The 141,024-nt window shown below is 41.9% G+C and overlaps 2 protein-coding genes across 3 annotated transcripts; both read left to right on the top strand.

Moving 5' to 3' along the window:
- The first annotated feature begins 13,440 nt into the window (after positions 1-13,440).
- On the top strand, positions 13,441-15,774 carry nkx3-2 (NK3 homeobox 2). The gene is made up of 2 exons (XM_034181417.1): positions 13,441-14,152; positions 14,666-15,774. The coding sequence occupies exons 1-2, from the start codon at positions 13,789-13,791 to the stop codon at positions 15,088-15,090; spliced, it is 789 nt and encodes a 262-aa protein (XP_034037308.1). The 5' UTR covers positions 13,441-13,788; the 3' UTR covers positions 15,091-15,774.
- Positions 15,775-24,023: 8,249 nt separating this feature from the next.
- rab28 (RAB28, member RAS oncogene family) lies at positions 24,024-95,634 on the top strand. Of its 2 annotated transcripts, none has more exons than XM_034181967.1 (7): positions 24,024-24,307; positions 39,050-39,146; positions 44,132-44,220; positions 46,788-46,917; positions 88,450-88,553; positions 88,659-88,736; positions 94,457-94,640. In XM_034181967.1, exons 1-7 carry the CDS (start codon positions 24,233-24,235, stop codon positions 94,550-94,552), a joined length of 669 nt encoding a protein of 222 aa, XP_034037858.1. In that variant the 5' UTR covers positions 24,024-24,232; the 3' UTR covers positions 94,553-94,640. The 2 variants fall into 2 exon arrangements, with proteins under 2 accessions (XP_034037858.1, XP_034037857.1); XM_034181966.1 differs by lacking the exon at positions 94,457-94,640 and adding an exon at positions 95,056-95,634 and having other exon boundaries at positions 24,063-24,307.
- The last annotated feature ends 45,390 nt before the right edge of the window (positions 95,635-141,024 follow it).

Here is a 141,024-nt window from a genome sequence, read left to right as displayed (position 1 = left end):
CTTCAGCTTCAGTTATCTGATAATAGCAGCCGATATGAACCTTTCACAGACAACATTATTGTTTTTATTTTTCCAAATATGAAAACTTTTATTTTACCAAACAATGCAGAAAAACATTCTGTTGGAAATTGTCATTAGGTAGTCTGTCCAGCAGAGGGTGCTCCAATGATATTTACAATGCTGTCAAGTATAGCTGGGACCCCATCACCCCCGGTCACAATAACGATGAGACAGACAAATCGATCACCTGTGTCACAGCAACAAGAGACCAGTGGTCGCTATAAATAAGTCAATTTTATGCAAATGCTCAGTAGTGTGACATGGCGACTGCCAGTCTAAGTGAAGGCAGTGTGATGTGTCATTGGTTGGTTGTTGGTTGTATTTATAGTTATTTATAATAAAGTTCATGTTCAAACTGTAAAACATTAAGCCTAAGTTAAATTTCTTTCTTCTTGTTTGTCATAAGGATTTAATAATATTCATCTTGGGGCTAGTAGTCACATGTTACAGCTAAAAGTTAAGTTAACTGAAGTCTAAGACCAGTGTCTTGATTTAAGTCATACAAATGTAATGCTCTTTTTAGATCTAAATTTAATTTGATGAGATGATGACTTGATTGCTACAAGACCAGTGTTGTATAAAGTACCAAAAAAAATCACACTTAAGTAAAAGTACAGATAACCATTAAAAAAATGACTTTGGTAGAAGTTCAAGTCACCGATTGAAATGCTACTCAAGTAAAAGTCTTAAAGTATCTAGTATTTATTGTACTTAAGTATGACAAGTAATATACAACTAAATGTACTCAAGTATTGAAAGTAAAAGTACAAGTAAATGTTAATAATCAAAAACAGACTGATTTTTTTTTTATATTACAAAGTTTATCTAGGCTTGTAAATGACTGTAGTATTAGTCAAAATACTGAAAATTGTGCACATCACACAAAAACACTTCAGAAACAAGGTTTCAAAACCTAAACAAGAGTAGGCTACTCACTAGGTGTTCACAGGAAACAGTTATTTATTTCTTTATGTATTTATTTATTTATTTTCATTGTTACGTGGTTTTATCTTTTCTGTTGTTTTGTTTCATTAGGTTATTTTTGTCTCTTTCTCTAAAATTGTAACATTATTAGTCTATTATTATTGTCTATTATGTAGACTATTATTGTTTTTGCTATTATTATTAATATGTGAATAAAAATAAATTTTAAAAATTACAATTTGACTTTTATGACAACGAACGCTGAGCCATTAATTATACAGAAAACAAATCAACACAAACGTGCTGATGCGAACAGCTTAATGCTAACTTTAACATTGAAAATGCCATAGACATGCTAATGCGTTAGCATCGCTCCCGTTTTTAAGTTATAAAATACATCTATCAACTGTTTCAGAAGACCATAACAGGTCGGTTTAACATAAAAATATTAAATATTACTCACAGGCATATGCTCTTCAGGGTTTTAGCGAGGAAAATTAGGAAAAAGCGAAATAAACGAACCCACGAATCTGCTTTGATCTGCGAATCACTGCTTCGATTGGTTCAAGGTTCAAAGCAAAGCCGCGCTGCAGAAAAGTTGATTATAGACCCGCTGCAGGCAGAGAAATGATCATTTTCCTGACAAACACGCCACAAGTGCGCAACTGCAAAAAAGCCTACTGGATATGCCTCATGACAAATTGGCCTGACTTTGTTGCAGTCACTAGTAATCAGTGGTGTCTCTGGGTGAAAACACAACTTTTTTCGTGTGTGTGTGTGTTTGTAACGAGTAACAGCATGTCGCAGAGGAAATGTATGTAGAAGTATGCAATTAAGGTCGGAAATGTAGTGAAGTAAAAGTGAAAGTAAGCTGAATTTTAAAAACTCAAGTAAAGTACAAAGTCTCCCAAAACGTACTTAAGTACAGTAGTGAAGTATTTTTACTTTGTTAATATACAACACTGAACAAGACTTAATCTCAATAAGGTTAAACTGTTGACCCTCCCCCCAACGACTCCTGATTTCCCCTTCAACAAGTGCTCTGTGTTCATCTCCCAGTCTTCTCTACAACTGTTGGGAAAGTGTCGGTACACGGACCCACAACAGGGGGCGCAAATGAACGGACAATGGCGTAGGTCAAATAACAACACTTTACTGTTGTGAATGTGCACAACAACTACAACAGATTACAACAATAGACAGGAGTCAATTCACAAAGGTGTCGTGTGGGCAGGCTCAAAGATAGGAGACGCCTGTCCAAAGCAGAACCGGAACCACACGATTTCCTCCGCCACCAGACCCCGGGAATACTGGAGCCGCCAAGTCCCAAACTCCCAGGTGGCCACTGCCTCCGCGTGTCGGACCTGGTACTGCTGGCGAGGAACAAAAAAACAATTAAATGTGGGCGCGTTTGCACCCAGCAATCCGCACGGCAGGAAAACTACCTCCACCTCTCGTTGGAAAAAGAGTCTGCTATCACTCACAAAAATCACAAAAGGTTACTGTCAAGCAGTCAGCTGAGAATATTACCTTCCAGGTAGAACGATATCTCGGCAAAGAGGTGGAGATGACGTCTTGCTGATATACCGATGCTGATCAGATGAGTGGTGACAGCTGTCATAGGTGATGAGTGTCAGCTGTCACCCCGGCTGCTCCTGTGAGGCGGCAGCGCCCTCTGGTGCCTGGAGCCCGCACTCCAGGCAGGGTGCCCTCTGGTGGGGTGGGCCAGCAGTACCTCCTCTTCAGCGGCCCACACAACAGGACCCCCCCCCTCAACGGGCACCTCCTGGCGCCCGACCAGGCTTGTCCGGGTGGCGGCGGTAGAAATCGGCCAGGAGGGCCGGGTCCAGGATGAAGCTCCTCTTCACCCAGGAGCGTTCTTCAGGTCCGTACCCCTCCCAGTCCACCAAATACTGGAAGCCCCGGCCCTCCTACGGACATCTAAGAGCCGGCGCACAGTCCAAGCCGGCTCGCCATCGATGATCCGGGCAGGAGGTGGTGCCGGACCGGGAGTACAGAGGGGTGAGGTGTGATGGGGCTTGATCCGGGACACGTGGAAAACGGGATGGATCCGCAGTGAGGCCGGAAGCTGAGCCTCACTGCGGCTGGACTGAGTACCTTGATGATCTTAAACGGACCGATATACCGGTCCTGCAGTTTAGGGGAGTCCACTTGAAGGGGAATGTCCTTAGTAGACAACCACACTGCCTGCCCTGGCCGGTACGTAGGGGCCGGGGTCCGCCGACGGTCTGCATGGGCCTTCGTCCTCATCCGGGCCCTCAGCAAGGCAGAACGGGCGGCACGCCACACCCGACGGCACTTCCGTAGGTGGGCCTGGACCGAGGGCACACCGACCTCTCCCTCAACCACCGGAAACAAAGGAGGTTGGTACCCCAGACACACCTCGAAAGGGGAGAGGCCGGTGGCTGACGACACCTGGCTGTTATGGGCATACTCGATCCAGGCCAGATGGGTACTCCAGGCCGCCGGGTGCGCGGCTGTCACGCAACGCAGGGCCTGCTCCACCTCCTGATTGGCCCGTTCTGCTTGCCCGTTGGTCTGGGGATGATACCCGGATGAGAGACTCACCGTGTCCCCCAGTTCCCGGCAGAAGCTCCTCCAGACTTGCGAGGAGAACTGGGGACCGCGATCGGAGACGATGTCTGTTGGGATCCCATGCAGCCGGACGACGTGGTGGACCAGGAGGTCCGCTGTCTCCTGGGCCGTCGGGAGCTTCGGGAAGGCCACGAAGTGGGCCGCCTTGGAGAATCGGTCCACTATCGTGAGGATGGTGGTGTTGCCCTGGGACGGCGGGAGGCCCGTGACAAAATCCAGGCCGATGTGGGACCAGGGGCGATGGGGCACGGGCAGCGGCTGGAGCAGTCCCGAAGCCCTGCGATGATCAGCCTTGCCCCTGGCGCAGGTGGTGCAGGCCTGGATATAATCCCGGACGTCGGCCTCTAGGGACGCCCACCAGAAGCGCTGCCGGACAACTGCCACGGTTCTTCGCACCCCTGGATGACAGGAGAGCTTAGAGCCGTGACAGAAGTCCAGGACTGCAGCCCTAGCTTCTGGTGGGACGTAGAGTCTGTTCTTCGGCCCAGTTCCGGGGTCCGGGCTTCGTGCCAGGGCCTCCTGGACGGTTCTCTCTACACCCCAGGTAAGGGTGGCCACGATAGTGGACTCCGGGATGATGGGTTCCGGTGGATCCGACAACTCCGCTTTGACTTCTTCTTCATGTACCCGGGACAAGGCATCTGATCTCTGGTTTTTGGTCCCGGGACGGTAGGTGATCCGGAAGTCAAAACAGCCGAAGAACAGTGACCAGCGGGCTTGCCTGGGGTTCAGCTGCTTGGAGGTCCTGATATACTCCAGGTTCCGGTGGTCAGTGAAAACCGTGAATGGCACGGACGTTCCCTCCAACAGATGTCTCCACTCTTCAAGAGCCTCTTTCACCGCAAGGAGTTCTCGATTGCCGACGTCATAGTTCCGTTCGGCCGGGGTCAACCTGCGGGAAAAATAGGCACACGGGTGAAGGACCTTATCGGTCTTCCCGCTCTGGGAAAGCACAGCTCCTATCCCTGAGTCCGAGGCGTCCACTTCAACCACTAACTGGCGACTAGGATCGGGCTGCACCAGAAAGGGTGCAGACGAGAAGCGCCGTTTCAACTCCTTGAACGCGGCATTGCAACGATCCGACCAGGTGAAGGGGACTTTTGGTGAGGTCAGGGCTGTCAGGGGGCTAACTACCTGACTGTAGCCCTTAATGAACCTCCTGTAAAAATTAGCAAAGCCGAGGAACTGTTACAGCTTCCTACGGCTGGTGGGTTGGGGCCAGTCTCTCACCGCCGCGACCTTGGCCAGATCAGGAGCGACGGAGTTAGGGGAGATGATAAACCCCAGGAAGGACAAAGAAGTGCGGTGAAACTCGCACTTCTCGCCCTTCACAAACAGCCGGTTCTCTAATAACCGCTGCAGGACCTGATGTACATGCCGGACATGGGTCTCAGGATCCGGAGAAAAGATGAGTATGTCATCCAGATATACGAAGACGAATCGGTGCAGGAAATCCCGCAAGACATCATTAACCAATGCTTGGAATATCGCGGGGGCGTTTGTAAGACCGAACGGCATGACCAGGTACTCAAAGTGACCTAACGGGGTGTTAAATGCCGTCTTCCACTCGTCTCCCTTCCGGATCCGAACCAGGTGATACGCATTCCTGAGATCGAGCTTGGTGAACATTTGGGCTCCATGCAGGGGCGTGAACACTGAATCCAACAAGGGCAATGGGTATCGGTTACGAACCGTGATTTCGTTCAGCCCCTGTAATCAATGCATGGACGTAGTCCACCATCCTTTTTCCCCACAAAAAAGAAACCTGCACCCATCGGGGAAGTGGAATTCCGGATCAACCCGGCAGCTAAAGAGTCCCGGATGTAGGTCTCCATTGATTCGCGCTCAGGTCGTGAGAGGTTGTACAGCCTGCTGGACGGGAACTCAACGCCTGGAACCAAATCAATGGCACAATCGTACGGACGGTAGGGGGGAAGGGTGAGCGCCAGATCCTTACTGAACACATCCACAAGGTCATGGTACTCCACCGGCACCGTCCCTAGATTGGGCGGGACTCTGACCTCCTCCTTAGCCTGGGAACCGGGAGGAACCGAGGAACCTAAGCATACCCGATGGCAGGTCTCGCTCCACTGCACCACTACCCTGGACGGCCAATCGATCCGGGGATTGTGTTTTAACATCCAGGGGAACCCTAAAATCACACGAGAGGTAGCAGGAGTCACAAAAAACTCGATCTCCTCCCGGTGATTTCCTGACACCACCAGAGTTACTGGTGGTGTCTTATGTGTGATTGGAGGGAGTAGGGAGCCATCTAGTGCCCGCACCTGCACAGGCGAGGTAAGCGCCACCAGAGGGAGCCCTATCTCCCTGGCCCATCTGCTGTCCAACAGATTCCCTTCAGAGCCCGTGTTCACCAGTGCTGGGGCCTTCAGGGTTAAATCCTCATAAAGGATTGTAACTGGGAGTCGTGTGGCAATGTGGGTGTGTCCCACGTGAATGTTTTGGCCCACCCCTAACCCAGTTTCTAGGGGCGGGCGTTGGTGTTTAACCGCTCGGGGCAGTCTCTTACCTGATGCTCTATCGAGCCACAAACAAAACACGCTCCGCGGGCCAGCCTCCTCTGTCTATCTGGTGCCCTAAATGTGGCTCTGCTCGTGTCCATAGCTTCATCAGCAGGGGGAGCTGTAACCACACGGAGCGTAGGGGCCGTGGAGCGTGGGGAGGGCGGAACGCGGTCGGAACTGGAAGGGAGAGGGACGGCGCGTGCCCGGCCACGCCCTTCGTCTCGTTCCCGACGGCGTTCTTCTAACCGATTGTCTAATCGTATAACGAGATCAATAAGCCCATCTAAATCCCGCGGTTCGTCCTTAGCCACCAGGTTCTCCTTTAGGACCAATGACAGTCCGTTTACAAAGGCGGCGCGGAGGGCAGTGCTATTCCAGCCGGACCTCGCAGCCGCGATGCGGAAGTCGACTGCATAGGCAGCTGCGCTCCGGCGCCCCTGTCTCATTGACAGCAGCACGGCTGAAGCGGTCTCTCCTCTATTTGGGTGATCGAACACTGTTCTGAACTCCCTCACAAACCCATCATATGTCTGAAGGAGCCGTGAATTCTGCTCCCAGAGCGCTGTAGCCCAAGCGCGTGCCTCACCGCGAAGCAGGTTTATTACATAAGCTATCTTGCTGCCATCAGTTGCGTACATGACAGGACGTTGTGCGAAGACGAGCGAACACTGCAAAAGGAAGTCCACGCACGTCTCCGCACAACCTCCGTACGGCTCTGGAGGGCTTATGTATGCTTCCGGGGAAGGTGGGAGGGGTCGTTGAACGACCTGTGGAACGTCACTGTTACGCACAGGGTTGACAGGAGGGAGAGCCGCAGCAGCGCCCTGAGGGCGCGCTTCCACCTGTACGGCGAGAGCCTCCACCCTGCGGTTAAGGAGGACGTTCTGCTCGGTCATTAAATCCAACCGAGCCGTGAAAGCGGTGAGGATCCGCTGCAACTCACCGATCATTCCTCCTGCGGACGCCTGTGCGCCCTGTTCTTCCATTGGCCGTTCAACAGCCGGTTGACGCCCCTCGGGATCCATGACGGTGGCCGAGATATCCTGTTGGGAAAGTGTAGGTACACGGACCCACAACAGGGGGCGCAAATGAACGGACAATGGAGTAGGTCAAATAACAACACTTTACTGTTGTGAATGTGCACAACAACTACAACAGATTACAACAATAGACAGGAGTCAATTCACAAAGGTGTCGTGTGGGCAGGCTCGAAGATAGGAGACGCCTGTCCAAAGCAGAACCGGAACCACACGATTTCCTCCGCCACCAGACCCCGGGAATACTGGAGCCGCCAAGTCCCGAACTCCCAGGTGGCCACTGCCTCCGCGTGTCGGACCTGGTACTGCTGGCGAGGAACAAAAAAAACAATTAAATGTGGGCGCATTTGCACCCAGCAATCTGCACGGCAGGAAAACTACCTCCACCTCTCGTTGGAAAAAGAGTCTGCTATCACTCACAAAAATCACAAAAGGTTACTGTCAAGCAGTCAGCTGAGAATATTACCTTCCAGGTAGAACGATATCTCAGCAAAGAGGTGGAGATGACGTCTTGCTGATATACCGATGCTGATCAGATGAGTGGTGACAGCTGTCATAGGTGATGAGTGTCAGCTGTCACCCCGGCTGCTCCTGTGAGGCGGCAGCGCCCTCTGGTGCCTGGAGCCCGCACTCCAGGCAGGGTGCCCTCTGGTGGTGGTGGGCCAGCAGTACCTCCTCTTCAGCGGCCCACACAACAACAACACCATCTGTAGGATGCTTGTCTCCTGGCATCACCTTCAGCAGCTACACTGTACTTGTCTCTCCGCAATGACTGATTCCCGTTAATCTCCCCTACATCTATTTGGCACTTGTTTCACAGTCTCCCTGACATAAAGTGTTTTGTATTTTCCTCGTGACTGCTCCTAAAATGATCCTGGTGTTTGTTTCCTGGTCTCCCCTACAGTTACTGCTCTCTGCTTGTTATATGACCTCCCCATATGAGTCTTTGGTGCTCCTCTCTTTGTCTGTCCTACAGCGACTGCTGTGTGTTTGTCTTATGACCCGCCCTGCAAAGTCTCCTCCATGCTTGTCTCTCAGCCTTCCCTGCAACAACAGCCCTGTACAACTAATAAAAAGAATTCCTCTTGCTTATCTCCCGGTCTCCCCTACAGCGACTGCTCTGTTCTTATAGCTCAATCTCCCCTACAGTAACTCTTCAGTGCTTGTTTCGCGGTCTCCCCTACAGCAACTGCTCTGTTCTCGTTTCTCAATCTCCCCTACAGTAACTCTTCGGTGCTTGGTTCCCAGTCTCCCCTACAGTGACTGCTCTGTTCTTGTCACTTGATCTCCCCTACAGTAACTCTTCGGTGCTTATTTCGCGGTCTCCCCTACAGCGACAGCTCTGTGCTTGTTTCTCGATCTTCCCTACAGTAACTCTTCGGTGCTTGGTTCCTGGTCTCCCCTACAGCGACTGCTGTGTTCTTGTTTCTCGATCTCCCCTACAGTAACTCTTCGGTGCTTGGTTCCCGGTCTCCCCTACAGTGACTGCTCTGTTTTTGTGTCTCAATCCCATGTACTGTGTTAAGTGCTCTATCTGGATGACTCTTCCATTTAGTGCTCCTCTGCATGCAGGGGTCATTTTTCTTTTGGAAAAGAGAGGGATTTGAAGGGTTCAATGGTAACTTAGGCGACTAAAAGCACACTTAAATCTGGCAGTAACAGCTTCTGTCCCTTCCTTTTTCTTTCCACTTTCTAATGTTGAGCTTGATTAAGGGTGCTATCATGGTGGATCTGATATTTGGTGAGAAATTCAAACCACATTTATGGAGCATTTATTGCAAATGACTCTTGGCAGAGCCTTCTCATGTGTTGCTCCATCTGAACACAATTTGGCAGCTCCTCCTCACTTGAATGGGGGGGGAGTTAGGAAGAGGTGGTGTGCTGTGAGCCTCCTTCATATCACAACGCCAAAAAAAAAAAAAAAAAAAAATCGAGACCTGTCATAAACACACTACAGAGGAAGGGAAACAGGCACGTTACCATGGTAACAGGCATGTTTCTGCATCAGGCATTATTTCTGTTTAAAGCACAGGATTTCAAAGTAGCAACACAAGAGTTCTTCTGCACTGTCCGCCTAATATACCATTTACGTTTATTTCTTTACCGGCTTTACCGGAAGGGTGGCAATAATTTCACTGTTACTGTGGGGAGAAACACGCAGCAGACAAAGAGTCTGGACCACGAAGAAATGTGAGGTAATGTGACCAAAAAAAAAAAAAAAAAAAACTTTTACCGGAAAAATCATTATAAAATTATCTCATCAGTCCACACTTTTCTTTTTCTTTTTTTTTCTGAGACAGCAGGTTCAAGTCCACACCGCCAGAGGGCGCGCTCCTGTCCTCACAGAATAATTACATAGAAGTGGACAAATATGTTTTCTTATAAATCCTGTATTTATGTTTCCCATTTACGATTTCTTCATTGCTACTTTTTTCTTTAGTTTTCTGGAGAAAACACAAAACAAAATTGAAAAGTATAACAATCGCAGACTAGAAATTCAGTTTTGTCAATGAATAAATAATCCCCCTCATCTTAATTGTGCGGGGAGGGTGGGAGGCGCTAATTCACAAAAGAACAAATAATGTGAAAATCATTTAGAACTATTAAAAATGAATAAGTAAATAACCGCATCCAGGATCCGCCTTAATTGGCTCTTGTCAACAACAGACCACGCCCCGGAAGTAGCGGGTACCAGGAGCGGTCCCTTGGTCTTTTCCAGTTGTTGGAGTCTTCAGTCAGTCAGCACTGAGGCATCTGCGTGTTACTCATAGAGGACACCACCTCAGATATTTTATATGTGCGTGTGTGTGTATATAATAATAATAATAATAATAAGAATATAATAATAATAATAATGAGAGTGAGAGAGAGAGAGAGAGACTCTGCTGTATCCGCATCTACCTCTATTTGTATCTTCGTGTATCTGTATATAAACAGTCTGTGCCTTGCCTTACAATATAAAGCGCCTTGGGGCAACTGTTTGTTGTGATTTGGCGCTATATAAAAAAATTGATTGATTGATTGATTGATTGATCTAGCTCGAATTCTTTTTTTAAGTGTAATTTGTCCAAATATTTTAAATAACCTGCTGACTGTAAGAATAAGGAATCTAACTCGTAATAAAAGAGATAATTTAGTAGCAGTAGTAGAGTTTTCCTTATTTTTATTACTACCACTACTGCATCTATTTAGTATTTTAATATCGTGTTAATTTTAAATTTGTGCAGGAATTGATTATTTAGTATAAATGTATTGAATATATTTTTATTTATGAAAAGTATTTTGCTGTTACAATCAGTTCCTACCATATACATATAACCATTTTCTTTCATTTTCGTATGAGTGGAATACAACCAGCTTCGAAAAAATACTTGTTTGCACATTAAAAAATTAACCACAAATTCAACAACAACAATAAAATGAATTCACAATTGACATTCAAATATCTGCATCAGTAATACATAAATAAACTAACTATGAAAAATGTATCCCAGGGCTTGTAAAATTATAGCAACCAAACTGAATATATATGATAATTATTATTAGTTAAATAAAATTATAGTTGTGTAGCTTGAATGCAAAGCAGGTTGCTGTTGGCGTTGCCAGTGTGACGTCACTCTCGTTCTGACGTTTAGATTTGCGTAAAACGCTTCTCATGGTGGGAAAAAATAGAATAAAAGCAAAACGAAAAGCTGGTTGTAGCAAAATGTAGATTGTGATGTTCCACTTGTGTACTGGCCTTGGTTTGTAAGGAGCAGCTCCTAAAAGAACAAGGCCAGGATGTGTGAAAATATCCAGACGGTGTCAGTGGTTTGCGCGTTTCCCTTTCCAGTTGTGTTTTCATTACTTGCGGTGATACTGGCTTTCCTCTCCAAGGTCAGCCCGAGACAATGCTGCGCAATTTTTCACCAGTTTGCGCCCAGCGAAGAGAATCGGGATTTAGCAGATTATAGGGCACGAACTGCGCGCAAGAACAGGGACGGATGGATGGAAAAGGAAGACTTTAATGTTGGAGAAGAACTAAGAACTCGGGGTTTTTAAATTCTTCTTCTTTTTTTAAATCTTCTGACAGTTAACTGACCCCAACACTAACATGTCAAAATGTCAAGATGGATGTATTTTCTGTGACCACTAGATGGTATAATACATGTGCACATTGCAGGTTTGCCCAGCAGACCTGATACTGTATAACTCCTATTTTTACAATAGTTTATGATAGTAAAATCTTACAGGAAAAAAATTCATGCACAATGTCCGCATGAGTTCAAACCTTCAGATGAACTGTAACGGATAACAAACAGTTTTTATTTTATTTTTTTCTAAACAAAAACCAATGAGGGCACCACGGTGTCTTAGTGGTTAGCACTGTTGCCTCATAGCACGATGATCATTGGATCGATTCCCACCTGTGAAGTTTGCATGTTCTCCCTGTTTGCGTGGGTTCCTCCCACGAAAGACATGCAGGTTATGTGAACTGGAAACTTTATATTGTCAGCAGGTGTGACTGGCGTCCTGTCCAGGGTGTACCCCATAACCGCTGCAAGGCTCCAGCCCCACGGTGACCCTCATTTGGAGAAAGCGGTTGAAGATGAGTGAGTGAGAAAATAATTACAGAATCGTCAGATGTAAATTTTATTTTATTTTATTTTTGCATCAGGTTGTCGGTTCTATATTTGTCCACAAATTACTACAAAAGACCCCCCCCCCCCCCAAAAAAAGATAGCAATTTAAAGAAGCAGGGAATAACCAAAAAACAAACCTGAATCATACTTTTCAACAGATCTGCGGCCAGCGCCTTCATTTGTTGCGTTTGCCACAGTTTTTTCCTTTCCTTTCCTTTCCTTTCCTTTCCTTTCCTTTCCTTTCCTTTCCTTTCCTTTCCTTTCCTTTCCTTTCCTTTCCATCTAGACATGTTCGTCCTGTCAAGCAACATAAATAAATAAGTACAGAAAAAAATTCCAGATAGCATCTTCCGATAATAATAATAATAATTATAGCAACAACGTCAACAACAATAATAATAATAGCAATATATTATTATTATTATTATTATTATTATTATTATTATTAGTAGTAGTAGTAGTAGTAGTAGTAGTAGTAGTATGATAAATAAATCGTTTATCATACTGAAGCCGGATACTGATCAAAAACAACTTCGAGAGTTCAGGAAAAGAAGTCGATATCAACAGTATTTTTTTCTACAGTGGTAGAAATATCTAAAACCTAATTTAGGAAACATATCTAAAAATAAGTAAAGAAAAAGACCATGTTTACGTGCGAAATTTTCTGTCATGCACATTTAGTCACCTCGGACGTCATGTTCATATAACAAAAGATTATTTCAACCTTAATTCAGTGTCAAAATTTGACACCTGAAAAACCCATTTTTCATGAAAAAACGGCGGAGGTCACGATCCGGATCCGCAGCTTTTAAATTCTTCTGACATAGTCTTATTTCATAAGAAATGACCACATCCAATCATCTTTAGGACTTTAAAACGATAATAACGACTGTGTCTATATAGGTGAAAATGTGTCAATGCCAAAAAATACGCATTTTAGAATGTATTTAGTATTTAAAATCTTTTGAGTGAAACATTCTGGCAACACACAGAGAAAAATTATTCTCCGTACTGTTACTTATTACGTTTTCTTATGAGCATCGATCAAGTCCAGATTATACGTTTTGCCTTGTTTTTGTGCGCTACAGGTTATAGAGCTAATAAGACGACTGAGGGAATCTGTGCAGAATTGGGATTTGGACACAAGCTGAGGCCGACCTGATTGTGGCGTTTCGTGGGCTACAGTCAAGGAAAAGGCACAAAAAACAAAACTGTTTGGCAACAAACTGACAGACCAATGCCCGAAATGTTACCAAATAACGCGTTATTTTACGCACGACACACCGGACATCCAGCAGATCACGAGGGGGAAACATATTCTGAAAATGTATTCTCCACGCAGGGAAATTTGGGCTCGCGGAACTCCTTTTGTATTTGAACTCACCTTTTGATCTCAGGGTTCAGTGCGAGGGCCCCTGAATTTTCTGCGCACGACCGGGAACGATAATGTCTTTATTATTATTATTATTATTATTATTATTATTATTATTATTATTAACGAATTAAAATCAACAAGATATTTTATTACTACTAGCCTCACGGTTTTCTTCTTCGTGCGTAAAGTTGCAGTAGAAGTAAACTGATGTTGCATCGTGCAGGTCAGTGCGTAAAAAGCAGAGTATCCACCAATTTTTTTTTCCCATCCCACATGGCCGAATGCAGTATGACGTCATTTACAGTGACCAATCACTTGACTGGTTTCCATCGTCCTCGTCCAATAAGACGCGACGAGGAGTGCATGTCAGTCACAGGTGAGGGTGGATGGAAAAAAAAATGGGTGAAAAGGGCCGGAGGTTGGAGCTGCCCAGGCTGATGGCACAGTTATGCGGAGCAGCAGCTTCGTGCCTGCAGATGTGCGAGCAACTTTTCACGGCTTCTTCCGCGGGGATGCGACCAAAACGCGACACCGGAGGGAAACTTTAAGCGGTGGGAACGTTCTAAAATGCGGATGAACTGACATTCCGCCTTATTACTCAACTTGAAGACTGAAAAACTTGGTGAAAAATGGCCGTGCGTGGCAACTCTCTGATGCCTTTCTCGATCCAAGCCATCCTGAACAAAAAGGACGACGGTCGACACTTGCCAGATTTGGATGTGTGCTTCTCTAAGACTGCGTGTTGGAAAATATTCGGGGGATCGAGGACAGAAGACGGGGAGGCTTGTGAGCCGACGGACCAGAAAAGCTACGACTCGGATTCGGGACTCAGCGATGACAACGACGGCAAGACTCCGCCTGATGTGTGCAAGTCTGAGAAGGACGGGGATCTCGCATCCGACGTTCCGGAGGAAAGCCTGCAGGAGGAAACGGACCACGAGTCTGCAGCGGCGGAAAACGCAAAAAGCGACAATGAGCGCAATAATTCCACCGGTAAGTGGAACCGGAACAGCGTCATAACGAATACCTTTAAAAGCAAAAGCAAACTGCCCGCGGATCGTTTCGGTACTGAAACCTCGTTTTCTTACTAAAAGTTGACGTCTGTAAAATCAGAACGCGTTTCACAATGTTATGTTTGTCGGATATTAAGCATAGCTGCATATTGTTAATATCTATGCACATTTTGGATAATTTTACGCACGATTTGGCCTAGTTTTACGCACGAATAAGGCGACTTATTATCAAGCGTGGTCATACAGCTTTGTTTAAGATCTGAATGCATCCTCAATGACTGAATGTTTGTAACAATTATTTGATTAATAAAGTCAGTGCTGAACGTGTTACATTGTGTGCATGCGTAAAGTATGCGGCAATGTGCTGTTTGTTTCTTTGAATTAAACATACCCATTTCAAACATTTCGCCTTGAAATTAAGTATATCTACCTCTATTTAAATGTTCCTACAGCGTGTTACTTGAGCATCTGCGTGTCTCTTTTTCTCCCACAGAATCCTGCGCCATGGACGACAAGAGTCTGGATCAGCCCAAACAGAGAAAAAAGCGCTCCAGGGCCGCTTTCTCCCACGCGCAGGTTTTTGAACTGGAGCGCCGCTTCAACCACCAGCGGTACCTGTCCGGACCGGAGCGGGCTGACCTGGCGGCCTCCCTGAAGCTCACAGAGACTCAGGTCAAGATCTGGTTCCAGAACCGCAGGTACAAGACGAAACGTCGCCAGATGGCCGCCGATCTGATGGCGTCAACTCCGGCGGCCAAGAAGGTGGCGGTGAAGGTTTTGGTGCGGGACGATCAGAGACAGTACGGCCCCGGAGAGATTCTGCGGCCCCCGCTGCTCTCCCTGCAGCCGTCCTACTATTACCCGTACGCTTACTGCCTCCCTGCGTGGACACTGTCTGCGTGCGCAGGGAACCAGTGACTGTATTTATTCTTTTTATATATATATTTTATTCTCGTTATCCGGGGAAATCCAATGACCTAAAGTCTCTTTTCCCACCCCCTGACAATAGGACCTGAGGGAACTGAATGCGCTCAGCGCCTCAAACTGAACAGCCTCATCCAAACCAGTGGGTTCCACATATTTTATATATATTTTCAGTGTTCTGAAATAATTAAAGTGACTCCTCACTCACTTTGTTAAAAGATCTGTCCGGAGGATTCCCTTTCAATAAGAACCTTGTCATAATTTAGACTGTAAAATTGCGAGAAATCAGACCTCCTAATACTGTGTATGTTAGCCTGGAGTGTATCACAAGTTTTTTTTTTCGCCTGGGGCCCTTAAAAAAAGCGAAGCCCCTTGGACCTTCTAGTACGGGTGACTGAAAATGTCGCCCTGTGTTGGTTTGTATTTGACATGCGCCTTCCTACCTCTGCAGTGATTGGAAATAGGTTTTGACTTAAATTACTGTCTCTTCTAAATGTATTTTTTTTCCCTGTTTCTAAAGGTAAACTATTTCAGCACTTTTAAGCATATTCATTACATTATTTCAATATGTGGACAGACTGAAAAGAGGCGGTTTGTTGTGTTGTTGGCCTGTCGGTGTGCAGGCAGACAGACCAGCTCGTGTTGTGCATGTATTTGTGTTTACTGACTGATTTAGATCAAAAATATTAAAACATATCATGCATTACTGCCGGATGGATGCAATTTTACTTTAAAGTTTAAGCTATGGCGTTGAATTTAAGGCGAATTTTCCGTTTTATATTAGCACAGCACCAATTAAACACATTATGCCATTTTTAATATTTTTGAAAAATAAGAAATAATTAAAGCCCTGCTGGTTTTGTTTGTCAACATAATGACTGTACAAGCAGGAACTCATATTAACTAAACAATTAGATATAAAAACGTCGTTATGACGCACTGGTCAACTCGATCGAATTGCAACCACGTTCACATTCAGAGAGATTTAAACGTTTACGCACGGGTTTCTGGGCTCTGAAAGTACACACATATAGTACAGCCACATATTGAACTGTCCAGCTGTTAGGGTGCAAGCAGGATAATTGCAATTATTTGTTTTCTATCTTCTTACTCGTGTCGTCTGGACTACTGTGACTTTCTTCCCAAACACAGCTGTCACACAGTCATGAATAGCTGCGTGATTCACAGACACAGGCAGCTGACACAATGGGAGGAGTATTGCGAGGTTAAGGAGACTAAGTCATGCGCCGAAATTTAACTTGAAGTGGGGAATAAGAGGAGAAAAAAAATATTCATACCAATCCATATTCTAACAAACAGGACAAAATTTCTGGAGATTTCATGGCTGTGAACCATTTCCCGTAACAAAAGTTGAAGTTCTTGCTGGAACACCAGACATGCGCGCACTTAGATGCTATTTATCCTGAAGTTGGATTCAGTGTGAAAGGTCATTGTCAAATTCAGAGTCATACCGGTGAGGTTCACGAGGATGCAGGAGAAGCTCTGCGTTTTTACGCATGTGCGCTTGTTGGTGATCTTTGCATCGGAAACAAAACCTTGTCCTCACCAACGGCGCACTAAAATCAACCCACTGATGCCGGTGTCTGAAGCCTAAACTGTGACGCACGTGTGTGTGTGTGTATGTGTGACACCTTTATCGTTGTGCAATTTTTATTGTTTTTTTTTTATGTTTAGTGCGTGGTAATATTTTATTGCACAATTTAAAATAGCTGTAGCATGTTGGGACACACGAGGTGCCATCGTAATAAAACAACAACAAAAACAAAAAATTTTAAACTGTATAAATTATTTAATTTTCGGTCTTAAATCATAAACTGCATTGTGCATGTGTGCACGTGGCGGATTTACGCACAAGAAACTTTGACATAAACATTAGATTAAACACAAAATCGACTTTCCCCACTCAGATAGTTTTTTTCCCCATTCTTTTAAAATATAAATATCTAAATATTTACCCATGCAGTCTAAGCAGCAGAATTTTAATGAAAAATGAAAGCTGCTTGAAGACTGATATTCACACTCTGTAGATTACACACAAATAACCTTAGCATGAATATTAACACTTACCACAAAATAAATTTTTTATATTTTAATTAATTTCTATTCTTTTTAAATACGTGTCAATTCTGTCTCAGAACTAAGAATTTTAATAAAAAAAAAAAAAAGGGATTTTAAAATAATTTCGGTCGTGTTTGCATAGCATTTACATTCATATATATATATATATATATATATATATATATATATATATATATTTCAGTAATTTTTGCGCTATTCTTTTGGTTGAAAAACAACAATAAAAACTGATAATAATGATAACGATAACAATAATAATGATAATAAACCACAGTAACTTGGAAACGCCGCTTACTCTACCCTTGAGAACTGTTCTTTTAAAAATTACATTATGATGAAAATCATCAAACAACAGATTTAATTTTTGCTATGGAGGTGGTCCATGTTGTATGGAATTTAACCAAATGGCTTTATAAGAAAAGCCAAATGTGCACAGTTTTCGGGTTACATATAAATAATAATTAAAACAGTAATTATCATTTTTAGGAAATTAAGAAATGGAAAAATATCACGATCAAGTCTTTATATTACACTACCCCCCCTCCCCCACCCCCGAAAACCCCCGGCCTGAATGAGTCAGTTGTTGAGCCATTAAACAAAATTTAGCTTTTAAGAGAGTGGAATAAAATATGTTCATGTTATATCATGTTAACACAAATTAAAATCTTGAGGAATTTCAGTCAACTTTTGTTTCAAGGAAAATCCTTCTTTTTGACGGAAAATGCATTTTACAGTGTAAACATGCGGGATCAAGTTTGAAGACGTGTCAACAATTCATCACCAATATAACACTAATATCATATTTAGTTTTATTCTTACGAACCTTCAGTTGAAAGGCTATAAATCATTGCTGATAATACAACGTCACATAAGAGGGCCTTACAGTAATTATTATGATTTTTTTTAAAGAAAATATGTTTGAAATTTGTTTTTTATTTCGGTCGTTTTATTGCGCTTATATTTTAAATAAGTTGTGTTTTACTGAAATCTCGCAGTTTATATACATTTTGCAGAACGAATACTGTACTTTATTGTACTTCATTATTTGATTGAAGAAATACACAATATACATGTTAAAAACCTATAATACCCCCCCCCCCCCCCCCCCCCCCCAAAAAAAAACCTTGTGTGAAAAATTTAAATCCTGCAGTAGTTCGAGAGAAAATCAGGTTCTGAAAGACGACGGGCATCGCATGTTTCATACGATAATTCTGTCACTAAAATCAGTCTGTTTAACTGCATTTAATGAATCACGCAGGATATCAGAAAACCAAATTAATTTTCCTCGGTGCATCTTGTGGTTTTCCCCTTTTATTTAAAAATGTAATCGTGTGTTTCTTTCTCTATCATTGGTGGGTTCAAGGACCTGCGTTCATTTTTTTCACCTTTCACTTTAAACAGACGATTTATGTCAAAAATAATTATTCCACATTTATCAAAACGGTGACAACGAACATAATAAGTCGTTGACAGAATTTTGTTAACGACTTAACGTTTTTCACTGTCCTGATCTGTGTACAACCATTTAAAATTAAATATCTCTCCAAGCTTTCTGCCCGTTTGTGAAGCTGTCAGTCACACTCTCATCATCAGTTCGATGAGCTGTCACTCACTGTCGACTGCCGCACGAAGTGGCCCAGGTGCAAATTCTACTCCATCCCCCGTAGCGACGTAACTGAAAGACGATTTAAAACGCGCAGCCACAGAGAGGGGAACAAGTATTCTCAGGTTTTCAGTGCATCACATGATCAAAAACAGTCTGACCACATCATGTTGTGGTGATCTTGAAAAACACTTGGTTAGTTTAATTTTTGCACAAAATTTGCAATTTATAAGTTGGCAGGAAAGCACAAGATACATTGTTACTTTAAAGTTGCAAATGATGCATAAAAATGTTAAAAATGTAGTATTATTATTTTAAACAAGAGTCTAAAGTACATTTTCTGCAAACACACACACACACACACGAATTTGAATTTATTTAGCAAAATTTAATGCACAAAACATTAAAAAAACACAACAAAGTGAAAACACTTTTTTCCATTGTGGGGAAACAATTTATCTGTTATAACTTTTAATTATTTTGATGGATTTTTACCAAGTCAAAATACTGTTCCTTCCATTTTTCAGCACCGAAGTCCTTTAAAAAGAATTTCTCTCTCTCTCTCTCACACACACACACACACACACACACACACACACACACACACACACACACACACACACACACACACACACACACACACACACACACACACACACACACACACACACACACATTTAAATAGACCAAGTACGGTCATAGTTAAAATCTCCAATTAGCTCCTTGTTAGGATAGTCATCCATAAAAAAATATAAGTTAAATTTGACTCTTTGTCATGATGCTTATTGTGGAGCTGGCATCATGCAGGTCAACTCCATATGAAATCAGCCTGTGTCTGGTTGTCCTGTGTGAAGCCAGGGAGGTTCGGACCTAAAGTTTGGTTAAACTGAGTTATAGTTATTATAATCAGCACCCCGAAGAAGAATCTGTTTTGATGAAGCTGAATGCTCTGCATGGAATAAGGAATAATTAGTGGCATTTTTAAGGACTTTCAACTTCACAATGTGTTTCGGATTTAAATACATAGTTTGTATCCTGGAATCACCAACCTCTTACCCCCACCACTAAAAGCGTCTTACAAATAAACATTTTTTTTATGTGCCTGTTGCTTTAAATGGAAATGAGCTGCTTGTCCCTTCCATCTCCTTCAGAGGGCCTCGCAACCACATGACCTCAGGACCAGCGATCTCGGAACTACTTACTATGATCTTGGAACCTCTACAATCTCAGAACCACTACCATCTTGGTATACCACATGTATTAATCCACTATCTCAGAACTGTTACAGTTTAGGTACCACATTTATTAATGTCATATGTTTTTGTCCTATAAATAATCCAGAAATTTCCTTTTTACTCTCCCTGAATATTTGTTTGAGGGGTACCCATAAATTTTATTTAAGTGGTAAATAGTCCTGAAATGTTCTTTTAAAGGTCATTTTTTAACTCACGGAGACAAAAACTGAACAGTATGTGACGATCACCACATTAATAAATAAATTTAGCACGACAGGACAAATATTAAGTGAGATGAACACGTATGAAATGCATATGACATTATATAATGTGTTACCGAGATCGTAGTGGTTCCGGTACGGCAAAAATGCATTTGAAATTATTTAACGTGGTACCGGGATTGCAGTGGTTTGGGTACCAACATCGTAGTGGTTCAGAGATCATGGATTAATACATGTGGTACCATAATTGTACTGGTTCCAAGATCATAGTGGTTCAGAGACTGTGGATTAATACATGTGGTACCATGATTGTACTGGTTCCAAGATAGTGGTTCCAAGATCATAGCTGTTCCGAGATGTATCGGTACCACTGTCACAGAGGTCGTTTGGTTCCGAGGTCTCCAGTTACCTTTCGGAGACGGGTCATGTCTGGGCCATCTGTGGGCGTGCCATACAGAGTGCTGACTCGAAAAGTGGGTGTGTCCCATTGAGAATCCAGGAGTCCAAACATGGATTTCTGTAACATATGTTTGAAAAGTCTAAAACAAATTATTTCAGTCCGACATTGTATTTAAAGCAGGACAGTTTCTACACAAACGCCTCGTGGGACTCATTTAAAGAACAAGTTCATTTTTTTAATGACTTTAGACATGTTAAAACATTGCTAACGATAAATCCTCTGAGTGCTATAATCACCTTGTATGAGAAAAAAAATTCCTTTTCACACAAATTGCTGGAAAGGAAATACATGGATATCAATGGGTCATCTGTAATAGAGCTCTAATTGAACTCAAAACATGTTTTCCCAGAATCATAAAATTGAACACTGTCTTTATTAATGCAGTCTTGCATTTTACGATTCCTTATAATACATATTGGTGGTGATATTATCACATTTCTGGGCCTATTTGCCCAATGGTGTACTCATACTGTAAACCTCTGCTGAATATTCAACATGTACGTTTGTTGCTTGTTGTTCAGTAGTAGTTCATCTGAATCTTGATTAATGCCGCTTAATAATAAAGGGTCTGGATCCAAGCATGCTTGTCGACTGGGAAGCAGTGAGGGTCAAACTTGCTCTTTGACCATAGGGCACTGACTGGAAGAGAACTGATACCAAAGAGAATTCTCTTTGCTAATATGTTATCATTACCTTATATTATATTATATTAGCCATGCTAATGCTCTCCAGAAGCATTTACTGAAAAAAAGTCTGAAGGACCTAAATGACATGGTAAGATCCTGAAGAGCTTCACTCGTTCATGTCCTCAACATATACATATTATTACATTAGAGTAGATTAGATTAGAGCTAACTTTATTGATCCCTTGGGAAGAGTCCCTCAGGGAAATTGAGGTTCCAGCAGCATTGTATAGCAGCACACAGGGTAAGAAGCACATAGAGTATCAAAAGTGAAAGTATTCAAACAACAACAACAAAACAATTTAAAAACACAAATATAAATACCAGACATTTTGATCAATACTGGTTTACTGGCTACTACTGCTCCTCTCCTTCCCATCCTCTGTCTTCCTGTTACTCCTCCTCCCCCTGATTGAGGAGTTGTACAGTGTGGTTGTCTGAAAGACAAAGGAGTATTTCAGTCTGTTGGTCCTGCACTTAGGAAGGAGCAGTCTGGGGCTGAAGAGGCTCCTCTGGTTGCTGATGACTGTGCAGAGGGTGAATGGCATCGTCATCATTGCAACCGTGTTGTTGTACAAAGATGGCGAGTATGGAGGAGAAAAATCATTTTGGCCATTGATAAACCAAGACTCCATCACCAAGTACCACATGATTTAATACAATAACTCAAATGTTTATAGTGATTTGTTGGATAATAACGGCACCACAGTTTCTGCAGCGCCCTCTGATGGTCATAATCGAAAAGACTTGTGTCACCATTCTATTGTTTCTGACTTCTATGGAAGAAGTCTAGGGGTTGGTTGTGCATCATCTGTGGTAAAGTAATAGACTGAAAATATCTTTGAAGATTGATGTTGAGTTGATATAAATCGATAGTCCTTTAGAAAAAAATACACATAATTGTGCATCTTTATTCATGATGATTACAAAGTAGGCTGCTAGCATTATTTTGTTATTTAGAGTGTACATTGGGTTTTTGTTTGCTCTCATACTGTATATTCCTTTGTAAACTATGCTTTCAATAAAAGATTTCTCCAACATTAAACGACAGGCAAAAGCCAGTACAGCCCTCAAGCACTGCGTGCCAATAATCTTTTACTATGACTCATGTTGTCAAAAACAAAACAAGCAAACTAAATGGCAAGCTTATCATTCCCTGCACTGGAAACAGGATACAGGCTTGGGCAACAAAAATATAGGTGAGCAGATGGGCTGGTCTATCACAGCATTGTGTAAGCAATAACACAAAAACAATGGAAGCTATCACCTCATAACTCACCAAACTGAAAGAGCATATAATGAGGATGAAGTGGTTATAAAATGTTTAGTTTTGATACATTGGAGCAATTGAAAGATTAAATTTGTTTTGCCTATGTAATATGCCATAGCTGTGTCTGCAACCTCATGAATGCGGAACCCACCTTCATTTGAATGTCAGCTAACAAGTTTAGCTAGCATCCATGGGGGGGATATAATACTCAGTATGTGGACAAATATGTCTGGAAATATGCAACAGAAACACAGGCTGGGAACGCAAAACCAAAATCAAAGAGCGGATGGAACATGTGGGGGGAAATGACACCAAAACTCAGCACTGCAAATTAGTAGGGCTTGGATGATACACTTACCTTTCAACAATACAATACGTATCACGATACTTGGGTGCCAATTCTATGTTTGGCGTTGCAATTTGATATTACAATATATTGTGATTTATGCTTTCTTTTTGGTTAAAAGTGGCCACTATCTACATAAAAGATTTGCCCCCATCTTTAGGTTTTTCTCTCTTTGGCTACAACTACTTTAAGTAAATGTTCATCAGTGGCCATTTTGATCTCAGGAGATATTTCTCGCCATTATTATTATTATTTTTAAATTCAAGTTTAACAATTGCACAAAATACAAAAGTACAGAGGTCAATACACGAATAAAGAAAAACATAAAGCCATCATTTTTTTTCTTATGCTTGTTTTAACCTTAGGTGACGTTATATCATACAAAGATTAGGTCTACAATACATTCTGACCTCTGTTGAATGAAAGTGGTGCTACATTTCCACCTTGTCTCCACCAGTAAATGAATGATGGATTCTGGAATTTAAATATCGATTCTCATGTTCTAAGATTAAATATTACAATATTGTGAGTTTTGATATTTTTTCCACCCCTACAATTAGGTGATGGCAAACTCGAAACATTTTCAATACACCTACATAACCCGTATTCCTGGAATCCAGATCAAAATGATCTTCGCGTGCTGAACACTGGCACCTGCTGGACGGTTCAGTAATGTCTATCCATATCAAATTACGAATTTCAGATTTAAAATGTACAGTCAGGACAGAGTTTGTTTGTGCACTAACATGTACGCTAATATGACCCCCCCCCCCCCAAAAAAAATGTAGGTGTCGGTATAAAACTAATTTGCACAGTATAAATCCTCCAAGGGACTACCGCTATCCTCTTGTTCCCATGACAACTGGGACGCGTCACCAGCAGGACGAAACCAAAATAGTGGTTCAGTTTCTGGTGCCATTTGTTCCCTCCTCGACGATATACAGCAACAATGATGCTTTTTGGAATTTAAAGCGTGAACTAATTTGTCGTAGGTCGAGTTTATGTCGCTGTATCGCAGTTTCGAGGTGATAAAATTTGATGAGAGAGGCGGTAGTGTGTGAGTGGATCAGTCCGAGCAGGCAAAATGGCGTCTCCTCTTCGTCGCCTGAACCATCGGATATAATCCTTCTGTGACTAAACAGCTCTGGATTCAGCAGTCCAACACAACTTTATACTCTTTCTGTTTTGTGCGCTGCTGCTGCCGCTTCACGTTTTAGCATAATGTCAGACTCAGAAGAAGACAGTCAAGACCGGCAGCTTAAAATAGTGGTGATTGGAGACGGCGCTTGTGGGAAGGTGAGAACGTTACAAAAATCGTAAAATGTCTAAGATCGATTAAATGTGTCTGTCAAGGGTAACATTTCTTCTCCGACTGCGTTTAATTTTCTATTCCACGACAGTTCGGCCACTTTTCGACCCTACATAGCGATGTACCTATTGGCTTCTTGGTCACCATGGCAACAGATGCTATTTAGTCATTTGGCTAACAACTAATTACATGTTAGCATGTATTTTATACTCAGATAAATTAAATGTGGTGCTCTTTGTACATTATATATGAAATTTTAACTATTAGAGAAAAAATTACTCATAACCATCCCAAAGATGTATCGTTATCTTTGGCTGCTTTCAGTGATGCCGGTATTTGGTTAGACTCTTTCTCTCCGATTGTTCTGTCTGAGTTATTTTCATTAGTTACTTCATCCAAACCATCAACATGTTTATTAGACCCCATTCCTACCAGGCTGCTCAAGGAAGCCCTACCATTATTTAATGCTTCGATCTTAAATATGATCAGTCTATCTTTGTTAGTTGGCTATGTACCACAGGCTTTTAAGGTGGCAGTAATTAAACCATTACTTAAAAAGCCATCACTTGACCCAGCTATCTTAGCTAATTATAGGCCAATCTCCAACCTTCCTTTTCTCTCAAAAATTCTTGAAAGGGTAGTTGTAAAACAGCTAACTGATCATCTGCAGAGGAATAGTCTATTTGAAGAGTTTCAGTCAGGTTTTAGAATTCATCATAGTACAGAAACAGCATTAGTGAAGGTTACAAATGATCTTCTTATGGCCTCGGACAGTGGACTCATCTCTGTGCTTGTTCTGTTAGACCTCAGTGCTGCTTTTGATACTGTTGACCATAAAATTTTATTACAGAGATTAGAGCATGCCATAGGTATTAAAGGCACTGCGCTGCGGTGGTTTGAATCATATTTGTCTAATAGATTACAATTTGTTCATGTAAATGGGGAATCTTCTTCACAGACTAAAGTTAATTATGGAGTTCCACAAGGTTCTGTGCTAGGACCAATTTTATTCACTTTATACATGCTTCCCTTAGGCAGTATTATTAGACGGTATTTCTTAAATTTTCATTGTTACGCAGATGATACCCAGCTTTATCTATCCATGAAGCCAGAGGACACACACCAATTAGCTAAACTGCAGGATTGTCTTACAGACATAAAGACATGGATGACCTCTAATTTCCTGCTTTTAAACTCAGATAAAACTGAAGTTATTGTACTTGGCCCCACAAATCTTAGAAACATGGTGTCTAACCAGATCCTTACTGTGGATGGCATTACCCTGACCTCTAGTAATACTGTGAGAAATCTTGGAGTCATTTTTGATCAGGATATGTCATTCAAAGCGCATATTAAACAAATATGTAGGACTGCTTTTTTGCATTTACGCAATATCTCTAAAATCAGAAAGGTCTTGTCTCAGAGTGATGCTGAAAAACTAATTCATGCATTTATTTCCTCTAGGCTGGACTATTGTAATTCATTATTATCAGGTTGTCCTAAAAGTTCCCTAAAAAGCCTTCAGTTAATTCAAAATGCTGCAGCTAGAGTACTGACGGGGACTAGAAGGACAGAGCATATCTCACCCATATTGGCCTCTCTTCATTGGCTTCCTGTTAATTCTAGAATAGAATTTAAAATTCTTCTTCTTACTTATAAGGTTTTGAATAATCAGGTCCCATCTTATCTTAGGGACCTCGTAGTACCATATCACCCCAATAGAGCGCTTCGCTCTCAGACTGCAGGCTTACTTGTAGTTCCTAGGGTTTGTAAGAGTAGAATGGGAGGCAGAGCGTTCAGCTTTCAGGCTCCTCTCCTGTGGAACCAGCTCCCAATTCAGATCAGGGAGACAGACACCCTCTCTACTTTTAAGATTAGGCTTAAAACTTTCCTTTTTGCTAAAGCTTATAGTTAGGGCTGGATCAGGTGACCCTGAACCATCCCTTAGTTATGCTGCTATAGACGTAGACTGCTGGGGGGTTCCCATGATGCACTGTTTCTTTCTCTTTTTGCTCTGTATGCACCACTCTGCATTTAATCATTAGTGATCGATCTCTGCTCCCCTCCACAGCATGTCTTTTTCCTGGTTCTCTCCCTCAGCCCCAACCAGTCCCAGCAGAAGACTGCCCCTCCCTGAGCCTGGTTCTGCTGGAGGTTTCTTCCTGTTAAAAGGGAGTTTTTCCTTCCCACTGTAGCCAAGTGCTTGCTCACAGGGGGTCGTTTTGACCGTTGGGGTTTTACATAATTATTGTATGGCCTTGCCTTACAATATAAAGCGCCTTGGGGCAACTGTTTGTTGTGATTTGGCGCTATATATAAAAAAAAAAAAAATTGATTGATTGATTGATTGATTGATCATAGTATTCATAAGTGTAAAATGACAGCAGCATTAAGTCATTTTATTGATTTTGCTCAGTATCAGGAGATTTGGGAAAAAATACTTAAGGAATGTAACATCTTGTCAACACCAACACAATATGATTTGATACTCAATAATATTATTGTTAGGGATTTTTTTTTTTTATTAGAGCCCATATCTGGATCTCAACTGAAAATTTCACATTGGCCATTGAAGGTGTTTTTATGGAGCTCGACTGATTGATTAATTATTTTTTTAAACAACCAGCTCTTTGGGAGGTAGCAGCCTTTGCCATTTTCTGCTTTCAGTCTTAAATGCAGCTTTGATATCTGTTCAAAGCCAACCCCTTACCAATTTATCAACTTTCTGGAAAGTGGGTTTATTAGTTTTTGAGCACGGTAATTCTACTGACAAACATATAGATAGAATGAAAATATAACCTGAAATTATAATGAGTTTTGTTGCATTGTTCTCTTGATGGGACTTTATTTAATGTCAAATATAATGTCAGTACTATGGTTCAGTGAGCCTGAGGTTTCTTGAGGCGGAATGCTCATTTGACACTTATATTCATTCATTTTCTGCCGCTTATCAAGGTCCCGGTCGTTTTGGCAGTAGATTAAGCAGCTCAACCTACGCTTCCCTATCCTCGGCCAAGTCCTATAACTCTTCCCTGGGGATCCCGAGGTGTTCCCAAGCCACCTGGGAAATATAATCCCTCCAGCGTGTCCTGGGTCTTCCTCGGGCCTCCTCCCAGTTGGACATACCTGGAAGACCTCCCTAGGGAGACAACCAGGGGGCATCCTCATCAGATGCCCGAACCACCTCAGTTGGCTCCTTTTGATGCAATGAAACAACAGTTCTAGTCAGAGTCCTTCCTGGATAGTCAGATCTTTTCACCCTGTCTAGGAGTGCAAATCCAGCTAATCAATGGAGGAATGTCATTTCCACCACTTGTATCCGCAACCTTATTCTTTCGGCCATTATTCAAAGTTCATGACCATAGATGAGGGTAGGAGCATAAATTGAGAGCCTCGTTTTCTGGCTCAGCTTCTTCTTCACCAGACAGTCTTGCACAGCATCCATAAAACATCAGATGCTGCCCCAGTCTGTCTGTCAATCTCACACTCCAATTTACCCCCACTTGTGAACAAGACTCTTGAACAGTATAAATAACCAAAAATGTGCTCTTTGTTTTGGGATGCTATGCATTTACTCCTCTCTTTAAAAGGTGCTCGTTAGAAAGGATTTAAAAATAAAATAGAATTGAATAAAATATAACTAAAGCAGTAGTTAGGACAGTATATCAATTATTGCAGACATGTCTCTGGGGACAGTCTTAGGTAGGGTTTTTCCTTACATAACGAAATGTGAGGCAGCCGACTTATTAAAATGTCCTACTGCCTCGTTCAGCTGGCGTTAACACCTTGCTTTGCCCAAAGTTGTTGTTATTATTCATTCGGCTGCTCCCAGTTTTGTTCGGGGTCGCCACAGCGGATACAGCCAGATCCGCATTGGTAATTGGCACAACTTTTATGCTGGATGCCTTTCCTGACGCAACTCCAGTTTTACTTGGAGAAACACACACAGCCGCTGGTGTTCCAAAGAGGTCTCCCATCCAAGTACTAACCAGATCCTGCTCTGCTTAAAAAATGGACAAAAATGTTTTAATGATGTTTGTCCAGTCAGGCACAAAATAATTCACAGCATCCCTCATTTTGCAGTGAGATTTTTGCCCTTTTGCAGCTTTAAAATCATCACAGGTGGGCATGCTTTATTTGATCAGCATACTTGGTGGCAGAAAGTCTCTGTCAAACTGTGTTGCCAGCTGATGGATAACAGGATTCGTCAGTGCAGCACAAAAAGTCAGAATACCAGCAACGAAACATTCTCCAGATATATATACTCAACAAAAATATAAACGCAACACTTTTGGTTTTGCTCCAATTTTGTATGAGATGAACTCAAAGATCTAAAACTTTTTCCACATACACAATATCACCATTTCCCTCAAATATTGTTCACAAACCAGTCGAAATCTGTGATAGTGAGCACTTCTCCTTTGCTGAGATAATCCATCCCACCTCACAGGTGTGCCATATCAAGATGCTGATTAGACACCATGATTAGTGCACAGGTGTGCCTTAGACTGCCCACAATAAAAGGCCACTCTGAAAGGTGCAGTTTTGTTTTATTGGGGGGGGATACCAGTCAGTATCTGGTGTGACCACCATTTGCCTCATGCAGTACAACACATCTCCTTCGCATCATCCGTGAAGAGAACACCTCTCCAACGTGCCAAATGCCAGCGAATGTGAGCATTTGCCCACTCAAGTCGGTTACGACGACGAACTGGAGTCAGGTCGAGACCCCAATGAGGACGACGAGCATGCAGATGAGCTTCCCTGAGACGGTTTCTGACAGTTTGTGCAGAAATTCTTTGGTTATGCAAACCGATTGTTTCAGCAGCTGTCCGGGTGGCTGGTCTCAGACGATCTTGGAGGTGAACATGCTGGATGTGGAGGTCCTGGGCTGGTGTGGTTACATGTGGTCTGCGGTTGTGAGGCTGGTTGGATGTACTGCCAAATTCTCTGAAACGACTTTGGAGACGGCTTATGGTAGAGACATGAACATTCAATACACGAGCAACAGCTCTGGTTGACATTCCTGCTGTCAGCATGCCAATTGCACGCTCCCTCAAATCTTGCGACATCTGTGGCATTGTGCTGTGTGATAAAACTGCACCTTTCAGAGTGGCCTTTTATTGTGGGCAGTCTAAGGCACACCTGTGCACTAATCATGGTGTCTAATCAGCATCTTGATATGGCACACCTGTGAGGTGGGATGGATTATCTCAGCAAAGGAGAAGTGCTCACTATCACAGATTTAGACTGGTTTGTGAACAATATTTGAGAGAAATGGTGATATTGTGTATGTGGAAAAAGTTTTAGATCTTTGAGTTCATCTCATACAAAATGGGAGCAAAACCAAAAGTGTTGCGTTTATATTTTTGTTGAGTGTATTTGTAATTTCACCCAGTCTGCTTTTCTCAATGAAACAGTACATGTGGTTGTGTATCTGACTGACAGAGCATCACAGGGTTCAGGTTAAAAACAGGAAATATAAAAAGGACTAAAATTTTGCATACCCAGAGTGTCCTGGGACATGTATCTCTCCAGATGGGTTATTAATAAAGTCAGTACATGTCTTTGAATACAAAGAATGAATTTCATCTTCTTCAAACAATGTCTGAAGTATGCAGACAGTTATGACGTCAGGTGCACACATAGTGGAGTCAAAGGGACAGCTAGTCATGATGCAGCATTTTCATTGGTACTATAAAAATGATAGCTTGTCAAACAAATAGGTCATAGAGCGCTGTTAGATTAAGCTGTTTCATTTAAGTGTAAAAGCAAAGTCGTTCAATGAACGCTTTTATACTTGTCATGTGTTCTCGTTGCAGCTCATCATCATACTTACTTATACTGATCAAATAATTTGTAGCTCAATACTCTAAAATTACAATGAAAATAATTTATTTTGGTTTCTCCAGCAAGTAATATTTTAGTCATTATATGCTAGATATATATAGAAGAGCTGCAAGTCAATGAGCACTTAGTTTAATTAACTGTTACAGATTTTTTCATTTATCTATTGAACAGGGCAACTTAAATTTTGAGATAAAATGCTTTGTGTTAATTTCTCAATTATTTTCTTGTTCCTTAAGTAATCAGCAAACACTAGGGTTGCAAATATCTATGTGTAATGGCTTGCAAAAGTATTCATACCCCTTGGTATTTCACACATTTTAATTTATTTATGCATTTCAAATACAAAAAGTAAATCAGACTTCTCAATATAAAATTTCTAAATTATCTTCCTTAGATTCAGACTGAAGGTAAATCTCTGCAACTTGATATAAATTAATAAAAAATATAAAAGCCAAGATGAGGGTTTTAGTAAAAAAGGGTTTTAGTAAAAAAGAAGACCTGAAAGTTCAGCTACAATTTGTCAGAAAGTACAACTGAGATGCAAGAGTAGTTTTAATGTTTTGATGAAAAAACCCTCCTCTGTACCACTTCATCATGAAGCTGTGTAACCGGGAATACAAAATGCAAAACATGCACTATGCACAATATCTCCAGTCACAGCCACAAAGCCTGTAACTTCTTATGGGTTGTCTGGGTGTCTTGGTGGCTTTCCTCACTCTTTTCCTTCTTGTACAGTCACTCAGTTTTTGAAAACTGTCTGCACCACACAGATTTCCATAGAGTGCCATACTGTTTGTATTTCTTCATAACAGATGTAAATAAAATTCAAGACATATTCAGTGACTTGGAAATGTTCATGTATTCATCCCCTGACTTGTCTGAAGAAAACTGGCAATTAAACTGATTATTTACAGGTATTATACCAAAGGGGCTGATTACTTATGCAACCCATCATCTTGGCTTTTATATGTTTAATAAATTTATATCAAGTTGTAGAGATTTACTTTCAGTTTCAGTCTAAGGAAGATAATTTAGAAATTTTATATTGAGAAGCCTGATTTACTTTTTGTATTTGAAATGCCATAAACAAATTAAAATGCATGAAATACCAAGGGGCTGAATACTTTTGCAAGCCACTGTATATGTGCCATAAAGAAGACACACCTCCCCCATCTGGTCCTGTGGTGAGCTACCACCTCAGCCTCATTTTGAGCCAGAAAAACACTGTTAGGCGAGAGTAGCACCATTCTTCCTTCCATTGTCTTTAAAGGAGCCACTGTAACAGGTTTGGGCATTTGATTTGTTTTTTTTTAAAGTGATTTAGGTCATTTGGATTCAGTGTGTGGTCTAACGATGCTGATTTCAGGTAGTATGACTTAAGGGCCCCAGACACTTGCACGACTTTGATCCGTACCTTTAATCCCCTATTGCTCCCGGTGTGTAGTGAGTGCCTTGTATGGCAGCACCCCGACATCAGGATGAATGTGAGGCATAGCGCTTTGAGCGTCTGATGCAGATGGAAAAGTGCTATATAGTCCATATGCCATTTACTGTGCACTTGCATGCACTCTGCCGTCCATGAGAGTAAACTAGAATCAAAGTCGTTGTAAACTGTGTGCAGCTTTGCAAAGAAAATTTTGAAATGTTCAAAATCTCCATCACACATTAATTACGTGAACTTCAGGTGAACATTATGCAAACAATTCAAAAACACAGCATGTGAATGCGAGTGATTGCGTCAGCACACTGCATAAGAGCACAGCTCATCTGACCAATTATAACAAGATGTTAAATCTGTCATAAACATACTTTTACAGCTGTACACAAGAAGGGATGAACATGCAACTGTTTTACCAAACTATTACATATAAACATGACAAATAATTACCTTTTAAGAGAAAAAAGATGCAGCTGGAACAGCCCTCTGTGATTCCAGAAGTGATTAGAGGCGTTTTCAACAGCCAACTCGCAGAGAAAATGATTGATCCGCTACGGAATAATTATTTTATATACGCAGTGTCCAGTACATGTCAGCCAGTGAAACAAAGCACAGCGTCCAGCTGGGAGCACAGCGGGTGGGATCGTCACAACGATGTGCATGCAAGTGTGCAGATCAAAGTCGTGGAAGTGTTAAGCCCCTTTCACACCGGGGCTGTTCCCAGTTGCTCCCTATTGCGCCATGACGATGCCGAAAAACCGCGCTGTTTGGAGTTAATTGCCGGTTAATTACTGTGTCGGCTTGCGCTTGATCACATCTCGTTGCGCTGAGAGTTTGGCTGCCAGGTGCTGCCAGTTGCTCCCCCTCACTCTAAACTTTAAATAGCCTCATTTTCTGCCTCTCATCCAGTCTGTTTTCTGAACACAGTACACACGTCGCTGCCCTTGGAAGTAGTGAGCTGTTTTTGCTGTCTGTTCTTTCCTTCTTTGACCGCGAGATGCGCGAGCACGAACTGTCCTTTAAAGCAGATGTGGAGATGTCTTGGAGTTCAACTTGATGTTGACATGTCCTGGACTTATGTCCTTTTTTAACTGTGATAAGAGAGTTTGAGGAGAGAAAGGAACTAACTGCCTGCAGACAATTTTTTTTCTTCTTTCCTCCTTTGACCGCGAGATGTGCGTGCGAACGAACCTTCAAGCCAATGTGGAGATGTCTGGATTTCTGTTTGATGTTAACATGTCCTGTCTCAGGACTTATGTCCTTTTTTGTCCCTTTTTTAACTGTGATGTGAGAGTTTGAGCAGAGAACAAGGAACTAATGCCTGGAGCCACACTTTTTTTTCTTTTAATTGTTCACATGTGATGTGCGCGTGAACGAACGTCTATGAGTGGACTAGAGATGTCCGGACTTTTTACTGGATATTTCTGGCAATCATTCTGCTTTTTTTTTTCTTCAGCAAGTAGTTTTTACTGCATTACGTACACGGTATAACAACAATCCCCTGTGATTTATACTGCGGGAACAATGGAACACAGCAGGAATCATAAATTGGCTTCGAGTCACGTCGGGTAACGCCTCTTTGCCCCGAATTACGCCTCTTTGCCCCGACTTGCGCTGGAACCACTTCCTTTCTGCGCCGAGCACAGGACGCCAAAAAAATTAAACAGGTTTAATTTTTCGACGCCCGACTTGCTTCCTCCTTTACGCCCTCACGCTGTTGTGGCGCCAAGCTGCATCGTCTTGGCACTGAGTTGCTTCCACGTGGCGTCGTCATAATGACGCACGGCGCAACCGGGAGCACCCCCGGTGTGAAAGGGGCTTTAGGGCACCTTTAGGGTCAGACTATTTACAAGTACAGACATGAATGTCAATAATTTAGATGAATGAAATTGGATCTGATAGACTGATACATAGATAAACAAAGGAAATTGCTTAAATAATAAGTCAGACATTCAGTTATTCATTTTGATGCAGTTCTACATATCATACACTGACTGCACTGTTACAAAATGGATATGTAAACAGGGAAAAACCACTGTCACTTTAAAGACTGCACAGATTTTAAAAATATTTGAATTTCTATTGAGTCAAACAAGTGGATTTTTTTCTCAGATTGTAAAAGTGATTCAGTGGAATAAAGTTTTGGAAAAACAACAACATAAATACTAAATGGGCAGTGTGAGTGAGTTAATGGACACCTATGGTTTTGATATGGTCTCATCCACAACATAATGGATTTAACTCTAGCACAAGGCCATTGTTCTAAACCTATTAAGACAACCCGCCTTTAATCCCTGTTGCATGTTGAATGCATTAGCTGAGCCCCCTGGACTATGCTATGAATAAAGTGTCTGCTGTTGTAATATTCTGTCTGTTATTTTCATTTTGGTGACTCCTTTGTAATCAACCTGTGTAATTGACTCTTTAGAACCCACATAATTTTCAGATGAAGATCACCCCCCCAACTTGATCAGAGTTATTGATTTTCAATATGTTCCTCTTGCTGCAACACACATTTGGTATTAAGTCATCAGAACACTCTACTGATGAAAACCAATTTTAAAATTCATCTTTTAAGAAGCAGTTTATGAAATGACTTTTTTAAAAAAAAACAATTTCATCATGATTTTGTAGTCCATACAATCTTCTGACACTTTGTAGTCACTGCTAAATCAAAATCAGGCTAACACATGGCACTGTATTACAGCCAGTGTGATGGTTCACAAAGGATGGCTTTTGCAGCCGGTACTTGTTTTCAGTTGGTACATCTTTTAGGACTCACATATGCATTTGGCTCCAAAATGAGGCCCCATTTAAGAAAATAATGTATGGACAGCCCACATCCAAAAAATGTTCCTGTTGTCTCATTTGATTAAATAAACTAAGAATGGGAAGAGAGTTGCGTGCAAAGACCTTCTCTTATGAACGCTTGAACTGTCAACATGTGCCCACTGTAGCTCTTGTACAAAAGTACTGGACTGAGTCAAGCATTCAGTATATTCATTAACACAAAGATGTGCATGTAAAAGGGCTGACTTGCATATGTACGTCCAGAACAGTGGAGTTTTCTTTTCCTTGTCACGTCAAACACTCTTGCAGAAAAGCAAGGCCGTGCAGCTATGTTTCTTCTTCACTGCATCTTAATCTGTGCTTCCTTGGGAGAAAGAAAATTAATGGAGCAGTTATGGGGAGACCAAATGAGAGAAATGAATGTTGTTATTCTGGAAAGTTGACTTTTTCTTTTACTGTTGGGGGTGGGCGAGTTTTGTGCGTGTGTGTGTGTGTGTTGGGGGGTGGTAGTGATGGGGGAAGAAAACACACAGAACTCAGTTCTGAGCAGATACGCTACATTAATAACCCTCCTCGCACTGCTGCCAGGTGTCAACTCGTCGCTGTCTGAATGACTTGACTTACCTGCTTCTCTGTGCACTAAACGTGGGCAATAACCAGCAGCCCTTCCCCCGATTCCGAGTACGCTCCACTGACTGACATCTTGAATGCCGTTTCCCCCTTATTAATGTCAATTTGCTCAGCAAATTGCAATCGGATCAGTTTTTCTTGGACAGCACCTTTGGTAGTATTTTTACTTGTGGTTGGTTGTATGCTCAGAAATATATGGAGATGTGGGAAGGCTCGTCCACCTGAACGAGATGTTTTTAAAATACGGAGACTTACTTTTAGCCAGGCTCTTTAAGCGCTTGGCCTAACTTACACACAGCTTCATTTTTCAAACCAAACCCTAGGTCACTCAGCTATTTTTCTGAATATTTGTTGTTCTTTTGCCCTGAAAGAAAAGTGAGCTTTAAAGGACAGGCCATGTACGGTTAGTACTTACTGTATTTCACATTGTTTTTGCTGTAGTGACAGAATAGTAATTCTTAAATCCTGCTTCAATTTTTAATAAAGTTAGTTTAAACACTGTACTTTGCAAATGCACTGCATGATGAGTTGCATCACACCGACATAGACATCTTGATTCTCTCTCTCTCTCTCTCTCGATCTCTCTCTGTTTTTTCTTACAGTAGAACTTGCCCCATTTCCCGGTATTGGTATCATTGGTGACCCTGTGCTTTTCTCTGTTGGACTGTTAGGATTACGGCAGTTGCTTAGTACAGTGGAAAAAACGGTCTACGCTAGGGGAGAAGGGAAGCCAAGCTATTGGATTGCCAAGACAAATGGCCGACTAGGCCAACGTGAGCATGTGGAATACATTTTTACTGTCCAAGCTTGTTATTGCTGTGTTGTCAGTGATTGTTTGGGCTACTTAAATGGACGATTTTCTTCTTGTTGCGTCAGTCACCTCTAGTAATTTTGCAGTCACTCTTGAGCTTATGACATGCTCTGCATGTTGAGATTTGAAAGGTCTGCAAGAATTAGGTGGATAAATCTCTTTTCTGCATCTCTAAGGACACATTAATAATGAAGGTTGTTGCCTCAAAGGGCAAAATAAATGCTCAAATGTGGAATTTGATTAAAGATTATGCATAGGCCATGTTCACATTACTAGCTGAATTGAATATAGTCAGACCCCCCCCCCCCCCTCCACCCCTCCATTTTTTTTGTTCTAAATGACGGATATTCATACTTATAAGTGACCTGCATCTGACCCACTATTAAAAACATAGTGCTCTAAGAGAGCAGGATTCTGTAATGGGATAAGGTCTGCCGATTGCCTTTTGACTTTTTCTACTTCACTTTCAGGGTTTTGTTTTGCATTGGCAATGTACAAAATGTTGTTTTATCTTGAGGCTGGCCAATTAATTGGAGAGATTAATACCATTTTTCCATAATTGGCATCGGCTGATTAAAAGGCTGATTAAAATTGTTGTGAAAGTGTAGTGACACGGACCCACAACAGGGGGCGCAAATGAACGGTCAATAGATGAGCCAAAAAGTAACAATTTAATGTTGTGAATATGCACAACGAATACACAGACAATCTCAGAATATGATTACAGTCAATCCACAAAGGTGACGTGTGGGCAGGCTCGAGGATAGAAGACGTCTGTCCTGAGAAGAGCCGGAACCACACGATTTCCGCCACCACCGAACCTGGTGAATACTGGAGCCGCCAAGTCCCGAATTCCCAGGTGATCACCGTCCCCGACTGTCGGATCTGGTACTGCTGGCGAAGAACAAAGACAGTCAAGTGTGGGTGTGTGTACACCCCGTAACAACAACGGTGGGAATGCCACCTCCACCTCTAACACACACTCGTGCAGCGTCTGTTTAACCACTTATCTGACGGACGTAGGACGAAACAGTCGCGACCCACGCCGGTCCTCTGGTTGACAGCTGCAAAACAATAGCTCTTAGAATCAATTAATATAGGCAGAGAAAGTTACCTCCAAAGAAGTACGATATCTCGGCGATGAGGTGGAGATGACGTCTGGGTTTTATGGAGTGAGATGATGAAGAATGAGTGACAGCTGTCAGGAATTAATGAGTGACAGCTGTCACTCCCGGCTGTGTCCGTGGCGGCAGCGCCCTCTCGTGCCTGAAGCCCGCACTTCAGGCAGGGCGCCCTCTGGTGGTGGGCCAGCAGTACCTCCTCTTCTGGCGGCCCACACAACAAAAATCATAAGAAGAAAATGCAGAAAAACTCTGTTTCATTCACTACAGCTTGCAGCTGGTGACCTGAGACTACTGAGTAAATTTAACTGTGACTTTAACTAAAAACAAACAGATGCTGTGTTTTCAAGTATGCTAATACATTATATGTATTTTTGCATTGAAACTTATTACTTATTGTTGAAACTTATTGTTACAAGTTTGCTTGTTAACATTTCTTTTATTTAAAACAAGTGCACTGCAGAGTGCAGGTCTATTTGCAAGCAGTAGTTTTAAATAATTCTTAACAGCAAATTTGTGTGTTTTTTTGTTATTGTTATTAAATTCTTGTATTTTAGCGGATTCCCAAAATAAATGATAATAATAAAAAACAAAAATCAGCTTTCTATATTGGCCATTAGCCGCCCTGCTTGGCCATTAACAAACCTATATTGGTTGATGACTAGTTTTATAACCTTGCTCCAGCCATTTCTCACACAAGTTTCAGGTCAGGTATGATGGCTTCTGTCAGCATTGCTTGAATGGATGCTGCTTCTCTCTGTATGAAAAGGGAAAAAAATAGATTGAGATCATTTGAGTAAGTAATGTGAACATAGCCTTAAGGATCAAGTACTTTGACAGTTTGATTTTAAAGGTAGTGGATGCAGTGGCAGACATATGCCATAAAAACTTGACAGACTTGTGTTTGCGTAAAGAAGATTTGGTTAAATTGCAATAAGGTTTAGTCTAATTATTGATTACACTTTGCCCTCGCAGGAGTAGTTTGATTGAAGTCCATTTGGCTGAGATGAACCTGTACTTCTGAGGATGAATGGGGTAGATAACAGAAAGTCAGAATTTAGTTCAAATCCTCTAACCCCCAGTGACTGTCAAGTACCACATTAGAATGCATTCACTGCCACAAGAACACTCAGGGAATCCCATTGCTTCACTTCTCCGCTATGTTTATCTAAGCACACTGTTCTAAAGATAGCTAATAGACATTCAGCACTTCATTTTTTTTCTTATACTCATCCATCAAAATGATTTAAACTTGGCACGTCAGGTCTGCACAATAAATTCCCATGGATTTCAGTAGAGCTGCTAATATACTATTTTTTTTCTCCTCAAATACAACTGTGACAGTTATAGTGGTTTTATAATTTGTGGCAATTATTAGGTCTGCGGTAGGGGAGATGTGTCACATACGCTGACACCTGTTTTTGTAATTCACATTGATTTTCACTGTCATTGCTGTGGCTGAGAGATGAGATGGCAGTGAAGGCAGACAGTTACATCAGCACACATTCCAGTCCATCATGTCGTTTGTGAAGGTGTGTGAGATATATTTGCACGGATTAAATGAATGCACAGTAGAGGACACCAGATTTCTTTTCCTAAGAATTTTAACTGTATGCTATAGTGGTAATGAATCACATTATGTTTCTCTGAAATGATAAAGTACACCTTCATATTTTTGTAACTGCTTTGAATTAAAATATAAGAAAATGAAATATTGTAAAAGCTTTGTTTGGCATTTATTCAGTGTGAATGAAATCAGAGTTTTTCTTTGTTGTGGAATGCATCCAGGAGTTCTACTCACCACTGAAATATTGTTTTTTCAGGAACATTTTAATATACTGTGTATTTTCTCTGGAAAGGGTTTTGCAGCATCTTGAAATTTGACTGTTACGTTGGGGAAAGCTGTTGATACTGTTTTTTTTTAACTTTGTTTTCATGTGCATCATGTCCTTGAATATTATCTTTCTTTAATATTGATACTACTTTCTCTCATAAAACATTTAAAACGCTTTGACATATTTTCAGCCTTGTTGATTGCTGCTGTGGTATTCTGCTGTTGAATCTTTGTTCTTCTTTCTCACCATTTCAGACATCACTTGCCACCAGGTTTGCACAGGAGGCCTTTGGGAAGCAGTACAAACAAACCATCGGTCTGGATTTCTTTCTGAAGAGACTAAGCCTTCCAGGTGAGACACCTTCCTAATCTTTTGGGATTGCGCACTTGTCCTGGGTTTCAGCGTGGACATGCGTGTTGCACAAACATGGTGTTTCATTCAGACTGTAGTTCTGTTAAAAATATGAAACACTGAAGGTATATATCTGGCAAAGTTGTGCAAAGAGGAGTTAGGATATTTATGACCTAATAATTTGGATGATGTTTACTTATCATTATCAGCATTCCAGAATGTTTGGGCTGGAATATTCACTGAAAAGTGGGCTGTTTGTTTGTTTTAGCCTTCAATTCCTTTCTGATCTCATAGAGCAGGATCCTTTTCTGCCATGTGTCTGTATCCTGTGTTTTCTGTTGCTGTGTAGTTTGTCTTTTGTTTCCAGCCAGAGATCGGTCTTATTCTTGAGCTACTCATTGTTGAGTGTCTGCCACTTCTCAGGGTTATTCTCTTTGAAAGCTCTTCTCTTACAGAGCAATATTTTTCTGATGCCACAAGGCCAGTGGGTGGCTTATGACTTGCTCATAATTATGTGGGCACCATACAGTGTAAATACATTAAGATTTTGCACTTATATCAAGCTCAACTGATCTTTGTCCTGCACCACATTAAACATTCATCTTCCTATTTGTTTACGTTCAAATCACAGATATAAAGCCATACTCTGTAGCCTCTAAGATCTGTAAAATAAATGTTTATTGACTAAAGCTATATTTAGACAAAGTCATATAACTTCCTACCGTGGCAAATGGAGATTTTTCAGCGGATTAAATGTCATTTCCAAAACTTTGCCAAGGCCTAACCTCCAGAAGCCTGCAAAGTGCCTGTAGTCTTTCATTACTAATATAACAAAGTTATGCAAGGGCAAATTAAGTGCTAAAAGTAATATAGATATGTGAGTAGGCTGAAGAATTGGATTTTAGCTTATGAGACTTAGGAGAACTAAAACCCCAGAAATGTTGTGGTGCAGAGTGAAAGAATAAAAACCCAACCATAAGTATATGCTGTGCTTAGCTCCTTAATAAATAACTTACACAAATGCATTGATTGTACAGTTTCTCTTCCTAATAGATTTCTTTCCTGAAACAATCACTGATTTTTATTTTTTATTTTAGTACAGAGTACAACATCCAAAACGTATGCTCATATGCACCATTATGGCAGCAACAACATTGGCTCAGCAACAGAGTTGTTAAATGGTCCATTTTCTGGGGAATTGAGTGTTGATGAGCTGATGAAGAGGAGGGTGGCTCTGCAAGCTGGGTGGTCTCAGACTTTGTTAAGACCCCCCCCCCCCCCCTTTCTGTTGGCGAGGTTGCATGGCTCTCTGGGTCTCTGTGGGGCTGTAAGGGTCTTTTGCTGCAGGAGGGAGAGTAGCCTATAGCTGGCGTTGGCCCCTCTCACCATGAAGGCCCAGCTTGTCAAACTTAATGTACATTTTCCAACACAGAGAGCGGTGAGCTGAGGGCGACTGGCACACAACAGCCTCGTCTGTGTGTGTTTTTAAAACAATACCTCTTCCAGATGTCTCTGCCAAACCAGAGCGGTTCAGGTGCTGAAGGGGATTGACCAGTGGTGAAGTCAATTTGATAAACTCAGAAGCTGATTGGGTCAGTGTCCTATCACACTGAAGAGATTTTTCTATCCACATGCATTTTGTGTAACCTTATCATGTTTCACGTGAACTATACAAGTGCAGCTTCTATTTCTTTTTGAACGCAAGAATTTTTGAGGCCATCAGGTTAGTGTGAATTCTTTAAAAATAAATAAGCTAGTGTTCGGCAGAGTGGATGGGTGGGAATGGGATTGCTCCTTATAACATCAAGGAGCCGTTTATTCATTGCACTCCTCAGCGTAGCTTTACATTGACACTGTATAGTCTAGATGTAGTGACTGTGAACCTCAGCATTTTCTTCCATCACTTTAAACAGGGACTTATGAAGGGATTGAGTCATCCAGCCATGTCCACAGTGCATGCTCTGCTCCCCATCACCGATCTGGCCCAGCACAAGGCCCTCATCACACTAACATAAACTCCTCACTGTCTGGTCCCCTTTTTTTAAGCCACCCCTTTCATTTTCCACAGGAAGAAAACATTTATTTGGATTTGGTTTTTGTGCCTAGCTTTTCTCTCTCATTCAGTCTTTCTCTTGCCACAGGCAAAAGGGCAAGAATCTTCTTTTCTTGTTATTTTGTATTTAATTATTGCTATTTTCTTTAACAGCACATAATTCTGCTAGCTTTCCTGACTTGGCGGGATATGGCACAATGAACACAGCGCTCTTCCCAGGCTAATAAGAAGTCTTTTTTTACTGCCTGGGTATTGAGAATGTTTAAATTAGAGGGTAACATATCTATTTATCCATCAGTCTCTGCACTGGATACTCTTGGATGGGAAGTGTGGAAAAGCAGATAGCACAAAATATTTTTATTAAAATGTATCAGCAGTGATACATTTTATTGTAGAAATCCTTCAACCAAAATGCTCCAGTTACAGCTGATGATTTATTGTCATTGATTATAGACTTTTGTACAACCCCAATTCCACTGAAGTTGGGATGTTGTGTGAAATGTACATGAAAACAGAATACAATGATTTGCAAATCCTCTTCAACCTATATTCAATTGAATACACCACAAAGACAAGATATTTAATGTTCAAACTGATAAACTTTTGTTTTTTGTGCAAATATTTGCTCATTTTGAAATGGATGCCTGCAACACATTTCAAAAAAGCTGGGACAGGGACAACAAAAGACTGGGAAAGTTGATGAATCCTCAAAGAGCACCTGTTTGAAACATTCCACAGGTGAACAGGTTTATTGGAAACAGGTGAGTGTCATGATTGGGTATAAAACGAGCATCCCCAAAAGGCTCAGCCGTTCACAAGCAAAGAGGATCACCACTTTGTGAACAACTGCGTGAAAAAATAGTCCAACAGTTTAAGAACAATATTTCTCAATGTTCAATGGCAAGGAATTTAGGGATTCCATCATCTACAGTCCATAATATAATCAGAAGAGTCAGAGAATCTGGAGAACTTTCTACACGTAAGCGGCAAGGCCGAAAACCCACATTGAATGTCCGTGACCTTCGATCCCTCAGGCGGCGCTGCATTAAAAACCGACATCATTGTGTAAAGGATTTTACCAAGTGGGCTCAGGAACACTTCAGAAAACCTTTGTCAGTTAACACAGTTCGTCGCTAGTGCAAGTTAAAACTCATGCAAAACCATGAAAAGCGAAAGCCATACATCAACAACATCCAGAAACGCCGCTGCCTTCTCTGGGCCCAAGCTCATTTGAAATGGACAGATGCAAAGTGGAAAAGTGTGCTGTGGTCTGATGAGTCCACATTTCTAATTGTTTTGGAAATCGTGAACATCATGTCCTTCAGACAAAAGATTATTACCAGCGCAAAGTTCAAAAGCCAGCATCTGTGATGATATGGGGGTGTGTTAGTGTCCATGGCATTGGCAGCTTACACATCTGTGATGGCACCATTAATGCTGAAAGGTACATCCAGGTTTTGGAGCAACACATGCTGCCATCCAAGCAACATCTTTTTCAGGGATGTTCCTACTTACTTCAATAAGACAATGCCAAGCCACATTCTGCACATGTTACAACAGTGTGGCTTCATTGTAAAAGAGTGCGGGTACTAGACTGGCCTGTCTGCAGTCCAAACCTGTTGCGCATTGAAAGTGTGGCACATTATGAAGCGCAAAATACGACAACGGAGACCCCGGACTGTTGAACAACTGAAGTCGTACATCAAGCAAGAATGGGAAAGAATTCCACCTACAAACGCTTATTGAGTGTTGTTAGAAGGAAAGGTGATGTAACACAGTGGTAAACATACCACTGTCCCAGCTTTTTTGAAACGTGTTGCAGGCATGCATTTCAAAATGAGCAAATATTTGCAATTAGGTTGAACATTAAATATCTTGTCTTTGTGGTGTATTCAATTGAATATAGTTTGAAGAGGATTTGCAAATCATTGTGTTCTGTTTTATTTACATTTTACACAATGTCCCAACTTTATTGGAATTGGGGTTGTAGAAATAAATTAATAATTAATCCCCTAAATGAATAAATAAACAAAGTTTAAAAAAGAGTAAAAAAAAATTGCAGTGTTATTTTGCTTTTTTTCCCTTATTTTATTTTGATTACTATTTTATTATTTTGGTAAAACCAGATGAGTTAAGAAGCAATATTGGCTATCAGTCTTTCTTGTACTGTAAATACCATAAATACCAAATGTAAGTCAAACAGAAAACAATATGTTAAAAGTTTTTTTTACATGTCAGTTTTTTTCTTGTGACATATTTACATTCAGCATCTGAAATCCTATCTATCTATCTATCTATCTATCTATCTATCTATCTATCTATCTATCTATCTATCTATCTATCTATCTATCTATCTATCTATCTATCTATCTATCTATCTATCTATCTATCTATCTATATATATATATATATATATATATATATATATATATATATATACTATAGACATATATATAGACTATAAGAGGACTACAAAGTCATGTTGTATAGACTGTCCTTGGTGGAAATGTCATGCCCAGGTTATCATACTGAGATCTCAAACATTTATTTCTTGTATTTCCAACTTTTCATTTGTATTAAGAAATTGAGATATTTTGAGTTATTTTTTTTTAAATGAAAGTGCATTTTGTGCAAAAAATTATTGGTCATGCTGACATTGCTGTATTGAATTTGTCATACTGAGTTGGGTACATTTATTCACAATACTGAGCTTGTTTCTGAATTGCAACTAGTAACATGTCTTAATCTTAGCACAATGGTGCACATTTGTTTTTCTAGTAGTGTACTATGTGCAGTTACAAGCTCAGTACAGTATGATCTCAGTACATGGCATTGGAACATCAATGAAATCTTTTGTTGAAGTGCATTGTTGCCTTTTTAAAATTTTGCTCTTTAATCTCTGCTAATCCTGCCATATCTTCTTTTCCTGTAGGCAATTTGAATGTGACCCTGCAGGTGTGGGACATTGGAGGCCAAACATTAGGAGGGAAAATGCTGGATAAATATGTATATGGAGCTCATGTACGGTAACACACAAATAGTCACTCCTCCTTCTCTATATTTTGTATTTGCCTCTCCAACCTATACTGCATCTCTGTTTTGTGTTGCAGCCTCCTTCACTAGTTAGTAATTTTGAGTTTTTTATGCCTCCAACACAAAGCTAGAATTTAACGTAGTATTATTTTTAAGCTCAAATTTAGCATAGAAATATTGTAAGTGTACAAATCATCTTCTGCAGCTAATGGTGAAGAAGTCATAGGAAGCATAGGAAGAATTAGTTTCCAATTCCCAAATATTCGTGTATTAGTGACTGTGGTCAGGATTATTTTTACAGTCTCAGCAGCTCCGCTCTGAGTCTGCCACTCCCTCCCTCTGGAGCCGTATCATAATAAACCGTTAATTCACAGAGAGCATAGCAAGTCACAGAGTTTCAAAATCACAGTGTTTCTGCTTTAAATGGTGTTTCCGTAGTCACTGTTTTAGATCTAAATGAACTGTTCAGAATTTATTGTAAGTTGATCCTGTGAACTTTGAAATATTGGAATTACTCTGTATTTGTGAATTTATCTAAGAAATTCAATTAGAGAAATGAATGCCCGTTTGGATTCAGTACTCAGCTCATACATGAAGGACATGAGGAGTAAACACACACACACACACACACACACACACACACACACACACACACACACACACACACACACACACACACACACACACACACACACACACACACACACACACACACACACACACACCAGTATATAATGGGCAGTGAGGACATTTTTGTTATTTGGCTACTAATTGTTGTTATTAGTTGTTATTACTGTTACTGTTATTTTTATTTCGATCAACTGATTAATTGCTTAGTCTGGAAATTACAGAAATGAATTCAGATTGCTTATTTCATTAATTAAATTTTTTCCAGTCTTCCAGCAAAGTCTTCAGATACTTGATTTGTTCTACAAACTGTCCAAAACCCCAAAGTATACAGTCTACAATGATATAATACTACAGCAAGGGAGAAGTTCATATTTATACAAACTGTGAGCAGGTTGCCATTTTTCCTTGACAGAAATGATTTGATTATAAAAATAGTTATTATTTTAAGCCAATTGATGAATCATTTAATCTGTAACACGATCTGTTCTTCTAGCTTTCAACACATTTAAATTGTTGCACTGTTTAGCAGTTGCGTGGCACTGTTTTAAATTGCCCTGGTTGCCCATTTCAGACACCCTAGAATTTTGATAAAAATATAAGTTTTTCTTTTTTGTCAGTGGCTTCCCAGAAAATTGCATTTGAAATGGTTAAACATCCCCCCACAAACAAAAATCAAATGTGAGATTTCTCTTCAAAGAAATTAATCAGTCAAATGACTGATTAATGTATCTCCAGCAAACCATTACACAAACCAGCATGCTAACAAAAGACAATCCATTGTTGGATTTACTTCCCAGTGCATGACATCATATTAATGATGATCACTCATTAATAAAATAATTAAACACCTGATTAAATACAATCTGATTTCCTTAAAAATTGCAGTAGGTTATCAAAAATGGTTTCTATAGCTTTATTGCTGAAAAGACGTTATTAAAGTAGAAAAGTGGTCATACATTTAGTAGATATTTTAACTGTTTTTTATTATGTTTGAAAGTTTTAATCATGTTAATATAGCAAAAACCTATGAGCAATGTATATCTGTCATGTTTACACCACTTCCTCTCCTATCTGTTCCAAAGATGTCACACATCATTGCCACATTATGACACTTTTCTTTAGGAGTTTCCCATCACTGCTGTACGGGACGTTCACACCTATTCTTCACCACTGTGCAGTGTGTAATCAATCATGGCCAGTCAGACAGATGCAGACTAATTGTCAGGAGCACAAGCTGTCATCACTGACTTTGCATGTTGTGACAGTGCATGTCTGCTGAACACAAAAGCAACAGACACTCCTTCAGTAAAGAGACAGTTACGTTGCATCCTGCAGTAAAAGTGGAAACATTTACCTTGGATCACATTCACCTCCAGTCCAGTTAAAATGGCACAAGTTAGAGCAGGAAATGGTTGTGTTATGTGAAGACCTGTCATGAATTATTCTTGTTGTATCAACTGCTTATAGAATGATCAATGGATGCGTTCACACATACAAATCCTTTGAATTTAAATGACTTAAAAATTGGCTGACATGCTTGTTTCAAGGGGATCACACCAGGAGGTGAAAAATTACATGTAAACGCTTCATTTCTTCACTCAGCTAGATAACCCACCTCATCTCTATCCTTCACTAAATTTGTAGTGTATTCACAAAAGTCGTATCCTGGGCCTGCCTTGTGAAATTACGCTGTTTGAAAATAGTGCTGAAACAACCTCAGATAATGTGAGAGTTTAACTCTAAGAGGAGCAGTGCCACCTACTGTTCCCTCAGTTTCTCAGTATTAATCATGCTATTGAAAGCAAGATCAACATTAATTTATGGTCTCACATCCAGTATCTGCCACTGAACGAGTGCAAAAGTGGAGTGCCCAAATCAGTCAGATTACTGCGATGACATTATTCTGCTATTGTTTTGTGTTTCAGGGAGTTTTACTGGTCTATGACATCACCAATCACCAGAGCTTTGAGAACCTGGAGGATTGGTTCATTATGGTAAAAAAGGCCAACGAGGAGTCTGATATTCAGCCTGTTATCTCCCTGGTGGGCAACAAAAGTGAGTGTTAAACACATTGAATTCTACAAACACACGTATGTGCAAGTTCTTGTTTTTAATCATCTTAATGAGAATACTAAAGATGAGTGTATCATATAGACACATGTATCATGAAATGTAAAACTCAACTCCCCTCAAGAATGTGTTTTTCTTGTGGTTACATCTCAAAGTATGTTTTTTTATGCCCTTGCTCAAAGAAGTTGTGGAGCATTACGTTTTCACCCTATTTGGGTGTCTGGCCATTCGTCTGAAAAAATTTCTTTTCCACACAGTAACGAAAGAGCACCTTGTCTGACTGAAATCATTTATTGGTGGTTTATTGAAGGAGCCTAGTGGAAGGTTCCATTAGAAAATGGCCACGGTCTGTTATCCAGTATGGTCACTACAGGTGCCATCTTGATTTTCGTTTCCTTGCAGTGAGTAAAGCGCCGGTCACAACCCACCGTGCGTTTTTTTTTTTCACCATATGTTTTCTGCGGATGCCACGGCCACTACGTTTTTGTGAAAACATACGGAGGCAGTAGCAAGAGGAGGGAGGGAGTACGTTCAACGCACGTCTCTAGGAGTGTAACGATAAAGAGAGTTGACAAAGCAGTGTGTGCAGTGTTTAATTCCATAGTATGTGGTGAGTAGCCTCCTGCCTCCGTACGGATTTGGTTAATTCAATAGTAATTGAATGAAAATGTGCTGCTTTGAATCCGTACTGAGGCAGTACTCACAGTGCGTCAGCTGTACTGCTGGTGAATCCGCAGAATGACCGCAGCGAAAGTTCTGCATGCACCAAAACCTCTACGGTGTGTCTGCGTGTTCCTAAATTCGTACTGAGGCAGTACTTACGATGTACGGATCTGCAAATTTAGCCCACGTTTTTGCAAGTAGACTGCATGCACGTGCAAGTACGGCGGGTTGTGACCACGGCTTTAAAGACACCTCGTTTGGTTGAAACTGTTTCATTTGAGGGAGGCTAGTGGAAGTATCCAATTGAAAATGGATTTCAGTACACCAACTACTGCAAAGCAGCAGTTTTTTCGCTGTATCTTTTTCATTATATAAATACGCCACGTAAAGTCTTATCACTTATACTATGAAACATACACCAACTTAAAGGGCATATCTCACTCCCGTCAACACTATCTTTTAAAAAAATATCTACCAGATTATGAATCATTACTTCCAACTCTTTAACTTGTGAGAGCCCTGATGTAGCTGATAAAAATAAAATTAGCCATACAGCATCTGAAAAACACACACAGATGTAGAGGTATTACAGCCATAAAAGTGACGTAACCTCAGGTGTTATTTGCTGTCTGAAAGTCATGCCACCTGTGTCGAGTTACAGTCCACTTCATGACTTACACCAGTACACAAAGTCAATTTGGGCAGCTTTTAGGCTTTAAATGTAATATGGCGTTAATATGTTTTTAATATGACTTTAATTTGACTTTCAAGTCAAATTTTTGTATTTTGCGAGTAACATATGCCCTTCTCCACCTTTTTGTAACCCGCGGTGTATTCAGAAAAAACAAAACAAAAACCATCGCATACGTCTCAATAAGACTGAATAATCTTGATGATTACATGCAGTGAAAGTGGTGTTTCTGATTTCACTCCTGCTGTGTTCACACACAGAGCCATGTAGAATTATTGTTCCACTGTGTGGTGCTGTCTTTTGTCCACAGAAAAATGGCGCTACTCTGTCAGCCTTCTTCAGACTTGACAAACTTGCCAGGGCTTCTTAGCTATCAGTTTAGCTCAGCTTGGCCAGTAAGACAAACACTGAAGCTGGTCCACGTCGCGGCTGTCCTGTTAACAGTGGCCACTTGTCACCACATTCTGTCAGACTCTGATCATAGAAGCAACTTCCTCAGTGAGACTGGCCTCTGTCGCCCATGTAGCAGCTTAGCTTAGCATGGTGCGATGCAACGCCGCGGCACACACCACAAACACGGCTGATTCCACACTTTTGGGAGAGGTAACCAAGCACCAACCTGAGCTCATTAGAACTGAGGCTGACGCGGAAGTGTAGTACCTTCACTAGCTGTAAAACAGAGCACTTTCCCATGGGACTCAGTGTTAAAATGTCCAGCTTTAGAGCAGAAAAAAAACTTATTTACAGCCTGGTACAAAAAACAGTTTTGGTGTCTTCAACAGTTTCCTCTGTACAGGGGGTGAATTTTTTTTACTAAGGTCTTAGTTTAAGATGTTTTAAGTAATAAATTATGTAAAATTGGAGGTGTGGTTGCTTTGAGTGACAGCTGCTGAGTGGAGTGTCTTCACATCTCGTCTTTGCTCAGTGTCCTCTCGATGCGGCTGGTCGTGGAGGCTGTGTCTATTTAGAGCATTTTATTACAAACACCTGGAATAATATGGTTTGTTGTGTGATGAAACGTCCTAGCAGATCAGACATCCCTGTTGTAGTGTTCATGCTGAGTGAAACTCTCGTCAGATTTAATGTTGTATGCTCATGGTGTTAGGACTTTTAGCAGCTGTCGGTAGCTTCATTTGTTAGATCCACTTAATGTACGATTACTGAGAAAATATGTGGCTCATAACTCCTAATGTCCACAAGAAATTAAACCATTAGGAGAACCACTGCACAGTCCCCAAAAATATGATTTAATAAACACCTGAGTGGAGGGTAAGTGGCTTGGACCACAGGGGTTAGTCAGCTGGGACTGAAGACTAGTTTATTTGCTTCTGAAGGTAACAGTTTCTATGAAATGAAACCTATCTAAGACAAAGTATTATATGAAGAATATTATTATATTTCTCAAAAAAGTGCAAGAGACTATGTTTATAGTCCAAATTACAAATGTTTTTCAGCCATATCAGAAAAAACAACTGACTAAGTTTACATGAAGCCAATAACCCTTTCATAGCTGGAATATTAGCAATAGCCCGGTTGCGCACGGCCATGTACGGTGTCGTAAACACCCACAAAAAACCGAATATGACCCCTGGGTTACTCCTTTTCTAACCCGAATATCGCGTCATATAAACGCGCATCGGAATATCCCCATAGAAAGGAACATTATTTTGTGTTCTGCGCATGTCCTATCCACAAGGAATCTTGGTCTTTTGAGTACAGCAACTACTTGTATGCGACGCGCGCAACCCACTGGAAACCACAGAAGCAGAGGTAAACAAATATGGCAAAATCCAGACGCGGCAAAACAGCACCACACTTTTGGAGCGAGTAGCAAACTGAATACTTCATTAGTATCGTGAAAGACGTGAATATAATGTCTTTTATTGAAGGAAATGACGCATATTTGCGTCATGACGTTCTCCGTGCATCTGGACGTTGTCCATGCGTCGCTGTTTAGATGGGGATATTCCAAATGATACCAGTGACCATGTATACAGGATTAACTCTGTCTGCTTAAGCATGTGAACGGGTTAATGACTCAGAAACCGGAATATTGACCTTAACCCGAATAGTAATGGTATGTAAACGTAGTCAATGTGTAAATAACATGACTTCTTTTCTGAAATCAAATTAGTTCTTGACCAGTGTTGGACAAGTTACTTTAAAAAGCTAAGTAGTTGTAGTTACTAATTGCTTCTCCAAAAAAAGGAACTAAGTGATGGCAAAATAAATAAATAAATAAACAAATCCAATAGGCCATCAGCCTCATCCACCATGAGGACCCCTAAGAACCCATGGGTGCTGCCATTTTGAATGGTCACATGTGCTATCTGCTTCATCTGCCATGAGTACCCGGTCGCAGCGACGTTACTTACGGTTTGCTTCCATGTCAGATTGCAGAACATCACTTCCGGTTTGTGTCTGTGCCTCATCCACCTTAAGGTCTCCTAGAAGTGAAGGTCACATGATGTGATGTAATGTAGTATGGGGAAAAAATTGATTCAGCAGCGGCAAAAAAGAAAATTAAAAAATTAATAATAATCGGTCGCAGAACGTCATTTCCAGTTTGCTTCCGGGTCAGGTTAGTGTCCGCTTCATCTACCTAAAGCACACCTAGAACTGAAGGTCACATGATGTGATCTAAAATAGCATGGGGGAAGAATTGATTCGGCAGCAGCAAAATAAATACATAAATAAATGAATAATTGGTCTCGGAACGTCACTTCCGGTTTGCTTCTGCATCAGGTTAGTGTCCGTCTCATCCACCTAAAGCAGCATTACACGCAAAGGTCACATGATGTGATCTAAAATAGTGTAGGGGAAGAACTGATTCGGCATTTGTTTTTGTTTTTTTAATTAAGAGACTTGATTGATAATACAAGCAAAGCTCGCTCATGGTACACTGATTCCCAAGCAGGAAGTGCCAAATTTTGAGCCCACAGTGAGACAGGAAATGTCAAATGTTGAACACTTCTTGGATTGACAAGACAGGAGATCTCGTGGGATTTCACGGGAACTCAATGGCAAGTTGAAATTGAAACAGAAAGTGCCAAATTTTGAGTCCACAGTGACACAGGAAATGTCAAATTGGTCTAACTTTCTAAAGTTTTTTAAATATATAATTCCCCCTAGTTTTGATCTGCTTTTTTTTTTTAATTAACCTGTTCTTTGGTATGTTGTTTTTGCTGTTGTATTTAATCCTCTGTAAGGTTTCTGTGTAACGTTTTGTTTATCTCCTTAAATCATTAAAAAGTCAAATGTTGAACACTTCCTGGTTTGATAGTAAATGGGATCTCGTGGGAATCCAGTGGCACGTTGAGACTGAAACAGGAAGTGGTAAATTTTGAGTCCACAGTGAAACAGGGAATATCAAAAGTTGGACATTTCCTGGCATGGGTGTAGCTGGGTTGCACTGGACTCCCTTGAAATCTGATTGGACACCCCTGGTGCCACCTGGATGATTGACATGTCACAGCACCGCACATTTGGTTGAAAAGAGCCATTTTGAAATCGGTGACACATACTGATTGCTAAGTCCATCCTGTACAGTAGTTGGCGCTGTGTTTAACAAAAAAGTTCTAATCCACCTTAGTAGAAGAAGAAAATGTTTGAGCCAGATTTGAACTTGAAAACCAGTGGTGGGCACAGCTAAACAACAAGTTAGCTTCGATAACAGATAATCAGCTAACTGAAAAGTTATCTTTTATAAAGCTAAACCGATAAACCACCCAAAAATTTATCAGAAGCTACAGCTAACCGATCACTTTCAGTATAGTCTCTGGTACACTTGCAACTACTAACAAGCTGATTTTGAGTTTTAACACCACAATCGCTTCTGGTAGCATTAAAGGCGACTACAGACCCAAACAATGAGTCAGCACTTCTGTCTTTGTGCGCCCTGCTCACTGCTGGAAGCTCCTGTTTTCTTACATAGCTTGCAGCAGTGAAGCAGTTGAGAGGAGCCGCGAAGCTCAACTCTCTACTCAGTAGCACTGTTGCCGTGAGGCGGAGGTCTTGGAAAATAAAGCAGTGCTGGCTTATGGTTTTGATTTATAAATAAAATTAATATGGATAGAATAACTCCATTAATGTCAGTTCTGTCATTTGTACAAAGTTAAAATATAACACATATCTTTTAATTTTAAATAATGCACTAATTGCACTAAAAGATGCCAAAGGGATTATGAGTAAATGAGCCTCCGCTAACACTGATTGGTTAACTAACACTGATTGGTTAACTCATTCATTCTGTGTAAAAACCAACACATTAATGTGAGGTGTGTGTGTGTGTGTGTGCGCGTTGGTGTTTACATATAAATGTGCTTTGCGTCATGCATGATTTGCGTCATGACGTTCTCCGTGCATCTGGACGTTGTCCATGCATCGCTGTTTAGATGGGGATATTCCAAATGATACCAGTGACCATGTATACAGGATTAACTCTGTCTGCTTAAGCATGTGAACGGGTTAATGACTCAGAAACCGGAATATTGACCTTAACCCGAATAGTAATGGTATGTAAACGTAGTCAGTGTGTAAATAACATGACTTCTTTTCTGAAATCAAATTAGTTCTTGACCAGTGTAGGTCAAGTTACTTTAAAAAGGTAAGTAGTTGTAGTTACTAATGGCTTCTCCAAAAAAGGAACTAAGTGATGGCAAAATAAATAAATAAATAAACAAATCCAATAGGCCATCGGCCTCATCCACCATGAGGACCCCTAAGAACCCATGGGTGCTGCCATTTTGAATGGTCACATGTGCTATCTGCTTCATCTGCCATGAGTACCCGGTCGCAGCGACGTTACTTACGGTTTGCTTCCATGTCAGATTGCAGAACATCACTTCCGGTTTGTGTCTGTGCCTCATCCACCTTAAGGTCTCCTAGAAGTGAAGGTCACATGATGTGATGTAATGTAGTATGGGGAAAAAATTGATTCAGCAGCGGCAAAAAAGAAAATTAAAAAATTAATAATAATCGGTCGCAGAACGTCATTTCCAGTTTGCTTCTGGGTCAGGTTAGTGTCTGCTTCATCTACCTAAAGCACACCTAGAACTGAAGGTCACATGATGTGATCTAAAATAGCATGGGGGAAGAATTGATTCGGCAGCAGCAAAATAAATACATAAATAAATGAATAATTGGTCTCGGAACGTCACTTCCGGTTTGCTTCTGCATCAGGTTAGTGTCCGTCTCATCCACCTAAAGCTGTTGTGAAAGTGTAGGTACACGGACCCACAACAGGGGGCGCAATGAACGGACAATGGAGAAAGGTGAATAACAAGTTTTACTGTTGTGAAATGAGCACAACCAATACAACATTCAATAGTTTGGGGTTTAAGCCGAAATCTGCTGGTGTCGTGTGGGCAGGCTCGAAGGTAGGAGACGTCCGTCCTAGTCGAACCGGAACCACCCAGATCTCCTCTGCCACCGAACCCCAGATGTACTGGAACCGCCAAGTCCCGAATTCCCAGGTGGCCACTGCCTCCGCTCGTCGGATCCGGTACTGCTGGCGGGGAAGAGCAACAAACACACAGGTGTGGATGCGACAGCACCCAGTAAACGGAGAGGGGAGAAGCCGCCTCCACCTCTTGTCACAATTAAGCAGGAAGGTGAGTACTTATCCAAGTAATTAGCTTTCAGTAGTCAGCTGTCCTGAAAAGGTTTAACAAGTTTTATCAGGTTATACAGAATATGCTTGCAGAGAAGGTTACCTCAATCTTAAGGCGATATCTCGGCACTGAGGTGGAGACGCCGTCCTGCTGATATACCTCCGTGCTGAGTGGAACAGCTGTGTCCAGTGATGGGTGACAGCTGTCACCCTGGCTGCTCCCGTAAGGCGGCAGCGCCCTCTGGTGCCTGGAGCCCGCACTCCAGGCAGGGCGCCCTCTGGTGGTGGTGGGCCAGCAGTACCTCCTCTTCAGCGGCCCACACAACAGGACCCCCCCCTCAACGGGCGCCTCCTGGCGCACGACCGGGCTTGTCCGGATGGCGACGGTAGAAGTCGGCCAGGAGGGCCGGGTCCAGGATGAAGCCCTTCTTCACCCAGGAGCGTTCCTCGGGACCGTACCCCTCCCAGTCCACCAGGTACTGAAAACCCCGGCCCATCCGACGGACGTCGAGGAGCCGGCGCACAGTCCAAGCCGGTTCCCCGTCGATGATCCGGGCAGGAGGTGGCGCCGGACCCGGGGTGCAGAGGGGTGAGGTGTGATGGGGCTTGATCCTTGACACGTGAAATACTGGATGGATCCGCAGCGAGGCCGGGAGCTGGAGCCTCACTGCGGCGGGGTTAATGACTTTCAGGATTCTGAAGGGTCCGATGTATCGTTCCTGGAGTTTTGGGGAGTCCACTTGCAGAGGGATGTCTTTGGTGGACAACCATACCTCCTGCCCAGGACGATACTTGGGGGCCGGGGCCCGCCGCCGGTCTGCATGTTTCTTCGCCCTCGTCCGGGCCTTCAATAAAGCAGAGCGGGCGGCACGCCACACCCGACGGCACTTCCGTAGGTGGGCCTGGACCGAGGGCACACCGACCTCTCCCTCAACCACCGGAAACAAGGGGGGCTGATACCCCAAGCACACCTCAAAAGGGGAGAGGCCGGTGGCTGACGACACTTGACTGTTGTGGGCGTACTCGATCCAGGCCAGGTGGGTACTCCAGGCCGTCGGGTGCGCGGCTGTCACACAGCGTAGTGTCTGCTCCAGTTCCTGGTTGGCCCGCTCTGCTTGCCCGTTGGTCTGGGGGTGATACCCGGACGAGAGGCTGACCGTGGCCCCCAGTTCCCGGCAGAAGCTCCTCCAAACGTGTGAGGTAAACTGGGGACCGCGATCGGAGACGATGTCTGATGGTATCCCATGCAGACGGACGACGTGGTGGACCAAGAGGTCCGCGGTCTCCTGGGCCGTTGGTAGCTTCGGGAGGGCCACGAAGTGGGCCGCCTTGGAGAAACGGTCCACTATCGTGAAGACGACGGTGTTTCCCTGGGACGGCGGGAGACCCGTGACAAAGTCCAGGCCGATGTGGGACCAGGGGCGATGTGGAACGGGCAGCGGCTGTAGCAGCCCTGAGGTCTTTCGGTGGTCGGCCTTGCCCCTGGCGCAGGTGGTACAGGCCTGGACGTAGTCCCGGACGTCGGCCTCCAGGGACGCCCACCAGAAGCGCTGCCGGACGACTGCCACGGTCCTTTGCACCCCAGGGTGACAGGAGAGCTTAGAACCTTGACAGAAGTCCAGTACTGCAGCTCTGGCTTCTGGTGGGATGTAGAGTCTGTTCTTTGGTCCGGTTCCGGGGTCCGGGTCACGGGTCAGGGCCTCCCGGACGGTCTTCTCCACGTCCCAGGTGAGGGCGGCCACGATAGCGGACTCCGGGATGATGGGATCCGGGGGATCCGACGGTTCCGTTTTGACTTCGTCTTCGTGTACCCGGGACAATGCATCCGATCTTTGATTCTTGGTCCCGGGACGGTAGGTAATCCGGAAGTCAAAACGGCCAAAGAACAGTGACCAGCGGGCTTGCCTGGGGTTCAGCCGCTTGGCGGTCCTGATGTACTCCAGGTTCCGATGGTCAGTGAAAACCGTGAATGGCACGGCTGTTCCCTCCAACAGATGTCTCCACTCTTCGAGGGCCTCTTTCACAGCAAGGAGTTCTCGATTGCCGACGTCATAGTTCCGTTCGGCCGGGGTCAACCTGCGGGAAAAATAGGCACACGGGTGAAGGACCTTATCGGTCTTCCCGCTCTGGGAGAGTACCGCTCCTATCCCTGAGTCCGAGGCGTCCACTTCAACCACTAACTGGCGGCTAGGGTCGGGCTGCACCAGAACTGGTGCAGACGAGAAGCGCTGTTTCAACTCCTTGAACGCGGCTTCGCACCGATCCGACCAGGTGAAGGGGACTTTTGGTGAGGTCAGGGCTGTCAGGGGACTAACTACCTGACTGTAGCCCTTAATGAACCTCCTGTAGAAATTAGCAAAGCCGAGGAACTGTTGCAGCTTCCTACGGCTTGTGGGTTGGGGCCAATCTCTCACCGCCGCAACCTTGGCCGGATCCGGAGCGACGGAGTTAGAGGAGATGATGAACCCCAAGAAGGACAAAGAAGTGCGGTGGAACTCACACTTCTCGCCCTTCACAAACAGGCGGTTCTCCAACAACCGCTGTAGGACCTGACGGACATGCCGGACATGAGTCTCAGGATCCGGGGAAAAGATGAGTATATCGTCTAGATACACGAAGACGAACCGGTGCAGGAAGTCCCGCAAGACATCGTTTACCAACGCTTGGAAAGTCGCGGGAGCATTAGTGAGACCGAACGGCATGACCAGGTACTCAAAATGACCTAACGGGGTGTTAAATGCCGTCTTCCATTCGTCTCCCTTCCGGATCCGAACCAAATGATACGCATTCCTAAGATCAAGCTTGGTGAAGATTTTGGCTCCATGCAAGGGGGTGAACACTGAATCCAACAAGGGCAACGGGTATCGGTTGCGAACCGTGATTTCGTTCAACCCCCTGTAATCAATGCATGGACGAAGTCCGCCATCTTTTTTACCCACAAAAAAGAAACCAGCACCCATCGGAGAGGTGGAATTCCGGATCAACCCGGCAGCTAATGAGTCCCGGATGTAGGTCTCCATTGATTCGCGTTCCGGCCGTGAGAGGTTGTACAGCCTACTGGACGGGAACTCACTGCCTGGAACCAAATCAATGGCACAATCATACGGGCGGTGGGGAGGAAGCGTGAGAGCCAGATCCTTGCTGAACACGTCCGCGAGGTCATGGTACTCCGCTGGCACCGCCTTCAGATTGGGCGGGACTCGGACCTCCTCCTTAGCGTGGGAGCCGGGGGGAACCGAGGAACCTAGACACTCCCGATGGCAGGTCTCGCTCCACTGTACCACTACCCCGGACGGCCAATCGATCCGGGGATTGTGCTTTAGCATCCAGGGAAAACCCAGAACCACACGGGAGGTGGCCTGAGTCACAAAGAACTCGATCACCTCCCGGTGGTTACCTGACACCACCAGAGTTACCGGTGGTGTCTTATGCGTGATCGGTGGGAGTAGGGAGCCATCTAGTGCCCGAACCTGTACAGGCGAGGTAAGAGCCACCAGAGGGAGCCCTATCTCCCTGGCCCATCTACTGTCTAGCAGATTCCCCTCAGAGCCCGTGTCCACCAGTGCTGGGGCCTTCAGGGTTGAATCCTCATAAAGGATCGTGACTGGGAGTCGTGTGGCAATGTGGGTGTGTCCCACGTGAATGTTTTGGCCCACCCCTGGCCCAGTCTCTAGGGGCGGGCGTTGGAGTTTAACCGCTCGGGGCAGTCGCTTGCAAGATGCTCACTCGAGCCACAAACAAAACAAGCTCCGTAGGCCCGCCTCCTTTGTGCTCCAGGTGCCCTAAATGTTGCCCTGCTCGTGTCCATAGCTTCGTCAGCAGGGGGAGCCGTAGGCGCACGGAGAGCAGGAACAGAGGAGCGTGGGGAAGGCGGAGCTCGGTCGGAACCGGAAGGGAGAGGGACGACGCGTGCCTGGCCACGCCCTTCGCCTCGTTCCCGACGGCGTTCTTCTAGCCGGTTGTCGAGTCGTATAACTAGATCGATTAGCCCATCTAAGTCCCGCGGTTCGTCCTTCGCCACCAGGTGCTCTTTTAGGACCAGTGACAGTCCGTTTACAAAGGCGGCGCGGAGGGCAGTGCTATTCCAGCCGGATCTCGCCGCCGCGATGCGGAAGGCGACTGCATAGGCAGCTGCGCTCCGACGCCCCTGTCTCATTGACAGTAGCACGGTTGAAGCGGTCTCTCCTCTATTGGGGTGATCGAACACCGTTCTGAGCTCCCGCACAAACCCATCGTATGTATGAAGGAGCCGTGAGTTCTGCTCCCAGAGCGCTGTAGCCCAAGCGCGTGCCTCCCCGCGAAGCAGGTTTATTACATAAGCTACTTTGCTAGCGTCAGTCGCGTACATCACGGGACGCTGTGCGAAGACGAGCGAACACTGCATCAAAAAATCCGCGCACGTCTCCACACAGCCTCCGTACGGTTCTGGAGGGCTTATGTAAGCTTCTGGGGACGGAGGAAGGGACCGTTGAACGACCAGTGGAACGTCACTCTCACGCGCAGGGTCCTCGGGAGGGAGAGCCGCAGCGGCGCCCTGAGGGCGCGCTTCCACTTGTGCGGCGAGAGCCTCCACCCTGCGGTTTAGGAGAACGTGCTGCTCGGTCATCAAATCGATCCGAGTGGTGAAAGCGGTGAGGATCCGCTGCAACTCACCGATTACCCCTCCCGAAGACGCCGACGCGCCCTGTTCTTCCATTGGCTGTTCAACAGCCGGTTGACGCCCCTCGGGATCCATGACGCTGGCCGAGATATCCTGTTGTGAAAGTGTAGGTACACGGACCCACAACAGGGGGCGCAATGAACGGACAATGGAGAAAGGTGAATAACAAGTTTTACTGTTGTGAAATGAGCACAACCAATACAACAATCAATAGTTTGGGGTTTAAGCCGAAATCTGCTGGTGTCGTGTGGGCAGGCTCGAAGGTAGGAGACGTCCGTCCTAGTCGAACCGGAACCACCCAGATCTCCTCTGCCACCGAACCCCAGAAGTACTGGAACCGCCAAGTCCCGAATTCCCAGGTGGCCACTGCCTCCGCTCGTCGGATCCGGTACTGCTGGCGGGGAAGAGCAACAAACACACAGGTGTGGATGCGACAGCACCCAGTAAACGGAGAGGGGAGAAGCCGCCTCCACCTCTTGTCACAATTAAGCAGGAAGGTGAGTACTTATCCAAGTAATTAGCTTTCAGTAGTCAGCTGTCCTGAAAAGGTTTAACAAGTTTTATCAGGTTATACAGAATATGCTTGCAGAGAAGGTTACCTCAATCTTAAGGCGATATCTCGGCACTGAGGTGGAGACGCCGTCCTGCTGATATACCTCCGTGCTGAGTGGAACAGCTGTGTCCAGTGATGGGTGACAGCTGTCACCCTGGCTGCTCCCGTAAGGCGGCAGCGCCCTCTGGTGCCTGGAGCCCGCACTCCAGGCAGGGCGCCCTCTGGTGGTGGTGGGCCAGCAGTACCTCCTCTTCAGCGGCCCACACAGCAAAAGCAGCATTACACGCAAAGGTCACATGATGTGATCTAAAATAGTGTAGGGGAAGAACTGATTCGGCATTTGTTTTTGTTTTTTTAATTAAGAGACTTTATTGATAATACGAGCAAAGCTTGCTCATGGTACACTGATTCCCAAGCAGGAAGTGCCAAATTTTGAGTCCACAGTGAAGCAGGAAATGTCAAATATTAAAGACTTCATGGATTGACACTTCCTGGATTGGCAGATGAGATCTCATGGATTCTCGCTGGAATAGTGGCAAGTTCACACTGAAACAGGAAGTGCCAAATTTTGAGCCCACAGTGAGACAGGAAATGTCAAATGTTGAACACTTCTTGGATTGACAAGACAGGAGATCTCGTGGGATTTCACGGGAACTCAATGGCAAGTTGAAATTGAAACAGAAAGTGCCAAATTTTGAGTCCACAGTGACACAGGAAATGTCAAATTGGTTTAACTTTCTAAAGTTTTTTTAAATATATAATTCCCCCTAGTTTTGATCTGCTTTTTTTTTATTAACCTGTTCTTTGGTATGTTTTTGCTGTTGTATTTAATCATCTGTAAGGTTTCTGTGTAACGTTTTGTTTGTCTCCTTAAATCATTAAAAAAGTCAAATGTTGAACACTTCCTGGTTTGATAGTAAATGGGATCTCGTGGGAATCCAGTGGCACGTTGAGACTGAAACAGGAAGTGGTAAATTTTGAGTCCACAGTGAAACAGGGAATATCAAAAGTTGGACATTTCCTGGCATGGGTGTAGCTGGGTTGCACTGGACTCCCTTGAAATCTGATTGGACACCCCTGGTGCCACCTGGATGATTGACATGTCACAGCACCGCACATTTGGTTGAAAAGAGCCATTTTGAAATCGGTGACACATACTGATTGCTAAGTCCATCCTGTACAGTAGTTGGCGCTGTGTTTAACAAAAAAGTTCTAATCCACCTTAGTAGAAGAAGAAAATGTTTGAGCCAGATTTGAACTTGAAAACCAGTGGTGGGCACAGCTAAACAACAAGTTAGCTTCGATAACAGATAATCAGCTAACTGAAAAGTTATCTTTTATAAAGCTAAACCGATAAACCACCCAAAAATTTATCAGAAGCTACAGCTAACCGATTACTTTCAGTATAGTCTCTGGTACACTTGCAACTACTAACAAGCTGATTTTGAGTTTTAACACCACAATCGCTTCTGGTAGCATTAAAGGCGACTACAGACCCAAACAATGAGTCAGCACTTCTGTCTTTGTGCGCCCTGCTCACTGCTGGAAGCTCCTGTTTTCTTACATAGCTTGCAGCAGTGAAGCAGTGAAGCAGTTGAGAGGAGCCGCGAAGCTCAACTCTCTACTCAGTAGCACTGTTGCCGTGAGGCGGAGGTCTTGGAAAATAAAGCAGTGCTGGCTTATGGTTTTGATTTATAAATAAAATTAATATGGATAGAATAACTCCATTAATGTCAATTCTGTCATTTGTACAAAGTTAAAATATAACACATATCTTTTAATTTTAAATAATGCATTAATTGCACTAAAAGATGCCAAAGGGATTATGAGTAAATGAGCCTCCGCTAACACTGATTGGTTAACTAACACTGATTGGTTAACTCATTCATTCTGTGTAAAAACCAACACATTAATGTGAGGTGTGTGTGTGTGTGTGTGTGTGTGTGTGCGCGCGCGCGCGTTGGTGTTTACATATAAATGTGCTTTTGTAAAATATGCCTTTTTTAATTTGTTAAAAAAAAGCCATTTGCAAAAACCCAAAAGTTCAAGTTGTGATCGGACAACCGTCTGATATAACCGGGGTCAAAATAAATTGAACACTGCCATCTACTGGCATCCAGACGCTCATACTGCAATGAACACTAATGGCCAGTAGCTGGCAGTAGAGACCGTGAAAACTTGCCAAAACAAAATTCCAGATAATTCGTGTCTGTTACGTTTAAGATTCATTGAATTTAATAAATGCAAACTGAATTTCAGACATCTTATATATATTACTCTGGAACAAATACGACAGACAGTGTTTGACATAAGCAGGACTCTAAAAAGCAAACAGGAATCGATTTCAATGATTCCAATAGAAACTAATTGAGACGCAACCTGGGCATCTTCTGGCATTTTTACATAAAACAAACACAATAACAATGTCTATAAACCCAGAGAATATATTCACAAGAGTTTTAGGCACAGTATACAAAGAGTTTAATGCCGTTGTCCATGTGGAGCCTGATTAGAGCATCTCAAAAGCGTTTCTTCTGTCATGAATGTACAGAGATTGCCCGTAATGCACCTGGACACAGCATGTCCACACAAAAACCTTCAAAATTAGTGCATTACTTTAAAACTAAAACATATATCTGATATTTATAAAACTTCAGACGTGATGTTAATTTAAATAACTTGTCCGAAATTAGTTTGGTTAAAATTTTAACCATAAGTTAAAACTGTATGCCTCTGGATGACTTGGGTGATATTGCCGGCATATCAGTATGGAGTAAAAATAAATTAGCTTTTTTCCTTTCTGTGATCAGTTCTCCTTTGCCTGCAAAGGATAGAGCGGTTTCTCCTGGAACCAGCTCTCCTCTGTTTACAGAGGATAGAACTGCACATCTACTACAAAACCTTTAACAGGTAGGTACTCAACTGGTTTTAGACTTAATACATGTTTGTAACTGTTAAGCTTTGTTCACCACGCCCGCAAAAATATATTAGCGGTCTAAAAATTATCGGACCAAAACTTACCGGAAGATAATTGGTCCGATAATGAAAACATTAGCTTTTATAATTAGCGGATTAGCGGAACTGTGCCCACCACTGTTGAACACATCGTCTGAATCACTGACTCCTAGTTGTATTGGTGAGTAAACGCCCATTTTCTAATGTCTAGAATTATTTTCCTTAAATTCAAACTGATAGCAAATCTCTACACATTGGTATAAATTTAATTAAACATAAAATACAGCTTCTTCTTCTTGAGTGGTGTAGGAGGTTTTTCTTAAAAAACAAAACAAAACTGAAAGGTCAGCTAATTTGTCCATATTGTGCAGCCCTACTGTGAAGCAGCTGAAAAGTTAGAATATGAATTTACATCAACATAAGTGAGGCATAGTTGAAGATTTTTAGCCATGCTTATGCTCCCTAGAAGCATTTACTGAAAAAAAAAGTTTGAAGGACCTAAATTACTTGGTGAGGTGTTATGGTTAGGCGTTTGGATAGAACCGAACAGTTTCAGACTATGGACCCAAGCGCAGGGAGCTGGACACGGAGAGGAGTACAAAGGAAATATCAGATTTATTTGTAATAAATAAATGAAAATGCTGCGCTGGGGTGCCTGCGGTATGCAGGGCTGTGAAAACTCTGTGTCATCATGGGGAGGTGGGGCGGGGTGTTAGTGATGTACTCTTTAATGAATGAATGAATTTATTTGGCACACAAACTCAACAATAATCGTGAACATCACTGAGTTTTTAAAATGCTTGTCGCAACGCGTTCTCTTTTTTATGACATCGTTTTAACAACATCGTTTTAACGACAAGTTTTATAAGTCCACGGACACTGATCCGTGTGTCACAGATACAAATCAGTTTCCTCGGATCCGCGGAGTTTCGCGGAGGAAAAATGCCACTCAAAGCGTAGCTGTTACGACAGTTGTTGTAAAGCAGGACTGGTTGGTTGCTGCGGCGACGCTGTGTGGCTCCTGTGCGACGCCACAGCTAAACTTAGCATGTGGACATCCCAAACTTTTAGAGCTTTCAAGTTTTTAAAAGAAGAATTGTGCAGCATGTCTGTGTCACGGACCGACGTCACACAGAGAAGATAGCGAGAAAGACTGTTTGAAAAAGTCTTATAAGGACAAGAATCCGTGGAATCATCACTGGCTTCATCAACACACCTGAAAGATAAAAGAAACGGGAAAAGTGAACTGTGCCCTCTCAGGAAACACGGTAAGAAGTTTTATCTCCCTGGAAAATAAACATTCTGCTGTTCAAACAGGATTTTAGACAAGATTATGTGACCTTTTTCACTAATCTAGACTTTCTTACATTGTAAAAAAAGACATTGTGGCTTTGAATGGATTTAGGCTGCATGAATTTACACAAGAATATATGACTTTTTACTATAAATATGTTATTAATATTTTACCATGATTTTCCAAATATTCTACAAGCTTTAGCTGTGGTTTTTGAAGTCTTCATAAATTTCATGTAGTTTAATTGTTCTGAGTAAATGCATAATTTGGTTTACAATTAAAAGGAAAATCATTCCAGGTCCTACTTCCACGTCATATTCTGTTATTTCAACATCATCATTGACAGGTCAAATAAAAGGTTGAAATATCCACTAATTTTGAGATTTGTTCTTCCAGGAGATGCTGAAAAATTATCATTTATTTCTGGGGCCCCACAGTGCCCTAGACCCCAGCTCCTGGGGTGCTGACCCCCCCAGACCCCCTGCAAATTTTCCTTGGATTTCACAATTTTCATTTTACAGCCCTGAGTATGGAGAGTGACCCGCCCTCTAGTGGTGAAATTAGGGTGCTGCAGTTTCCCGAGCCAGTCTTGAAGGAATGTGTAACAAAGGATTCTGAGACCAGGACCAGGTGGGACGTTCACCAGGAACTAAGGAAGAAGACACAGAGGGTGTGTGGAAGGCACTCTTAATGCTGGAGTTTCACACTGTCACAGTTCATAAAAAGTTAAACACAGGCTGTAGCAGAGTACACAAAAAGTCCTCTTGTTAAGAAATACAGTTCACTGTTAAGCAATTGTTCATAGTTCATAAGTTGTATCCAGAGGTCAGAAGTCAAGTGTTGCTTGTTGAAGCACAGTTCCAATTAAGCAGGACTTGATACAGCTGGGCAGAGTTCTCAGTTGTTTGCTATCAGAGTTTGTGCAGTTCTTAGACAGAGTTCTTGAAATAGTTCTTTATCATAGCACAGTCACAACAGGATCTTAGTGAGAATGGGATCTCACAGAGACAAGAGGAACTTAACTGACATTTAGTCGACGAGCGCTTCACACCAGGAGCTTAGGAGTTCCCAAAGTGATGTTGCGGTGCAGGTATTAGGGTCCAGGTCCGCTTTGAAGCCATTCTGGGATTGTCTTGAACAGTAGGAAAAGACAGCTCGCTGTAATGTGAGAATTAAAGGGAGAGACCAGCATTACCTGAGCATAAGCTGCAGGAAGCTTCAGCGTCATGAGCGCATGGCTGGAGACACATTCAGAGTCAGCAGTAAGGCTTGGTCCTTCAGGCTCTGTCTTCACTTTCAACAAGGATGGAAGCTGGCGAGGCAAAAATGTGGAAAGCAAGGCACAGACAGCAAAAAATATGCACATCTCTGGATCTAAGATCACAAAAGTACCTGGCGATCATCTAACAGATGCTGAGAGTATAAATAGTCTCACGGGTAATTAGTCACTCATCAGAATCAACTGAGGCTAGAAACTAAGGACACAGTCTAGTGGGAAATAAAACACATGACAAAAGTTAAAAACACAGTCCAGAGCTGAGGCCAGGGGAAATCCTGACAGTAGGGCAGCAGCTATCAATTATATTAGTAATCAAGTGTTCTATAGATTATTCTGGCAATTAATCAAGTAATCGGCTAAAAAGTACTTTTGCGTTTTTAAACAACATCAGTAGTCCAGGGCTCTCCCTAAGCAATGGCACAATGTCTCTGTGCCAAAACTTAGTAATAGAGCTGAAACAACTAATCGAGTTAATCGATTAAAATCTATTATTAAAATAGTTGTCAACTAATTTAGTCATCGATTAGTTGCTAAATAACTTTGTTTTACCGCAAATGTTTCATTTCTTCCATATAATCAACCGAGCTTTGCTTTGAATCTTGAACCAATGAAGGAGTGCTTTGAGCTGCTGCTTCGTTGATTTCATTTGTTTTATTTCGCTTTATCTTAATTTTTCCCCACTAAAACCCTAAAGAACATATGTCTGTGAGGAATATTTACCTTTTTATGTTAAACTGACTTGTTATGGTCTTCTGAAACTGTTGATAGATGTATTTTATGGTAAATACATGCTAACGCGTTAGCATGTCTATGGCGTTTTCAATGTTAAAATTAGCATTAAGCTGCTGGCATTTCAGCATTTTTGTGCATTTGTTTTCTGTATAATAATTAATAGCTCAGCGTTTGTTGTCGTAAAAGAGTAAAATGTATTACAAATTATAATATTTTTTAATTTATTTTTATTTATATATTAATAATATTAGCAACAATAATAATAGTAATAATAACTAATAATGCTACAATACAATTTTAGAGAAAGAGACATGAGTCACATGTGTCATTGTGAAATGACCACATAATTTACAAGTTATACAGAGAATGTTGCACATATAATGAGTCAGGCTACAGTTTTTGATGTAGGTTTTATGGTTAACTGGTTATGCCAATTGCTCATTTGCAGCAACAGAATACCTCTTTTCACCATATATTTTATAACATTTATATGTTTCATTGTTGTTTTATGGCAACTCAGCACTTTGATAAAGCAATGTCATTTGAAATAATTATTTTTTTTTCTTTATTATAAACTGTTTTATTCTTTATTAGTTTATATTTCAACAGCCAAGGGACATTTGATGATTTGTTGATTTTCAAGTATTTTAAGTTTTCAAATAATGTTCTGTTGTTAAATAAAGTGATGGAAGGAGAGAAAAATTGTTTCCCATGCACATTTTTAAAAAATTCCCTGCTAATCCGATTGTGTCGAAACCCCATCAGATTCATTGATGATCCAAATGATCGTTTGTTGCAGCCCTACTTAGTAAGTCAAAAGAGACACGCACATCCAAGATGTGTAAAAAAGGTGATCGCAACTGGCCATCAAATAAATGTAAAATTAAATGATGCTCATCCACATATACGAGGTCTATTAGAAAAGTATCCGACCTTATTATTTTTTTCAAAAAACGTATGGATTTGAATCACGTGTGATTGCGTCAGCCAAGCTTGAACCTTCGTGCGCATGCTTGAGTTTTTTCACGCCTTTCGGTTGCGTCATTCGCCTGTGAGCAGGCTTTGAGTGAGGAGTGGTCCACCCCTCTCGTCGTTTTTTTCATTGTTTAGGAATGGCTCAGAGACTGCCGCTTTGCTTGATCAAAATTTTTTCAGAAACTGTGAGGGATATCAAAGTGGACACCATTCGAAAAAATTAGAAAATTTTTTGGGCTTCAAAGAGATTACGGAGTGTTACTGTCGCTTTAAGGATGGCCCAGAGCAACTGGTGGTGCGCTGCGCTCCGAAGCCTCCATCGACAGGCTGAGCGACCATTTCATTTCTAAACGGATGGCTGTATGGATCCGTGACCATCGTGTGCCATTTCTCTGGTTATCACAAGAGCTGGACATCAACCATTTTCCGGCAGATTTCACTTTTAATAAGAGATTTTGTCATGGAAAGCCGAGCGGAGGCTTGGCGCGTCATGATGGATTCGCTACTGGAACGAGACAAAACCACCTCCGCGGCAGTGCCGCATGGCGCAAAGCAACGCCGTGATGAAGCCTCACAGGACATGTTCTGGCATGTCCAGGCACATCCACAATTTCTCGGATAATCACTCGATGGAAAAACCACCGACAGCTGTCTGAACGCCATCTCAAAGCCGTCCTGTGAGACCAAAACGGAGGTGGTTTTGTCTCGTTCCAGTAGCGAATCCATCATGACGCGCAGAGCCTCCGCTCGGCTTTCCATGACAAAATCTCTTGTTAAAAGTGAAATCTGCCGGAAAATGGTTGATGTCCAGCTCTTGTGATAACCAGAGAAATTGCACACGATGGTCACGGATCCATACAGCCATCCGTTTAGAAATGAAATGGTCGCTCAGCCTGTCGATGGCGGCTTCGGAGCGCGGCGCACCACCAGTCGCTCTGGGCCGTCCTTAAAGCGACAGTAACACTCCGTAATCTCTTTGAAGCCCATAAAATTTTCACCAAAAACCATCTGAATTTCTCGAATGGTGTCCACTTTGATGTCCCTCACAGTTTCTGAAAAAATTTTGATCAAGCAAAGCAGCAGTCTCTGAGCCATTCCTAAACAATGAAAAAAACGACGAGAGGGGTGGACCACTCCTCACTCAAAGCCTGCTCACAGGCGAATGAACGCAACCGACAGGCGTGAAAAAACTCACGCATGCGCACGAAGGTTCAAGCTTGGCTGACGCAATCACACGTGATTCAAATCCATATGGTTTTTGAAAAAAATAATAAGGTCGGATACTTTTCTAATAGATCTTGTACATTCTTGCCTTTTATCTCAATGAGGGGAAAGTAATGTGTGTAGTTCCAGTTTAAAAACGCTAATGCTGTGTGTGTGTCTCTCAGTCATTTGTGCGTGAGCAAGTGCGTGTCGTTATATTTGTGTGTGAATTCCAGCCCACTTCTGCACCTGGTTGTGTTTTCTAAGTAACAAAACCTCATTTTATCAAAATTTTCATATAAACATGCTCCTTAGCCAATCACCATCACTTATGTGGTTGTCCCGCCCCTCCACACCCCCCCACCAAAGAAAAGAAAAAAAAAACTTTGCAACTCCTGTGGCTGAGAAAGCCTGCGGATGAAAACAGCATCAATGAGCTTAATTAAAGTAATGCACTGCATATTATTGTCAGCAACAGCGTTGTAACAGTGGAAACAATAATTAGCTAGATTACCTGTTATTAAAAAATAACGCCGTTAGTAACACCATTTATTTTAACTTCATTAGTCCCATCAGTGTTCTTGACTATTAGAGTTCACATTTTTGGGTTTCACAAAAGTAACCTATGCCTTATGGCTCCTTTCTGTCCCCTCAGTATGAAGGGGCGGGCGGAGTATAGCAATCAACATGTCCGTCTGTCTGTTTTCACTTGTTAGTGTGATATCTCAAGAACCAGTTGACTAATTTCATTCATATTTAGCATAAGGGTGTATACTTGGGTGATCGCCCGACACCATTCGATTCTAGTGACCTTGTGGTCAGTTTCAAGGTCACAAGATATTAAAGATACTGCCATTGCTGCCGTTGTTAGCGCGATATCTCAAGAACCAGTTGACTAATTTCATTCATATTTAGCATAAGGTTGTACTTGGGTGATCCCCGACATCAGTCGATGACGGTGACCTTAGGGTCAATTTCAGGGTCACAGCAAGATATTCACAATATTGTCATTGTCACCCTTGTTAGCACAATATCTCAAGAACCAGTTGACCAATTTCATTCATATTTAGCGTAAGCGTGTACTTGGGTGATTCCCTGACACTTTGTATTACTGATTTGTATGGACTGGGGGATATGTCATCTCCTAATGACTCTTGTTTAAAGCTGCAATGGAAACAAAAACTATCTTGCCTAGTAAAGTTAAATTACAGTGCAGCTTTGTGTCATCTGTTGTGTGGTTGGAGCTGTTGGTGTGACACAAAGTTTGGTGACTCATCATATTTTTAATTCAAGATCACCAAACCAAAATTGTGTGATTATAACATTTTTGAGGCACTGATGTTGGCAATAGCTATCGAATATGATATGTTAGCATGTGAACAACATTCGCAGTCATTATTTATTCTTCTACAAAAAGGTGTAAAGAGCACTTGCAGGCTTGGAGACTGAAGGAGAATTTTTAAATGAAAATCTTGATAAATTAGGTTTTTGTTACTTAGAAAAGCAAAATACTGTCAGTAGTTATAAAATCATCCAGCCATATGATGTGTGTTGTGACACCTACATGGATATTTTGTTTATATCATTTTAGTTGGACTTTATTTCTTCAGTTTGTAGGGTTTGGAAAGTACCTTGAAGATCATATATGTACAGCCTGTATTTATTTTTATTTATTCTATTGGAATTGAAATGTAAATGTTGTATTTGTCAGACTGATTGTAAGTGTGAATATTTCTTTAATCATTTTACAATGTCCCACATATCATTTGTCATGTGTGTTTGTGTGTGGAGGAGTGAGTGTTTGATGGTAGCAGACGTGTTTGTTAGGGTAACAGATAACTGATTGGTGCGATAAGAGAGTGAAGTTTTGGAGCGATGGGAATGCTGATGTTTGTGAACTCTGGGGAGTGACTGACCATGATTTAAGATCCCTGGGCCAGCAGACACAGGGCACTAGTTATCTGTGCCCCCCCCCACTTTGTCAGGCTGTACCCCTCTGTTGCCTCCCCCCCTTCCCCCCACAGTGAACACTTGCGCTCCTCTCCAAATTCATTGGTTCAGGAGAGGAGACGAACTCGATGTAAACCAGACTGCTCTCTTCTAGCTGCTCCTCCTATCAGCCTGCACCCATCCACCCATCTCCAAAATAAAGAGTAATAATGCTGACTCTTTTTAAACATCCCCTTGACAGATGTGGAGTTGTGGCTGCCGCCGTGTTATTGTAAAGTGAGGTGTTGGTGGGTGCGTGTGTAATGAAGACTGTCCACCTTCATGGGCAATGATGAACAGTCAACAGAGTGGGGCCTGCACACAGGAAGCTCTCGTTAATGTTACTCAACAGGGACCATAGGTCAGGCTTTAATTTGCCTGTCGAGAGCAGATTCTCTTGTCTTCTCATCCATTGCATCCCCTAATGCCCTGGCTTTAACGGTGGGCGCCTCAGTATTTAGACTAAGTTTTGTGTGTGTGTGCGCACACACTGTAATATTTACAGTGCATGCGGAAAGTATTCACAGCACTTCAATTTATCCACATTTTATGTCACAGCCTTATTACAAAATGGATACAATTATTATTTTTTTCCTCAAAAGTGTACACACATTACCCCATAATCACAATGTGAAAAAGTTTTTTTTTTGAGATTTTTGCAAATTTATTCAAAATAAAAAACTAAGAAATCACATAGTAGAGAAGCTTGAATCTTCAACTGGACTGGGTTGCTTGACACGAAGACGTTTCCCTTCTAATTGCAGAACCTTCCTCAGCTAACATTCTTGCTCTGGTAGTCTGACTTCTGTCTTGACTCTTGCAGAGAAAAATAAATTATTATTATAATATCATTATTCTTCTCTACAAGAAAAGGAAAAAGGCAGGTATCATGTATCATCACTTGATGGTGCAGGAAGGAAGGAGAGACTTGTGGCAGGAAAGGGTGTTTCGGGACTGGAATAATCCATTGAAGATGTTTACGGATGTTGAGGCTCAACAGCGATACCTCTTCCGTCTGCTGACAGTCCTCTTCAGTGTGGACATCATAGCTCCAGCCATCAACTACCAAACAAGGAGGAACAATGCCTTTCCAGCCCTTCTTCAGGGTTTGGTTGTGCTGAGGTTTTACACCTGTGGGACCTTTCAGCAGATTATCAGCGACACCATCCATGTCTCCAAGCCCACCATGTGCCGAATTGTGAGGGCCGTTAGTTTGGCACTTATGAGTGGACAGCAACAGGTACACAGACAGAAACAGACACAGCCGCAGCAAGACTTACCGTAGCAACACTGGATGTCTGTGTATGGCACACATATGAAAGTCTTTAAACTAAATTAAAACAATGAAATAGGAGCGCTATTACTCACCAGTGCATCAAGAGACATACAGGCCAGGAAAATGAAACAAACAACCCTATGATTTTCTTTATTAATACCCTAAACGACGTGTTTTCTTTTGCAGGAGTGGAGAAGACACAAAATCAATGCATCTCTATTATTGTGCGGGCATAACTTTTTTGAATTTTGTGGGTGCAGATGGGACTGGACATACACATCGCGGGAACGGGCAGGAGTCTGACACATGTTGCAGTTGCGACCAACCCGGAAGTAAACAAAACTCTTGGGCATTGGAGGAGTTTCTTGACAACGGCACTCACAAGGCCGGTTACGTCTGTGAAAATCATCGACTAATGTAATCTAATCTACAAGCTTATCCATTGGTGTGAAATGGAGATTAGACGGCTAATGTTGGGTGACTAACCTTAGTCGACTAAGTTTAGTAGACTAAAAGATTAGACTGCTTTATGAAACTGGGCCTTGTGGTAAATTCGGTTGATTGGACATGAATAGGAAAAGCACACACCTGTTTACATATAAGATCCCACAGTGGACAGTGCTTGTCAGAGCACAAACCAAGCATGAAGTCAATGGAATTATCTGTAGACTTCCGAGACAGGATTGTGTTGAAGCACAAATCTGGGGAAGGGTACAGAAAAATGTCTGTTGCTTTGAAGGTCCCAATGAGCACAGTGGCCTCCATCAGCCGTAAATGGAAGAAGTTCGGATCCACCAGGACTCTTAGAGCTGGCAGCCCGTCTAAACTGAGTGATCAGGGGAGAAGGTCCTGAGTCAGAAAGGTGACCAAGAACCAGATGGTCACTCTGTCAGAGCTCCAGCTTTCCTTTGTGGAGAGAGAACTTTACAGAAGGACAACCATCTCTGCAGCAATCCAGACTAGTCAGGGAAAGATTGAGGGAAAGATGAATGCAGCAATGTACAGAGACATCCTGGATGAAAACCTGCTCCAGAGCGCTCTTGACCTCAGACTGGGGTGACTGTTCATCTTTCAGCAGTACAATGACCCTAAGCACACAGCCAAGATATCAAAGGAGTGGCTTCACGACAACTCTGTGAATGTACTTGTGTAGCACGGCCAGAACCAAGACCTGAATCCAATTGAACATCTCTGGAGAGATCTGAAAATGGCTGTGCACCGACGCTCCCCATCCAACCTGATGGAGCTTGAGAGGTGCTGGAAAAAGGAAAAACTGCCCAAAGACAGGTGCGCCGAGCTTGTTACATCATGGTCAAGAAGACTTGAAGCTGTAATTGCTACCAAAGGTACATCAACAAAGTATTGAGCAAAGGGTGTGAATACTTACTCACATGTGATTTCTTAGTTTTTTAATTTTAATAAATTTGCGAGTATTGGGAGTAGAATTTTTTGGGGAAAATGAATTTACTCCATTTTGGAATAAGGCTACAACATAAAATGTGGAAAAAGGGAAGTGAATACTTTCCGGATGCTCTGTAAGTACTCGTAGTGTACATTCCGCTGTTAGGCTCCTCACCCCCTCTCTCACACAGTAATTCCTCCCCCTAATGGCTCTGTTGCTGAGAATGACCCATGCATGTTATTTTTCTGTTCCTACAGGGTGGAAAAAAGAAAAACAAAATCCCACACAGATTGCCCCACTAGGAGCAATCTATTACCTTGTGAGAATTTATGAATCTGCGCACCCTCCCATGCACTACTTCATGGATGAGGAAGCAAGTCGAGTTACCTATTTGGAATTATGCACATAGACTTATATTTTCTCTTTTTTCTTTAGATATTCTAAAGATTTTAAAATGTTGTATTTTTTGCCAGCTCCAGTAGATGACACACATTAACAATGAGCACCACATACATATACTTTTGGGAATAGATTTTTTTTTATTTATTTGAAATGGTTCTCATGGTGTTGGATTGATTGAGACAAGTTTGTCACAACAGAACCAGAAGTGTAGACATAACAAGAAGCTAATAAAAGCACCATGGATTTATGTTTCTGTGAGTGCTTATCAAAAGAGATTGTTGTTTTCATTTTTCCACAAAAGTGTTTTTATGTTTAATGCTGTTTCCACTTGCCCGCTTCGATAATGAATGTTGAGTTTAAGATTTCAATGTTGTTTGCTCTACCATATTTACTTAAGGTTTGTTACTGCAGAAAAAAAAAACCCTATATATTTAGCACAATTTACAACACTTTAAGTCATACAATATATTGATTTTTGGATAGTGATTTTGTCAGTATGTCTTCAGAAATCTTAAGTTTTCTTTTTGTACCATTTCAGAAAAACTCTTGGAAGATTTGGCAGTGTGTATAATTAACTGGTTTGCTTGCATTTATATATTGCTCATTGGCTAGTCACTTTGAAATTTGATGAATAAGTCTCCACAATAGGCTTGTTAAATATCTGTTTAATTTTGATGTGCATTCTACTAATGACAACATTACAGTTTCGGGAAAGAGAATGAGTGTTTGTTGGCGCAATATTAGCGGCAGGTTTCACAACCACCTCATGTCCGTGTGTCCACTGCCATGAAGTTGTAGAGGTATCAAATAAGCAATTATTGAGTGAGACTAAGATAAGGAGTATCACTTGTATTGTGAGAGAACGTCAGCTTTGACATTTTGGCCATGTGGTGCTTTTCACAGTGGATGATTCAGTGCTCAGGTGTGTGAAGGCCAAGGGGATGCCCACGTTTCACATGGCTACAGCAGATAGATGACTATTTTAGAGATGTTGGAATGGACTGGTTGTCTGTCTAGGTGGTTACTATCCAAAACTTAGGTTGGTTCCGTGGTATTGTGGATGTGGAACACTTGACTTCCTTGAAGTTCCCATAGACTGAAAACATCAAAAGTTAGTATGGGAATAAAAACGGTCAGGTCTGAAGAAGAAACCTAAAGGCATAATCCTAGATGACAAACCTAGATGACAGACTGTAAGTATTATATTCATGTTTAATATTTGGCATTTTCCCTACAGTATTGTACACCCAGCTGCCCACCAGGCTAATGAGAGCCCCTGCCAGGCCAGAAATATTTTTTTGGTAATGACAAAATCATGAAAAATAATGCAGATTATCTATTGATCAGTCATATTTCTGTTTATTTGCAGCTCTCAGGCTGTTGAAATCACACAAATCCTGTGTTGCTGTATACATGTTCCTCCTGTGATGCTGTATACATGTCAAAACACCTGTTAAATACTTTACTTATAGAGATAAATCACTTTAAAGTTGTATGAAGACATAACATTCACTTTCTATACCTACCTACTCCAGTTAAGGGTCATGGGGGTGCTGTAGCGTATCCTAGCAGTTATAGGACAAGAGGCAGTGTACACCCTGGGCAGGACGCCAGTCTATCGCAGAGCCGTATATAGACAAACAAACTCATTCACACTCGCACACACACCTATGGTCAAATTCCATCTAGCCATCCATCTATTTTCTATACCTGCTTACTCCATTTAAGGGTCACATGGGGGGGGTGAGCTGGAGCCTATCCCAGCAGTCATAGGGTGTGAGGCAGAGTATACCCTGGACAGGACGCCAGTCTGCTGCAGGGCCACAAATAGCTAGACAAACACATTCACATCTGCACACACACCTAGGGTCAATTTAAATTTTCCAGTTCACCTAACTTGAAAGTCTTTGGAAGTGGGAGGAAGCCTGAGCACCCGGAGCAACCATCTTGCTGTGAGGCAACAGTGCTAACCACTTAGCTACTTCTCTGAACCAGCGGACTTTTAGCAGTGTGCCACAATTTTTAAATGTTTTGGGAAAGGTACAGAAACATTTCTGCTGCTTTGAAGGTCCCAGTGAGCACAGTGGCCTCTATCATCTGTAAATGGAAAAAGTTTGGATCTGCCAGGACTCCTTCTAGAGCTGGCCACCTGTCTAAACTGAGCAATTGGGGCGAAGGGCCTCAGGCAGGGAGGTGACCAAAAACATCATGGTCACTCAGAGCTCTAATATTCTGCTTTGGAGAGAACCTTCCAGAATGAGAACCATCTCTGCAGCAGTCCAGTTTACCAAAAGTTTTCCAAAGTTTAAGTGATGGAGTTTACCAAAATTGCCCCAAGCATCCCGTCTAAGGTGTCTACTGTAAGATGTACAGAGCCTATGGACCAGACTGGGTCATTAACAATGCTGTTCCCTCCTCTCCTTACCGTGGCCTGACTGCACTCCCGTGCCATGTCACTGGTAGTGAACAACCTCTCCTTTCTTCAGCTTAGTATGGCCAGCTGGGGTTAAACATCAGCAAGCTGCACCTCTTTGCTCAGCATATGCAGTTCAGAGCCTTGTGTTAAATCATGGCAACAATTGTAAAAATTAATAGAGGAAGCACATGTGTGCACAATTATGTGCATGTGCTGTGCCACACAGACTCAGATGTGCATTTTTGGTATTAGCAACACATTCACTGTGTTACTCGGAACACATGGGTAATAAAAGAATTCTTCTTTAATGAAAGAAGTTCTAAGTGTGTAACAAACTATATCAGTTTATTACCGTGCCGTCCAGTGTAACACTGTAGCATACACAGGGAAATCTCAAGAGAAATTTTATGAAATGATGAATTCTTTCACTGTTTTCTTAACAGCTGCATTTGTCCCATACTTTTTAAAACTCTGTCCTTGTCTGAAATCACTAACATAAAAATGATGGCATACAGTTCTCAGTCTTAATGCATATTTTTCTGTGTGCATATTGCAGTACACATAATTAATTAGGTGTGACCATCAGTTCCGTTCGTTACAGGTTAATGTCATCACTTTTAATCTTGCTGTTATGGCTAAATATAATGTCTCCACTGTTATGGTTAGACTTCCGGACGAGAACGGTACAGACCTCAAATGCTGGGAGCAAGGAACAGAACTGATTGTGAACGCAAAGATATTTATTTACAACCCCAATTAGAATGAAGTTGGGACGTTGTATAAAATGTAAATAAAAACAGAATACAATGATTTGAACATCCTCTTCAACATATATATGTGGTGTATTCAGTTGAATACACCACAGAGAGAAGATATTTAATGTTCAACCTGATAAACTTTATTGTTTTTGTGCAAATATTTGCCAATTTAAAATGGATGTCTGCAACACGTTTCAGAAAAGTTGGGACGGGGCATCAAAAGACTGGGAAAGTTGATGAATGCTCAAAGAACACCTAATTGGAAACAGATGAGTGTCATGATTGGGTATAAAAGGAGCATCCCCAAAAGTCTCAGCTGTTCACAATCAAAGATGGGGTGAGGATCACCACTTTGTGAACAAATGCATGAAAAATGTGTGCATTATGAAGCGCGAAATGCGACAACAGAGACCCCGGACTGTTGAACAACTGAAGTCGTACATCAAGCAACACTGAAAAAAATTATACTTTGGATCAACTTTAAAAAAAAAGATGTAATTTGTTACAGCTAATTTTTTAGTTTTTCACAATGTATATTTATGATTTGGTAAAGTGATTCCAGCAGATTTAAACTGGAAACCACAATTTTCTATTAGACTAATGTAAATAAGTACTTTGAATGAAGTGCACTGATGTTTCACTTTTTTCAGTGAAGAATGGTAAATAATTCCACCTACAAAGCTTCAGCAAAGTTCCCAAACATTTATTGAGTGTTGTTTGAAGGAAAGGTGATGTAACACAGTGGTAAACATACCACTGTCCCAGCTTCTTGAAATGTGTTGCAGGCATCCATTTCAAAATGAGCAAATATTTGCACAAAAACAATAAAGTTTATTGGTTTGAACATTAAATATCTTGTCTTTGTGGTGTATTCAATTGAATATAGGTTGAAGAGGATTTGCAAATCATTGTATTCTGTTTTTATTTACACTCAACAAAAATATAAACGCAACACTTTTGGTTTTGCTCCCATTTTGTATGAGATGAACTCAAAGATCTAAAACTTTTTCCACATACACAATATCACCATTTCCCTCAAATATTGTTCACAAACCAGTCTAAATCTGTGATAGTGAGCACTTCTCCTTTGCTGAGATAATCCATCCCACCTCACAGGTGTGCCATATCAAGATGCTGATTAGACACCATGATTAGTGCACAGGTGTGCCTTAGACTGCCCACAATAAAAGGCCACTCTGAAAGGTGCAGTTTTATCACACAGCACAATACCACAGATGTCGCAAGATTTGAGGGAGCGTGCAGTTGGCATGCTGACAGCAGGAATGTCAACCAGAGCTGTTGCTCGTGTATTGAATGTTCATCTCTCTACCATAAGCCGTCTCCAAAGGTGTTCCAGAGAATTTGGCAGTACATCCAACCAGCCTCACAACCGCAGACCACGTGTAACCACACCAGCCCAGGACCTCCACATCCAGCATGTTCACCTCCAAGATCGTCTGAGACCAGCCACTCGGACAGCTGCTGAAACAATCGGTTTGCATAACCAAAGAATTTCTGCACAAACTGTCAGAAACCGTCTCAGGGAAGCTCATCTGCATGCTCGTCGTCCTCATCGGGGTCTCGACCTGACTCCAGTTCGTCGTCGTAACCGACTTGAGTGGGCAAATGCTCACATTCGCTGGCGTTTGGCACGTTGGAGAGGTGTTCTCTTCACGGATGAATCCCGGTTCACACTGTCCAGGGCAGATGGCAGACAGCGTGTGTGGCGTCGTGTGGGTGAGCGGTTTTCTGATGTCAATGTTGTGGATCGAGTGGCCCATGGTGGCGGTGGGGTTATGGTATGGGCAGGCGTCTGTTATGGACGAAGAACACAGGTGCATTTTATTGATGGCATTTTGAATGCACAGAGATACCGTGACGAGATCCTGAGGCCCATTGTTGTGCCATACATCCAAGAACATCACCTCATGTTGCAGCAGGATAATGCACGGCCCCATGTTGCAAGGATGTGTACACAATTCTTGGAAGCTGAAAATGTCCCAGTTCTTGCATGGCCGGCATACTCACCGGACATGTCATCCATTGAGCATGTTTGGGATGCTCTGGACCGGCGTATACGACAGCGTGTACCAGTTCCTGCCAATATCCAGCAACTTCGCACAGCCATTGAAGAGGAGTGGACCAACATTCCACAGGCCACAATTGACAACCTGATCAACTCTATGCGAAGGAGATGTGTTGCACTGCATGAGGCAAATGGTGGTCACACCAGATACTGACTGGTATCCCCCCCAATAAAACACCAAAACATCAGCGAGCTCTAATATGGAAATTAGAGTTGGCCAGGTTACCATGGAACAAGCTGCGGAGAGCTCAGACGTCAGAGCGCATGGAAGCAGCAGGAAAGACGAGGTCAAGGTCGTGGAAGCTTCACGATCAGGATGCATTGCAAGCATCTGGCAGTCAATGAGCTGAAAGCCTGGGTTTAAGTAACCCGTTGCTGATGAGCTGCTCATGAACATCAGGTGTGTGTCGATGATGAGCAGCAGGTGTTCCTCAGCTTTGCAATGCGCCATCTGGAGGAAAAACAGACAAACTACACACAAGAGGTTAAAAAGGAAGGTTAGAGAGGCAGCCAAAAGGCTGGCCACAACATCCACACACAAATTGTTAGCAACTGCCCAAGCAAGTGGCTCATGCAAACAGCTAGCAAGAAATGTGGGCAGGGCTTCTAGCTATATTCTGCCATTAACCCACAGAAATCTGGGTTTTTGGATAATTTTAGACTTTTTGGTAGACATTATTTTCAATGCTGATATGTTTCTGTACTCATTTTAATGCTACTTTCTGCTGTTTAAAAAAGGTTATACCTGATCTGTCTTCACAGAGAATATGAATCAAAAAAACTAAAAGAAATCTGATATTTTTGTAAGCCACCTGGTCTTATATAATTATGCAGTAATCTTAAAAAAAATTGATTATATTAATAATAACAATAGGTACAGCATTCATATTTTCACAGTGAGAACATTAAACCTGTGGACCTGTGTTTCTTCTCTACTACATTTGTAAAACTAAATCTTTTTCTTTTTTTTAATAAGTAGTGGTTGAAAGTCCCTTGCGCAGTCCCCACCCATCACCCTTCTCATTGCTAGCACACTCTCTGAGGAACCCCAGAGCATCCATCATGATCTCGTACAGCCCTTATTTGGCTGACTTAAATGGGTTCAGTTCTCTTAACCCCTCCTCATCACTCATGGCTTTTTGCACAGAGGTTGTAACACTGCTCACTGCCAATGTGCTCAAGCCTGTCATGGGAAATGTTCCTTTTTGCAGGGAGATAAGGTCCCTCGCATAAAGACAGATTTGTACACACAAAAATGCCTCTCCTACTTTTTCATTTTCCTCATTTGTTCTTTTACAAGTGTCTGTCTTGAGCCATCTGTTAAACATACTTGCACATTCAGTTTCATCCCTGCATAAACACAAACTGTTTCAATCACACACAGATGTGCTCTTAATGCTTATCTCTCACATGTGTAGACCAACATTTCTGCTGTAGCTTTACATACAGTAATGTCTTTTCATTGGCTCTGTGAGACTGTTGTGTTAAACAACATGCACGTGCCTTCTCCACACTATGATGTTGCAGCATAGCGGTTATCCATCGCACTTCCTTCTTCCTTTCAGCCATGTGAAAGTTAAAGTGAAACATGGATCTCTTCAAACTGTTGATTCTCTTTAAGCACGCCTTTGCCACCAACATTGTTGGTCTTGATTTGTTTGCCCTCTTGGCAAGAGCTGTGGCAGAGTTGAAGTCTTTCCCCCTCCTCAGCACTCTCACCCCCATCACCTCTCTGCCCCTGTAAAGCTGCCACAGTTCCTGTCTGTTCAGTGTAGACCTGCACATTTCTTAATAGAGAGATGCTCAGAAGTCCAGGAGTGCTGAGGAGCTCAATGCGCTTCTGTTTTTGGTTTAGCTCAAAAATGTTTTTCCTGGCTCAGCCCACTCGTACTTAGGTCCTCTTACAACAAACTAAAAGGTCCTAATTGCCCCCAAGGGAAAGGTTTAGCCACAATAGACATGTGGTGGGACAAAAGCCCAGTACTCTTACCCAAGCACCCTCACCCCTCCCCAGATAGAAGGGATGAACACATCAGCACACTGCACTGTGGGTAGCATGACCACAGGTTTGACACTGTAAAAGATTATATATATGCAGTATGTTGACCACATAAGGCATAGTGTATGGTTGGTTAAAGGCCTGGAATGTTTACAGTTTACAGCAAATCCGCTGTTTGCTGTTTCTTTCAGATTTTATTAAAGGTAAGCGGTCAGAATAGATATATACATTAAATTGTTCCAGTAACCGCACTGACTCTAGTGGGTTGTCTTGCTGGAAGTCTGGAAAAGATGGGAAGATCAGATTCAGGTCACAAAAAGGAATATGGAAAGATGAATAAGGTCTAACAGCTGTGTTGCACTCTGGGTGATTAGTTGATGCAGAGACTTGCATCGAGTAACATTTTAGAGCACTTTCTATGGTTTGTTTAAGCCCGTTCAGTTGGCTGATATGTGGTTTTTGCCACATAGTGCAGTGCAGTGACAATCACGTTGGTGCTCCTGGCTGAGTGAATTAAATACTCTGATTTAATTGTAACAACTGGTTGACCCAGCTCTGGTCCCTGCGCTCATCTCTCTTGACTCTCATGCCTGTTGAAACAGGGAAAGTCCTCATTCATTTTAGCCATCCATAAAGCAAATATTGTTGCACATGCAGTAGATGATCAGTCTTTGAATACCTTCTTGTGTGGTAAGTCACGGGCCATTTGAATTGCACAGCTCAGCTTAGCCACCTGACCTGTGTGCAGCCTGGAACCCTCATCATGCTCAGCCTGTACTTTATTTCTTCACTGCTCCACAACATTGATATGGAGGAATTCCTGGAAGGGGTCTTGCTGCTGACACAGGGTTGGGTAAATAACTGACTGATCTCAAGCCACAGGTTATATTATAAATATGTGCACATATCAACAAGGCTTTTTTTTTTCTCTCACTGTCATTATTTGATTCATTTATTTATTTTTGTAAAATCCACTTTTTCTGGTGTGATTTATTTCCACATTTCAGCCCCATGCTTCATCTGAGCTGAACTTTCCATGCTGTTGTTCACATCATCAACACATCACTTCTCATCAGATAACCTTATGCTTATGAATAGTCTTACACTGATGCAACATTTACAATTTCAAAGACTCCCCTGTGCAGTGTATAATTATTATAGCTCATAGTTATGGTGCTGGCTCACAGAGGCATGTATTACTGCTTTCCCATAAAAGTCCACTTAGTTTAACAGTGACAGGAGAAATTGGAGGACATGGCCAGTGAAACTTTGGGCAACATCTTGTGCGGTCAGCTCAGAACTGGAGCTTTTGTTCACTTTTCATGAGTCCTGGGAGCCTGTTAACCTGGCCAGCAAGCCTCATGGCTCTCCCTTTTACTGTATGCAGGACAACCAAAACCTCCAGTTCCTGCCCTTCCTCCCTCGCTACTGCTGGACACTCTCACTTGATGCTTTACATACTTTGACTGGGGAGGAAGACCACATTCTTTTACTGGCCCCTGTGGGGTATCTGATTGTCCTTTAAAGCGTGAATGTGTTTATCCATATGTATTTACGTGCACATTTGCCTGCACACGTTTCATGAAGAATGATCAAATAACAAGATGAGCTGTGATCAATGAGCTGTCGACAGAACACTTCTGACCTAGTGGAAAGCCGTCCCCTGACGGTCTTGGTCTGCTTCAGGCCACCGGGGCAGGGGTGCCTCAGCACAAAGAGCGCTCTGTCTCTGTCAGGATCCCCTGAGGACTTCTCCACAGGCCCCACTCACCTCGACAACATCAGCCTACTAACAGCACTTCATCTGTTTGTACTCACTCTGTTCTCTATTTGATACTAACAAAACTCAATAATATTATAAATTGTAATCTTTGTTAAATTTTACAGAATTTCAGTTTCATTGATCCAAAGATAAATGTCAGAATTCATTATAATATAATTTGCAGAAATAATACAAAACTACACTGTTTCTTAAGTTAGCTTTCACATTGCTGTATGGGGCTGTTAAAGAAGTGTTGCTTTATATGTATTTTTAGAAAGCTAAACTAGGTCACCAGATGTCTTTAGAACAGATGCAAAAGTTTGTATCTAAAAATACCCAGTCAACACTGTGTGATATGTACTTACAAAAACATATAAAAGTCTCTAAGAAACCCGTGTATGTACTTTGTGCGTTAAATGAACAGGAGCCATTGCTTGCCATGTCCTCATTTCTGCAATGCTGTACAGAATAAGCAGAGGTCTAGATACGGCCTTCTGTTACATATGACACAAAAGTCCAAAACAAGTATTTTCACACTAAAATTTTGCTTTTACAGTGACAGTAAAGTATACTTTTATATATTATATATATTTTTATTGTTGTTGTTTGTTTTTTTTTTTTTTTTGTATGTTCTTTTGTGTTACTATGGACCTTGTGTCTGAAATAAAGTTTGATGATGATGATGATGATGATATACAACAAATGTGAGTACGCCCCTGTGCAATATGTCTTGAATGTCAAATTATTCAAAATTATATCACCCCAATATTTCCTTTGCATCTAAGTTGACATGTAGAGTGTATCCACTTCTGAACAATAAAAAAAAAGAAAAACTAGAAAGGCTTAAAAAATACAGGCTCAAGACTAGAAACTCAATACAAAAATGGTCTACAAGATTAGATTAGATAGAAATTTATTTATCCATTGGGAAGCCTCCCTCAGGGAAATGCATACTCTTTTAATACAACCCATTAAAATTGCCCTTTTTACAGTCAAGGAATATGTTTTGAAGTTACTGTATTTTCTGGAATATAAATCACAGTGTTTAATAATTTGGACAGTCCTGCCACTTATACTCCAGTCCAGTTTATACACCAAAAAAGCACATATTCATTAATAACAATAGCTATTTCTATTAGGCTTTCCCAGGAATTAAAGCACAAAGGAAACTCCAATAATAAAAATACACTACAGCAATGTACAAAAATCCTAAATTAAAGAGCTGATTAAAAAAAAAGTCAAATGGATACATGTTTTGGTGGTGTTTCTGATGCTTTGGGTCAGCAATCCATGCCCATCTGATGATGTTTTCTGTCTTCAGATTGTATCACATTCTACAAAGTGCAATCCCTTTGGATTCTACAATAGACTATATTTAAATGGCAAGATGTTTTTACATTAAATCCATCAAATTACATCCAGATGCAACATTCTTCTGAAAATAAACATACAGACGCACATTAAATCTAAACCCCAGTCATTTTATATATATATACTCAACAAAAATATAAACGCAACACTTTTGGTTTTGCTCCCATTTTGTATGAGATGAACCCAAAGATCTAAAACTTTTTCCACATACACAATATCACCATTTCCCTCAAATATTGTTCACAAACCAGTCTAAATCTGTGATAGTGAGCACTTCTCCTTTGCTGAGATAATCCATCCCACCTCACAGGTGTGCCATATCAAGATGCTGATTAGACACCAAGATTAGTGCACAGGTGTGCCTTAGACTGCCCACAATAAAAGGCCACTCTGAAAGGTGCAGTTTTATCACACAGCACAATACCACAGATGTTGCAAGATTTGAGGGAGTGTGCAATTGGCATGCTGACAGCAGGAATGTCAACTAGAGCTGTTACTCGTGTATTGATAGTTCATTTCTCTACCATAAGCCGTCTCCAAAGGCGTTTCAGAGAATTTGGCAGTACATCCAACCCGCCTTACAACTGCAGACCACATGTAACCACACCAGCCCAGGACCTCCACATCCAGCATGTTCACCTCCAAGATCATCTGAGACCAGCCACTCGGACAGCTGCTGAAACAATCGGTTTGCATAACCAAAGAATTTCTGCACAAACTGTCAAAAACTGTCTCAGGGAAGCTCATCTGCATGCTCGTCGTCCTCATCGGGGTCTCGACCTGACTCCAGTTCATCGTCGTAACTGACTTGAGTGGGCAAATGCTCACATTCGCTGGCGTTTGGCACGTTGGAGAAGTGTTCTCTTCACGGATGAATCCCGGTTCACACTGTCCAGGGCAGATGGCAGACAGCATGTGTGGCGTCGTGTGGGTGAGCGGTTTTCTGATGTCAATGTTATGGTTCGAGTGGCCCATGGTGGCGATGGGGTTATGGTATGGGCAGGCATCTGTTATGGACGAAGAACACAGGTGCATTTTATTGATGGCATTTTGAATGCACAGAGATACCGTGATGAGATCCTGAGGCCCATTGTTGTGCTATACATCCAAGAACATCACCTCATGTTGCAGCAGGATAATGCACGGCCCCATGTTGCAAGGATCTGTACACAATTCTTGGAAGCTGAAAATGTCCCAGTTCTTGCATGGCCGGCATACTCACCGGACATGTCACCCATTGAGCATGTTTGGGATGCTCTGGACTGGCGTATACGACAGCGTGTACCAATTCCTGCCAATATCCAGCAACTTCGCACAGCCATTGAAGAGGAGTGGACCAACATTCCACAGGCCACAATTGACAACCTGATCAACTCTATGCGAAGGAGATGTGTTGCACTGCATGAGGCAAATGGTGGTCACACCAGATACTGACTGGTATCCCCCCACCAATAAAACAAAACTGCACCTTTCAGAGTGGCCTTTTATTGTGGGCAGTCTAAGGCACACCTGTGCACTAATCATGGTGTCTAATCAGCATCTTGATATGGCACACCTGTGAGGTGGGATGGATTATCTCAGCAAAGGAGAAGTGCTCACTATCACAGATTTAGACTGGTTTGTGAACAATATTTGAGGGAAATGGTGATATTGTGTATGTGGAAAAAGTTTTAGATCTGTGAGTTCATCTCATACAAAATGGGAGCAAAACCAAAAGTGTTGCGTTTATATTTTTGTTGAGTATATAGGAGCCACCTCCTCTTTTCTGCAGTATATGTAGCACTTCTCTTCACCCTGCATTTTGACTTTGTTCTTGGGTGTCTTGGAAGAAAATAGAATGGAAAAGCTTTTTTTCTTGCATAGTGTGGGGTAATGTTGGCAGCGTTGGAAGTGATAGGTTCTCTCCTGGGGTTGATTAGGCTCAACCTTGTAACTTTCACTTAATGGGATATGACCCCTTATAGCCCCAAGCCTCTGACAACACACTTAGCCTACTACATAGACCTTGCACAGCTCAAATTCCACCCACAGCTGACATATTCCCCATTGGGCTAACTGCTGTTTAAACCCAGGCTGCCTGTAATTAACTGTAATATCATAAGATTATTCTCTGACTTTGCTTATTATGTAAACTGTTCCCATTGGTCCCCAGCTGCTGGTTCAGTAGGACAGTAAATAGGTGCCTGTTATCACTGACAAATCCAGCACAGTGTATGGTTTCAAACTGGTAAGCAAACACAGAGTTATTGGCTTTTATATTTTGCTTTGGTAATATATACTGTATAAGTTGTTGAAATCTAAACGACACAAAAAAAAAAAACGGCCTCTATTTCACACATTCAACATCTGGCCAAACATCCATGGAAATAATTATAAAATGCACCTACAAATTCAAGCAGCATTACTAGCATACTACAAGTGTTATGCTGTGAAGTTTCCATCAATATGCATTCAGTGAAAGTTGGGCTTAGTACCCCTTAGTGCCACAAATGGAAAGTGAAGGCAAAACAAAGTTAATAAAATAAAAATACCTTTTGAAAATTAATGTCTTGCAAAACTATATTCTGTACAATAGATGCAAGAAGATGGGTATCTGAAAGATTTTGCATGCACAAAAACTCAAAACAGTTCAAAGTTAAATATCTTTCTAGTAATTATTAGCAGCTAGTAGATGTAAAAATACATTTGCTGGAAGTGACTATGCTCACTGCATGGCATTGTAGGAGACAGTCAACATTAAAATGTGCAAACTAATGCAAATTCTAGTTAGAAATAGCACTCTTCATTACAAGAACACTCAGTAACTTGACATTAAAATGCATACAGGCGCTAGGGAAAGAAAAATACAGCAAAACAATAATAGAAAGGCAGAAATCTAATGAGAAAGAGAAGTACAGTAATAAATTTAGTTTATTATCTGATAGAGTAGAACATAATAGCTGTTCAGTTATTTCATTTTAAGCATTGGCCCTTGGTACCCTATCAACATTAAAGGCATGCTTTAGATACAGTAGATTCAGCAACATAAAAATTGCCTCTCAGCATCTGGATGGATTCAGGATAATTAGGTTTGCCAGCAAAAGGATTCTTTCCATGAAGGAGCAGCATAAGTATCCATATTTTCTTTGCATTTGGTTTGGTTCCCATTTATGTAATATATTACCACTGTAAACCACTTATTCACGGCAAAAGACTAATTTATCCACCAGATATTAATCACTAAGTGTTGTCTTGTAACTCACCACAGTGATAGACAGACCTTTTAAATAAACGGTGACGGTGACCAGAGCGAGGGAGGGTCATTGCTCTCCACGAGTGATGATCCTCGACACTATCTCTGTGCGCTCAGAGCCCTAAACAGTTTATTTTGTGTTTGCCATCGCTTCCTTGGGGTTGTTAAGATGATGTGCAGTTTGACAGAAAAAGAGGGAAACCAGATCATCTGTGGAAGATTGTTTTGACCTGATAAGTAGAAATGGGTACATTAGGGAGAAAAATGAAGCAAAACACTAAAACTATGGGATTAGTCATGTTCAGTTTACGTGGAGAAATGCCACATGCTGCAGAATTCTTACGTTTGAGATATGCATTATTTTGACAAGAAATGATGTAGTTGTTTAAAAAGAGTACCACATCACAAACATTTAAATGCATAACATGGGATTCTCTCTTTTTGGGTATGGGGCATAGTTATTTAAAATTTTTAGATAATTATTAAATCGCCCCCCCAAACATGGAGGGGGGAGGGGGGGAATACTTGTCTTCCTGTCTGTTCATCCATCCATCCATCTTATAAGTCTTGTATGTGCAACTCCTTTTAAACCAGTTGGTGGATTTAAATGAAATTTACCCACTGATAGCACACAATGTGAAGATGTAATTGAAGAAAAATAATTCCAGTGTGTCTTTCCCTCATATAACCAGAAATGCAATTCAGTTTTTATTTACAAGATTGTTTCAGCAACACATCAGTCACTTGTACACCTACAGTAACCTGCTGTTCTTCCTCTGCTCCTCAGCCATGTTAATGTTGGCTAATCTGCTGGTGACACATGATTGATAACCTTTCCCAAGTGTGCAGGATCCAAAGGATTAACATTGTTTACTTCTAGTAGCATACTAGGTACGTCCGCTCTTAATGACTGGAATTAATAACCCGCTGACGCCTATGAGACAGCTATGTTTATGCATCGGCAAAACCTGACAGTCTGCCCTGGACATAGATGGAAAGGCCTTTGCCCTGCAAAGAAAGATTTCTGTTTACATGTGACATTTGATGATGGTAATATTCATTTTAGTCTGAAATTATTCTTTTTAAATGTATTTTTTTTTGTCAATGTGGATTGGCCTTTAGCATTGTTGGGTCATGTGGATTACTGCGATATTAATAATACTGGATTTGGCTGTGTTTACATTTCGCCCTTGCCTTGTGTCTCTCTTACTCTGCTCCTGGTTTTATCTGCTCCTCCCTCTCTCACAAATGCACTCACCAAGGGGCATGAGAACAGGGTAAATCCTTGACAGCTTCAATGGAACCTCACACAAAGACTAAAACTCGGGGGGATGAGAGAAATGCAACACCGTACAGTAGCCTGACCTCCTTCAGCTACCATAGACGTGCATGCACCAGATACTGGGTGTGGCTGTCTTTCTGCACAAAGCCAGAAATAAAGAGGGAAGCTATTGCTTTCAGCAGCAAGACCCCCAGGTGACCTTCCTCATCGACCCCAGAATGACCCCTCATGAGGAAGGAGAGAAGCACAGCTTCTATGTGTCATTGCCAATGAGTCAAATGCACATGGTCATACTCATAAAAGTTAAAAAGGGAGACAGTCATTGTGTGCTCACAGTAAATCAGCATGAAGGTGACAGTCACTCATGTGCCCATGTTAACAGATGACGCAGTAATATGTCAAACTGGGTTCTCTTTCTGCACTCTGTGAGTATAGCCTGAAGTCTTTGGTCATCCATGCATTGTTTTCAGCCATGACCCTACAGCTGGGCCGGTTTGTCTGTTTCGGTTCAAACGGAGGTGTTTGGCTCTAGGGTGTAACTGTAATAGGCCCAGACTTACACTATGGAATGTGTCGCATCAACCTTCAACAACAACTGGGAATTGAAGCTTGAGGCCACTGAGTTGATCATTTCTGTCTTCAGCTGCCTGACGTGACTCCCATGTGAAACAGAAACAACCAATCCACTGGCACGTTGGTCAGATTTGAAAGGAACATAACAATTGAATCATGCTTTGTTTTCCTGTGCAACACTCCACTACACTAGGCAGACCCCTTCCATTTTAGCACAAGTATAAACAGTTTTCTTTTCTGTTTGGGTTTAGAAATGTGGCAGTTAACCCTGCGAGAGCGCTGCATAACAACTATATAAATCCATCAATCTATCTGTGTAAGTTTTCTTTGGTCGTACTGTGTTTTGTCCACAGTCGACCTGGAGCACATGAGGACCGTGAAAGCTGACAGACACCAGCGCTTCTGCCAAGAGAACGGCCTCATCAGTCAGTTTGTATCAGCTAAAACAGGGGATTCGGTTAGTACCAACAAAAAGTTCAACTGTGATTCTGATACTAGATCGATATTCTATGCCTTCTTGCAATATTTAATTAGTTTTCCATTTTATTATTTCTTTTCACAGGTTTACCTTTGTTTCCAAAGAGTGGCTGCTGAGATACTTGGTGTGAAGCTTAATAAAGCTGAGATAGAACAGTCCCAGGTGAGCCATATTGGTGTCAAGTACAAGTGAAAGCTCACAGCTCATGATGATTCAAGTCCTACAGTATATTTAAGAATGTAGACTTAAAAATGATGACTAAAATCCATTTTTATTTATTCATGGTACAAGAGCAAAAACAGCTTTCATTATCAATGATGCCTACTTTCCTAAATTACTTTTGCAATTTTTTTTATGTTGTAGCTCAGGTTTCAGTCAGGTTGTTCATTAACTAAAAGATCTATGGTTTGAAACCTGAATACCCTTGTGATGCTTGTTAATGTGTTTTTGATGTCACTGGACTCCAAATTGCTCCTGGTCCCAAGCCTAGGTAAAAGCAGAAAGGGAAAATGTTTGGAGAAGCGTCTAGCTGTAAAGTTCGTAGCTACCTTGAACCTACATACAAATGGGAAAAGATTATGGTTTCAAAAATTTTAGGTGAAAATGAGTCAGACAGACATTTTCTTTTGTTTTGTTCCACAGTCTGGCATGATTTTTGACTGGAAAGCAGTGCAGAACATTGAACATTCCTTAGAGTCAGCTGATGCTGTATGATTTCAAAATCTTGTAGCTCAAAATGACAGCTCATCACACTGGCAGTCAGCTACAAATAATTAAAAGAAAATGAAGTTACTTACAAAACAGATATTTGTAAGTTTTATTTTTTGCCCCCTTTCCCATAGTTTGTTGAGGTATTTTATTGATATTTTGCTATCATATATTATAACTCACCTCTTAATGATTTTGTGGATATGTAAAATATCTGAATCTAGTATAATAAAATACACTTACAGGCGAAGTGATGTTGATTATATTGAGGTACAAGGTTATTTCAGAAAATTCTTGGCACCTGAAAACAAACGTATCTAGAGGCTCAAGATGTGGCTGTCTACTATGAAGAGATAGCAGAAAACTTAACAATGGTGGATGAAGTGCATAAGGGAGATACAGTTGAAAAATACTGCCAGAGAAGTCTTTCTCCTGTGACCTTTTCTTGGTGAGGCCAAGCTTTTTTTGAAGTGCACTCATATGGTGTGAAATATGGCTACAAGCGTGCAATTATTTAGTTTGGTTATACGGTCGCAAATTGAGCTTTACCAGAGCCAGTAAAAAGGAGTTTTACTGGTGACGCGTTAGTGGAGCTGGTAAAACGGATATTTGTGACCGTATAACAGCATGAACGTCCGCAAATCATCAGACACAAGGTGGTTATTCCCATTCTAATCCAATTCCATCGTTTGTACGGTTGATTTTTCTGTAGGTAATTTGGTTTGCGAGGCTTACTGTGAGGCAGCGTCGCTCCAACAGTGGTCAGGGCGCGGAGTAATCAAATGTGTAAATCCATCAAATCCATCCAATGTGAAACGGTAATTCTGTGTCAGAATCCACATCAATACTTTCATATGGTATCTTAAATTCACTTATTTCAGCAGCGGTGTCAGTACGTGACTTTCTCTTGCTCTCAGCCAACATTGGCAGTATGACATCGCTGTAGCAGCACGCACAGCTAGTGTTCTGTCGAATTGTTTGTCTTGTCGCATAAATTCTGCATCCCGCCAATATTGCGCATGTGTGTGCGTGCATGTGCAGTTGCGCGGAGGCATGACCTGTTGACAGGAATGACATCTTGTCAGAACACCGGTCAGGGCGTGGGGTAATAAATCCAAATGTGAAACAATATTTTGCCACCGTTACCCTGATATTATTTGGTCTGCAATCTCACACAATTAACCAATCAGATTTGCGGAAAAAATGTAATTGGATTAGAATCCCAATTAAAAATCCCTGGATTGTTTGGGGGAAAAAGTATGCTATTTCAGTCTGACTTTCAAGTTTCATCAGTTTTTTAGTTGCTATTGCATAAAGGGACCCACGCCCGATCCCATATAAGCGGTTGAAGATGAGTGAGTGAGTGCATAAAGGCACAAGTGCTACAAAAGCAATACCTGAATGTTTAACTGAATAAAAGGGTGAAAAAAAACAATTCATCATAATTTTTGAGATTTGATTACATTTTGCAGGTTCACTATAACTGTCACATTTTTGTATCAGTGCGTTGTTGGGTCGGGTATTGTTACATTGTTACTATTAAGGCCTTTTTATCACTTAACTTACTATTCAACTGATTCTGAAGTCATATAAAATTTATTTGCACAAATTTACATGTTGGACAGATAGTTTCGGATAATAAGAGCATTTTGTACTTTAATTGGTATTGATTATTAAAATAGCGAATGTTGTTGTTTATTCTTTGGTTTGTCTCTTGTAATGTTCTGTCTGAACTCAACGTTGGTCATGGGGAATGTGTTAGCCAGGTCTGTTCAGGTCACCACACACTGTAAAAAAAGAAAAAAAAAAGAACTTGATGTATAAACACAAGTTTGTTAAGTCTGCCTCCTGTAATGGTCTACCTGCCACTGACACTACCCATCTGTAAATAGACCCACACTGACCACATTAAGGCGTGAAGTCAGAGGTTAAAGGTACGCAGTTGTAAGGGTGAGAAGGTTAGGATTTGCTGTCTGATTTATTTGGTTTATCTCCCACTGTTTTGGGCCATAAGAAGGTCTCTGCTTGCCAACCAGACGAAGGTGCCAAGTGGTGGCAGCTGTAGGATTTACAGGGTCACCTCCCCCAGAAGCATGAGTCCTGGCTCTGATATGACCAGTTGGAGCCACATTGGCTAGGTAGTGGTTGATGTGTCTGGGTGCTCCAGGGAGGTCAGGACCTCCCGAGTTGGGAGAGCATGTAAGGGAAGGACGGGTTGAATTCTCAAGCCACTCTCCCACCACTAATGCTGATGCCTATGACTGAGAATAGTGGCTGACTTACAGAGCTGTCCATCTTCTTTCCTCTTCTTCGCCTCCCTTAGTAGCTGCACTAATAAAGCAAAGTGCCTTAATCCAGGCTAATCAACCAGGATGAGGGTTCGGATGTAAATTGCAAGTCAAGCATAGGGGACAAGCCAGTTTAAATAATACAGAAATTCTTTTTTAAGTTTCATTTTATATGGAACATTTTTGGCTGTAATTCCAGGAAATGAAGGCTATTATTATCCTCACAATATGATGACATCGACAATGTTTTGTGCACAAACCAAAATGCACAGTGGACACCCAAAATAAATAGATAAACAATTAAATTAAAACAAAGAGTTGTGTAAGCGTAGAATTTATAATTTGTCAAATATATTCCCATCAGCCTCTTTGTTCTATGAAAGAAATTATGACAAAATACATTTATATACAATTCTGGTAAAGATTGTTGGCATTCCTGAATTTTAAGTCCAGAATTTAAAATACATTTGAAAATAAATAGAAATAAATCAGTTTTGGGTAACAAGGGCATTTATTGATGTGTCCACAGTTATTGAACAACAACAACAACAACAGCAACAACCACGCTTTCCTACAGTGAAATAAAAAGAGAAATTGTATGTTATTTGCACACTTTGACTAATTTAGAGTTAATTGTTATTTTCACTGCCAGGTTTTGTTAGACAAGTCAGGGCATGGATACATGAACATTTCCAAGTCATTGAATATGTTTTAGAGCTCATTTAGTCAGTCATTAAAAACTACAAATAGAATGCTACTCTATGGTCAGTCTATCTCGACTGGTAATAGCCAGGCAAGTGATAATTCCCTGCATGTCAGTGAAGTGGTGAAATCAGGCTGTTGTTTTCACTGGCGTGTGTGTGTCTATGCACAAAATAACTCAAACAGCTAGATGGATTTCCTTCAAACCTTGTGGAAATATTACCAGGATAGATATATAGAAGTGATTAGATTTTGGAGTAGTTTGGTCTGAAGTCAAAGAAAACATGGTCTGAAAAACTTTTTTTTTTTGTATGTCCCAGATTGATGTTCTAAAACATATTGATCAGCAAAATATTTGTGATTGGTTGGTGTGGATGATATAGTTTAAAAAAAAAAAAGCCATTCTAGGAATATTTATATTTGCTTGTATATCATATTCTATCGTGGTGTGTAGAGCATGCTAGGTATGCACCAGGTCTCTGATGTATTTCATTTACTGTAAAATCATCAAAGTGTGCTAATGATACTGGTGTAAGAATCATAGCTGAACTATGGTCTGGCCACATGTATTAATTGCATAGTTTACATAAGTGTGATTTTTGCTTCATAATGACTTTCTTTTAAAAGTGATAACTGCATTAATTTCAATGCAGTCATGGTAAATTCACAGTCTGAGTGGAGGTCAGAGTAGCTGCACATGCACCTTTGCATGTTAAAAACAGCCTTGTGTTGTGCTTGCTGTATACTTAGCACCTCTCTGGATCCAAAAACCGACAGAATCTCTCAAAAATTAGAGCAGTTGAAGACAAAGTATCCATCGTCTCTTTCCTGCATTGCTGAGTCCACTGAATCGAGTGTTGTGTTTGAAGCCTGTGCACAGCTGAGCTGGCAGAAACTGAAGAGCTCCAGAACATTATGAGCATTCCCGACTTCTTACAAGCATCTGTTCAGCAGGACTTCTGACCTGAATTAATCAGATCAGAGGGTAGAACTAAAGCATTTATCCCAAAAGGGCTAGAAATAAAATTATTATTGTTATCCTCTCAGCAGACAATGTAGAAATCCTCATGAACCTCCATTTCTTATTTTTTACTTTTCAGGATTTTGACAAAGGCTATTTTTAGATTCACTGACATAGTTCATATTAGAATTTAATACAGCAATTAAGCAATTTATTTTAAAATATTATGTAAAACATTGGACACATTTTTATTCATTCAGGACCACAGACAAAATTTCCTTGTTTTTATTACTTATTGAGTTCTTTTTTTAAAATTGAAAGAAAAGTAGCGTTTGGCTTGTTTCCCCCGATTTAAAAATGACCCATCCTTGTCTTAAAAAAAAATATCGGATCCAAACCGTGGGTTTTGTGATATGGAACACCCCCAATAAAACTGTGCCATATACATTTTATGTTTCTGCTTTTTTAATTTCATCACATGAAAGCAATTTTTTGTTGTTATTCTTGTTGTTATGTAACATTGGACATTTTACTAATTATTTTGTTTATCCAAAGTTGGTGCATATTCCCATATTTGAATTCAGGTCTTAAAATTGAGGTTTGCAAATAATTCTGACCAGGACTGTAATGTTCAGGATCAGTTTGTATCATGGAGATGAGAGTGTGAGCAGGTCAAAGCTCTGGGTGTAGCCTTGGGGACAAGAAGCCTCATTATCAGCTGTCAGGTTTAGAGAGCTGAACATGAGGTCATGACCCCTAACAGTATTATATCTGCCTGGCAGCCCTCTCCGTCATGGTCCTCTGTCTGCTAGATCAGATAGCAAGGCCACGGATCAGTCAGTGACTCCAACACCATGCTCTGGCAGCTCGTTAATCAGACAGCCAACCAGGGCCTGGTATTCAGCCATGTGGTCTGCCTCTCATGTACCATAAACACCAGTGGGCCGCCTCTTCATTTGAATTAGTTTTGTAACCATTCAGACCTTATTTATACTGCCTGTAAAAGCATTCACCCCTTTGGGCTTTTACGTTACTTGTATATGTTTCATTTTTTATCATTTTTCTCCTTCATTCCTCCTTCCTTATCCATTGTCCTGTGTGGTTTTTGGTTTATAGCCACTCACTTGTGTCCTTTCTCATGCCTTGTGCTTTGCTTTTTCTTTTTTCATCCCCTTTGCTTTCTTCTGTCACTCCATTGGTCTGGCGTGTTGAACGCTGGTCAGAGGATCGTGAAGGCTGAGCTGGTGAACTACCCACAGGATGAAGGTCCAGTTAGACAAGAGAACACCCAGCAAAGCAAAATATGTTCTGTTCAGTAGTCTGAAGTATGTCTGCACACACAGATTATATAGTAATTAGATGTTAGAATAGCAAGGAAACCAATTTCTTTTAGGTAGTTGTGGTGCATTTGTGTTATACATGGTATTTGGTACTTGGATTAGAGATCAGACTAATAGAACGTAACCTCTGTTGTAGTGTTATCATCGTGTTGACAGCATTATGAGTAACTGTTTTGGGAATCTAAGTTATGTGTGTTGGGTGAATCGGCTGGGTGAGAGTGTTGTCGTGAGAAAAACCTTCAGAGTTCACGATGGTAACAGACGTGACTCCAGTTTGACCTCCTCCTGCCTCATGACCTGATCAGAGCAGGAGTACACAAACATTTTGACACAGCAAAAATAAATAAATAAATACTTTTTTTTTTTTTTTTTTTTTACATTGATTTGTTGCCTAGCTTTTCAATGTTGGTCCTTTACACCATTTATTGTCTTTAAATTCTATGTGTGAGGTTTTTTTCATGTTTGTGTACATCATTTTTCAGCGTGTTGTGAAAGCGGACATTGTGAACTACAGTCAGGACCCTGTGGCCAGGAGCGTGAACCCACCTCGCAGCTCCATGTGTGCGGTGCAGTGACCTCCCTAAAAAAACCCACATACGCATGCATGCACACACGTACAGATGTGGTTACAACAACTTGCAGTCAGTATTGGTTTTTAGGACTTTTGTGGTGACTGGATGAAATTCAACAGAATGTGTTCAGACTGTGTTCTCTGCAGGGGTCGGATGAAGACAGAATATGTGCTTTTGAAGTCCTGTCCTGCAGTTCATGTTGAGCAGAATCTTTATTTATTTTTTATTTAGTCCAGAAAGTTCAAGTTTACCTGCAGCTTTTATCTTAAATTACCACATTAATTAATTTTTTATATATATAAAAAAATCCCTTTAAAGCACCATACCAGTACTTTTTATCTGCTTAGTTAAAGTCCATGTGCAGTTAACATTTTGGGACAGTTTCTGCAATTTGAGATTTCTTAAAGGGGTCATATAATATACCTTCAGAGCAAGCTAATATACATTGTCATGTGTCTTAAAAACACAGCTGGTGTAATGCATCTTAAATCCCATTTGCAGAATTGTTTTAATTGGAAAGTAGTTGCTGCTATCTACGAGAGGTGGGACGAAGTCACCAGCAAGTCACTCTGAATGGGCAAGTCTCAATTCAAGTCCCAAGTCAAGTCTCAAGTCATAATGACCACCAATTGTTTGCAAGCTGACTTGAGACTTGCCGATTCATGACTTGACTGTGACTTCATCCCACCTCTGCTATCTACACTCCCTACATCTTGTGGGTGTGTCACACAGTGGGCGTGTCTCACAGAGCAAGCAGGAGTTAGATATGAATTTCTTTGGCACGTATGACAGATGTCTGAAACGAGTTGTCTCAGTCCTAACTTTTGAGTAAGGACATTTCAACATCTGCAGACAGCGTTGTGGGATGTTAAGGATGTTTGTTGTGAAATCCCAGTCATGAAGTAAATAAACACCAAAAGGACATATTTGTATTTTTTCTGGAGTTTCCAATTATTTTCGAATCATCTAAAAATCAGAAGGAAACTCAATTTGAAGATTGATTAGAAATTATGCATCTGCTATGTAACCCAAGATGTAAAATCCAGAGCTCCAATTTCTGAGAGCCCTGCCCCAAAACAAACAAACAAAAAACAGGAAAAAAGTCGGTCAGTTTGTGCATTCCTCACACTCCATTTCGCTGTAAAAACTCATCAGTGCTCCCAGATATTGCTTTTTATTATATGGCTACAACGCTACACTTCCTCTGATTGGCTAATTTCCACTCTGATATTTTCCCATATCAGACAGTTACCATGGCAGTAGTTCCGGATTACATATCAGATTTGTGAGTTTGTTTGCGAACAAATAAATTATAAGGGACGAAGAGGACCATTCTCTGAGTGAATTTTATTACACTGACGAGTTTGAATTTGAGGAATTAAACAGCAAATGAGCTTGAAGTGGACATGCAAAATGAAGACCAACAAGATGAAAACACAGCTTCGAACAACCATATAATAAACAAATTATTAACCACGCTTGCTCTGTCTGTACAGGAATATCAGACCTCTGTTTTTTGCATGGACCTTGCTGTGCTTGGTCCGTACTGTCAACATCTCACTCCCATGTTTTCCTGTACAGACCTCGCACTCAGTTAATAATCCTTTAATATTGACTAAAAGTGCTCTTTGGACTAAAACATTGGTCACTTTCACAGTCAAGTGCTCTGTGACCTTGTTACCATGTTAAACGTAGGCAACAGCCAAAACCTTGCTGCCACTAAAACTCATATGCATGCACTAAATTGATACACATTAATTATGTGTATGTGCGTTGATGTTTTTGTGTATTAAATTAATATGTGTGTTTTAATTTAATAACACCATGCACAGATGGAAGACAGAAGCTAGAGTCTGTCCAGTGTTTTTGCTTGATAAGTAGATGTTAAGATTAATTGAGTCTCAGAATCATCAGCAATTGTTTTACTGAAGATCTACCATTCAATTAATTTATCATTTCAGGACTACTCAAGTGCACATTACTGTCTACATTATTGTTGGACGGTAATGTAGCATCAGTGCCAACTGAAGTCTTCAAGAACTGATGCGTGACATGGTTCAGGTGCCACATGCTTGTAGAGTGGGAATGGTGATTTGTGTAGTTGAAACCTGTTCCAGAATTGATGCTCACTGTGACAGATTACATAATGTAAATAATTTATAATTGTCATTTTATTATAGCACACTCAAAACACATGGGTGCCTATAACAGTTGACAGCATACATAATTTCTATCATGCAGCAACCTGGTTTGCAAAATGATGGGCTGTGATGTAAAGTTATGTGTAATATGTGCTACAACGCAAAGATCACTGGTATGATCTCGTGAGGGATTAGTGGATTGTGCTTGTGTAAAGATGGATGTTAAATGAAAGGGATGACTTGTAAGAGTTGTTTAATAACTGCACGTTCTTCACTGGGTTCCTATGCCAAGTTTGTCGCTGTCCTTGCAACAACAGAGTGGATTCTGGGTAAGACTTAAAGGGACATTAAAAAAACAGACTGATGAATCCAAATGTTTCCAAGCAGGATTTATTGAGATGTGTTTTTGTGTTTGTGGTGCTGCTCAGGGTGATATAACGCTGTCTGAAATCAGTTCATGTTTCCCTTTTGCCAATTAGCAGCTTGCATTAGTGCTGCGATAAAAGTCATGTATCATATATTACTGTATTTTACAGCAAAATGTCGAAGTCTTTCTTTTGAGGAATATCAAATGTCGATATTTTGTATTTTTGTCTTGTTTCAGTTGTAGCTGTATTACCCATTTCTCTAAAATAATATGTCTGTTCAGTGTATTTTTCTTATAGACTGTGCACTATATCTCGGTTTTCATTCCGTACCGATAGAGGATGCTGCAGATGCTATTGACTGACTGAGCTGGAATGTCTGTTTGCTATGGAGCCTTTAAACTGTTTGTTATAGAACAGATGTTTATATTGAGCTGTGATGACTATAATGCTTCATTGGGTCTTCATTAAGAGCCTGTTTTACACTTTGTGTATTTGTTAAAGAATACTGATGTATTGTATTGTATGCCACCTTTAATCATTCTTGTAAAACTCATTTGAATGTTTGCTCTCTCACCCTGAACCAGATGCTTCACAACACTGCTTATATTTTTCATCTCTTTTTGCTGTACCTGTGCAGGATACATCAGGTGTCAATAAATGATGGTTGGAAGACACCAGAGGCCAGATGCATGTGTAATCTAATTTATATACCATAGTTTCCAGAGTACAAGTCATACTGGGGGTATAAATCCAACATTTTTTTTCTGTTTGTGGAACTCATTTTTAAAGACAGCCTTTCCCTGGGGGTCGAGTTTAATCCTCTGGGGTCCGAGGTAGTCTTTTGGACAGTTCACTCGCCTGGCATAAATGTTTTATTATTGCTGTTAACAGCTCTCCCTGCATCCCACAATCAAGTTTTATGTCTCTTTTTTTCAGGACAACCTGTGCTTTCAGAATATGTATGCTTTTGTTGTGTTTTATAAGTGTAATAAAGGTTTACAAACAAAAATAAGAAAGAAAAAATAAAGTGGAAAATAATTTTCCACACACATTTATTCAAAACACACAGCAAACTATAATAAACAACTGTTTTGACACTTTATAAAGGTAATTTGAGGTCTTGTGTGAAAGACTGTACAACAAAAGGTTCAAACAGTAAACACAAATGCACATTTTGAACAATATATACAAAATGGTCTATGTGTTTTGTTGTCCATTGATATGGTAAACAAGTGCTTTATTTCGAGAAAGTTTCTATCCCATATCATTAAAAAGTTATTTATAATTTAGTAAAGCTTGGTCTTAGTCATTGTATACGACGGTGTCTGCCCCAGAGGGTTAACAATGGCCCGAAGCTCAGGATAGGACATGTGCACACCACAGTGTGTGCTGTAACTTTACATAAGGACTTTTAAATTCCAAAAAATAACTAAATGGACAAATAAACATACAATGGTCAAAATATTGAATATTATTTGATGGGGTTAGGACAACAGAAAGCATCAGATGAACATAGATTGAGAAATGAACTGTTGATTTTTGCAGGAAGCCCTCAGCTTGTGATGTGTTATGTAAGGACTTTAAATTACAAAATTAAGCAAGATGGACAAATAAATGTGTGATGGACAACATGTTGGATATTATTTGATGCAGGTGAACAGATTAAATAGATTTAAAATTATTTTTAATCAGCTCATTAATGTGGGATTTTTGTGCATTGTTGTAGTGTGCTTTTATTGTTGAAGCTTCTTTTGTTTAGTTCCTGGGAAAGTCCCATATTGCTATTTTTGTAATAATAAATGTGTTTTTCAGTGTATAGGTTCCAATAGAGGATACACCATCTCAATAAAAAAATCTTGCCACTTATACTCTGAAAAATACAGTAAATATGCCTGTGTGTATTCATTGATAAACCTGTTACTCCATCAGTCAGCCAGAGGTTTCCCACACCCTTTTCATATTAATATCTCTGTGTGCTCCACCAGTCTCTTAAAAATTTGGCAGCAAAGACTTTTTTTCTAAACTGCATCTGTGAGGTTCAGCAGCATCAGGGCAATAATTGTTACCCTCCACTGCAGCCAATCATAGCACCAGTGAGGTCAAACTCCAAAAACAGCTGTCAATGAAAATGAGCTCCCTGCAGCTGACCTTTTTGGCAGGTGTTTTGCTCACCACGCCATCTCGATGGGGAGATTATTCCTTTTCTATTTGCAAAGTTTCCTTTTGACTGATTTTCACACTGCCTATGAAGCAGCGTGAGCTCAGTTAAGATGGGTGGTGCCATTCGGATGCTGCAGCCCTGCTGTTTGATTGGCTGAATGAAACTGATCTTGCTGATTAGCTGTTGGTGGAGCTGAGAAGGATGGAAAACCTGCAGTGTTCTGGGTCCTCTGGACCAAAATTAAGAGTCAAGGGACTACATGATAGTACATGTTAGCATGATAGGATTAGACCGTGTACGGTATTTGTACAGTTAAAGCAACGCAAGCTCTTCATAGAAGTTAGCCTTGAAGCTGCTGTCCTTCAGTGAGTCTGTAGTGTGTGATCATGTAAACATGCATGTAAAAAAAAAAAAAAATCCAAACAAATAAAAGCATTGTAAGTGCAAGGTGACTTTTTAGTTCAACACAGTGACACAGATTTGTGTCCAATAAAACTGCTCTGTGGAAAACAAAATGTCTTTTGTTCAGTTTATGTGTAAACGCATCACTTTGTGACGTCATTCATTTCAAATACCCTAAGAACCAGAAAGGTCTGCTCAAAGTCTTAGTACTACCAGTAGGGGCAGTAAATGTCAGAATCAAAGTTTTCAGTAAGATCTAATTGTGGTGACTGCGATGCACGTGTTGCTCTGCCTCCATACTATATGTGGAGCCTTGTGACATGCACACACTCAGGCAGGTGTTGAGACACAAGAGTCGCATGGATGGTAACGCGTCATTCGTGTTAAGCTAGGTAGACGTTAAGCTACTCAGTATGAAGGGCAATTGAAAAATTTTGAGCCTGACAGAAAAAGTAGGGCGTGGTTCTCCATCATTTTCATTCTGAGAAACCAACTTTTCTTGAGAATGTGTGAAGTTTTGACTCACTGGTTGCAATGTTGACAAATGTTGGTTTCTCAGAATACAAAAGATGAAGAACCACGCCCTGCTTTTTCTGTGTTGGGCTCAAAACATCTCAGTCACTCCAAGTATGTTTCCTGTTATTTGTTCGACTCATACGTCAGTACTGATGTAGTCTTTCGTTTTTGCTTTCTGTGATTTTAAAATAAAAACTATTTGAGGAGACTTTTTACAGAAGCAAAGAAAACCTGTGAAGTGGTTCTTTCTACAGGGAACGCCAAGAGTGATGAGATAACGGTGATAGCAGACCTTGTCCTACTGTGTTTTTGGATGCTTAAAAACTGCTTTCCATTCATAAAGACGGCTCTTAGCGGTTTCCCAATATTTGAGCTCTTTGCCTGTGCAGACCTTCTCTATTCCAGAACTGAAGCAAAATTGTGTCTTAGTTTCATTGCAATTTTTCACTCTTTGTTGAGTGCACAAATTGAAAGCTCCAGCCCCTGGAGGTGACGGGAACTGGACTCTCACAGATTAAAGATCTATGTGTTGAAATTGAAGAATAATGCTTGAAACCTGACCACCCCAGAAATTCCCCCCGCTACCCAACTATACAAATGAAGCCTCTGGTAGCTAATGAGCCACCTGATCTTTGTTCAGTAAGTCTTCACTGAGACTGCTCCTCAGTGCACTCTGGACAGATGATACAAAAAGCTTCATAAAGGACCGGAGGATTATTAATTAATCATTTAAACAGTCCAGCTATTTGTTGCTGTAACAGCTGTAAGAGGGGGATTTGTTTTTAAATTTTTTGCTTGAAGACACCATTTTGTCTTGAGAGGATTATGTGAATTGGAAATCGCAGAAATGTGAAACAAACAGTATCTTTCCAGGAATGTCTGCACTGCTTTTTTTTTTCACCTTCGTCCAGGTGTCGAGCCGTGTTGTCTTCTGTTGCAGACCGACTGCAAACACTGAAACCTAATGGAGAGTCAAGTAGGCCAGCCGTGGCTATTCCGGCACATGTGCATTGTTTCGCTTGAGTGGACGTCTTAGGAATTGTCTCTGCAGAATTTTTGTCAAGAGCTGTCACCGTCGCTGACAGGCGAGACTTGCTCTTGGCTTTGCTGATGTTTAGACAGGTGTTTTTGCAAAGAAAACACCTGCAGCCTGTTTCCAGCTTAAAGTCTCACAACATGACAACGTCTCAAAGAGGAAAGAGTATCAGTATGTGGGATAACGCTTGTGAAGTGTGAGACGTGTGATGCAAGCTAGGGCCGATTTGTGATGTGCATTTGGGACACAAAGCACAGATACTGATATGTACTTAATATTTATTTACCTGTGACATGTTAAACACATTAGACGCGCTGCTCAGTATGCTAATATCAGGATACAGTTTTGTTCCATGCAGACCCAAAATGCTGTGCAACGATGCAGCAATCTCAGGGTCTGATTTAATCCACGACAATTTGAAACATTTTAAATAGTTTGAATAGAAGCAAAGTGACCTTACTTTATTTTCTGTATGTTTTAGGAAAAAAATACAAAAGCAGAATATATTTATTTGATTTGTTAAAACAAACAGGTCTCTATTCTTTGTACATTACTTAAAGAATTAACTGGACAAAACAGGATCCGAAGGTAGTGACATGGTGTGGAAAAAATTTCCAACAAATTGCTAATAATTTTTGTATGACTAAAATTATTCAGGACGGCACAGAAATCTTTCAGAAGAATATCCAAAGAGCAATATAAAACTGAAAATGTCATTTGATTAATAAAATCAGAAATTAACATTCCTCAGTCCCAACTGAAGCTGTACTTTTCTAACAGTATTCCAGTGTTTGCTGAAGCATCATGATAGTAGCTCTATCTTCACTTGGAATTTTCTGCTTATTATCAATGCACCAAGTACAAAGTGGTACCTTCTGCAAGAACAGCATAGCCAGTGGTTGTGTGGAGTTTCTAAAATGGTGCAGTTTATTTTATTTACATTCAACATACCTGCTCCTGAGCATGTGTTGCTGTGACAACCAATCCAGCATTTGTTTTGAAAAACTGAAAGATCCAGGATCACACCTTCAGCTGGATCTTGTCTTGAGAAATAGGCAGCATGACCAAAATGATACATCTCATCTGTCTGTTCATTTGACACATCATTCCAGCTCAACCCAAGGATCCTCCAATGAGACCTAGTGCTGAAGATCTTCAGTTTTTGCTTTAAGATAGGAATCACCAGGAGGCTAAAGACTTGGATCTGCAAAGGTATTGGTATCTCATCTTTCAAGCAAACTTATAACTCCATATACTCTTCCCAGGTGGCTTTTAGTCTCAGCTGCTGAGGGCCCAGTGAACCGAGATAGGTGAATGCATCTACAAGTTAACACTTTCACTACATACAGATCACCTTCTGTTAGCCGGGTCTAGAAAGTCATTACAAGCCTAGATCTTTGCAAATGCAAACCCAGATACTTTCATTCCTACTTAAGCTTCTCAGTCGGGGTCTCCTTGTTGGGAAAGTGTAGTGACACGGACCCACAACAGAGGGCGTAAATGAACAGACAATGAAAGAGTCGAACATGAACACTTTACTGTTGTGAAACAAGCACAACCAAAACACAGATGATTACAGAATTTATGCAAACAGTCAATCTAGAAAGGTGACGTGTGGGCAGGCTCGAGGATAGAAGAAGTCTGTCCTGAGTTCCGGTGGAGTTCCGGATCAGCCCGGCAGCTAACGAGTCCCGGATATAGGTCTCCATTGATTCGCGCTCAGGTCGTGAGAGGTTGTACAGCCTGCTGGACGGGAACTCAATGCCCGGAATCAAATCAATGGCACAATCGTACGGACAGTGCGGGGGAAGGGTGAGTGCCAGATCCTTGCTGAAGATGTCATGGTACTCAACCGGCACAGCCGTCAGATTGGGAGGGACTTTGACCTCCTCCTTAGCATGTAAACCGGGAGGAACCGAGGATCCTAAACACACCCGATGGCAGGTTTCGCTCCACTGCACCACCACCCCAGACGGCCAATCAATCCGGGGATTGTGTTTCAACATCCACGGGAAACCCAAAATCACATGGGAGGTAGAAGGAGTCACAAAAAACTCGATCTCCTCCCAATGATTTCCAGACACCACCAGAGTTACTGGTTGTGTCTTGTGCGTCATCAAAGGGAGAAGGGTGCCATCTAGTGCCCGCACCTGCAATGGCGAAGGGAGTGCCACCAGAGGGAGCCCTACCTCCCTAGCCCATCTGCTATCTAGCAGATTCCCTTCTGACCCCGTGTCCACCAGTGCTGGGGCTTGAAGGGTTAAATCCCTGCTCAGGATTGTAACTGGGAGTCGTGTGGAAATATGTGTATGTCCCACGTGAATGTCTTGGCCCACCCTAAACCCAGTTTCCAGGAGAGGGCGGAACCTTTTCGGACCCGGAAGGGAGAGGGACGGCGCGTGCCGGGCCACGTCCTTCGTCTCGCTCCCGACGGCGTTCTTCTAACCGATTGTCTAACCATATAACGAGATCAATAAGCCCATCTAAATCCCGCGGTTCCTCCTTGGCTACCTGGTACTCCTTCAGGACCGACGACAGTCCGTTTATGAAGGCGGCGCGGAGCGCAACGTTATTCCAGCCGGACCTCGCACACAACCGTCTCCACACAACCTCCGTACGGCTCTGGGGGACTTGTGTATGCTTCAGGGGATGGTGGGGGGGGTCGTTGAATGACCAGAGGAACGTCTATATTCTGCACTGGGTCGGCAGGAGGAGGAGCTGCAGCAGCGCCCTGAGCGCGCGCTTCCACCTGCGCGGTGAGAGCCTCCATCCTGTGATTAAGGATGACGTTTTGCTCAGTCATCAAATCCAACCGAGCGGTAAAGGCGGTGAGGATTTGCTGCAACTCACCAATTATGCCTCCTGCAGACGCCTGTGCACCCTGCTCTTCCATTGGTTGTCCAACAAATGGTTGACGCCCCTCGGGATCCATGACGCTGGCCGAGATATCCTGTTGGGAAAGTGTAGTGACACGGACCCACAACAGGGGGCGTAAATGAACGGACAATGCAAGAGTCGAATATGAACACTTTACTGTTGTGAAACAAGCACAACCAAAACACAGATGATTACAGAATTTATGCAAACAGTCAATCTAGAAAGGTGACGTGTGGGCAGGCTTGAGGATAGAAGACGTCTGTCCTGAGAAGAACCAGAACCACACGATTTCCTCCGCCACCGAACCTGGAGAATACTGGAGCCGCCAAGTTCCGAATTCCCAGGAGGCCACAGTCTCCGGATGTTGGATCTGGTACTGCTGGCGAGGAGCAAAAACAGTAAGAGGTGGGTGCGTGCACACCCAGTAACAACAATGGTGGAAATATCACCTCCACCTCTAATACAAGAACGTGCAGAGTAATGCAGTTATCTCTCAGGGGGAAAAGGAATGCAGTCCTAGCTCCCAATCACCAGCTCCTGCTGTCCTGAGATTGAACAGGTACTCCTGCAAAACACGTACAGAACAAAGACTTATGTGTAAGCACACGAACGGCTGAGTCGTTACCTCTACAGGTAGATGATACGAGGTCTATCAATAAAGTATAGGTCTTTTTTAGTTTTTTCAAAAACTATATTTCATTCATATGTTTTTACGTCAGACATGCTTGAACCCTCGTGCGCATGCGTGAGTTTTTCCACGCCTGTCGGTGAAGTCATTCACCTGTGAGCACTCCTTGTGGGAGGAGTCGTCCAGCCCCTCGTCGGAATTCCTTTGTCTGAGAAGTTGCTGAGAGACTGGCGCTTTGTTTGATCAAAATTTTTTCTAAACCTGTGAGACACATCGAAGTGGACACGGTTTGAAAAATTCAGCTGGTTTTCCGTGAAAATTTTAACGGCTGATGAGAGATTTTGAGGTGATACTGTCGCTTTAAGGACTTCCCACGGAGCGAGACGTCGCGCAGCGGTCCCAGGCGCCGTCGTCAGCCTGTTTCAAGCTGAAAACCTCCACATTTCAGGCTCTATTGATCCAGGACGTCGTGAGAGAACAGAGAAGTTTCAGAAGCAGTCGGTTTCAGCATTTTATCCGGATATTCCACTGTTAAAGGAGATTTTTTTAATGAAAGACGTGCGGGCAGATTGCAGCGTCGGCTCGCAGCTGCCGCGATGCTCCGCCACAGAAAAAACACCTCTGTTGGTAGCCTTAAGGACAAGTTGGAACGTGTCCAGCTGTTAAACAATTTCACATATACTCACTCCACTGAAAGCCATCAAAAGCTGCCTGGATTTTACAAATGGTTATCAACACAGAGGTGTTTTTCCTGTGCCGCCGCACCGCTCCGGCTGCGTCTCGACGCGCGGACCCGTCTGCAAGTCTTTCATTAAAAAAATCTCCTTTAACAGTGGAATATCCGGATAAAATGCTGAAACCAACTTCTTCTGAAACTTCTCTGTTCTCTCACGACGTCCTGGATCAATAAAGCCTGAAATGTGGAGGTTTTCAGCTTGAAACAGGCTGACGACGGCGCCTGGGAGCGCTGCACGACGTCTCGCTCCGTGGGAAGTCCTTAAAGTGACAGTATCACCTCAAAATCTCTCATCAGCCGTTAAAATTTTCACGGAAAACCAGCTTAATTTTTTGAACTGTGTCCACTTCGATGTGTCTCACAGGTTTAGAAAAAAATTTGATCAAACAAAGCGCCAGTCTCTCAGCAACTTCTCAGACAAAGGAATTCCAACGAGGGGCTGGACGACTCCTCCCACAAGGAGAGCTCACAGGCGAATGACGTCACCGACAGGCGTGGAAAAACTCACGCATGCGCACGAGGGTTCAAGCATGTCTGACGTAAAAATATATGAATGAAATCCATATAGTTTTTGAAAAAAATAAAAAGGACCTATACTTTATTGACAGCCCTCGTATCTCGGCAGCGAGGTGGAGATGACATCCGACTTTTATGGAGTGATGAAATGAAGATGGGTGACAGCTGTCACGAGTTGATGTGTGACAGCTGTCACTCCCGGCTGTGTCCGTGGCGGCAGCGCCCTCTCGTGCCTGAAGCCCGCACTTCAGGCAGGGCGCCCTCTGGTGGTGGGCCAGCAGTACCTCCTCTTCTGGCGGCCCACACAACTGGACCCCCCCCTCAACGGGCGCCTCCTGGCGCCCAACCAGGCTTGTCCGGGTGACGGTAGAAGTCGGCCAGGAGGTCCAGGTCCAGGATGAAGCTCCTCTTCACCCAGGAGCGTTCTTCTGGTCCATACCCCTCCCAGTCCACCAAATACTGAAACCCCCGGCCCTTCCGACGGACGTCCAGGAGCCTGCGAACCGTCCATGCAGGCTCCCCGTCGATGATCCAGGCAGGAGGCGGCGCCGGTCCAGGAGTGCAGAGGGTTGAGGTGTGGTATGGCTTGATGCGGGAGACATGAAAGACCAGGTGGATCCGCAGTGAAGCCAGCAGCTGTAGCTTCACTGCGGCTGGGCTGAGCACTTTAAGGATCGTAAATGGGCCGATGTATCGTTCCTTCAACTTTGGGGAGTCTACTTGTAAGGGGATGTCCTTCGTTGAAAGCCATACCTCCTGCCCGGGCTGGTAAGCAGGGGCCGGGGAACGCCGGCGGTCTGCATGGGCCTTAGCCCTCGTCCGGGCCTTCAACAAGGCAGAACGGGCAGTGCGCCACACCCGACGGCATCTTCGCAGGTGGGCCTGGACCGAGGGCACACCGACCTCTCCATCCACCACGGGGTCTCAGTCTCTCAGCAACTTCTCAGACAAAGGAATTCCGACGAGGGGCTGGATGACTCCTCCCACAAGGAGTGCTCACAGGCGAATGACGTCACCGACAGGCGTGGAAAAACTCACGCATGCGCACGAGGGTTCAAGCATGTCTGACGTAAAAATATATGAATGAAATCCATATAGTTTTTGAAAAAAATAAAAAGGACCTATACTTTATTGACAGCCCTCGTATCTCGGCAGCGAGGTGGAGATGACATCCGGCTTTTATGGAGTGATGAAATGAAGATGGGTGACAGCTGTCACGAGTTGATGTGTGACAGCTGTCACTCCCAGCTGTGTCCGTGGCGGCAGCGCCCTCTCGTGCCTGAAGCCCGCACTTCAGGCAGGGCGCCCTCTGGTGGTGGGCCAGCAGTACCTCCTCTTCTGGTGGCCCACACAACACTCCTCCAGTGATGCCACAAAGATTGCACCATCATACTCACCGAAGAGTCGGAGTCAGTAAAAATTCCTCACCAACAAAGGCGCCTTAGTGACTGGTACTTTCTCCAATCCTACCTAACACCCGTTACATGTAACAGTGTATGAGACAGCACACATCACTGACAAATGGCAGTATTCGGCATGCGCGCTGCATAGCACTCATAGTACCTATTTATGGGCCAGCTAGGATATCCAGCAAGTTGTTTCTGTCCCAGAGAGCAGCCCGACCAAACTGAATAAAACGTTTTGTGAAATTAACCACTGGCTGATTGTGCTCAATGAGTACTTGCAGAGTGAGGAAGCAGTCGATGGTTGACTTCTTGGGGGGTGAAGTCAGACGGCTGTGGTTGCTTCATGATCCAAAACTAAAGAACTGATGGAGTTGAAGGTATAAGATAGAAATATGACATCATCCACTTTTAAGGCATCACTCCATCACCATTGCCAAAATGGCTGTTGACCAGTGTGGAAGCCATTACTCCAGAACTGCATGAGTAATTATGTACTTATTGTATGAGCTCCAGAGTAGGAACCTCTTGAATCTACATGTGTTAATCATATTAAACTTCATGCTCTGATCCATTTCTTCAGCTTCATGATCCATCAACACTTTTTGGCATTCTTTCGTCCCACTCGGATGGTGTTTGCTTTTTGGCTTTTCAACCTATTTTTCCTTTATTTTTTTGGTGGGCACAAGTCCTTATTTTTTCGTATTGCTCATTCCTCTTTCGCTCCATCTGCGTTTCTCATTGCTGAAACTCTGCGATGACAGTTTGAAAAACCACACACGACAAGCTAGTAAGAGGGTCGTCGTTGTGGGCTGTGCCTTTTTGTGTGTGTGTGTGTGTGTGTATGTAGGAAGAAAGAGGCCAACACCCGTGTGATTACCCACTCACCCTCTTCCGTTTTCCACCTGTGCAGAGTGCCAGACCCACAACGCTGAGGGAGCAGGCAGGACTGAGTCAACTCGGCCGATGAGCTCCAGTCCCCTCAGTCCCCACACTGGCTCCTATTCTGTTACAGCGCGGTGGGCCAACCAGCAGCAAGAGGAGTGACAGGCAAGAGCTGGCACTTTTCTTTTTTTCTTCAGAACTCGGGACAAGCCAGTAGTCCTCATTTCCCAGGGTACCTTGCGTCAGTGTGTTGTCAGTGGATGGCCTTTATGTGCTCTGCGAAGTCTGGCTGTCTCATGTGCAGACAGACCGGCCTGTCCCGATAGGTGCCGTGTGTCTGCTCCAGCTGAAAGGCACATGATTTATTTTAGGGGCAAGGATGTGGGCATAAAGAGGAATCATATTTATAGTCTGCTGGTCCGACGAGAAGACATGCCAGTAAAAGCAGAGATCTTGAAAAACAGGTCCTGGGACAGAAAACGCGAGTCTCTCTCTTTCGAAGCCATGGATGAATGCTGTTTCCAGTGAGCTGTAATGGAAAACACTTAAAACTGAATAGTGCTTGTATGAAATTTTAGATGCAGAGAGGAGGGAAGCGATAAGTGAGGAGTAACAAAGCAGAAGCCTCTTAACACACAGCAACCATTCAGTTTGTGCTGAAGCATTAGCCGATTAATTCAAGAACAGAAAAATAAAGGTGGTTTGAAAAAAGTTGCAGGCCCTTGGGCTACATATGTGGGCCCTTAAATTCTATTATTATCACAGAATTTGGGTGAATAACACCAAATCAAAATATTACAAATGGTGATTTGTGGGATTGGGGTAAATTTGTTTTATGATCTTTCAGGGACCCATAATGCAACTCGTGTTTGGAAGAGTTCCTGTCTTTACGATATCATTGACAACTGTGTTAACTGGAGTTAACATTGGTTTAATGTCAAATTTAAGTGTCAAAAGACAAGTACTTGAAAAAACAATAAAAAAGTCTCTGGCAGGTATTTGGATGTCATTGAACTTTATCAACGAACTCTATGACTTTAATAAATTCCTACTTAACTCTTTATAATTCCTTCATTAAACTTGTCTTTTCCACTCTGATTACTGCACACAGCAAAACTTTTGAACACCTGCATTAATTCAGTGAATACAGGCTGAGACAGGAACTATTCATCGCATGCGAGAAATTATGGGTCATTGTTGCCAGCATAGTCCGTGAAGGGTCAGGTTAAAAAAGCTCACCCCAGTTAGACTCTATGATATGATAACCATTGTTAGCATGATAAGTGTGACATTACCACAGGTGGTCATTCAAACAGTAGGCCTATGCAACTATCACAGTTTGCATCTTCTTGGTATCCCTTGTAGTCAAGTAAGATTGTCCCCCAAAAAATTATTGCTTGTGCACTCGTTGGTGTCTAACAAGCCCAGTTTGGGAGGCGCAGATTTTCCCACACACGGCGCAAGTGTAGGTGGCAGTTGACACTTCCGCCGGGGAGCACTATCACAGTCCTTGCACCGCTGGTGTTTTTCTCTATGTTGCGATGATGCTCATGCGCAAACAGAGTCACACCCTCCTGGACTTTATTTCATTATCTAAACTCTATCGCGAGCCAGGTCTTCCCAGCCCACCAAACCGATATTGCAAACTTTAAGAGTGGTTTTCAGATTGTCCTTGAAATGTTTCCTCTGTCCGACTAGTCTGTCTCATTTCAAAGGCTCCTTGGAATGTGGCAGACTAATGCCCCGGTCACACGTCGTTTGTTGATCAAAGGAAAAAAGTCACAAAGTCACAAATTGTAGAGAAAAAGTGGACGATTCAACTTGCACTTCTCCCGCTATGTGAGTGCAGAGCGCATAAAGACCGAAATTAAACCAACACTTAAGCCCCGTTTACACATAGACGGTAAGAGCTCCCGGAAGCGTCCCGGAAGAGTTTTTGGCCGTCTTAAGGATCACATGCCGTTGTTAACGCTGACACTAGGGGGCGTGGCTTAGTTCCTGCTTTACCGGGAATCGTCAAAAAAATTATTCAACATGTAGATTAATTCCGGGAGCGCTCCCGGAGAATTCGTGTGACAATGGAGACAACGCGAACAACGGCATTTGATACTTTTTAATCACCATTTCATCCTGCCCCTTCCTGTAGTGCCGCAGTTTACACCGCCGTAATTGGCGGCCGGCATTGTATCCCTAATCAACGGCGTGTAAAATGGCGATAGAGCCCACATCGGCATCCTCAAAGGCGTTTTAACCGGCGACAGAGGTAGACAAAACGACGGCGCTAGTGGACAGTACGCCGTTCTAAACGCCACCTCCCGGTTAACAGCGTTCCAAACGGGCGATAGGTGGCGGTCAATATAAAAACGCTAGCTCGCTGCATGCAGGCCTCTCACTCGTGGCCAGCTCCAGATATTTTTGCAGAGAAGCTCCAGTATGCCTCCTAAAAGAAAATTGGCAGCGGCAAGGACTTACCAAGAGGTCTGGTTCAGAAGCAGAGGGTAGCCCTGTGGTGGAGACGGAGCAACATGTTGAGGAGAGTAAAAAGAAGGAGAAGAAAAGGCTGAGTATGATCTCCCTCCCCCTGCAGTGACAGAGGCATGTATTCCTGCTGCTTCAGCCTATTATACTCTGGGGGCGGTGCCTATATGCAAAAGTTCCTGGAGTAACGCAGGATTTGCCTGGATAAATCCAGCGGTACACAGGGCATTATCGGCGGCAGCAGAACACCGCCGTTCTCACGCGCATCTTAACCTGCGATTGTAAAGGATAGAACTGGGTATTAACCCCTGTTGCCTGACGTGTGCCGGATGCTACGGCGTCAAAACACTGCTTTATTCGGCGGACTTAGCGGCGTTTTATCCGCGTATTTGCGTATAGTACGGCGTCCAAAACGCCGGTGAAAAGCTCCGCCCCTTTCCACCGCGAAAACAGCCGGAACTACCACGAACTTCGGTCTACGTACTGCCCGCCGACAAAACCGTCTATGTGTAAACTAGGCTTTACAAACGAAAAACGAAGTGAACGGCGACCTTGACGCTTTAAAACAAAATCAAAATGAAGCACCAGTGTGTGATGTATCTGCAGCCAGTCTGTGCTGTTGACACCCACCTGCAGCTCCGATGTCTTGACAATATGTGCACGGACGCGGACATTGAAGCCAGAGACGCTGGAGAGAGAGAGAGAGGCTGGAGGTTGGGCGAACGTGGAACGCTGAGGGTACGGGAACTACGCAAATGATGAGGAACTGTCAAGACAGAAAGCAGAATGGAATACGGATTAATTGAGGTTGTTGTCAGGATTGTTCACATTTTTTAACAGTTTGAAAATTCTGACGAAGGGCCATCTACAGAAACGAAAATGGACGATGGTTAAACGATGTCTCCGAAAGTCAACGTAAGTCCAGATTTCTTGTTTCCTTTTGGCTTCGGTGTCCTTCGTTAGTGCTGTGTGACCGGGGCTTAAGACAGCCTACTTTCCCCTGAAAACAAAGGATACAACCACCCAAACAACCGCATGAGTCATTGTGTGATTTATTTATTTTATTTATTTATTTTTTCAAGACAAAGTAGGTGTTAAAAAAAAAAGACAATTTTGGGCTCCATATGTACAATTATAAATAAGTGATATATTCAACAAAAATATAAACGCAACACTTTTGGTTTTGCTCCCATTTTGTATGAGATGAACTCAAAGATCTAAAACTTTTTCCACATACACAATATCACCATTTCCCTCAAATATTGTTCACAAACCAGTCTAAATCTGTGATAGTGAGCACTTCTCCTTTGCTGAGATAATCCATCCCACCTCATAGGTGTGCCATATTAAGATGCTGATTAGACACCATGATTAGTGCACAGGTGTGCCTTAGACTGCCCACGATAAAAGGCCACTCTGAAAGGTGCAGTTTTGTTTTATTGGGGGGGGGGATACCAGTCAGTATCTGGTGTGACCACCATTTGCCTCATGCAGTGCAACACATCTCCTTCGCATCATCCGTGAAGAGAACACCTCTCCAACGTGCCAAACGGCAGTGAATGTGAGCATTTGCCCACTCAAGTCGGTTACGACGACGAACTGGAGTCAGGTCGAGAGCCTGATAAGGACGACGAGCATGCAGATGAGCTTCCCTGAGACGGTTTCTGACAGTTTGTGCAGAAATTCTTTGGTTATGCAAACCGATTGTTCCAGCAGCTGTCCGAGTGGCTGGCCTCAGACAATCTTGGAGGTGAACATGCTGGATGTGGAGGTCCTGGGCTGGTGTGGTTACACGTGGTCTGCGTTCGTGAGGCTGGTTGGATGTACTGCCAAATTCTCTGAAACGCCTTTGGAGACGGCTTATGGTAGAGAAATGAACATTCAATACACGAGCAACAGCTCTGGTTGACATTCCTGCTGTCAGCATGCCAATTGCACGCTCCCTCAAATCTTGCGATATCTGTGGCATTGTGCTGTGTGATAAAACTGCACCTTTCAGAGTGGCCTTTTATTGTGGGCAGTCTAAGGCACACCTGTGCACTAATCATGGTGTCTAATCAGCATCTTGATATGGCACACCTGTGAGGTGGGATGGATTATCTCAGCAAAGGAGAAGTGCTCACTATCACAGATTTAGACTGGTTTGTGAACAATATTTGAGAGAAATGGTGATATTGTGTATGTGGAAAAAGTTTTAGATCTTTGAGGTCATCTCATACAAAATGGGAGCAAAACCAAAAGTGTTGCATTTATATTTTTGTTGAGTGTATTTATAAGTAATATACACTACTTAAAAATTAGGGGGGTACTGTGTTCCCCTAATTATTTTGAGTTGTATCTAAGTTAGTGTTAAATGGTAAATTGACTGCATTTATATAGCGCTTTTCCATCTGCATCAGGCGCTCAAAGCGCTTTACAAATAATGCCTCACATTCACCCTGATGTGAGGCTGCTGCCATACAAGGTGCCCACTACACACTGGGAGCAATTTTCCAGTCAGGCTGGGATTTGAACCGAGGATCTTCTGGTCTCAAGCCCAACGCTTAGCCACAAGACCATCACCCCCCCAAACTGAATCAGTGTTGAAAACTGATTACTAAACTACAGGCTACGACCACTATGCTAGCTTGTCACGTGTAGCTGTCTGTGTTGCTAGGTGACAGAGGGCAGGGGCAGGATATCAGTTGATGCTTCCGCAAAATGCTCGTCTCATTTCAGAAGGGTTCATTTGACCCGCTGAGGTCTCGGGAGGACAGATCCTCATAAGAGACAGCTTTTGAAGGATACGCCCCCTGAACAGAGACACAGCTCATGTCCTAATGCTAAGTGTCACACTATGGTAAGCTAACCATGCTCACCATGGTTAGTGTGATTCAGCATTAGTAACTGCAAACCACTCATGTTGTTTTCATGGTTCATGTAACTACATATCCTAAATCTCATCATATAGCATATGGTATGATGTAATGCTGATGATGGTGGGCATGGTTAGTGTTAACGCTAACGTTTAACAACTCTGTTTAAAGAGACTCCATATGCTAATTGTAACCGTCCCGTTAACCAGTTTACGGTTTCTTTAAGAAGGTTCATTGTTATATGCACCATGTTAGTATAACAGTGTGGAGCACCAGTGAAATACTACTGTAAAACTTTTAGTACTGATTTGAATGAAACACATATTCAGAGACTGCACAGAAACAATGCATATGATGTTTAGCTTTTACGTGAATGACATGGGGTTTCCTCATTTCCCAACATGCAGTGGGTCAGTGTTGTATTAACTATTATTATAATACAATAACATGCTTTTGGAGGGCAGTATGCATTTTCAGAGGCCCGACGTTCACGCCCAATCGCCAAAAATGACAGATATTCGCCTGAGTTAGACGAGCTGGCTGCTTTAGCTGCTGTTCATTGTCGTACTATCCACGAGAAAATCATCCGGAATATCCATATTGGGACCAAAACACACTTCTCGCCTTTTCATCTTTTCCTCTGCGGACAGTCCCCCCCCCCGCAGACAGTTCTTGGGTTGCGAGCTATGATGTCATTTGTTTACTCACAGCGGACGGGTATAGCCAGATATCGTCGACGTACATCTACGATACCGGCCTAGCAACGCCCTGGTAAAGTGATAATAATGTACAGTACTCGTGCATCGGAACGCCCAGGTCGTTCCACTTGAAATTCTGCCTGAAGAGGGGTTGGGCGCATGCATGAGTGTGCTGCCAATATTGCGTTTGTCCGAAAGCCCACCCCTTCATATATTTAAATGTCTGATTTTATCACAAATAAAAAAATAAATAATAGCTCACCCATTTAGTGCCAGATCTGTTCCACCTTGTGCGCAACTCTCGTACTGCAAACTGTCATTGTCATGAGACTAGCACTGATTTAAAAACAAACAAAAAATTGCATGCATGGGTAAAATAAATAACAAATTAAGAAAAAAATTCCACATGCAAAATGAAGGTTATTGTGGGTCACACTGCCCAGCGCACAGTGTTGACGTTGTCACAGGTAAGATATGTAAGCAACGAGAAAAACATTGCTAAAACTCCTTATTTTTTGCTTTTTAAAATGTGTTGGGGTTTCAAAATCAATTTATTTAACCATTTAACCAAGTTACATTAATGAAAACGGTGGGCGACTGTGCCGGGAAAGGGGGGAGGGGGGTCCAACATCCTGATATGGTATTTTTAGTTGCTTATAACAGCATCATGTTCTTTGGTTATTGTTTGTGTTATTATGCATATTCATCCTAATATATATTTGTTTTGAAATATCTGGCCTCCTGTGTGACCTGGGGGCCCTGGACTTCATCCCAGGAAAACCCATCCATTAATCTGCCCCTGGGCCTGGATTATAGTTTTAGAATCATCACAGATTTTAAAAGTTAATCTGAGCCTCTGACTTTAACTCATTATAAAGAAAGGGTTAAAACTGTCATGCCTGGTAGCAGATGATAAATGAACTTTGGTGTTTTCATGGCTGATAAATGAGCTCTCTTCACACTTGCACTTAAAGGATCTTCTCAGTTACAAGAAAACAGTAATATCATCATGTAAAAATGGCAGTAATCAGCCAACACCTGAGCACTGTCCCTCTTCTTTTAATCCATCCTGGGCCACATCTCAACAAAGACATACAGAGTTGGATGTCACTACTTACCACAACTTTTAGAAGATACAAATTCATACAGCAGTTAAGAAGCGCTGTGAAAATATAAGAAGTTCAGGCTGGTTACACTGTCATTATTACTCAGTGCCGTGGCTGCTTTGTGAGTCCTCCCTCATTGTTCCCTAAAATACTTTGCTTCTAAAACCTGATATGAGACGTTCAGTTTTTTTAAGTGCTGAATCGTGAAAAATATTTTAGCCAAAATTACACGTGGAGGTTTTTCTGAAGATGCTGAGACGCTCTGAGTCACAGAAAAGCATTAATACAGAAGTTCAGGTGCGGAAAAAGCGGTTGTAGCCAAAACGATGTGAACACTGCTGATAATTGCACAGAATATCTGTTCTGGATTTGTGGGGAAGTTAATACCATGTTCATCTTTGCATCAGTTTATGTCCCATTTCACAGGCAACAGAGTGGAATGTTCACTCTACACGGCTGGAAAATTCACAAAAGCTGAAAAATGCACCTCGTCCCAACGTGCTCTTTGGAGAAACAATGGTGAGTGAAGATGGTATGTTGTAACAGTACAAGTTCATATTTGCTGTCGTCCATGAGTGAGTGCTTCAGGTGTTCATTTCACTTCAGAGACAACCGAATAAACCTGGAATATGGGCTGAAAATGGGACATCCTGTCAGTCCGTCACTTTGGGAAAAACAAACATTTCCAGCAGGTGCCTGAATGTACAGATGGAACAAATCACCTGTAAACCGCTAGGATGTTGGTTTATCACTAATCAGTTAAAATAACTTGTTTTAGCTTTAGCACAATGTAGTTTTGATGATATAGAATGTAATCCAAAAGGTTATTTCTTCCAGCCCTGCATCAAATGAAACAGGAACTGGAGCAATGCATACTTCAAATTACAGGGGGTACTAGGGTCGAACCCACCTAATTAAGACTTGGACCCCCCCCCAATTTTTTTTTTTTAATAAAATAAAGAAATTAAAAACAATTGTTGATTCAAAACATATTCATTCATTCATTCAACTCTTACCATATTTTTCCGATATTCATGCCTTGAAGAAACTTGTAATATGATAATATAATATGTAATATCAGGCAGCCCTAAAGTGGACCTTATCAAGTCCTAACCTCAGTTGAACATCTTGCCTATCTGCCTCATTCGCATCATTGCAGTGGCTCATTTATGTCCACAGTCTCGTGTGTGATGCAAAGTGAAAGGATACTGTAGCACGTTAATGTAAGTAGCTTCCTTAATACAATTTCTGAATTTTAAATTACATTTTTGCCAAGTGTGTATGGATGAATGGTAATGTTAAGTAGTTTCTAACATTTAAAGAGGAACTATGCAACTCTGGCCAGTTTTTCCTTGTTTTGTTTTTGTGCATTCTTCTCTATGGCGCTCCCCCTACAGCTCAGGAGTACATAGGTCAAAAAACTGTTGTAAAAAATGTATTTAGCGGCCCTCCCCTCTTCCACCGCTCTCCATGTGCATTTGTTTTCAATGGAGCCTGCAAACGCAGTCCGTGGCACCATGTCAAAAAAGTGACAATACACAGAATACACGGAAAACAGAGTTTATCTCAATATACTTACAAGTGCAGCAGCAAGAACGCCTCGCTCGGTCACACTCTTTCCCCTCCTCTGACAGCGTTTTTTTTATTTCTTTTTTTTGCCTTTTCTGCAGCTATGCCATGATGATGAACATGTACAAAAATAAAGCCGCCTTTGGCTCATTCTTATAGCTGTTCAATTTCAATTTAATTTCAATTTATATCGCGACATCGCCTCAAGGCGCCTCACATAAAAACAGCTCAAAACCATGTAAAATAATAAATAAAACAATGTAAAATAAAATTAAAGCATCAAAAACACAATTAAAAGTTCACAATAATACACAATAAAAAGTAAAAGAACTTAAAAAAAGATGCTAGCCATAAAACTGGGTAAACAGATGTGTCTTTAGTCTTTTATTAAAAATCTCCACAGAATCTGAAAGTCTCACTGAGACAGGGAGAGCATTCCACAAAACAGGAGCATGGTACGAAAAGGCTCTCTGTCCCGCAGACCTTTTCATCACTCTTGGGACACAGAGCAGTCCTGCATCCCGTGAATGCAAAGCCCGAGCCGGTACATAAGGTTTAACTAAATCAGCCAGATAGGTCAGTGCCAGTCCATGAACAACTCTATAGGCCAATAGCAAAACCTTAAAATCTGACCTCGCAGAGACAGGTAGCCAGTGAAGGGATGCCAAAATGGGGGTAATATGATCAAACCTTCTGCTTCGTGTCAAGAGTCTGGCAGCAGCATTTTGAACCAGTTGAAGACCCCTAGTACTGGACTGCGGCAAACCAGAAAATAAAGCATTACAATAATCTAATCTAGCAGAGATAAATGCATGTATCATAGTCTTAGCATCAGCCACAGGCAGGATGGGACGAATCCTCGCTATATTTCACAAATGGAAGAAATCAGTCCTTGTGACGTCTCTAATGTGGAGGTCAAAAGACAATGTAGGATCAAAAATTACCCCAAGATTCCTCACCTTGTCCGTATGATGTATAACCCAAGCTAAGCGCTAGCTGTTCAAATTCATGCTGACGCCTCGCTGGATCAGGAACCATCATTTTTAGTCTTATCAGAGTTTAAAAGTACAACCCCAATTCTAATGAAGTTGGGACGTTGTATAAAATGTAAATAAAAACAGAATACAATAATTTGTAAATCATCTTCAACCTATATTCAGTTGAATACCCCACAAAGACAAGATATTTAATGTTCAAACTAATAAACCTGATTGTTTTTGTGGAAATATTTGGTCATTTTGAAATTGATGCCTGCAACACATTTCAAAAAAGTTGGGACGGGGCAAGAAAAGACTCGAAAAGTTGATGAATGCTCAAAGAACCTCTAATTGGAAATAGGAGAATGTCATGATTGGGTATAAAGGGAGCATCCCCAAAAGGCTCAGCCATTCCCGAGCAAAGATGGGGCGAGGATCACCACTTTATGAACAACTAACAAATAGTCCAACAGTTTAAGAACAATGTTTCTCAATGTTCAATTGCAAGGAATTTAGGTATTCCATCATCTACAGTCCATAATATAGTCAGAAGATTCAGAGAATCTGGAGAACTTTCTACACGTAAGCAGCAAGGCCGAAAACCAACACTAAATGCCCGTGACCTTCGATCCCTCAGGCAGCACTGCATTAAAAACCGACATCACTGTGTAAAGGATCTTACTGCGTGGGCTCAGGAACACTTCAGGAAACCATTGTCAGTTAACACAGTTTACATCTACAAGTGCAAGTTAAAACTCTATCATGCAAAGTGAAAGCCATACATTAACAGCATCCAGAAACACCATTGCCTTCTCTGGGCCTGAGCTCATTTGAAATGGACAGACGCAAAGTGGAAAAGTGTGCTGTGGTCTGATGAATCCACATTTCAAGCTATTTTTGGAAATCATGGATATTGTGTCTTCCGGACAAAAGAGGAAAACGACCATCCAGATTGTTACCAGCACAAAGTTCAAAACCCAGAATCTGTGATGGTATGTGGGTGTGTTAGTGCCCATGGTATGGGCAACTTACACATCTGTGATGGCACCATCAATGCTGAAAGGCAAGACAATGCCAAGCCACATTCTGCACATGTTACAACAGCATTTCTTCATAGTAAAAGAGTGCGGGTACTAGACTGGCCTGCCTGCAGTCCAGGCCTGTTGCCCATAAAAAATGTGTGGCGCATTATGAAGTGCAATATATGACAACGGAGAGCCTGGACTGTTGAATAACTGAAGTCGTACATCTAGCAAAAATGGGAAAGAATTCCACCTCCAAAGCTTCAACAATTAGTGTCCTCAGTTCCCAAACACTTATTGAGTGTTGTTAGAAGGAAAAGTGTCCCAGCTTTTTTGAAACATGTTGCAGGCATCCATTTCAAAATGAGCAAATATTTGCACAAAAACAAATAAGTTTATCAGTTTGAACATTAAATATCTTATCTTTGTGGTGTATTCAATTGAATATAGGTTGAAGAGGATTTGCAAACCACAGTATTCTGTTTTTATGTACATTTTACACAACATCCCAACTTCATTGGAATTGGGGTTGTAGGAAGTTACTAGACATCCAATTTCTCACTGATGCAAGGCAATCTTCTAAAGATTTTATTTGACCAGCAGTTATCGGCATGTACATCGTATCATCACCAGCATAGCAATGAAAGGCAATCGCAAAATGCCGCAGTATATGCCCAAGGGGTGCTACATACAGGGAAAAAAGACAGGGGGCCCAAGACAGATCCCTGTGGACCCCCAAACTTCATATCACTAAGATTAGAAGTAGTGTTATTGTACAAAACACAATGAGAACAACAGGACAGGTATGACGTCAACCACGCAAGGGCACTTCCAGTAATCCCAAAATAATTCTCCAGCCTATCGAGTAAAATATGATGATCCACAGTATCAAACGCAGCACTAAGATCAAACAGCACCAAAACCGTGGTGGTGTCCAAGTCCATTGCTTGCAGAAGATCACTCACCACTATAGCGAGAGCCGTCTCTGTGGAATGACATTTTCTAAAAGCAGACTGCTGTAGGTCAATAAGATTATTCTCATTGAGGTGGTCCACGAGCTGCCGTGAAACCACCTTTTCCTGAATTTTAGAACAAAATGATAGATTTGATATTGGCCTATAATTTTTCAATACACTAGGGTCAAGATTAGATTTCTTAAGTAATGGTTTAATTACTGCAGATTTAAAGCATTTAGAAACAGATCCGGAAGTTAGTGAGAGATCAACAATTTCCAGCACAGTCAGCCCACGAATGGGCCACAGGTCCTTAAACAGTTTTGTTGGTATGGGATCAAATAAGGAGGTTGTACTTTTTGTAGACATCACGGGTTTCGTCAGCATGCCTAGTGAAATAGTATTAAATTCTGTAAATCTAGGTAACACCTCAGTGGTAGCACCCACCTCAATAGCAGGGTGCAGTGGTTGGACCAAGGCGTGCTGAGATATGCTTGATCTAATAGCTTCTATTTTCTTCTCGAAGACTCTTGGTGAGGGGAGAGGCCCCATTCCCCCAAAACAAGTCATTTAGCAATTACATTTACTTCCAAAGTATAAAATTAAGGTAAAAATGTTGCATAGTTCCTATTTAAGTTAAGAAGTTAACGAATGATCGCTAGCTAAAGCTAACATTTACATTTCCTAATTGGTCAAATCAGCTTTGAATATGGCTGCTTATTCATATAGTTGCTTTATCATACTTCTTACCAAAAAGAGTGGATTTTTATGTGTATGTTTGACAGATCGGGAGAGACAGCTCTGTCATAAAATGTGTACACCCCCCCCCCCCCAGTTTTCCCACTCATTTACGGTGACCATAATACACCTTCATAATAATTCACCATTGCAGGTGACTGGCGACGATAGTGCAGGTAAGCATGGCGTCCATGTGTTGTGAACCTGCTTATGTAAGGTGTGTCTGAGTATTGTGCTCTTGAATTGCAGTGGTGGACTTTAGACTTTTTTTTTTTTTTTTGCTGTTTTAAGGTCCAAATGCTTTATGGTGATGGACTCTGTGACACATATCCGGTGATAATGTCATAATCAGCTTGACTGTGTGCTCAGTGAATGGATAAAACTCTCATGCTTCAATTTTGAAAAGCTGTTAAGTGTGTTTTCCACATGACAAAGTTTGCAAAAAATAAAAGTAAGCAGTTTTAGGGAGTGCTAGCTGGCTCATCTTCATCGATATACAGTAACTGGAAAAGCAAATATCTTAACAAGTGAAAAGCCGCTTGCGATGTTTGCTTCTTGTAATTATTTTTCCTCAGATAATTCACCTTAAGCCTCACGACCTTCAGACGAATGTGGTCATGAACGGCACCTCAGCAGGGTGGACTGTGGCTGTCATGGGGAATTGAGCCATAGTGCTCTGTGACACGATTCACACCACCTCCCCGAGGCGCCAGCCAACAACAATATATTGTCAAAGTGCGACTGGAAGGTAACAGTGGCAGCAAAAGGCATTTCTCCTGAAAGGTTTAAAAAAAGAGAAATGTTCGCAGACGGTGACTGGGTCTTTTCCCAGCGGCAGCAGACAACGGTTCCCTACCGGACAGCCAATAACAAAAATTGTCGGAAAAAAGTAGCCGCCTCATATTGAGAAGCGCGGAAGCTCTGATATAATGTGAGGTGACGTTAGAATTTCTTTCTCTGTCCAACACAATGTGGGCAGTGTGGAAAACCCGCTTGGTGTGATTTTTTTTCAGAGTATCCATCACAACGTCCCAATCCCTGCAGGTCTCACTTATGGTGCACAGTACAGTTAATCAAAACCAGGCTCTTCTGGGGGCTGAGAGGTCATCAGCCAAGGAGAGGAAATTATGGATGGAAATAAAGGTGCTAGACTGCCCTTAAAGCTTCACCGTTACCAACATGCTGGATGTGGAGTTTCTCGACAGGCAGTATTATGAACAAGGCCGAGTTGTTCACATCTGATTTAAGGGCTGCTTTTGTCTCGACTTGTGCCAAAGAAGGGCTCATGCTTTTATTGGCTGTTTAGTATGTTTCCATTTCTTGACCTGCATTAAAAGGCCACTAAAAGTTAATAAGTGTATAATGTTTTCTTTCTTTGAAAATTGCCTACGGACAGAGTGGTGCCGGTGATTTACTGACTCCAGCCACATCAGAAATACATTTTTTGTCTCCAATATTTGAGAATATGAAATCACTTATAAGGCATGGCCACTAATTCACAGTGTTCAATGAGTCATTACAGCATGTGATGACATTGCGTGTGTGGAAGACATGGCCGTCTGCCATCATTTGGAAAGAGAAGTGCTGCTGAGAAAAGTGGCACAAAAGAAGAAAGAGACCTGTGAGGGTCAGGTTCCCGTGTGCAGGCTGTTGTGTGAAGTGTCTGGTGATTGCCAGCCTGTTCTGGGGATGCTGCTGGACAGAGAGGTGAGAGGCAGGTTAATTACTGCACTGAGAGGGAAGACTGAGATGCCTTACATCGTCCTTTGTGGCCTGCCATCTTGGGTTTCCAGCCCAGAGTGAGTGGACGGTGCTGCCGCGGATGGAAAAGCCCTCCACTGCAGGGGCCAAGTCCATCCTAAAAATGCCAACATCAGTCATGATGGACAGAATCCGCCGTATTTATTTTTAAAAGTATTATGCAAAGTGGGATTCTTTCTATAGCATGTTGCTCTAGATTGGGTAGTGTTTATAAAATAGGTAGCTGGCATTTTCCAAGGGTGGTAATAAATTAAGCAAAGCATCTATAAAGACTTGGAATGGCATGTAAGTCAGTGTTTTTTAGAACCTTAGACCTCAACAGTTTTTAAAGGAGGAACTCAGCCCTATTATTTCCTGTTAATCATATAATTTTTTAATGCTAATGTCAACTGTGGGACCTTATATACAGGTGTGTATATTTCCAAATCATGTCCAGTCAACTGAATTTACTCCAGGTGGACTCCAATTAAACTGTAGAAACATCTCAAGGATGATCAGAGTAGTCTGCATATTTGGTCCATTTGCTCGACTGTCCCGAGTGTGTTGCACATGTTCAAAACACTCTTGGTGCAGTCAAGATGGCACCGACATCTGACGGCGGTCTATGTGCAGTTTTGCGTCATCTGATCTCAATATGTGTATTCTGATGGCATCACAACAGCATTTGAAACGATCTGATCGATCGGTCACAGCAAAGTCTGCTGGCATGTTGTGCCACGTATGTCCACCTCCACTGGACCCCGGCCAGGGAGGGCAAAGCAAATGTTGATATGTAATAACATGTATGTGGCACGCATTTATCATGTACAGTGGGTGGGAAGTGTGCTATCAGACCAAAAGCACCATGTGCCGCTGTGCCTCTCCGTGGTCACATGCGCAGTAATGCATTATTGCACACGTCAGGCACAGAGCTTAATGGATCTCACCGCTGTATTATACATAGTATTACTTGTTCACTTTCTAACTCTGTAGGAGGTGTGATGTACCAGGCCGTGACCACATTAATAAACATAAATCTCACCTCCAGCAACAGCCCATTAGTGTTTCAAAGCACAGGGTGGATGTGGAGCCGGGTCCACAGCCTGTAGTTAAAATCCTCTCACCCGGCTGCTGTGTGCTGGAATTAACCACAGCAAAAATAAATCCCATGTGATAATCCAACCATTGTGGTGTTCAGAGTTGCGTTGTGCTGCTGAAGTGAGCCAAAACACAAAAAAATAAATTAAAGTTCGCTGGAAAGGCTGCATCTGACAGATCCTGTGCACACAGGAAGGTTTGGCCCACTGCCAGCAGTGTCCAGTAGCCGCACACACGCATAGCTGCTCCTTCAGCCATTATGAACACACACACACACACATAGCCATCATGTCATCCATCAGTCCAGCACCTGCTCTATGCATGCGCACATCAGATCTGAGTTCATGTCTGGAATCTCTTCTTTATATTTGCAGTTAATGTCATACATCTTTCAGTTTATTTCAATTTTCAATTTATTTTCATTTATATAGCGCCAAATCACAACAGAGTTGCCTCAAAGCACTTCACACAGGTAAGGTCTAACCTTACCAACCCATACCAACATTTTTGCACATTCCTCGTATTGTGTACAGTTTTTTTTTTGCTTTCCTTCATTATTCTGTTCTATTTTATTTCAAGTCTATCATTTATTTATCATCAACCACTGCACTGAAAAGAGAGCTGCTACATGTTTAATCTCGTTATACTTTGTACTGCGTACACTGTAAAATGACAATAAAAGGATTCTGATTTTTATGGGGGGGGGACAAGCGCAGATGTGATAGCATGACTGAGTGACTGACTGCACCATGCCGGCTTGGACACATACGGTGTGAGTCCAGCCCATACGCTGGTTGTACTCCGGTGTCCAGTACCAGCAGGGACTGTGCAAAGGGAGGAACACAGCGCTGCCTCCCACTCCGGTCCCGTGTTTGCCATCCAGATATTTGGACATCGGGCAGTCTTAAGCACCTTTTATGGGCGTCTGACTGCAGTCTGTGTCATCTACACTGTTGTCTGTAGGGATGAGCGAGTACGCCACTATCTGTATCTGTATCTGTTCAACCATCTAAATGATCTGTATCCGTATCTGTACTTGTAACGGGTGGGGGCTAAACCAGAAGTGGGCATGGTTTAACCCGAAATGGCTGGGTCTTAAATCAGTAGATTAATTTAAGTCTGAAATTGATATGGATTAATCAGAAGTTGCTATATTTATGGTTTATTTGAAAACTATTTACAGAACAGCCTCAAAATTGAGATTCAAATCAATGTTTTTGATCACAAAAGTAAGAGAACTATTTACAGAACAAGTTTTTTTTTTTTAATGAACTCAGAACATGAATATTCTTAAGTGTATGAATGAATAACAGAACAGCCTCAGAATTGACATTCAATGTCATAGGAAATTATGAACTACTAAGTATGTATGAAGAAGAGTTGTCCTTTTTTAATTTTATTATCAAACTGATTTTTTTCCAATTATTTATTTATTTTTACTATCTAACGTTCTTGGCATTTTTTCCCCACACAAAGTTAAACAATATTGGTTAAGGTGTGTGTGTGTGTCTGTGTCTGTGTGTATGACTGTCTGTCTGAGTGTGCATGTGTGTCTGTGTGTGCTTGTGACTGTGTGAGAGGGAGAGAGAGAGGTTGTTCGACTGACCAGTTTATTTTTATGAACTGCAATGAGAAAGTGTCAGATACTGCATGCAGCCATATTCAATAAAAATATTAATATAGGCTACTTTGTGTGTTCAGTTACATGTGTGTATGTGTGTAAGTGGTCTATAAGACTGTTTATTTTTTAATGATCTGTGTGAACTTGGTGATTCATGAAACATCCAGTGATGGCAAACAGGGAATAATATGTCAGCCTTGTTCAGCCTAGTTCCTGTACATTCTTGCTGTGTGTGTGATGGGGGCTTTAGTTTTTTATTTTTAATAAATTTGCAAAATTCTAAAAAAAAAGAAATCCAACCCTTTTTTCACATTGTCATTATGGGGTATTGTGTGTACAGTTTTGAGGGGAAAAAATGAATTTACTCAGTCTGTAACTTAAAATGTGGAAAAAGTGCAGCACTGTGAATACTTTCTGCATGCACTGTACGCGTGTGTGTGTGTGTTCTGCTACATGGATGAGGTGTTATTGGTGAGATTGACGGTCACTGGCCTGCAGGAAATGACAGACTGTTGTCATAGGTACACAGAAAAATCACCAGTGTTAAATTAACACTGACCGTGTAGATCTTACACTGGTGATTTTGCTGTGTACATCACAGCACACAAATTGGGTTAAATCAGGTGTAAAATTCAAACATCAAAAATAATGCATTAGCTAAAATGGCATCAGTAAAAGCTTTAAAACGTGTGCTGTAAGGACCATGACTAGTCAAACGCTGCTTCACACTGTCAGATAATCCATCACCCATGATAGAACTTATAGTATCTCTACAGACTGAGGTTACATATGCGTCATCCACTGTGAATCGAAAAGGGGGAATGCCTCTTTCCCTACAGCCTGTCTTTAAACGTGTCACCAGATTGTTATGACCAGTAACCTGATTGCACATATCCTGATTGATCAAGTGCAGGTAGAAAGATCTAACTCTAGAGTTACTGCACATGTAGAGGGATGAAGGTCCCGGGTCCTGATTGAAAAGACGTTCCCGCTAGCTTGGCTAATGGGGATTTCCCCTTTGGCTGACCTGGTAGAGGAATGTTTCTGTGTAGGCTCTCAGTTATCTAGGTGGTTTCCATAGTAGAGAAGCTTGAATCTTCGACTGAACTGGGTTGCTTGACGTGAGGACGTTTCGCTTCAAATCGCAGAAGCAGAGAGTAGAAGTTCTTCTACTTCTTCTCTACAAGAGTCAAGATGGAAGTCAGACTACCAGAGCAAGAATTTTATCTGAGGAAGCTTCTGCGATTTGAAGTGAAACGTCCTCACGTCCGGGTTCGATCCCACCACCGTCCCGGCCACAAAGGTCCTGCGGTCACACACATAACTGATTTAAACAAATGCAGATTTTTCATGTTGTTGGTCGTCTGTATCCGATCAATTCTCAATAATTGTAAAATGGGGATGATCTTGTGTATATGTAATCTGAGTCTGCCTTTCAAAATGCTGCTCTGAGTTTTCCCAAGATTACAGATATCTCTTCTGGATAGATTAACTGTGCTCAGTCCATAGGTGAGGACTGGTCTTACTGCTGCATTCCATACATAGGCAAGCATGTTAACATCAGCGTTTCTGTTGCTCAAATTTACAGTCTGAAGTGAGAAGAAAGCACACCTACAGTAGTGTTCAGAATAATAGTAGTGCTATGTGACTAAAAAGATTAATCCAGGTTTTGAGTATATTTCTTATTGTTACATGGGAAACAAGGTACCAGTAGATTCAATAGATTCTCACAAATCCAACAAGACCAAGCATTCATGATATGCACACTCTTAAGGCTATGAAATTGGGCTATTAGTAAAAACAAAAGTAGAAAAGGGAGTGTTCACAATAATAGTAGCATCTGCTGTTGACACTACAAACTTAAAACTATTATGTTCAAACTGATTTTTTAGCAATCTTGTGAATCACTAAACTAGTATTTAGTTGTATAACCACAGTTTTTCATGATTTCTTCACATCTGTGAGGCATTAATTTTGTTGGTTTGGAATCAAGATTTTGCTCATTTACTAGTGTGCTTAGGGTCATTGTCTTGTTGAAACACCCATTTCAAGGGCATGTCCTCTTCAGCATAAGGCAACATGACCTCTTCAAGTATTTTGACATATCCAAACTGATCCATGATACCTGGTATGCGATATATAGGCTCAACACCATAGTAGGAGAAACATGCCCATATCATGATGCTTGCACCACCATGCTTCACTGTCTTCACTGTGAACTGTGATTGAATTCAGAGTTTGGGGGACTTTGCGGGGGATTCTTGCAAATAAATTAGCTACACAGGTGTCTTCTAACTGTCACAGTACTTACAGGTAACTCCAGACTGTCTTTGATCATCCTGGAGCTGATCAATGGGTGAGCTTTTGCCATTCTGGTTATTCTTCTATCCATTTTGATGGTTGTTTCTGTTTTCTTCCACGCTTCTCTGTTTTTTGTCCATTTTAAAGCAATGGAGATCATTGTAGATAAACAGCCTATAATTTGTTGCACCTGCGTATAAGTTTTCCCCTCTCCAATCAACTTTTTAATCAAACTACGCTGTTCTCCTGAACAATGTCTTGAACGTCCCATTTTCCTCAGGCTTTCAAAGAGAAAAGCATGTTCAACAGGTGCTGGCTTCATCCTTAAATAGGGGACATCTGATTCACACCTGTTTGTTCCACAAAACTGACGAACTCACTGACTGAATGCCACACTACTATTATTGTGAACACCCCCTTTTCTACTTTTTTTTTTTTTTACTAATAGCCCAATTTCATAGCCTTAAGAGTGTGCATATCATGAATGCTTGGTCTTGTTGGATTTGTGACAATCTAATAAATCTACTGGTACCTTGTTTCCCATGTAACAATAAGAAATATACTCAAAACCTGGATTAATCTTTTTAGTCACATAGCACTGCTATTATTCTGAACACTACTGTACATGCAGCTATCCTGTCCTCCACGTGGGCATGCAGATCATTACAAGAGTGTCTTACACCCAGATACTTGACACTGTCTACCTCATTGTCATTAAGTGACAACACATAGGCTTCAGTTCCAAGTAACACTTGTCACAGCCAAACCTGGAGGGAATGAACTTCAATCTGTGTGCCATGTTGTACCTATGACAATAGTCTATCATTTTCTGCAGGCCAGTGACTGTCAAACTTGCTAATAACACCTCATCCACATAGCAGAACACATTGAAGTTCACATCATTAATACATATACCATCATGGTAGTTGTCTGAAGTTGCTTTCATCTTTTGATACAGAAGGTTAAAGATGACCCTGATCATAATACCCTCTTTCCAAGACATCCATTCATTTTCTGTATCTGCTTACTCCAGTCAATGGTCATGGGGGTGGGGGGTTGGAGCTGGATCCTATCCCAGCAGTCATAGGTCATGAAATGAGGTACACTCTGGACATGATGCCAGTCTGTTGCAGGGCCACATATAGATGGACAAACATTCACATACACCTACAGTCAATTTAAAGTTCCCCATTCACCTAACCTGCATGTCTTTGGATGTGGGAGGAAGCCGGAGCACCCGGAGGGAATCCTCGTGAACACACAGTAAGGACCAGGTGAGAAACAATCCAATTCTTGCTGTGAGGCAACAGTGCTAACCACTAAGCCACCATGCCGCCCTCTTTGCAAGACATATTTTTGGAAAAAATACTTTCTGAAGACCAAATGCTTTGATAAAGAAAATGCTGTTTATTTCAGAATGCTAATAAAAGAGCACTGAGAGAGACAGACAGACAGACAAGCATGTAAGATATTACTTTGAAGCAATCTCCTTGAACTGAGACATTATTTCAGTCTTTTACTGTTGCCAATTTTTACGACAAAATTCACATGCAAATTCAGCACATGGCCCTTGTCCTCAGTGCTCACACATAGAGACCATGGTACAGACACAGAAACATCATTACTGTAATCCTGATGACTTCTCGTGGGCATTTATTCCTCATTCAAAACTTCAGCCGCAGGGGTCATGAATTGCTTCATTATTTTAACAAAGTGAGGAAACACTTGATTGACAGTTCCCCAAAACAGCTCCATTAGTACAAGCATGCATGCTGATATTTGCTTTTTCATTTAAAGGTTTGCATGTCATGAGAACATGATGTTGAGTTATATATTATATTCTTATTATGTTCACAGTGCAGCGTTTTTGGAGTTCATTGAGTAAATGAACAGGTGTTTCCCCTGTTAACCCTTCGAGCCAAATTAAGTGCGTTTAAATTTTTGTGGCAATTATAGTCAGGAAACGTACAAAATGCTGAATACAGGAAGGCAGTGTGCGTTCACGTGCTTTCAGTCTGCACACTGTCGAGTGTTCATGTGCAAGCCGGACGACACGTGGCGGTAGCTTTGGTGGCCACCAGACTTAGGATTTGGAAATGACAGAACCTGACAAACACATTCATTTCAAGCTACGTATAACTTTAACCATGCACTCAAAAAACTGATGCATTGGATGAACTCAATTGAATTATGAGCAGGATTTCCATTTATTAAATACAGTGAGGAAAATAAGTATTTGAACACCCTGCAGTTTTGCAAGTTCTCCCACTTAGAAATCATGGAGGGGTCTGAAATTTTCATCTTAGGTGCATGTCCACTGTGAGAGACATAATCTAAAAAAAAAAACAAAAACAAAAAAAAAAACAAATCCAGAAAATCACATTGTATGATTTTTAAATAATTAATTTGCATTTTATTGCATAAAATAAGTATTTGAACACCTACCAACCACCAAGAATTCTGGCTCTCACAGACCTGTTAATTTCTCTTTAAGAAGCCATCTTATTCTGCACTCTTTACCTGTATTAATTGCACCTGTTTGAACTTGTTACCTGTATAAAAGACCTGTTTGCACACTCAGTCAATCACACTCCAACCTGTCCACCATAGCCAAGACCAAAGAGCTGTTTAAGGACACCAGGGACAAAACTGTAGACCTGCACAAGGCTGGGATGGACTACAGGACAACAGGCAAGCAGCTTGGTAGAAGACAACAACTGTTATGATTACACTATGTAACACAATTTTTGTTCCTGGCTTCTAAGTGTTATATTTCAACTGCTTATGTCTAAAGTCTATGGAAAAATGACTACATTCAGCACAAACTTTGATTTTATTTTTTTTAACATTCTAGAAAGTTCTAAAAGTTTCTTGAAATTTCTAGATAATTCTGGAAACTTCTAGAAAATTCTGGACAGTTCTAGCAGTTAAAGAATATTCTAGAAGACTACTCAGTAGTAGTGAAGGCGAATCGAGAATATTCTTGAAAACAGACAAATTTCAAAATATCGTTGTCCTGATCACAGAAGCAAAGTTTCTATTTATTTATTTTTTAGCTGTTTATTTTACAGCTATTTTCTATTTATTTAAGGCATAACAGGTTAGGAAAACACACTGTGTACCCAGGAACAAAACAAAAATAAAAAATTGTTACATAGTGTTATTTATTAGAAAATGGAAGAAACACAAGATGACTGTCAATCTCCCTTGGTCTGGGATTCCATGCAAGATCTCACTTTGTGGGGTAAGGATGATTCTGAGAAAGCTCAGAACTACACAGGAGGACCAGGTCAGTGACCTGAAGAGAGCTGGGACCACAGTCACAAAGATTACATTAGTAACACATGATGTTGTCATGGTTTAAAATTCTGCAGGGCAGCAAGGTCCCCCTGCTCAAGCCAGCACATGTCCAGGCCTGTTTGAAGTTCACCAGTGACCATCTGGATGATCCAGAGGCGGCATGGGAGAAGGTCATGTGGTCAGATGAGACCAAAATAGAGCTTTTTGGAATCAACTCCACTTACCATGTTTAGAGGATGAGAACAACCCCAAGAAAACCATCCCAACCGTGAAGCATGGGGGTGGAAACATCATACTCTGGGGGTGCTCTTCTGCAAAGGGGACAGGACGACTGCACCGTATTGAAGGGAGGATAGATGGGGTCATGTATTGCGAGATTTTGGCAAACAACCTCCTTCCCTCAGTAAGAGCATTGAAGATGGGTCATGGCTGGGTCTTCCAGCATGACAATGATCCCAAACACACAGCCAGGGCAACTAAGGAGGGGCTCCGTAAGAAGCATTTCAAGGTCCTGGAGTGGCCTGGCCAGTCTCCAGACCTGAACTCAATAGGAAATCTTTGGAGGGAGTTGAAACTCCAAACCTGAAATATTTGGAGAAGATCTGTATGGAGGAGCAGACTAAAATCCCTGCTGCAGTGTGTGAAAACCTGGTGAAAAACTACAGGAAACGTTTGACCTCTAATTGCAAACAAAGGCTACTGTACCAAATATTAACATTGATTTTCACAGGTGTTCAAATTCTTATTTGCAGCAGTAACATACAAATAAATTAATAAAAAATCATACATTGTGATTTCCGGATTTTTTTTTTTTTTGGATTATGTCTCTCACAGTGGACATGCACCTAAGATGAAAATTTCAGACCCCTCCATGATTTCTGAGTGGTAGAACTTGTAAAATCGCAGGGTGTTCAAATACTTATTTTCCTCACTGTATATGTAGCCCCAACTCAAAAAAAGCACATCCATGTAGAATAATTTAATTTGATTTAGTTCGGACTACATATATTGATTAGATGGAAATCCTGCCCATAATTCAATTGAGTTCATCCATTGAGTCATTTGTTTGAGTGATACACTCAAAAAACTGAGTCATTGGATTGGATTCCATCTAATGTAGTCCCAACTAAATTAAATGACATCATCTTGCATGAATGCGTTTTGAGTTGGGGCTACATATATTTAATAGATGGAAATCCTGCATATAATTGAATTGAGTTCATCCAATGAGCCATTTTTGAGTGCACACCAGGTCCTAATGTGCATCATACATGTGATAACATTCCCTGCAGCAATAGCAGACGTGTCCAACAGATGGCAGACAAGTCTATGGGGAATTAAATAGAGCTTATTACAAACATGTCAATTGTCTATAAGGGCAAGTGACTGTCAACCCATCTTGTTTTTTTTCCAAAAGTTAACTTTTCAAATGAAATAAGAAAAAACAACAACAACAAAAAAACAAAAAAACAAAAGCAATTGAGATCTTGCTAAACATTTGAGTTGCTTCTGTCACCATCTAGCGGGCAATGTGAGCATTTTAGGGCTTCTGTTATATTTCTTACTTGGAACGCAAAATTCAGTAATAAAGGTATTTATAAATGTCAGAAATACATGATTTATTTGGTAGGCAGAGCTTTTACCTCCCAGTATTAATGTATAAAGAAAAAAAATTAGATTTTGAGAGTTTTACAGTTCTTGTGTTTTACGATGTGGAAGATTTTACTGTACAGATGGACTTAAGAATAGATGGAAGGACAGAATTTTCTCTTGGCAAGTAAATTGTTGTTGTTGGGAATTACATAGAGCTTATTAGAAACAGTATAATAATAAAAAAAAATGATTATAGTTACCCGACCGAACCCTATTTCACATGGTGACCCTAGGTATTTTGTCAACAACAACAAAAAGGCACTTCCGGTAATGTGACCGAGCATGTTATAAACCTGCACCTCTAACCTTCCTTTGAAGGCTGGAAGGTACATTTCTAAAACAGATCACCACTCACAGACTTGAATTTTACATCTTGTCAGAATGCTCCAGTTTTTACCAGTGGCCATCAGATATGGCCATTGGGTAATGTAAAGGCTATGCATCCCTCTGTCCATCTGCCTGTCTGTGCTCAGCATAACTCCAGTCCTATTACTGCCACAGACTTCATATATACAGGGAGCATTCTTGGGACACAGACTTTGGACAAGTTCAAAGATGGCTAACCTGGCCTATTTAAGAGGTTAGAAAGTCTCATATTCTGTTTCAAACTGTTCCATTTATTCTTTTATTTTTATTTTTTGAGTGGCGGGGGTGACAGCCAATCAGAGTAGAGCTGCACCATGATGTCATTGGCTGGTCTCTCCAAAACCACTTTGTTTTGTGTGGTTGTATACATGTTTCTTATATATTACGTAAAAGGTAGAGAGAAATAAACTCTTCTAAAACTGAAAATGTTGTTTTTGGAAGCTAATAACACCTCTTAACCTATTTACAAGACATTTTGCGGACATTAGCGTGGCGACGTCACAAGCTGGTCTAGCTAGCTGCAAACAGTTTTATTTGCGTGTAAATATAACCTTTTTGTCATATATTATGTAAAAGCTAGTGAGAAATAAACCCCTCTAAAACTGAACTGTCATATATTTAGTTCATGGGCAGGATGTCACTGACACCCAGCAGTGTGACACAGCAGGTCTGCAGAAGAGCGGCGCTCAGCCTGCCACGCCTCCCCCCTCACTTGCTTCCCACCCAGACCTCAGGTGCCGGTGTCCGTCGAGATAAGGTGCGTCGTGCTACTGTGCATGCGCATATCGCTCTACCCCGGACTTGAAGACGTCACCCGTTGAGATGAGGTGCCTCGTGCAATTGCACATGTGGAGATGATGTAACTCACTCGACGTGCAACTGTGCATGCACATTTTGTTTTTTTTTGTTTTTTCCATCAAAGTTTTTTTTTATTAATTGTATTCAGTGTATTTATAGCCTAGTAAGTAAATCTTTTTCTGTATTTTACGTTAGGAGCATAAATGTATGTATACGAGGTCTGTTAGAAAAGTATCCGACCTTAATTATTAAAAAAAAAACCATATGGATTTGAATCACGTGTGATTGCGTCAGACAAGCTTGAACCCTCGTGCGCATGCGTGAGTTTTTTCATGCCTGTCGGTTGTGTCATTCGCCTGTGAGCAGGCTTGGAGTGAGGTGTGGTCCACCCCTCTCGTCTATTTTTTATTGCGAATAAATGTCTGAACGATTTGGAGCTTTGCTGCATCAGTTTTTTTCCAAGAAAGTGTGATGAGACCTCCAGGTGGACACCGTTCGGAAATTACTATGGCTTTCAGGGACGATTTTATGGGGAATTAAACAGATTAAGGGTGTTACTGCGCTGTAAGGACGGCCCACAATGCGAGAGCAGCGCCACGCTCCAGCCCCCATCGACAGGATGGACACCCCGCGGAACAACCAGATCATTTCCAACGTGAAAGCTTTGTTGATCAGGGACCTCATCTGACTTTCACAAAAGGAAGAATATGTGGACATCAGCAATTTTTTCCGGCAACATTCCTCGGTAGAGGAGTTTTTTCATGGAAAGAAAAAGCGGAGGGACGCGCATGAGCTGGACATGCCAAGAACATGTCCCGTGAGGCTTCATCACGGCGTTGCTTTGTGCCAAGCGGCTCCACACGCGACGCGAGGTGGAGCAGCTTCTCTTTTCATGACAAAACTCCTGTAACCGTGAATGTGCTGTCTTGATCCGGTATGTCATCTGACTAGCACAGGAATTGTGAAAAGACGTGGACATCAGCACTTTTCCGGCACATTAAGACAGATGTGCGGAGGAGTTCGTGCGTCGCGGTGCAGTCCGCTCGGCGCAAAGCAACGCCGTGAGAAGCCTCACGGGACATGTTCTGGCAGTCCAGCTCATGCACAATCACAATCGGATATTCACACGACGGAAAGCAACCGGAATCCATCTGAATCCACCTGAAGCTGTCCTGAGAGACCAACACCGAGGTGGTTTTGTCCCGCGAATGAACGGCTCCGTGGCGCGTCCCTCCGCTTTTCTTTCCCATGAAAAAAACTCCTGTAACAGTGGAATGTGCCGGAAAAAAGTGCTGATGTCCACATATTCTGCCTTTTTGTGAAAGTCAGAGGAGGGTCCCGGATCAACAAAGCTTTCACGTTGGAAATGATCTGGTTGTTCCAGTGGGGTGTCAGCCTGTCGATGGGGGCTGGGAGCGCGCCGCGCTCTCAGCAGTTGTGGGCCGTCCTTAAAGCGGCAGTAACACTCTGTAATCTATTTAATCCCATAAAATCGTCCCTGAAAGCCATATTAATTTTTTGAACGTGGCCACCTGGAGGTCTCTCACAGTTTCTGGAAAAAAATTGATGCAGCAAAGCTCCAAATCGTTCAGACATTTATTCGCAATAAAAATAGACGAGAGGGGTGGACCACACCTCACTCCAAGCCTGCTCACAGGCGATGACGCAACCGACAGGCATGAAAAAACTCACGCATGCGCACAAGGTTCAAGCTTGTCTGACGCAATCACACGTGATTCAAATCCATATGTTTTTTTTTTTAAATAATAAGGTCGGATACTTTTCTAACAGACCTCATATGTATATTTTGCCTCTTGAAATAAGCTAACTCCAGGTTAAAAATACTTATCGTTTTATAGTGAGTAGATTTATACATACTATGTTCGGATGAACAATTTATACATTTACTTGCCCATCAAAATAAGCGAACTTCGTCAAGTAATTTTTTCACTGCACACATATGCAGTTACGCGAGGAACCTCATCTTGACAGACTTATCTGTCGAGCTGAGGTACCACGCACCTCAGCTCGACGACGCACCTCTTGTCGACAGAACACCAGCATTGTGGGGTTTCATGCTGTGTTGTTTTAATTCCTTGTCTTTTTTATTTTATTCTGTTTTTGTTTTTTCATGGGGGAAAGTTTATGTCTGCTTTTGACTTGCACTCTAGGTAGTCCACCTGGATTCAGGTGCTGCTACATACTAATTGCGCGAATCATTTGCGCTTGCTCCATACCATATTCTGGGTATTTGTACATGGCTGTATGAGTGTCTGTCCCGTACGAAGTAGCTTGAATTGTATTGTTTTTCCAATTCATGTGATTTGCACAGCTTTTTGCTCAAGTGCTGGATTTGGATGAAGTTCTTGGAGGGTTACTGACAAAAAGTGATGACCATCCTGTTGGAAAACAGCCACCAAGAGGTTTCTAGTAATTCTACACTGTAAAAAAAGAATAGTTGAGAATACTTCAAATTTGCAGGCAACAGTCTGCACTAAGACTTTTATGTTGTGCCGATGATGAACTATATACTATAATATATAGTTCATCATCGGCAAAACATAAAAGTCTTAGTGCCCTGTCCCACTGGCGTTTAGGAGGATTTGCGTATGGATTGCGCACAAAATTGGCCCATATTCGCCAAACATCTGCAATATCCGTGTAACATGCCTGTATGAGTCGGCCGTCATCCGAACATGCCCGTGATCATCCGCAGAGGCACGCATGTCCGCAGCCAGGATTTTTGAGCTGTTCAAAAATCTGAATGTGGATGACATCCGCCTTACATACTCCATATACACTCAATTCATACACAATACATACTCACTCTATGCGATGTATATCTGCTGTTAACCCCTGATATCCGCAACTGACGGGGATTTGCGGCTTGCCAGTGGACCGGGACAGTGTGTAAAACAGATATATATCGTGCCCATCATGTCCACATCACAAACTAAAATATGTTGTAGCGAATGCATACAAATTGGCCACGAATAAAGCATTTTTATTACATCTGCTTTGCAGCTGATTTGCGGACAATCTGTGAATGCATAACAAACACGTCACGTAAACCCAAAGTGTGGCAGAAAGCGACATACCTGCCAGTCAGTGCCGGTCCGGCTGTATAAATCCAGAAAGACGTAATAGCTGCTGCAATCCAGGACTTTTATTTAACACCAACAAAAGGAAGAGTTGCTGTTTACCCACAACTCACTCATTCACTCAAAAAAAAAACACCGTCTCACACCCCGAGCGGCTTCCCCCCTCCCGCTCCCCCAAACTCTTGAACAGTTAACCCCCGATGACAACACTATTGATCAACTTGTCCAAGTCCAGCAAATGCTCCAGAGGCGTATTGTTGGTGTGAATAGTGATGCCGATGGCCCGAGTGCGCTTCTTTTATGACGTAATGCAGATGCCGTGCGCGATGCATTCATAATACACCCGTAATACTGCCGTGATAATCTCAATGTGTCAGATCAGTTTCCTCACTACATGCATTATATAACAGTGATTGTTCATCATATATTCGCTATATATTATTAATATATACGTAATTCATACTGGGACATTTGTCATTTTTGGCCATTTTTGTTGCAGACAACAACGAACGCCTGCAATTTGTGTACTCCCCAGTGGGACAGGGCACTACGTGCAGACTGTTGCCTGCAAATTTGAAGTATTCTCAACTATTTTTTTTACAGTGTAGTCCATTGAGAGTTTGACACTTTAGCCTTGATTTTTCACTGACAACTCAGATTGATTTTTTTTTTTCACAACATAGGGTTTGAAATCTATGTTTGTTCTTGTATTACACCAGCGTCACCTGGGATGACCCGACATGCAATTAACTTGATTTGATGGCAAGTCTGGTCCACACAACTGTTCACTCTGTGTTGGTAGAATTAAAACTCTCCCCACCTTGACATCAGAGTGTCTCGGTTCTGTCATAGAGGTCTGGGCAAGTTCAAACCTTAGAGTCACGTTCGCTCAGCTCACTTGAAACAGAAGACATCCAGGTACATTTTAATGTGAAGTTCTCTTGTAGCTCGGAATATCCTTTTCCACCTCAGTCACCAGTCATTTGGAATTGTCAACTTTACTCTGATGGTGAATGACCACAAGTGTTATGGATACTATATAAGCAAAAACTGACCACATCAGCATCATCTGAGTGGTTCCATTTCACACCCTTTAAAAAAGTTGAGGACTTCTCATATAAGTTATGTGCTAGTATGACCACTGCACGGAAGGTACTGGACATAAACAGACACGTCTTGATCATAATGTCTTGTTGGGTTGTGCTGTGCTTTCAACAGCGAGTCTTCCCAAGGTATTAATAAAGTTCTTTCTAATCAAATCTAATTGAAATTCAATCAGAACTCAAATGGTGGCAAAAGTATACAACAGTGGTTTCCAACCATTTTTAATTGGAACCCCTCCCTCACTTACTCAGAAAATCTTTAATTCAGCAAAACAATGGAATTCTAAACCACTTGTCAAACCACCAACAGAAAAACATGTGCTGAAGTTGCTGAGAAAGAAAACAGTTTAACCTTAAACTGGAGGCGGTCTCATGACCTTTTGACAAATTCTAGACAAATCTAATCAAAGCTTTACTAATCAATACCTGATCAAACCTTATCTCATGTAACATTTAACGTGCACACATGAAGAACTGGAGCTTGGCATTTCATCAGCGTCAATAATTTACCACTCAAACAGTTGGCACAGGAGAAAGAAATGACGAGGGACATACGACAAACGCTTCCTATCTGACACCAAACCCAACAAACACCCATCTGTCATCATGAGAAGTGACACCTGATGTGTTGCACTTAAGAGACATTGTGAATCTTTTATGTTCCACTGCCAATTAAGACAAGGTGATTATTGTCTGAATTATTGAGTCAAATTTGGAAAATCAATCACGTATTCATAAACTGTCTAATAACTGTGTTTTATTGTTAAAGTCACACTTTGTTAGCTTTGATGATCTAATCTTCACCTTAAGACAGGTTTTTAGTTATTCATGTTCCGGAACAATAGGAAGCTCTTCAAACCGACAACAAATAGTCCTGCCAGTGTAAAAGTCACCTGTGTATGGAGAGAGAATGTCAACTGAAACATATCGCTGTGACAGACCCTGCAAAAAATGCTTTCTTCCTTTTGGCTCCTTTTTAATGGCCTTATCACACTTTACAACAGGTTCAAGAATGATATTTTACACATTTATATTCTGATGGTGTGGAAATTAAATTGTGCAACAGAGAATCGGATTCATTTGAAGAAGTCATTAATCTATAGTATCTGGTGACTAATCCCAAAACTGGCACATAGAGACGGGCTTTCAGCTGGTCTCCTCAAGTGATGTCTTCTTTCATCAGAACAAATTCACATGAGAGTCTGTCTCGTGTGAATTTAGGTAGGACCTAATCCTCGCCAGGAGGCTTGTGACTCAAGTCCAGTCTCATTGAGGCTGTTCTTTTTCCCGAGATACCATAACACAAAGTGGATGAGACTCTATGATGTCCCCTGGATGGGACGCCAGTCCATTGAATTTACTTCCTCAACCAGTACCCATTTATAGCTGGGTTGGTTGGGGTCATGCAGCTGAAATGTTCTGTCCAAGGACACAGACGAGGAATCAAACCCAAGTCTATATATCTCTGAAATTAGACATCCAATCTTTAACTGAAGACAGACGGTTCTCTAAGATACTAATATGAAAAGTAATTCCATATATAGTATTTGTCCAAGAGATGATAAGTAAAACAATAATGAAAAAGAACTTAAAAGGCAACCACCCAGGCAGATAACCAGTCCATCCCCCAACTCTCAAAAATAACCATTAATCTGCCACAGCCAGGAGAAGAAGTAATGCTACAATGCAAAACATACTGTGATCAGTCAGATAAATGTGAATGAATGAATGCCATAAATTGTTGTGATACTACTACTTTTGTTTAATCACCACAGACTTCAAACCTGTCGGAACAATTTCTGACATCAGTGATATTCAAAATAGCGGGTGCTAATGTTTGCCACAAATCTTTAAACACGGAAGTTGGTGGAAGATGAAAAAGACAAGTTATACTTTTTACATCCTTCACAATTCAACTGACTATAAAGCAAGTATCAAAATCAGTACACAATCATTTAACCTGACTAAACATTTACTGAGATATTTTAGTTCTAATATCCTTTCTTTCTTTTTTTTTTTGTTTGTTTTGTTTTGTTTTGCAAAATAATACAAGACATTTTGGGCTGAAGACTCAGATTCAATTGGTCCAGCAATTTTGACCAACATCAGCCCTGTCCCAAATATCAGATTGGTGCAAAGCAAAATAAATAAATAAATAAATAATAAAAAATTTAATTTAATATTCATGAAAAAACTGAATACAATAGAATAGTCTTTACTGTCATTCTATGGGGTGGGGGGGGGTACAGCGAATTTTTTTGTTTTGTTTTAATGAATATTAAATAGATTTTTATTGTTTTGCTTTGCACCAATCCAATATTTTGGCTTGACCAAGATATTGGCAATCTGGTTTGGTTTGTACATCTCCACTAAAATACAGTAAAAATCTTTTTTTTTAGAAAGCATGATGTTTTTATCTGCTTAAAGCTTTGTTGCTCCTGAAGTGTGGCTGCTCCTCACACACGTTTCACAGTTTCTGCAGTGTCTTCTGACATCAGAGAACAAGCCTGCGGCTGTGAAAGAAGTTACCCGGTCACGTCTGACTGTACTGCTGCTGCTGATTGACAGAAGGCTTAATATTTGATGAGGGACTTGGCTCTACCAAAGGTTGGTCCTATGTGATGCAGGAAACACCCAAACCCTGTGCTATTGTTATCCCCTGACCTGCCCGGCTATTCATAGTGCGGAGGATAGAGTTCTGCACTCCCACTCTGACGGTTTCACCCCAGAAAC

Source organism: Thalassophryne amazonica, chromosome 11 (assembly GCF_902500255.1).
Source record: "Thalassophryne amazonica chromosome 11, fThaAma1.1, whole genome shotgun sequence".
Classification (NCBI taxonomy): Eukaryota; Metazoa; Chordata; class Actinopteri; order Batrachoidiformes; family Batrachoididae; genus Thalassophryne; species Thalassophryne amazonica.
This window is presented reverse-complemented; position numbering and strand designations above follow the sequence as displayed.

Coding starts and splice junctions, on each gene's coding strand:
- nkx3-2 (XM_034181417.1), top strand. CDS start 13,789: ATGGCCGTGCGTGGCAACTCTCTGATGCCTTTCTCGATCCAAGCCATC. Junction 14,153..14,665: donor TGAGCGCAATAATTCCACCG/GTAAGTGGAACC, acceptor TTTCTCCCACAG/AATCCTGCGCCATGGACGAC.
- rab28 (XM_034181967.1), top strand. CDS start 24,233: ATGTCAGACTCAGAAGAAGACAGTCAAGACCGGCAGCTTAAAATAGTG. Junction 44,221..46,787: donor AATATGTATATGGAGCTCAT/GTACGGTAACAC, acceptor TTTGTGTTTCAG/GGAGTTTTACTGGTCTATGA. Junction 88,554..88,658: donor CAGCTAAAACAGGGGATTCG/GTTAGTACCAAC, acceptor TTCTTTTCACAG/GTTTACCTTTGTTTCCAAAG.